The sequence below is a fragment of the Oryzias latipes genome, chromosome 21 (assembly GCF_053564925.1).
Source record: "Oryzias latipes strain Hd-rR chromosome 21, Olatipes_Hd-rR_3.1".
Taxonomy (NCBI): Eukaryota; Metazoa; Chordata; class Actinopteri; order Beloniformes; family Adrianichthyidae; genus Oryzias; species Oryzias latipes.
The window spans coordinates 32,849,894-32,965,000 of NC_136257.1; the positions used below are offsets into that span (position 1 = coordinate 32,849,894).

A 115,107-nucleotide genomic window follows, 5' to 3' on the forward strand; every position below is an offset into this window, starting at 1 on the left:
TTGGATCAGGAGTGTCAGGGGCACCTGCGATCAATCAATCCTTATGTAATCTGCTCAGGGAAATCTTGTAAAGCATCAGTCATTACATCATGCCTTTGTATGACTCCACAAACCAAAACAATGTCAGAATAAACTCTAGAATTCAGTTGCTCTTTTCTTCCACAAGAGCATTAAAGGAAGTAGGTCAAGAAATGTCAAACCCCAGTTCTCCTGCTTGTATCAGCACACAGTCTAGCTGCTCTCCAGTGTTTCTATGACTTTTTTTTTGGTAAATTCCCTGTTGTTCCCACCACCCTTCCTGTGACCGAGACCTGCCTTGGTAGATCAATGGACCAGCAGGAGGTTGGGACTTTAATTGAGCTGTCCTGAAGGGCAGAGGATGTTTTAATGAGCCCCGGTCCTGTTTTCATCCTGACCTTTGAGCTTCTTCCCTACAGGTGTCCATCCTCTCAACTTAAAACGAATGTATGGGCTTGTCGAGCGACCCCACAGGTCTTTATCTCACCCAGATTCTCTTGACATTTTCAGCCAAATATCTGTAAGGGGATTTTTTTTTTGCATCCGTTTGACACATCTGTTTAGCACTTTCTGTGTCGTCGTCTAGCAAGTAATGGATCTTTTTAATTAGGTTCTTAAGTCAGAAGGGAGAAGAAAAATGGAGGACAGGGGCCCTTAAGGAGACAGAAAACCTGAACCACTGAAAATGCAGCAAGTTTCTACTGAAGATCATGCTGGCTGACACATTCATAATTGTAAAAATGACTGAAGTACACTCAGAAAAAGACCAATAACAAAGGAAGACGCTTTGATCCCATTGAAAGGCTTCTTCACCATTGTGCTATCTTTTGGGGTCCAGATGACCCCACTCTCAAGTGGGGTCAAAGAGTGGGTTAAAGAGGCATTAAGGCCAAACTCAAGAAGAGCTAAATGATAAACTCTTTTCCTCACCGCTAAATACTCAAAAAGAAATGTTGTTTTCACCATGGAACTTTTAGTGCTTTTCTTTGAATGAACCCAGCAACACGACAACGCTCAGTGGCCTCTAGCATGTGTGGAAACCCCACAACCCTTAAAATCTCAAAATAAATGCAAACAGAATTAAAGCTGCGAGCAGAGTTGTATAGACCGCAGGCGCTACCCGCCAGCCCCGCCCACCTTTGACCCGAACTTACTTGCTATGACCCACATATGAAAACCCGCCGACCCCCCCCCCCCCCCCCCATTCCATCCCTGTCAGGCTGGTCAGAGCTGCATGTTATTGTTCGTTTGTTTTTAATGGCGGCTTTTCTGTTGGCGTTGTCTCCATAGCAACCATTTTACTTTTGGTCACGTGAGGATCCTGAGCAGATCTAAGGAAGTTTCAGAAGAATCTGCAGAAGCAAGCTTTTGGATTTCCTTAGTCACAGAGGTTATTTGGTAACCACGCCCACACTCCTAATATGTTCATATCCTATCATTTTTTTCAGCCACGTTCCATGCTTTACATTTTCACAATATCCCGTAAAAAATAAAAATAAAAATGCAAGTAAGAGGAGAACGCCACTTTTGCGAGCTCATCGTGAGCACGGCATTCAAAATCTACAACTTGTAATTGCAAAGAGTGGAAAGAGATTTCAATCATAAATAAATATATATTTAAATATAATATATTATATAAATATATTAGAACACAACAGTAAATATTTGTTGTACTGCTCTTTGATATTACCATATCTCACTTACTGTATAGACATTTGTGGGAATAATTCTAAGAGTTCACTTCATCCTCTCTTTTTACTTCAAAAACCAGCCGTCAGAATTGTACATAAAGCCGGAAATATTGATCATACAAACAATTTATTTAATCAATCTAGACTTTTAAAACTGTTTGACCTTGTGGATTTTTACACCAACAACTTGTATACAGAGTCAGTGTGAAATTGTTACCATTCAATATCCAGAAACAGTTTTTAGAAAATGAAGAAGAAACAAACTGAGGAAATGTAGGAACTTCAAGATCAAACTGATAAGAACCACAAAGAAAAGTTTCTGTGTGTCGGTGTGTGGCACTAAACTTTGGAACGGGTTCAGTAATGAGCTCAGACAATGTTCAAATATCCAAATATTTAAGAAAATGTAGAAAGAAACTCTGATTTCAGGATATGAAGATAAGAGGAGTTAAGGATCAACAGGTGTTTGAATGATTCCAAATTATTTCCAAAAATGTGTAAACTTGATTGTGTTGAAAGAATCAAAGCTCTTTTAATTACAACCAATGAGTATTACATTGTAATGTGCAATAATGATTAGTGAAATGTTTAAATTACAATCAATAAACTATTGATTTTCTTTACTTGATCTGCAATGTGTAGCAATGATTACCGTTTTATTGTGATCATGTGTTCTAATAATCAATGATTATTACATAATGGATACTGTTACTGTTTACTGAAATCATGAAAGAAAGAATCTGTTGGATCAGAACCAGATTACAAAAACTGTAAAACTATAAAATAAATTAACTGAGCAGGGGTGGGATTATATAAATTCGCTTCTTTCTGCTCCTTTTCAAGCAATAAATCAACGTTAATGATCACTGTATTTCATTTAGCAAATGTGATTTAAGTGACTTTTTTGTTTTGTTTTATTTTCTGTCTTTTTAAACTATGCATTTCAACATTTCTGTAATGAGTTTGATAAATATGGGTAAATTATTTATTCCTTCGACTACAATGCTTGAAATAAATCAATGAATCAAATCAAAATCCCCCCCCCCCCCAATCCCCAATGAAGTCAGGAAATGCTGGATGAAAAGTCCTGTGGAATATTATTATTTAATTCCTATGAAATTTATGTCAACAAAACTCCAGGGGGGTGAAAAATAACTCGAACAAAAAAAAAATTATAATTAAAAAAAAAAAGTTTCCTTTTCCCAAATAAAGGGAAAACGGGAAAATTTCCAAATTTCTCATTTTGTCACATAATGCCAGCCATAGGTCCTGTGGCCATCCCATAATGATTTCAAAACTTCCTTTGGATATCCCTGACATGTTTTTTGATTTCGTCAGAGGATATGTACTTTTTTTTGGGGGGGGGGGCTCCATTAGCGATTTCCCACCCATTTCTTTTTTTTTTTTCCCCATTTTTGTCTGCAATTATGTCATCGTTTTTTTTTTTGTTGTTGTTTTTTTTGGGGGCTCCCTTCAGACAGACAGTGACCTTCACTGTTACAAAGAACATTTCAGAAATAGTCCTTCTCACCGTTCGGCATCGCGCTCAAGCACAGTCACTCACCCCCCAGGTAACAGACACTTACATTTGGTCATAACGATCAGGAACCTCCGGATGGAGAACCTGAAACGCAGGCCGAGGCTGAAAGGGTTCAAAAATGACCTTAAAGATGAGCTCAGGGAGCAACAAAAGAGTGACAAAGCTGCCACTCAGGTTAATGACCTAAATACAAACAGCTGAGGATCTTTAGGACCTAGAACCAGGAGTGACTGGCAGGAGAACACAAACCTGAGAGCAGAACATGAGAGGAACCAAACCCACAGACATCATCCTCACACATCTCAAAGTTAAACCTGGACTTCTTTTAGACTGTTTGAGTTGTGCAACGTTGCACTTTTTCTTCATATTTATCGTTGTTTTTTTGACAAATGAAAATGTTCCTGTTTTTCATCTCCCCCATTTTCCTGAGTTTGGTCAGAGTGGTTCTTTCATTGTTTTCGGGTGGCAGCGGGGGTCCGTCTTCCTGACTGGTTCCTTTTGTTGATTTCTCCTTATTAGGAGAGATGGTGCTTGTAAAAGATTCCACTTAGCTATAGACCAATTCAGTTTTCTTAGCTTTCCAGCCATAATATAAAATTCCCAGATATACAATTCAATCTCCAAGTAGGTTATACCTTAAAACATTGTAGTTTGGTCACACGCTTCTCTCCTGCTTATTTTCTTACAGCCTGACTGCAGTTTCTGCTTTTGTCGTGACGTACAGGAAATTCATTTTAGTTCCTCGGGACTGAAACAGAATGGCGGCGCAGCTCAGAACCCAGGTTTTCAGCGGCCTGCAGCGTCTAATCTCATTGGCTGTGTGCCACATGGGGGGGGGGGGGGCTGGGGGGGGGGTTTGCTTCAGAGGAGGGATAATCCCTAAACTCACCTTCCTCATTCATGCTCTGACACACCAGGTGTCACAGAGACAAGTCCCCAAAACAAAGAGAAGGAGCTTCGTAACAGCTCCTGCAGCGGCTGCTAAAACTGAATAAAGTTTCTCATGAAAAGACCTTTGTCTATATTTGGACACAGATGCAGACAGCAGCATCGTGTAACCCTTGTGCTATCCTAGGCTCTTTAACGATGGGAGTTGGGTCATCTAGACCCACTAGACAGTGCTCTGAACCTTTTTTCTTCAATGATTTGTGATCTTCACTGGTGTCCATGGATTACATGAAATCTTTCCACCTTTATCCACCTTTGTCGTGGTAGGGAGAACACCTCAATGGAAGGGGGGGGTCATCTAAGATAGCACAAGGGTTAAGGGAAGAAAACCGTTTCCATTCATAGCAGAACCAGAGGGAAAAGATTCACACACACAAAAAAACAAACATTTGTGTTGTTCACAAGCTTTCCATGTGTGGTTTCAGCAGAAATGTTGAGCTGCACATTTTTCCTTTTTGTCAAAAAAACCCCAAGATGTTCAGGAAAAATTCTGATTGGCTGTTCTGGTTTTTTATCGTTTTTGTAGTTTTTCTTACAGCAAAAACTGTAGAAAAATCATCTTTGGGGACTCCTCAGGTTTAACAGAGCAACAGAGAAAAAAAATGAATCAAAGCTTCAGAACAAAAGTTTTATTGACAAAAAACTCGTATTAAAGGGAAATTAGCCGCTGCCATCCACTGCTTTGATTCCCACAAACTGCAAGTTTGGCATTTTAGCAGGAAATTTAAGAACGCAGCATGAAGACAAAATGCAATGGAAAAAAAGGATGTAACTCTGAACATGTTTTCACTTAATACTGAACCCACACTGACTTTTATTCTCAGCATCTAACTGTAAATCACTGCTATAAAACTCTGTGTGGAACTAATTTAGACTTTTTTTTTTAATCCTGTCTTTTGAGCGGCATCGCTGCTGAAGGAGTCTCAACTCTGAAGAAGTCCTTCAGCAGCCAATCCAACTCCTCTTCCTCCTCCCAAAAAGGAGACAGGAAGCTGTAAAGGCTGCAGACAGACTTTGGGTGGATCTGCCACCAGGATGTTTGTGTTGAGGACATCATCTTTCCAAACACTGCAGATGGATAAAATACTGCAGGAGGGACACCTCCCTAACAGATGACAGCTTTCCTCTGCTAAAGTTTAAACACGTGCACGTGTGCACAGGTCCTCCAGCCGCCGCCATCAGATGAACACTGGGTGTGAGCCGGGCTCAGAAATACATGTCCTGGAAAAGGTTCTGTCCCATTTCGATGTAAGCCTCCTTCTCCTGCGCAGACATCTGCTCCACCAGCTCGGGCCTCTGGCTCACCTCCCTGTAGGAGAACGGCCGACCTCCCACCATCACCATGGGCTCGTCCCCCACCTCCTCGAAGTCGTCCTCGTCCTCTTCGTCCTCCTCTGGGCGCCGTGCGGCTGCGATGGGAGGAGGACCTGCGGGGAACTCGTCATCTGATTCACTGGTGTCGCTCTCTGAGTCACTGGCGTTGAGGGCGGAGGACGCGGCAGGTCTGGAGGAGGCGCCGGCTCCGCCCACCCCTGGTCCTGCGCCGGCCCTTTTCTCGTGGATGAGGAGGGCGCGCATCACCTCCTCGTTTTCGTCTGTCTGATCGCGAGCTGCAGCTCCGTCCTGAGCCCCAGGCAGAGCGGCTCCATCTGAGGGGACAAAACGTGAATCCATCCCATAAACGGATCTGCAGAAACCGAGCCAATGCCAATGTTTGCAGGTTTTTATTTGACTAAAGAAATGATCGGTCTACTTCCAGGCTGCGCTGCACTAAAGGAACTTTTCTCTTCCATGTTCTAATTCAGGAAATTTTTCTTTTTTGAAGTTTAAAATGAAACTAAATCTGACATTTTGGACAAAAGATTTAAAAAAAATCAAATCAGGAGAAAAAAGTGAGAAAATTATTTCTGCCTTCCAGAATTTATGATGATTTAGATCCAGACGAACAAAGAAAAAAGCTATTATGGTTTATACTCAGCATACAGATAACTGTATGCTCAAAATAAATAATAACTCAAAATAAATAATAATAATAAAAATTAAAATAAAGACCACTGTGATGAAAATGATGTTTCTAGCGAGTTCTTTAGACATTTTTCTGATGATAGAAGACATGCATAAAGAAAATGACGCATAAAATTGCCTTTTGGGGTTAATCTGCCAAAACTGACTTTGCAGAAACTATGTCCTCCAATAAGACTGTTGGCTAAAAACGGCATAAAAAAGAAAAAAAACTCTTTCCTGTGGTTTTTACCAGAGGAATTCATGACTCCATAGTAAAAGTTACATCTTTATTCAGTTTAAAATGCTTTTTTTTCTACAATGTGTTCACAGCCTGAACCTGAAAAACGGCACTGGGGCAACAGAATTGTTCTTGTTTTTTCAAATATAAAGACAATTTATTACTAATAGTGAACTATTTGATATCAATAAAATAAAGAATCTTCTAATCATTTGCAGGTTGAGGATTTCTGCCTGAAGGGCAACAACAGACGCAAACAAAGCAAACAGACAGGATGTTTGGAAGGAATGATTCCTTCATTTCCACAAAAATGGGTTTTATTAATGAGGCGCCCGTGCTCTGCCTCCCACTAATCAAGTCTGTGATTGTTTTAATTGAACAATTATGGTTCTGGAAGGTCTGACCAGCTCTGAGTGTCACATGGCCTTTGGCAGCTTCCTGGACGGAGCCTGAGAGCCTCGTCTGACCTTTGACAGTCTGCTCTGCCTCCCCGACCTTTGATTTAATGCCGACTGTCCTCTGGAGCCAACTGGAGGTCAAGGCCGTCGATTTCAGTTCTTGCTAAGCTCCGCCACCGCCGCCCACTTTCATTTAACCAGACGAAAGGCGGCATTTGAAAGAGCAGACGGGTTTTCTGACGGAGACCCAGCGAGAGGAACTGATCATGAAACATGAACTGGTTTGTAACTGAATTATAATCAAACCTTTTTGGTTCTGTTTGATCATTTTGCTGTACCTGACCGTGTTCCTCGTCTCTGCTCCTGCTCTTACACACAGTGCCTGTATTGTTAACAGACTTCTTAGGTTCCTCTGTTATCAGACACGGTTGTGTTTGTTCACGTACCTGACGTGTTTCGACGGACGTCGAAACACGTCAGGTACGTGAACAAACACAACCGTGTCTGATAACAGAAGAACCTAAAAGGTCTGAGATGACCATTGTGGCACATATTATATGAATTGGTAAGGGAAACGGTACCGCTCTTGAGGGCGTCTGCGTCGCTGTAAGCCCCCTGGACGGTGCTCTGGGTCAACCACACCGGCCGCTCCTTCAGGGCCTTGGCCTCGCCGATCGCCTTCTGCTGCGCGTCCTGCTCGTCCATGCTGATGACCACGTTCTGGGTGTACAGGTCTGAATAGGACGCTCCCTTGGTGGACCAAGCCTCCCGGTGCTGTCCACCGGCGGCGTTTGCCGCCGCCGCCGCTGCGCGTTCCCGACTACAGAGAAGGTTCGGTTAATTTCTCGTCCTCCAAACTTCCTGCAGGGATGACCCCCGATAAGTGGAGAATTACAGACTGATGCAGACCTCTGTTTGAGAGCAGGGATCTCTGCGGGCTCCGGCTCCAGCAGGTCATGGGACAAGTTGACGTCTTCGGTTTCACGTAGAAGCGCGTAGATGGGCTCGATCTGCTCGTTGAATCGAGCCACCAGAGTCCTGCCGTCGGGACAGACAGAACTGTCCTCCTCCACCTCAGTCTGGCAGAAGGTGCAGCGAAACGTCCCTGAAGGTGGAACAAGAACTCACCTTGAAGCTGTGAGAATGAGGAACCTTTAAACCAAACTAACTTGGAGATAAATCAACATCTTTTAGCTCAATTTATTATTTTATTCTCCATGTCTATCACCTTCTATGGCCTGATTTTTGTCCACTTCACCTGATGTTTAGCAGAAATCCTAAAGCAGCTTTAACTCTATAAAAAAATCTGGTTTGTTATGTAAAGAATGAGTCATTTTCATTTTATTTCAGTCATTTTCCGGTGTAGGTACCATAACCGTTCGGCCTGGAACTTCCGTTCGGGATCCTTTCGACTGAAGATAACGTCACACTACAGCAGTGCTTCTCAAATAGTGGGGCGCGCCCCCAGGGGGGGGCACGAAGCGATGCCAGGGGGGGCGCGCGGTGGTGGCGGTTTTAGGCACAGGTTTGTCCGGTGCGCAAATTTAACGTGGGGGCAGCGGTGACAGCGGCTCAGTGCTTGGAAAATAATCTGGTCCACTATTCGGTTCCTATTGTCTGTTCTGTCTGTCCGCGGCTGCGCGAGTGAGAACGAAAGGGGAGGGGTGGTGTGGGCCCTGTCTGCCAGGGGAATCGGGGCACGCGGACCACTGCTACCGCTGCCTGTTGCCCAAGATCACCGCTGCCCTTAGATTCCTAAGCTCATGCTAACAATGTCATTCTTTATGAACTATTGTAGACATTTTGATGACGTGTCTTTATTTTCCATCCATGTTTTCTTTGTCTGCCTGTGGTTTAGTTGGTGTCAGACAGACATAAAGACAGCAGGTAATGCAGGAAAACAGCTGCACTTTTATGAGATCAGAAATAAACAATCCGTCATTTAGAAAAAAAAAATCAGCACGTTTTTACCTATTTCTTCAGACTAAAAACGTTAAATATATTGGTGCTGCTGTGTTAATGTTTCAGATCAATTTAGATTTAATATTATTTATTGATTGAATTATTTTTTTCAGCATCAAATGGTTCAGTTGGTCAAAATGTTTCTAGTTTAAATAAGGAATGACAGATTTTTTTTATTTCAGGTACTTTCAGCTTCTTTTCTGTTTTAGACTAGAACAGGGTTTCTGTGGCTAAATAAAGTTAATATTTGTTGAAAGTGGATTTATTTTGCTTTTTTCTTTTGTTAGTGTTAAAAGATACAATTTTAGGTATACAAATTTTATAGATACTGACCTGATGTATTGTCACCGCGCGAGTGTGTCTGTGTGTGTGTGTGTGGGGGGGGGGTTATGGGGGGGGGTCAGGGGGGGCGCGAAACATTTTCTTTTCCTAGGGGGGGCCTGGCAAAAAATAATTGAGAAGCACTGCACTACAGTAACCCCACTTGGACAAACTACGTACGTCCAGATCTGCTCGGGCTCTACAAATTTTAATTTCACGTTCCCTTTTCTAACCCAGTGTTTTTCAACCTTTTTTGTGCCACGGCACACTTTAACCTTGACAAAAATCCTGCGGCACACCAGCATCCAAAAAAATATTTAAAATGGAAAAACTCATAGTCTGTATTGTTCTACAGCCCCTCTGCAATCTCACATGCTGTTTTTTTCTAAAAGATATAATAAAAGTTAAGTCAGAAGATTTAAAAACTGTTTGTGTTCGTTGTGGTTTCAAGACGTTTAACAAAGAAAACTCATTGTGCGCTGAGACGCTGTCACTTTGACCCAATGCATCATGGGAGATGTAGTGATGGCAGACAGACTCTCGTCTCTGAGCTTCTTTGTTTTGTTCACTTTTTCCACGGTCTGACACCGGATTCTGTGGAAAAACTAACCCAGCTAAGGACGAGCTTTAGCTGGTATTTCTGTTGGAACTGAGAGACTTTATGAGCAGAATCAGAACAAGGAAGTGAAGACTTTAACCACTTCTGATTGGTCAGACTGATGACGTGTGATTAAGCCTCCAAGAATGATTGGTGGAGACAGTTAAAGGGGCGGGACTTTTCCTAAAACAGCTGTAGCCACGGCTAAATGGCGGTACCGTCATTCTTATCAAAGTGTCTTTAATAGAATCAAATAAACACAAAGAAAAAAGTATTTTACGATCTTTTATATTCCTAACTTCTCAGTGTTTTATCAGGGTCTGTTTGGATGAACACAGAGCTGAAATCCTGGAGGGAAATGTTTTTACATCAATTAATGAGGACAATTTCCCACCACACACACACTGGTTGAAACACACTGTTGTAACCTAAAGTTATTTCCCCTCATAAATTTTGTCTGACATTATTCTTTGTAATTTTCATAAAGAGATTTTGCCACAATTCGCTTGCAATTCCAGTTAAAGTTCAGCCGTGGCTGAAAATGTTGTCAGCACGGCTAAATGTTCTTCCCGGTCCGTTCTGCCAATAAAGCACTGGTCCAACGGATTAAAAAAAACTATAAGCGAACATGCATTCAATAATAATCATAACAACACGTTTAGAAGACAGAGCTCTGTTTGTTTACAACAGACTTCTTAATTTCTTCTTCTTTGGTAGTATCGTAATTTGTTCAGACCAATCACTATATTTATTTATTTATTTATTTATTTTTCACTATATGACACGCCATCGGACCAACGGACAGCCTTTTACATAATGTGACGACAGCACTAGTCCCAAGACCCCGATCGGAAGTTCCAGGCCGAATGGTTGTGGTACCTACACCGGGTGTCATCATACCTGTCATCATGTCAAAGAGCAGGTTGGCTTCCAGGTCGGTGAAGGCGGAGGAGCAGCAGGGACACCTGAAGGAGGCCCGGTTGGTGGAATCTCGTTCATCCGTCTCAATGCGCCGTCGCATGTGGTCCAGTTTGTATTTGACTACGTTGACCAAAACTCTGAAGAAAACAAAGATTTGAGACTTTTCAGGTCCATCGTCTGAGGAAGTGAAACCACGGCCAAAGCGGCTCGAACCTGTAGTTGATGAAATAGTAGTTGTGCCTCGTCGTCTTGCCATCAGGAGCCGTCTCCACTCTCATGCGGCACTTGACGAACTTGTCTGCCTTCAGGGTGTTGAGCACAGAGCGCAGCTGTTTGCGGTCGAACTTGAGCAGCTCCTGCATGTCCTCCTCGCGCACGCAGGGATTACGGATGAGCACGTCCAGCGCCAGGGCGTGCTCCACCTCGTAAAAGCCGCGAACGACCTGTTTGGCCAAGCGCTTCAGCGCCGCTGGGACCTCCGTCAGGACGTCGGGTTCGATCATCTTCAGAACTCCAGCTAAGAAGAGAGAAGAGGTTGAAAACACCTGCAGCATTCATCCCACGGGTCAACGTATACATAATAAAACACATAAATAAAATAGGGGATATGAATTAAGATCCACTGACAAATGTGTCTAGAAACGAATTTTGACACAAAAATTTAAATGAAACTTTGATCTAAACCTGATAAATCTGTACAGTAAACAACATAATGATTAAGTTGACTCATAAAGTCAAACTTGGAATTAGTCATGAGGGTGATGACTTTATTTAGACCTAAATAAATACATGAATAAATATAGCATTTTTTTTAATTTAATCTTCCTGTGGGATTTAAAAAATGCCGTCAGTAATAGCACCCAAATGTGAAACTGCGATTGCTTCAGTTTTTTATTTGTTTGTCTGTTTTTTAAATCTAACACATAGCCGCATAAAAATTCAGCTTTTTCTTTCGCTAAATGTAAATGACACTCATCTCTTACCCGAAGCTATTCCTGCTCCTCACAAAAAAACAGAAGAACCAACTTCTCCGGTCATTTCACACCAATGTCTCTTATATTTTCATTAAAGACAGACAGATAGATACATTTTGTAGTCGCAAAACCCCAAACAGCTAGCATAAGTTCTGTGCTTCACAGCGTTGGAGTAGAAGCTAACCCGGAAGTGATAAATTGGGATTTCTTTTTTTCACGAAGCAAGGAAGTGACTACAGAGTGACGTCATGATTTAGCGAATTGAACCTCTCCATTGTGAACTATTTGACCAATCATTTCAAGGGCTCGTTTTTTTGGGCGGAACTTTCAACTTGCTACTTCCGGTGTAGTGATAAAAAATGTTACTATCGAAAAGTGTTCACAATTAAGCTCAGCCCGTTTTAAACAAAGTAGAAAAACCGATCATACAATAATTATTTCTATATATTTTATAACAATAAGATAGATTATTTATGTGGACCAAAAAGGGATATGGATACTGCAAAAAAGACAAATAATATAGTTCATGAAGTGAAATAAAAAATAAAAAATTGAATGTATTTCCGTAAATAAAAATTAATTTCTGTCATGAACAAATCTTATGTACAACGATACGGTGTACATTGTTCTTAAATCCAACAGCCAAACGGTCTTCTCTTATTTTCAGTGACGTCGAGGGAAAACAATGTGCGCAGTCGCAGCATGTGAGGACGGAGGGGAACAAATTTCTTCGGGGGGACATATTTCCACAGAACACCCAAACACTGACATCCAACATGGCGTCTCTTGACAGAGTAAAAGTGTTGGTACTGGGAGATTCTGGTAAGTCGCCGTCTATGTATCATAGTCCGCATAATTTCAGAAATATTCGTTTATGACGTTCAAACTGCGTATGTGGCGTAATAAATGCATAATAGAGGAACAAATAGCAGTGCTTGTGTGGGAATTGAAGTTTGAACCCTTCTCTGTTGTTGTGGTTTGGTTTTGCTAAGTGCTAACCTCTGTTTTTCTTTTCTTTTTCTTTTTTTATATCGAAAGCTGTCTTCCACATTAGGGAAGATACCACTTTTATTGTGTCTCTTTAATTTACTTTTGATTATTATTAAACATTTTCTGTGTGTCTGTTATAACTAATTAATTCGTTCCCATAAATAGAGTAAAATTCAAATTTTCGCAATTTAAAAAACAAACAAACAAACAGATAAGGAAGTTACAAAGTCAGAACTGTTTGAGTAGAGCAGTAACTTTTCCGTTGAAATGTCTCTAAGACTTCATAAAGATGATTTTAAAAAATGCCCAACAAAAGCAGTTTCTGTGATCCGTCTGACAAACTTTTTTTTACTTTTCACTTGCAGGTGTTGGCAAATCGTCTCTGGTCCATTTGTTGTGTCAAAACCAAGTTTTAGGAAATCCTTCTTGGACAGTCGGATGTTCGGTGGACGTTCGGGTAAACGATCATTTCACTTTGTTGACATTGATTTCAAGAAGCTTCACAACAGTCCCATCATTTTCCAACCAAAGATCCACGACTATAAAGAGGGAACTCCGGAGGAGAAGACCTTCTACATTGAGCTTTGGGACGTCGGGGGGTCCGTTGGAAGTGCCAGCAGCCTCAAAAGCACCAGAGCGGTCTTCTATAACTCAGTTAATGGTGACGTGACATTTCTACCATTTTTAAACCAACATTAAAATGGCAAAAACTCAGTCTGTTGATATTTTTGATCTCTGTAGGAATTATATTGGTGCACGATCTGACGAATAAGAAATCCTCGCAGAACCTCTATCGCTGGTCGCTGGAAGCTCTGAACAGGGACTCGTCTCCGACCGGCGTCATCGTGTCCAATGGGTACGGCGCAGGAACATGTCAGCTTCCTCCTGCTGGAGGCACAATAACCCTAACCTAACCCACTGTTTGAACCCACCTTTAGGGACTACGACAGAGAGCAGTTTGCGGAGAACCCGGTGCCTTTGCTGCTGATTGGAACCAAGTTTGACCAGATTCCAGAGAGCAAACGGAGCGAGGTTCTGACCCGGACAGCTTTTCTGTCAGAAGATTTCATTGCAGAAGAGATCAATCTGGTACTTCTTTTTTCATTTCTTGTCAGTTTCGATGTTCAGCTGAGGCGTTTACTGTCAAAACAAACGTGGTCGTAAAGTGTATTCTTATTTTGATGCAGCAGTAAATACACCTGTCCTTTACGTCACTTTTTTAGTGACCTTGTTTAATTCTCAATCGTTGGAAGTTCCAGTTATTGACGATTCCATCATATTTTCGTGTTTATAAGTTCTGCAGTTTGTGGGAATTCAAACCTCTTATGACCATTTTGTTCTATTTTAAAAGCAGACCCCATGATAAGATCTTTTTTAGCCAAAATCAAGAAACCTGTGTTGTTTATTTAGGACATAGTTTCTGCAGAGCGGCAGGAGTTCGCTTGAAATTTGCTTCTGAGTGGTGGGTGGGCTCGTTCAGAATGGATGTGGAGCAGGAAGCTTGTGGGCACCCAGAGTACTTTCTACAACACAAATATGCTTTTTCAAACACAATTTTTTTGTCAGCTCATAATTCAAAAAGATTTGAATAAAGAAATACACAGAGATGAAATTTTAATTTTGTCCTTCCTTATCATAAAAATGCCACAAAACATGTAAAAAACACCAAAAACACAATTTTCATCAGAGTGGGTCTTTGAGGTGTAAAATGGAAAGCAGACTTTGGCGACACCTAGAGGCAGTACTAAAAAATACATTTTTATAAAAAAAACAATTTCTCTTTTTGGTTGTCAGCATGGAAGTTTTTCTGTTCCACCAGATTTTGATGATTTTAAACCTTTGAATTTTCTTTATTGAGGTTTTGAGAGCTACTTCTGAAACTGTTTTCTACATAAAAGTCTGTTTGTGATGTGACTTCCCCCAGGACTGCACCAACCCCAGGTATCTCGCCGCAGGCACCTCAAACGCTGTGAAACTCAGCAGGTTCTTCGATAAGGTGAGAGTTTAGATTTCTGTCTAAAGAGAGGAGTTTTCTGTTTGCATTGTTTGGGATCAGATGTTTAGTTTAAATATCATTAAATGTTCCGTCTTTGCATTAAAACATCTGTCCGGAAACTCTTGACAGGTCATAGAGAAGAGATATTTCACCAGAGACCCAAGTCCGGTGAGACTTTCATTTATTTATTGTTTTGAAGATGAGATAAACTTTCCAAAACTAAACAAATGTCGTAAACCCTCCTCTCTCTTTTGATCGCAGATGGCGGCTTTTACCGACAGGAAGAGGTTCAACTTTAAGAGTCTGCATTATGACTAAAAAGCCGGGAGATCGTGTGGCTGCGAGTCCGAAGAAAAACCTTCCTGAGCAAACTCTGATAAACACGCAGAACTTGAGAAAGGAAGCAGAGATCCTCTCAGAAATGACGAGGAACCAAATGAAAGATTATAAAAATGTGCATCACATTGGCGTAGAGGAGAGCTCATGACGTCCTTCAGCATTCCACTGCTTCCTCATAACTTCCTTAATTCAGGAGAGGAAAAAGCTCATCTTCATGAAGACTCTGGATTATCATAGGTGGAAGCAGTTGGACCCACAGGTTTGGTGTTGCAGAGCTGTGGTCCAATCAGAAAAACATATGTGATTAAAGCATGAATACAAACCTGAAATGTCTCCTCTGACTTTCATTCCTGCCAGATTCCTCCTTTCTTCTTCTTCTTGGGAAACGCGGCGCAGATCATTTGCTGTCATTTCTGTTTGAATCATCTCAGCGGTTTCCGTCAGAACTTTTCAGGTTCTAACCAGCAACAGAATGTCTGATGTTGGCGGGAATGAGGGGCTGGACTTACTGATTGAGTTTGGCTTTGAGTTTCAGCGGCGAAAGACAACAAATTCAGATGGAAATCAAACAGAAAAATGCATCACTTCTTCTGACTCTTATGCTTTTTAAATCATAGAGGCAAGCTAAATTAGTATAACGTCACGCCCCTCAGGGGCATGTAGCCAGTGAGGGTGGGGGGTAGTTTCTCTGGATTTGGTTGTGAATAGACTCAAACTGTTTCAACCGGGTTTTGTGATTGTTTACATTAGGAGGTAATCTTTTATAACTACTGAAACTGAGATGGAATAGAAAACTCATTTAGCACATTGAATGTAAATTAAAAATTTCTAATCCTGAATGAATCCTTCAGCCGTCACACGTTGGAAGGAAAGTAACCCTCATGAAGAAACTTCACTCAGTGTTTCTTTAGAACATCCTGAATCCAGGGCAGAAAGGAGCCGATCTTCATGAAGACGTGTGGAAACTTTGGATTATCGCAGCTGTTTTCTTGAGTAAAAGCAGTTAGACCCAGAAGTTTGTTGTTGCAGATCAGCGGCCCACCAGAATCCCCCTAAAACCAGTCAAATGTCACTCTCCAGTAGAAACCATTACATGCAGAATCCATGAACAGAAGTATCCGATTACCTGGCAGATTCCTCCCGTCTTCTTGGTGAACTTGGTGCAGATCATTTGTGTAGAATTAAAATGTTCTTTCCAAATGTTGTTGCACTCTGCTTTGAACTGGGTTTCCTCTGTGGCCTCCCTCAGGACATTTGAACCCGGTCCATCCACTGCAGTTTTGCCCCAGCCAGCAACGGCACATTTAATGCGGGCCCGAATGTCCCCGTTTTGCTTTGGCAGGTGAATGGGTTTGACGTATTTGTTGAGTTTAGCTTTGGTTTCCAGCTGTAAAAAAACACGATTAAACTGGAAATCAGAGAAGTTGTCGTTTGGTTTTGTTTTTTCTGATGAAAGGCTTGACTTCCTGTTAAGTTTCTACCTGAACTTTTTCTGAGAAAGTAAAGCTGCTCTTATTTAAAAAAAAAAAAAAAAATCAGAAAAACTTCACAAAAATAATCATCAAAACGACTTAATTATACAATGTCTCGATGCCTCAGAGAATAAATTATTTTAGCCTTCACTAACATATAGCACTGCATTCTCTAAGGTGCTGGTTTGGACGCATTTATGAGTTTAAGTTTGTGATTTGGGTTCTTTGCATTTATAAATGCTTTCTTTTTTATTGTAGCTTTTATGAAAGTTGTTTTTTTATGATCTTGACATTTTCACTATCAGTCCATACTAATAAATAACTCATTTTTGAGTTCTTACCTTCATCAACATGATGTCGTTTTCAAATCCTCCTGTAAAATCCTCATGTTTTCTGTACTTCTCCACCTTCAGACGTTGCTGAGTTTTCTCTGGTTTGGAGACGTCATGCGCTCCCAGGACCGCCATCAGAGGCTGACTTTTGCTAGTAAAAAAAAAAAAATTTGATCTATTTTAAAATGAGCACAGCACAAAGCCATCAAGAATGTCAGGGTTATGACACAAAGTTAGTTCTAAATTAGGGACGTTTCACAGAAACTTGAATGATTTTTAGCTGAGGGATGATGATAATAGTCAGCTCACTTTTTGCAGTGCGCTGCAGTTAGAATGTAATCGTCTCTAACGAGGATCCCGCCGCAGACATGCTGTCCCTGAAACTGCAGAGACGCCATGAACGGTCGGGAGTGCGGCTCTGCAACCCTGCCGCCAACAATGCCGCCCTCTGAAGCCCCAACCGGTAAGAAGTTCTCTGGAAATGTGTGCAGAAAAAGAAAACACATCATCTTTAAGCAATGACAAAGAAAAGGATCTGACAGAAAACTGGTTGTTGTCTTGATCTCACCAGCCATGGAGACCAGCGAGAGCATGTGAAGAAAGCTGCTGCCTTGCATCATCGTGGCAGAAGGACAGGAGAATCGACTTCCTGGCCTCCTCTCAACCTTTACTCAGCTTTCATCTGATTACAATCTGTGGACGAATGTCAGAGATGCTCAAGCACAGACAAAAGTCACCACGCTCTTCTCTTTCAATATAGGAAGTGACGATTCGCACGTCATTAGGCCGGGGTGAGGGTTGTGGTCGTGGTTAAAGCCAATGTTCTTTTGAATCTTTGCAAGCATCTTAAATGGCTGAACATTTGCAACCAGAAAAGTTGGAGGACATGAGTTGTTACAAACCTCTGAAGCAAAGACGATTTTATAGCAAGCACTTCTTGATTTAAAACGTAAAGAAAAAAATGGTCCAAACAGAATTATAATCAGCATCCAACTCCAGTTCAACGGGCAGAGTCCAAATCCAAAAATGCAAACAAAACAGGTCAAGGCGTGGGCCTAAACTCAGAGGTCAGAGCTGAAAGCAGGTCAAAGTTCAGAAGGGACACGAGAATTGACAAGCTGGAGGAAAGTCCACCGTCGCTTTACGCTGCGGCAGCAGGTGATGAGCGTGGGGCGCTAAAGCAGAGCGAGACACGCGTGAAAGGAGAAGCAACTGGCGGGAACAGACAGCAGAGAGAGAGGCGGCTCAGCCATGACAGGAGGGGTTGAAGGGCCGTCACCAAAGGGCGTTGAGCTGATGTTTCCTCGTCGCTTGTAGAAAGTCCCTCTCCAATGACATTTAGGATTTTTTAACGTTAAATTTCTCAGGATTTCTTCAAATTGTTCTGAATGTGGAACAGACGAAAAAAATGGAAAAGATCGTAGCGTATTTGTGATGTAAAAAATGCGCTGGGCGGGTCCAAAGCTCCCTGCTCCGCCCCTTTTCTGAATCATCCAAAACAACACACAGCACCTTTACGCACCTTTACACACCATTACACACCATTACACACCTTTACTCACCTTTACTTACCTTAACACATACTCAGTGTTTACTATTTCTGCTCCTAAGATTCGGCAACATCCAAATGCATCACTGCTTAGCTCATGAAAGTCTGTTTTGCAAAGCTGATCTCAGCTGAATTTGCACAACAGCTGATCTGTCTATAGGTTTAGTCTTTTACTGATGCAGTTATATTTTAGGTTTGGTGTGAGTGTTTCAATATAAAAATCCTAGCCTATCTTTATTTTATTTTGTTTAACCTTTTGGCATTCAGAATGAACAGCAAAGTAAGCATCAACCAAAGTTTTGTCTCATAATAAGAATTACTGGGTTTGGAAATCATTATGTTTTTTTGTTTTTTTTACTTTTTATGTACTCAACATAAACATTTAGTTTACTTTCCATGAAAGCTAAACTTTTCCCCCCATTCATCTGAGATGTGAACTCTGCAGATGCATCAAGGTGAATCCTGAAAGATGATCCTTCAAACTCGGACGATTCCACTTTCATTTTAGCATGAAAAAAGATACACTTGGTGTTTTATAACTCTTAAAAATAATCAACATGTTGCCTCAAATTGCAGGTTCTACAGACTAAATGTTGATTTCTGTTTGCATTTTGTTGAAAAGTAATGAAAAGAGCATTTTTAGTGTTTGATCTTTGCATTTGTGAGCCATAAATACATTTAAAAAAGGAAAAAAACAACACCTCAGCAGCCTGTGACCTACTTTAGAATTTCAAAAAAGAACATCTGTATCTTTATTTTAAACCAAAGGCAGGAAAAACTTTGCTATTTCCATCTTATATCATAAATTCCCTAAAGCAGGAGAGTTAAAATGTTATTCTCAGTTAAGACATGCACAAACTTGCATTATTGCAGCATTTATTTTTTTATTTTATTTTTTGATGAAAGCAGTTTGACCCAAAGGTTTGGGGTTGCAGATGCACCAAAATCTCCATAAAAACGGTCACGTTTGATTGTAAACAGCAATCAAATTTCCACTTTTGCACATTTTTAGCTAGTTTTTCAAATCTACTTTTTGACATAGATTGGGTTCTTGCAGTGGCGGTTCTACACTAACTTACTCCCTGGGCAAGTAACCCCACCAGCCCCCCCCCCCCCACACACACACACACACATACAAAATTTGACAACATCCTGCTGTGTTCCCTATCTTCTATTTAGCCATTTTACACAAAAAATGCATGAATTGTCTAGACTCGTATTACAGGGGGGTCAAACTCAGTCACACAGGGGCCTAAGTTAAAAACACGCTTAAGGTTTTGGGCCGAAGAAGATAAATGTTTACTGAACACACTAAAGCTAAACTTTTAAACCTTTTAAACTGAACTTTTTGAACATAAATATGAATAAAAACAGGAACACAAGTTAAACCTTAAATAACTTGTAATATTTTGTTCTCCATATAAATATATTCTGTCAAAATTATACAAATATGACATGCTGCAGAACAAAGCAAAGAAAGCCTGGAAATATTAATAAGAAATTATATATCAAATAATTCCATTTTTTTTGCTCTTTCATCATTTTTTAGAGCATTTTTTTAGAGCTGGACTCCTGCTTCATTTTTAGCAATAATTTCTTAATGTGTGACGTCCTGTGTGTGTCTTTGTGAAACATATCAGAGGGATTAGATCTAAAAAATAAAACTTATTGTGATTAATATGTTTAGGTCTTATAAAACATTAAAGACTAAATCTTAGAACTCATCAGTGGGATTACTCCAAAAATATTTGGCATTTCCCTAAATTTGTGCAACACCAACAGTAGAAATCCTCCAAAAAAACTCGACGGCTCCGTCTCTATGACGGGAGGCGCAGCTGCGGCTCAGAGTTGATTGTCAGATAGAAAAAGATCACCTGTTAGTGTGATTCAGCCAGCCACCGGCGAGTTGCGCTCCCCTCTCGAGTTTTTTGACTTATGTTCCAAAGACTACCGCAAAGAGGTGTGGCCGCAAGCGTCTTGCAGCAGAGGGCGGTGGTCACGTGCGCATCGGGTCTGCTGTGTCGGAGCAAAGAATTCTGGGAAATAATCTCCATTGCCTGCTTTTTTCAAAATTGGGTTGAGCACGGATGTTTGTTCTGCCTAATTCCTTTTCATGTGCCTGTTTTACGTTGTTTCACTCTGAGGTATTCTTTTTTTATTATTTTTTTTTTTTTTTTTTGCACCATAAGTGTGAAGAGCAAATAGGAGGAAGACATTCTTAACAGTCTGATGTGTCACACTGAAAAGAATTCAGTGTCGGCTGCTGAAGCAATTTCAAATTAAAAGCTCCAAGCTTCCTCTTTGAATATAGTAAGTAGCACATTATGTGTAACGCCTCTGGTACGGCAAATGCCGCCCCCCATGAAGTGCCGCCCTGGGCGACCGCCCACATCGCCCATATCAAAAACCGCCACTGGGTTCTTGGATTAATTGCTGAGTTTTCACTCTCAGAGGCCGACTTCTGCTGAATTTTTTTTTCTAAAAGTTCTTTTAAACTGTCCACATAACAAAACCTCCACATGTAATGTTTTAAGATGACAAATGAACTTCATTTCTTTAAGTCTTTCTGTAGAAATGTTTAATTAAAAACCCAATCCTAGCCTCTGTGATGCCCCATCCAGAAAGAAAAGTTTGAGTATATCGTAAAGTTTGATGTTTTTTAAGCTTTTTCAACGTACAAATGACTTTTCTCGATGTTTTAATGACCACAAGGGGGCCTTCAAGGCTCCTTGTTTTACTGATGGACATCTTCACAATGGTTCAACACATCAGAGCAAATGACAGTTTGACACTTCTGTGACTATAGCAGTTTTCTTCAAATACGAGGAGGTGGTTCTGCCTAAACATCTCTGACATCTGCCCAAAAGGACTTTCCCTTTGTCAGTTCCGAAGAAGACGACAAAATGTGTTGGCGTTTTGATTTTTCACACATTCAGCTGAACGTTCGGTGCCACGTTCTTCCCTGTTTGTTCTCTAAATCGCTCCTATGTATAATAAAGTCTGTTGTTTTTAAATGCAAACCACATCTTACTCTGAACACGTCTGGTTCTTCCTTCCGGTTTCCCCTCATTCTGACTGCTTTCTTTTTCAAACATCAAACTTTGTAGCTGCACAAGACCCTCTGGTGCTGCGGTTCTTTGTATTCTTTGTATTTATGAATTTTTGCAAAACCCAATTTCAGTTTTTGGTTGGTTTAGAACCTTTCTGCATCTCCTAAAATGTGGTAACTCAATCATAATGTAAAAAATTCTGAAGCTTTAGAGCTTCAGGCAGTTTTCTAATTTGGCCTCAGCTCAGAGGAATCTGAGGTGTTGGGTGAGGGAAGGCTTGCCAAACGTCAACAATTGCTTGATGTGTAAAAAGCTCAGTTGCTGACAAAGAGACAATTCTGTTTTCTTCTTTATAAAACAAGACAAATTTCAGAAAAACAACAAAACAATTTGAACAGAGTCTGTCTATGAATATGAGCTTGTGGTGGAGCGGCATCCGTCCAGGCTGGATGGTTAGGGCCTCATCTTTCTCTGTGCTGCAGGTTCAGGTTTTTTAGTGGTTTGTGGTTTGGCCGAGAAATGTGAAAGTTGTTTTGCACACATTCAGCAGACTCTTCCTGTGTGTACTCTGACCCAAAATACTGTGAAGGTGTCAAAGGTTATTGCAGGAATGCTTCCAGTAAAAATCCCACAGCAGTCAGATATTCACGTTTTAACCCTTGTTCTATCCTAGGCACTTTAACATTGGGAGTTGGGTCATCTAGACCCACTAGACAGAGCTCTGAACCTTTTTTCTTCAATAATTTGTGATCTTCACTGGTGTCCATGGATTACATGAAATCTTTCCACATTTATCCACCTTTGTCATGGTAGGGAGAACACGTCAATGGAAGGGGGGGGGGGGGGTCATCTAAGATAGCACAAGGGTAAAAAAATGAAACTAAGGTGTAAAGAAATAAAAACAAATCACAACGCCGGAGAAACTGAATGTAAACTGAATCATTCAAAGAGTGCCTAGGATAGCACAAGGGTTAATACTGAACTCACTGCTTCTTATATAATTCTGACTTTCAGTCTTCTGACCACTCTATCAAAATGGAAAACTATCTGCTCTCAATTTGTAAAATTTACTAAAATATCTGAGATAATTCTTTCAAGATAAAACATCCTTCTCTTTTCAAATCTCCACCAGCTGCTTTTTAAGTTATTGTTTTTTTTAATCATTTGAACTCCTTCTCGTTCTTCTAATTGTATACAGCTTCCTTTAACTGTATTATTTTGTCTTTTATTATCATTATTATCATTTAAATGTTGTGCTTTCTCCCCATGTATTGAAATAATGCTGAAGAGCTTTCTGTACCATGTTTGAAGTCCAGCACTGCTTTCTTTTGAATTAAATATTAAAAACACAAAGAAAAGGACTTTACAGAGCCAAGCATGTGAATTTAGAAACCAAAAGCTGCACACAGATGCCAACAGTTTTTATTTAAAGGAAGCCCTGAGGCTTCTTAGGCCTTAAGTCCACCTCAGGGTTTCACATTTGATCATCATGTGAAGGAGTTTCACTCAGCATTTCTTTATTCCGTCATGATTTTCTTAATCCAGGGAAGATAAAAGTTTATCTTGATGAAGACGTGCGGAAACTTTGGATCATTGCAGTTGTCTTGCTTGGTGAAAGCAGCTAGACCCAGAGGTTTGGTGTTGCAGATCAGTGGTCCACCAGAATCGCCCTAAAAAAAAAGAAGCCGTATTTCAAACTCCAACATGTGCTGCATCTACAGAAACAGGACTTCTCATTTGATTACCTGGCAGATTCCTCCCGTCTTCCTGCTGAACTTGGTGCAGATCATTTGTGTAGAATTAAAATGTTCTTTCCAAATGTTGTTGCACTCTGCTTTGAACTGGGTTTCCTCTGTGGCCTCCTTCAGGACATTTGAAGCCGGTTTATCCACTGCAGTTTTGCCCCAACCAGCAACGGCACATTTGATGTTGGCCCGAATGTCCCCGTTTTTCTTGGACAGTTCGATGGGTTTGACGTATTTATTGAGTTTAGCTTTGGTTTCCAGCTGTGAAAGATAACTGGTTATATCGTAGAAGTTGTCGTTATGGTTGTTTTTGATGAAACGCTTGACTTCCTGTGTGACTTCCTGTTAAGTTTCTACCTAAACTTTTTCTGACAAAGTAAAGCTTCTCTTATTTTGAAACCTGACAAAAAGGATTAAACCAAGGCCCACAAACTAACTTGGTTCTTACCTTAATCAGCATGATGTCATTTGCTTGTTCACATTTATAATCTGGATGTTGGTTGTACTTCTGTACTTTGAAATGTTGTTGGGTTTTCTCTTTTTTGGAGATGTCATGGGCTCCGAGGACCACTGTCATAGGCTGAACATCACTGAAAAAGGACATCTGTTTATCAGTTTATGCTTCTTCTGTCCATGGCTTTAGATTCGACTGATGATCCAGTCATAGAAAAAGCAAAAAGCATCCTCCTCTACATCCATTTTACAGGTGCAGTTTATCATCTAAACCATTTTTTGATTTTACCACCAATCGAGTTGCTGAAATGAGGAAGTCTTAAAGGTTTTATGAACTTTAGACACTTACTTTTTGCAGTGCGCTGAAGTCAAGACGTAGTCGTCTCGAATGAGGATCCCACCACAGGAATGCTGTCCCTGAAACTGCAGGGACGCCATGTACGGCCTGGAATGCGGCTTTGCCACCCTGCCACCAAAAATGCCACCCTCTGAAGCCCCTTTTCAGAAGAAACAAAATACTTTAAACCTATGTTTTGTGTCTGTTTTGGGTTCAATCCAAGTGCAGGTCCTTTAAAAGTCTGAGCCAGTGGCTTCTGTCCTGATCTTACCGGCGGTGGAGACCATCAGGAGGACGCACAGAAAGCTGCATGCGCCTTTCATTCTGATTGCTTAGACTCTGGCGTGGATTTCCCCTCCACCTCCTTTTCTACCCGACGTTCAACCCTGGTGGGCAGATGTCTGAGATGCTCACGCAGCTCCAAGGGTGGGACAACGCAGAGACCATCCCTGACCTTTTGGTTTGTGAAGTTAATGAACTTAATCAAGTCTGTTGGAGGAGGAATTTCATTTTAGGGGTCTTTTCTTAGTTGAAGGTTCAAACATTTTTGAAAACTGAAGTTTGGTTGCATTTGCATTTTTCACACCTTGGCTCACACCTCAGAACCACGCGATGCTCTCTGCCACACATTTGCAACGTTTAGGTGAGAAGTGAACTCAGATTTTTTCCAATCTTAGTGCAAGAATGAGAGCTCTCACTGGATGTTTGATGACCTTTTGATGTCACCAGGCGGCGCTCTAAAACAACGCCCTGCATGTGAAAAGCATTATAGTACAAAAAATACAACCTCGTTTCAACAGGTGACATTCAGGGACGGGGTAAGCCAATGGTAGAGCTCCCATCCATTGGTCAGGGGCTCAAATCAAACCCAGCCACTGCCATTGTTAGAGCACATCGCCCTCTGATTGTAAGAAACCTGGATAAATGTGAGAAATGTGTCCAGACTACAACTTTCTTCCATGACCTTTCGCCTTTATCTGCTGTTATCTTTAAAAAAAAAAGAAGCTTTCTTTCTTGTACAACCCAGACCCACCTTCAGTTTTCCAGGAAAATGTCATATAACACTCCTACCATTGAGTTATCTGACAGCCACTTTCATTTAGAGGATTTTAATTTATGGTATTGATGTAGATACATTTGCATGCAAAAAATCTTTTTTTTTTTTATCTCAGCCAGAAAACACGTGTAAATATGCATCTTACTGGGTGCAGTAACTGTATTCGCCAAAGTAGAAGCCAAAGTTTCTGAGGAACAGGAACATGTGTTCAGCAGGTCACGTTTCATCGCCTCTTATCTACCTCAGGAGGAAAATTAAACCAGGTGTGTCTGCAGAACAGAATGTGGTTAAGGGCATAATCTTCTGTAAATGAACTAACTAAAACTGCTGAAATAAAACAGAATCCTTGAACTTTTCAACGTTTCATTGAAGTTTCATCCGTTTTTTTAAATGGCAGAACATCAACATCTTAAAGCCTTTTACATTGTAAATTGTATTTTCCTTATTTCTGTTGCCAAACATTAATTTTGTGACTGAATTTGCAGAGCAACTGTTCTGAAAATCCTTTCTGGATGAGGGAGTGAGGGAGTCCAAGTCATCTTTGTGTTTCGTTTACAAGCCAGGAAAATATGGAGCATGAAATGAACTGACAGTCTGGTGCTGCGTCAGCAGTAATGTGTCCGTCTCGCTTTGGAACAGCCTGGAAAACAAAGAGGGAAGTGAGAGTCCTGTGCTGGAGGGGGGGGGGGGGTGTCTCCCTCTGAGGCTGACCCCCGCCCCCCTAGAAGTAGATGTGACAGAAGCTCAGAATAAGGACTATTGCTTGTACACATCACAGATCAATCCGTCAGAGCAAAGTATTGACTCATTTCTTAATAATGTAAACCTACCCAGGTTAAATGAGGATCAAATCACAAACTTAGACTCTCCGCTCTCGCTGTCTGAACTTCATGAAGCTCTGTTACTTATGCCTAATGGTAAAGCACCAGGGTCTGACGGCTTTCCTGCTGAGTTTTATAAAGAATTCTGGGAACAGCTGGCACCAACGTTTTATAAAACAGTCACATTTATCAATGAAAGTCAATCACTACCACCTAACATGAACTCAGCCAACATAATCCTTCTTCTAAAACCAGACAAAGATCCCACTAGTCCTTCAAGCTATCGCCCCATTTCTCTAATCAATGCAGATGTAAAAATTATCTGCAAAGCACTAGCACAGAGAATAGAAATAATCACTCCTCACATAATTCACTTCGACCAAACTGGATTCATCAAAGGCATACACTCGGATGACAATCTCCGAAGACTCGTTAATATCATAAACTTTGCCACCATTAAAAACCAGGAAATGACTATACTATCGCTGGATGCTGAAAAAGCCTTTGATAGAGTAAATTGGAAGTTCCTTATTGCTGCCCTCCATAAGTTTGGTTTTGGAGAATCATTCATCAAATGGATCAAAATATTATATCACAACCCCAATGCATCAGTTAGAACTAATAAACAGACTTCCAACAGGTTTTTTCTTGGAAGAGGAACCAGACAGGGTTGCCCACTCTCTCCTTCTCTTTTTGCTATATTTATCGAGCCTCTAGCTGCAGCAATAAGACAGAATGAGAGTATTAAAGGAATTAAAACCAAACACAGCCATCATAAAATTAGTCTCTATGCAGATGACATATTACTGTTTTTAAGTAATTTACACTCTGTAAATGAAACAGCAACAATCATTAATGAATTCCATTAATTGGAATAAGTCTGTTTTATTACCACTCAACAGGAATGCGGAACAAAGACTCACAATACCAGTCAAATCAGGAAATATTAAATACCTAGGTATCAATTTTTCCCCCAAACTATCAGAACTGGTGCAGCTAAACTACACCCCATTACTGAAAAACATACAGGACGATCTAACACGCTGGACCAACCTGCCTCTGTCCCTTATGGGCAAGGTAGCCACGGTTAAAATGAAAATCTTACCCAAAGTTAATTATCTCTTCTCAATGATTCCCACACAACCGCCATTAAAATGGTTCAAAACATTAGACTCATCCATATCAAGCTTTCTATGGAGCAATAAACCTGCAAGAATTAGTCTAAAAACTTTAAAATCTACAAAAAGCTGTGGAGGATTAGAATTACCTAACTTCCACAAATACTTTCTTGCAAATAGATTACAATACATCTTAAAATGGTTAAAAAATAATCCAGAAACCAACTCATGGTTAGACTTGGAACAGGCGTTATGTGGAAAGATCAACCTGTCAGATCTACCATTTATTAGCCAAGCGGTTAAAAAACAGGATTGTTTTCAAAGTATTAATATAAACACCACTTTAACAGCCTGGTGGGACTTTCTCAAAATATCAAAATCATCAATTCAACCATGCAAAATGAAACCCATCTGGAACAACCCAGACATCCTTATAAACAAAAAAACGATTCACTTCCCAGCTTGGCAAGCAGGGGGCATAAAACAACTAGAGCACGTAACTATTGATAGAAGATTCATAACTCCCCAGGAACTTCAAGACAAACATGGAATATATAACTTCTTGGAATATCAGCAACTTAAATCAATTATTACTAAAAAGTTTAAATACAGAGACAACGATTTTAAGCTACCAGATGTAGTTACCACTCTGACTAATTTCTCAATGAATAAAACTCTCTCCAAAATATACAAACTTTTATGTAATTTAGATAATAAATTGGATTTGAGCATCAGCACAGATGAAAGTTTCTGGTCAGAACTTTGTCAAAACACCTTTAAACTGACAAAAAGTCCAAATCTGCAGCTAATCCATCTCAAAACTCTTCACAGAATTTACTATACTGGACAGAGGATGTTCAAGATGGGTCTCAGTAACTCAGACATTTGTCAGCACTGTGACAGTAATCTACCTGACAGTTACATGCATGAACTATGGTTCTGCACGCCTGTCCAGGCTCTCTGGCAGCAGGTATGTGTCGATCTATCAGTCTGGCTTAAGGTTTCAATCACAGCTTCACCGTCACTTTGTGTGCTTGGTGACATGAGTGCCATCGATGTAGAAGGAGGATTAGGCTCTATCATTTTCATAACTCTTTGTATTGCTAAAAAATTATTTTAATAAATTGGAAAAACAAGAAAAATATAAATATAAGTCAACACAGAAATCTGCTGCTTGATCACATCAACCTGGAAAAAATGTCAGCCCAAAGTTCAAGTAACTTTGAAAGAATTCAGTCTCTCTGGTCTCCCATAGCTGACTTAGGGGGTGGGGGGGCCTGGTCGTCGCTGCTCCTTGCCCTTCTGCCGTGGTTCGGGGTGGGGGTCGGGGCCTCTGGTGCCTGGCGGGGGGTGGTGGGGGCCCCGTTGGTCGAGGGGTCGGGTCCGGTGCCTGGGTGGGGGGGCTTGGGCGCTGCGTGGTCCTCTGGGCTGGGGTGTGGGGGTGCGTGGTGGTGGGGGTGGGGTGGGTGGAGTGGTGGTCTGGCTTGGCTTGGGGGGGTTGTCCGTTTGCCTGTGCTGGGGGGGGTTGGCGGGGGGCCCTGCTCGGGGGGGGGGGGGGGGGGCAGCGGCACTGGATGGGCCCATCTACACCTGGGGCTGGGATCAGCCCTTCCCTGGCTCTGGGACGGGACGGCCCTCTTGGGACCCCCGGTCGCTCTGGGTGTGTCATCCGCTTTGGCTGCGGGGTCTGGGGTGGGGGTGGGGGGGCTTGTCGGTCGTGTCTTGTGGGGGGCGTTCTGTGGGGGAGGGGGAGCTCACTATTGTTACGGGACATGGGGGGTTGACGGGTCGGGGTCTCCGCTGAGGCAATCCCCGGTTGCCCCGGCCGGTTGGCTGCCTCGGTCCCGTCGAGGCCTGACCAGAGCTTTTCTAGGGCCGGCGTTTGGGGGTGGGGGCCTGGACTTGCTCCGGGGGGGGGGGGGGGGGGGGGGGGGGGCGCTTTCTGGCTCCTCTCTCTCTGTGTGGGGTGGGTGGTGCTGGGCCTGGGGTGTCTGCGCCTCCGGGGATGGGGCCCCTGGGCTGGATGGACCTGGCCCCTATTACATTTTGACCACCGGGGGACAGTCTACCAGCTGTCCCCAACTTACCCCCTTCCTCATATAACCTCATATTAGGGTGAAGGGGGGGGGGGGTTTAGCCTGCGATGCGCCTTGGGGTGGGATACTTGGCAGTGGCCCTCCTACCATGGTTGCCGTATGGAGTGGGTCCCCCCTCTTTCCGTTTTATTTGCACCTTAGACATGTAGGGCCCTTGGTAGGGGGGGTGCTTGGACATCACTGCCAGCAAGCAGCAGATGTCCTCCTGGCACCCTACCCGCCAATTTTAACCGCACCTTAGACATTTAGGGCCCCTTGGTGGGGAGGGTGAGGGGACATAACTGTGAGTAATTAGGAGATGTCTCCTTAGTGCCCTACCCGCCAATTTTAACTGCACCCCCCTTAGTACACACACCCCTCCCCCCTCAATATATACATCCCAACATAAACACACACACATGCACACACACACCCTCTCAAACACACGCACACACATTTTGCAAGGAAGGTGGGACCTAGGACCATCTGTCCCCTACCCCTTCCCTGGTGGGGGGTACGGGGCCCTTAACAACGGCGGCCGTGTCCCTTGGGTGCCGGTTTCCTGGGCCCGGCGGTGCTCTCTCCATGCGGGGAGGGGGTTCACATTACACCTGAGCCGGGGGTGTTCGTGCCCCTGGGGGGTGGGTTCTGGTCATTGCCCCTGATCGCTGTGCCACGCCAAATTTCCAACTGTGGCCGAGCCTGGTCAGGCCATTTTTACAACACCCCTTGTGGGCCCCCTTTTTCCCCGGGGTGCCCCCCTCCTGGGCGGGGGCGCTCTCCTGGTTGGGCTGGGGCGGCCCTCTCTTTCCCCCCATGTCTCCCTGCTCTCTGGCTCTGGGGGCCTCGCGGCGGTCCTGCTGGCCCTGGTCTGGGTGGCGGATTTGGTCGCCCGGGGGGCGGTTGTTCCCTGCCGGTTCCCGTGTGGCGTTGGGGGGGTTCCGGCGGCCGCTGCTGCTGTGGCGAGGGTCTTGGTGTGGGGATGGCTGGGCACTCTCCTTCCTTCTTTACACATTCCTCCATCCATTTTAGAAGAACATAAAACCTCACCTGAGCAAAGGTGTTAGCTCACCTTTGCACTAATAGTTTGCGTGATAGAATGAATGAAATATTTCACACTAGTTGGTTTTAAGGCATAGGTATGCGTGTGTGAACACTATCTGTTTTGTGTACATGTTGACATGTGGACATTTTTGCAGCTAGCAAGTGTGTTGATAACATTTGAGTGTGTGTGTGGACAGGCCCCGCCCTGTTTGTACTACATTTGAACCTTACCGTAATGATAAACAACCAGTAAACTTGCTTTATGCTGCTTCATGGTCTTACCCCCCCCCCTCCTATTATCACCCTCTTACCCCCCCCCCCCCCCCCTCTCCCTCTAACATCCCTCTCTCTTCTTCCATTCTTTCCTTTTCCGTCCGGTCCAACACCAAAGATTTTCAAACCTGATTGAAATTAATAAAGTTTGGCCTCAATTACAAAAGGGGTTTATTCAGACATACCTTTGGTTTGTATGAAGATTAATAACCCCTGTTGTTAAAGTAAAATATGTCCAACACAAGAGGCCCTCAGCTCTCATCTGCCTGCCCAGCTGTTGGACAGGACAAATAAAAAAAAAAATCCCTGTCAAGACCTGACAGAAGCTTGTTTGACATGAGAATGTCATCCAGATGTCTCTTTCATGAGGACAAGCAGGAGATTTCATGAATAATAATAATAATTAGTTTGATAAGTCTTTGTAGAAATATATGAATGCTGATTGCATTGTTTTGTGCATTATTCTTGCCTTGATTGATTAAAATAAACCATTTCAAATCAAATCAAATGAAAATCAAAGACCAACCAGGAAGGTTTTGTCACTCAGCTGGTCTGGAAATTCCTCATGGAAAGAGCATCCAAAAAGTACTATTACCGATATTACCGCTACTCACGTAGAAGTCAAAGATAGTCCTCTGAGTAAGTAAGTAAGGGTATAAAAAATGCAAATAAAAATATAGAAACTTCTTAAACATATTTGGTCAAAACAATAAGAAGGAGCTTTATAATCCCAAAGGAAATTAAAAAGCGGCCAGCTGTTTGCATTCAACACACACAATAAATCAATACAAGAATAAAGCCATAAAACCATCAAAAGGAAAATCTATTAGTTAAAAATAGTAAAACATTTAAAGTATATAATAAATCTGTTGCTTTTAAATTGTAATTACTTTGTAAATCCTGGTATTTTCAGGTGAATATTGAAATTTACAGCTGAGGGACATCTGTCTGTTTACAGGCTGTTTGGTAACGTCTATAATACATTTTTATGTGTTTTCTGCTAAATATTCCAATCCTAACCCAACATTTCAAGTTTGTTTTCTTTTTTTTTTCCAGTCATGAGTATGTTTGACCACATGACATCATTGCGTTGTCCATCAGCGAGGTCTCGTGAGGGAAACTGTGGAGCTCTCTCATCCAACGATCAAAGATCATAAACCCCATCAGAGCGAAGACACTTCAGCGCCGTTCATTCACGCCGTGGTTGGAGGAGCGCCATCGCTGGCGGACTGGCGGACCGAGGAGTCAAAATGTGGAAAAAAAGATTCAAACTCTTCAATAAAAAACCTTGTTTTGATGATGAAGATGCAGCAAATCTTTGTTTTTTGACTGAAAGATCATGACTCCCTGAGAAGTGAGAGGAATGTTATGATTGTTGTGTATGTATTTTGTCAGAGCAAAATCCTACGGCGAGGCCAATATTTCTGTGGAACGGCCAGCCTGAGGATGTGAGGGCTTCCCCCTCTGTGGAAATGTTTGAGCAGGCTGGCAAATGCAAAACACAACAGCAGAAGATGGAGAAAAAAATGAACGCCAGCGAGCAGCTGCTAACGGAAAGGGAATACCCTTAAAACCGGGAGTGAAGCAAAAACTTTACCTTGCAAAACATTTAGTCATTTTTACTGTAGCAATGGGATTTTTTGAAAGTGTTTTTGAGACATTTCATGTATTTATAATGTCCACATAAAGAAAACAGTACTAAATAAATCTAAAAAATCCTACACGATTGCTTTTATATGACGTCCCTTTCTGTAAGAAGCCGAGTCTCCGCTTTCGTTGTTGTGTTTCAGTATTTGGTCATTTGTACAGGGATTTGTTGTTGTTTTATCTTAAACGTAAGCGTGTCTTGCACCTCTCAGCCGCCATATTGATGTGCAGGATAAGTCCTGTTTAAACAAAGCTGAATTTGAATTTGTATGCATCACACCGTGGAAAGACCCAGCTATATCCCGAGAGATCAAAAAAGTTTAGTCAAAAAATGTAATTGGAGAAAAAACTGTTTTTTTCTTTTTATTATTTCAAAGAGGGGTTTAGGAAATCATTGCTTATGGATGTCTTACACTTTGTACACACACGTTCACACACAAACAGTGCACCTCAATGAAACTTCACAGTGGCGTTTGAACCGTTTCCTCACTCAGACTTCTTCTTTGAGCTTCGGCGTCCACAACACTTGCGAACGCCGAACGAGCAGCATTTCAGAGTCACCCACAGCACGGTGATGACGACGATGGCGAGGACGCCGATGACGTCCAGGCTGTGGTACTGAAACCAGTTCAGGTCATGTGCAGCCACCCGTAGATGTGTGGCTCCTTTGTGTCTCATGACAAACTCGGTCCAGAAAGTCGCCAGTTCCAGCGGCTCAATGGGCCGGTCTAAGTGGATGGAGGACAGAGTCGCCATCCGCTCTTTGTAGCTGAGGGAAAAGCAAAAGAACTTTGTCAAAAGAATTAGTCGACATAGTGAAAACGTAAGCTTAATTGGTGGGGCTCCATGTGTGGAAGAGCCGTCCAACACCAGCCACTTTCTTTTCAGGCATTCTTGGGTTTGTTTAAGCTTTCTGACAGTTCAGTCAAGCGTTCCATCTCACACAGATGGCCTCTATAATGATGTCAATCACAGAGGAGCAAAATTACTTAAGGTGCTCTGGTCGTTATCCTTTCACCTCTTCTACATATATGTCATGCCATGCTGGGTTCAGTCCAAAGAAAAAGGTCCCCACACTTAAGAAGTTTGTAAACTCTGTGATGCAGAAACCGGCTTGACGTCAGAATTCCTCAACAAACCCAAAGTGTCATAATAAAATGCTAAGAATAGTTTGGCATCTTGATAACATCACACCTAAAATTAAAAACAGAATAATATACGATGCGTTTGTAAACATTGTTTTCTTCTTCTTCTTCTTTTAAAATCCAGGACTTAAATGTTCTTCAGCTGTCACATGGTCACCTTTTGTCATAAATGAGTTTCTTCAGTGCAGCCAGTAGAGTTTCAGTCGTCACGTCCAACATGCTGAGCTTCTCTGCAACCCCGCGAGCCACCAACCGATGCACGTTATCCCCCTGGTCCCCGAAAAGAGGAAACATCAACATGGGCACCCCGTTGCAGATGCCCTCATAGATTCCATGGGTGCCTCCATGAGTTATGAAGACTTTGATTTTGGGATGGGCTGAAAAACAAAAAGAAAGCAGCAACAGTTTATAGAGTTTCTTCTCAATTTGTAGACATTTTATCAGGGGAAAAAAAGCCAATCGAAACTCTAAATTAACTAAATTGCTATTTTTTTGGTGAGGATTCTGGGCTATGAATTGACATGCTTTAGTCCAGGGGTGGGCAAACATTTTGACCCGTGGGCCACAAAGGATTCTAAAATGTGAAAGAAGGGCCGGACCTTGAGCAGATCTGTGGAGCGTTTTGGTAATCCACCTCATTGGAGAAAGAAATAATATGGTATGTGGATGAAAATGGGCTTTCATTTTGGTTAATTTCTTCTTTCTCTTTCGGCTTTTCCCATCAGGGGTCGCCACAGCGAATCATCCTTTTCCACCTCACTCTATCATGAACATCTTCTATCCTAACATTAGCCAACTTCATGTCCTCTGTTAAGACATCCATATATCTCCTCTTTGGCCGTCCTCTTGCCCTCCGGCCAGGCAGCTCCATCTCCAACATCCTTCTACCAATATATCCACTATCCCTCCTCTGAACATGTCCAAACCATCTCAGTCTGGCTTCTCTGACTTTGTCGCTAACACAGGCAACATGAGCCGTCCCTCTGATGTACTCGTTCCTTATCCTGTCTAACCTGGTCACTCCTAAGGAGAACCTCAACATCTTCATCTCTGCTACCTCCATCTCAGCCTCTTGTCTCTGTCTCACTGCTACCGTCTCTAACCCATAGAGCAGAGCTGGTCTCACCACTGTCTTGTACACCTTTCCTTTGAGTCTTGCTGGCACTCTTCTGTCACACAACACTCCTGACACTTTCCTCCACCCGCTCCAACCTGCCTGCACTCGCCTCTTCACCTCTTTTCCACAATCCCCATCACACTGAACTGTTGACCCCAAGTACTTAAACTCCTGCACCTTCTTCACCTCAGCCCCCTGTAACCTAACGCTTCTACCTTGATCCCTCTCGTTCAGACACATGTATTCTGTCTTACTACGACTGACCTTCATGCCTCTTCTTTCCAGAGCAAACCTCCACCTCTCTAGCTGTTCCTCCACCTGCTCTCTACTCTCACTGCAAATTACAATGTCATCCGCAAACATCATTGTCCAGGGAGATTCCTGTCTTACCTCGTCTGTCAGCCTGTCCATCAGCATAGCAAACAAAAAAGGACTCAAAGCTGATCCTTGGTGTAGTCCCACCTCCACCTTGAACTCCTCTGTCTGACCTACAGCACATCTCACCACCGTCATTTTGGTTAATTTAATTATTAATTATTATTAATTTTATGACATATTTTAAAAAAGAACATTTAGGAGCTTTTATTTCCAAACTATTAGTTTTGTTCTTATTTTTGTGCCATTTGCATCAATGGGTTGTTGTTGCAAAAATGGTGTGTACATGTGGTCTGAGAATCCATCTTCTAAACCAGTTTTGTCCCTTTAAGGGTCACGGGGCTGCCGGAGTCCATCCTGCCAGCTCTGGGGACATCCTGGACAGGTCGCCGGTCTGTCGCAGGGCCACGGGGAGAACATGCAAACCTTACACAGAAAGGTTCCCCACTGGTGTTCTGGTTCAGGTCCCCCAGCCGGTACGGTACTTAAACTGGGGGCCTTCAGGCTGTGAGGCAAGAGCGCTAACCTGGTATGAGATTGATCAGAAAAATGACAGCTGACTCGGAAAACGCGTGAACAGCTAAAACACGACAACTCTTCCAACACCTCACAAACGCAGAACAAGTTATAATCAATAAGTTATTCACGTATTATGTGGACTTGAGTGGGGGGGTCACTGATGTGGACAAGTCCCCAAAATATTGTTTCCCCACTTCAGTGCAAAGCCAGATTTGTATTGCATCAGTTTAGTCAAACATCTTATGGTGTGTATGGGTGTGTTTATGTGTGTGTGTGGGGGGGGGGTCATTGTATGGGTTTTAGACTAAATATTTGTTTAATGTCTTGTCTTTTGTTTTTAAAATTTGACTATGTTTTTATGTAAAGCACTATGAGTAGCGCGAACTGAAAAAATTGCTATCCAAATAAAGTTTGATTTGATTATTATTGGTTATCAATATAATCTATTCCAGCATTAATTGTTTAACGTGCAATACACCTCCCGTTCAACTCAACTTAAACTAAATGATTACGTTTCAAAAGTGATGGAAAACATTGCATCTATAACTAAAATCTACACTTCTACACAATTATAAAAATTTCTTACAAAAAGCAAAAGACTGGAAGACGTCCAAAACCAAGACAAATCCAAAGTGGATAAGCAGTAAAGTTTTTAATGTGAAATTTAAAAATGTTGCTAAATTCTGTTTGCTTTTTTTCAGAAACCTTGTCTCATCTGCTGCAGATTGCCTGGGGGGTATTCCAGAAAGCATGTTTAAACTACCCTGACTGTAACCCTGAACTCTGGCTGAAATCCGCCTGAACTTGCTTACTCTGGGTATGTTGGTTCCAAAAGACCGGATATGAGTTAGTGTAATTACACTCGACTTGGTAACCCTGGGTTAACGCACGTGCACAGCAGGTACACAAAGACATTCTCAATGGATCGCTGATTTCCGGAGTCACCATGGAAACGCGTGGAGAAAAAAAGAGAGCTCTATACTTCAGTGAGACGGAGTCTGAGATTTTAATGACGGCGTATGAAGATTATAAAACCATCAAAATAGTAATATGGCTGCATCATCAGCAAAATAAAGAGTTTCTGCTTGGAAACAAAGAACAGAAAGTAAACGCACGAGTTTCTATCTCATTTCATTTTTCAATGTGACACACAATTTAACTCAATTACTCTATAAATTTATATATATATATATAGAGAGAGAGAGAGAGTCAAATTTATTCAACCTAATTTCTTACGTCTATCCAACTCAGTAATTGTTTTCACAACCCAAATTTACAAATTTATCTAACTAAATGTCATATTACTCCAATTTATTAAATGTTTTTTCATCTTAATTGATTGTACTTCTTGAGCTCTCATGTCTAAGTTTGAGGCAGGAGATATTCTCATTTTTATAATATTAAAATGAATGTGGTTTTGCAATCTGAAGCACAGATTCATTTAATGTGACTCCGACTTTAACTTCAGATCTTGTCACATTGCTCAGCACTAGTGCTGCTGAATAATCTCATCATCTTCTCCCTCATGGTGCAGATAGAATTAAACATAATAGGGTAAAATAATAATAATAATTGATATTTTATTTATCCCACAATGTTGAAATTCTTCTCCGCATTTTGACCCATCCCCTGGGAGGAGTGGTGAACTGCAGACTAGCCGCGTTCGGGGGGGGGGCAGCTGGGTGGGGAGAGCGGGGATCTAACCACCTACCCTTCAGTTGTTGGACGACCTGATCTACCGGCTGAGCCACTTGCCGCGAAACACAGTAAAACAGCTAAACAACTAAACACATTTGGTCAAATACCCACACTTAAACCCAAATCCGTCCAGACAGGCAAAGGGAATGATATCCCAGAATCCTTTGCGGTGCCAATCTAACAGCAGCACCAAAGTTACACCTACTTAATTAAATTAATTTGAATTAAAGGAAAATAACTGTCTGATAACTGTGTGTTATTTTTAAGCTGACTTCAGCTCTCTGAAAACAAACTAACCTTCAACTAAACCTGCTCCAGACCAGGTTATGTTCAGAGCATTAGTTGCTATGGCAACTTGACAAACCCTGAAACATATCTCTGTTTTTGGAACCGAAAACTGAGGTTATCCGCTAACTTAACATGGTAACTAGCAAAACCTGCTTTCTGGAATACCCCCTGGATCAGGTGTGTTTTGCCAACAAGAAGCTGCAACCGCAGGTTAGTAGGACATTGGCCGTTGAGATCTTCCACCTTGTCTGCTTTATAGTTCTCTCTGCTTTCTGCTGATTGGCCGACTCAGATTTCATTCTGATTGCCTGAACACACCTGATCCAGGTGATCAGCAGCAAGAAGATCTGGACAACAGCAGCTGGGCAATCCTGCAAAAAACAGTCTATGCTGATGAATTTTTCTCCTTACCTAAAAGGTCATTCTGAGGTAGCCAACTCATAACTTTAACATTTTTGGGCATATCTTCGGGCAGCTCTCCTGTGTATCTCCACAAAACCTGAAACACAAACCACACCACGGCGTTTTGAGCACATGCAGACGCTCAGAGGTTTTGCACATTTACCGAAAGACCAAGAGCAAAGTCCAGCCAACAATTCTGATCAGACCTTTCACATACATGCACTCAGAAGGTGGACACCTCTGGTTAATGTGTCGTGTTTCTATAGCGCAGTGGTCTTTTACATGAGAAATGTCATGGGTAGTTGGGGTAAAGGTTAGCTGAGGAATGTGCGGCGAATGAATCGGCTCATATTTACCCTCTGGGGGATCTGGCGGAATGCATCGAAGAACTGTTTGGCCTTCTCCGCAGGCATTGTGGACACCATTGAGCCCAGCGTGAAGACGATGAAGCCGTCGTCTCCTGAGCCGTCCACAAACTCCTGCAGGTCCTGCAGGGAGGAGGATGAGGCCGAACAGTCACCACATGAACAACACAGCATCTTTTTTTTCTTCAAAATCACTGTTAATACAGACAAAAACCTATTCATGGATACAAAAAGGCATCAATTTCACTAACACTGTGCCACAGATATCTGTTTTTTCCAATCTGAAGCACAATGTCATTGTGATTGGATCAACAGGCTGTTGTTTCTGCTGAGCTCTGTTGACCGGGGCCATCAGATCTTAACTACTCTACCACAATCTATAAATCCACATTGCGTCATCCTCAGAAGCAGAGAAACCAGTTCCACTGATGCATTTGCAAGTATCGGTTTAGTGAATGTCATTTTTGCCCTCAGCAAGTACTACAGAATGAAATTAGACTTTTAAAGTGAAACATGTTAAAGGGATTACGCTTTTGAGTCTTTGAACCTTCAATTTAAGTAGGGCTGCATGCTCACTTGCTCCTAAATGTAGTGGAGTACTCACGGTTGGGAGAGGGGCTTTCTTGGCACAGTTGATTCCACCAATCAACACCATGTTTGGCATGAGGGGTCTGGGCCATTCAAAAGTGAAATCATATCTGAAGAGCCAGATCGCCCCGTGGCTCAGGAGATCTTTGTAGGACATGCCACTTTCGATGCGCCTGCTAACCAGATCGTCAAAGTGCTGGTAAAGCACCGTGCAGACGTAGGACTGCACGTTGTACATGAAGAAGTTCTTCACTCTCTGCAGGAAGTTCATTTTGTCTGTGCTCCCGGAGTAAAACACGGGAACAAAAGAAGGCGGAGAGGGACACTGGTTGGCCTTGTAATCCAGCTCACATGGAAGCCCGCGCAGAAAATAAACAGCTGGAATGGAAAACATCTTAGCCAGGATGGAGCCGCAGGGAAGGAAGGGGTCGGTCAGCATGGCATCGAATCCTTCTCCTCTCAGCCTCTCCATCAGATCCTCGCTGTCCAGCAGACTCTCACAACCTTTCACCTGCAGGGTGGTAAACTCCACCAAACGCTGCACATTGACAAACATATCTGTAAACTCTGGGGTCTTGACGAACACCGACTCCCTGAGTTTGTCAAACTTTCCATTCAGTTCCTCCTGGGTGAAGGGAACTTTGTGGACCTCCGTCTTGTAGTCCTTCGAGCCTTTGATCAGCAGGCTGCTTTCAGGCACCAGAACTGTGACCTCATGGCCTCTGCGACTGAGCTCCTTCACCAGAATCTTCATGCTGAGCCAGTGACTTCCATCCACAGGCATGACCAGCACCTTCCCCCCCTGAACGGGCCCCAGACTGAGGCAGCACAGCCAAGCCAGCAGCCCTGCTGTGGGAAACCACCCTCTGACACCCATCGCCTCCTCCTTTCCTGCACTCCAAATTGACTTGTGGAGAGCTGGAGGTGCCTGTCGGGGAGGCGGCTTTATGTGCGTGCATGCGAGGGAGGGTTTCCTGACTCCACAGGAAGTGCAGGCTGCACTTTGAGTCAAGCGGTTACACAACCGCGGAACCAGCAGAGGTTCCCCGGAGGATTTCTTTAGGAACTTCTGGCATTCAGTGTGTTTCTGTGCTTTATTGTTTCAACTCAACAGGACTTACTGAGAACCCACTCACTCTGATCATGACAAAGTCCTCCAAGTTTACTTTATCATTTTCGTTTTCCCCCTCCCACTCGGATGTTTGCTTGCTGAAAGCATTTACCCATTTCTTCCTGGTTTTACAGTGTCACGCACTCAGGTATTTCTTCAGCCTTTGTAATGACAAGGTTGCGTGCGAAGCATATTTGTAACATGAAACCGATTCCCATGGCTTTGGCAGTGGTGAGGGAGGGGGATACCATCAAACAGGCTGTGCGACACATGGAAATATACATTTTTGTTCCAACTTTCAACTGTAGGCGAACACCAGTGTCTGCACTGATTCCTACAAATGACTAAAAAGAAATTGCTGTGCGTTTCAAACAAAGCAGAAGTTTTGCCTTCCCTTCACAGAGCGGTCAGCTGTGATTACGGGATGAGGAGAGACCTCTCACAGAGAAAGCGTGCGCTCACATGTGCGGACGTGAAGTTAACGAAAGCAGAAGAACAAAAGCAAACAGCTTACAGTTGTCTGCAGGGTGTGTGATGCAGGAATTCAAGAGGAAAACTGAAAGCAAATGCACACAAGTGACTTAAAATGCTTCTTAATCAGGACCCAAATGATGTTAGTGCAGGCAGCTGCTCACTTCAGGAGGAGATTGATGATGCTCTTCATGGATTTTATATGTTTTATGTATATGCTAAGTTAAAATACATTTTTAATTATACGTATATGTATACATATATACTGTGTGTAAAGACATTTACACCCTAAGGTTTCCTGTCCTTTATAATGTCATGAGAAGAGAACCAACAAAGCCGGCTTCCTGGGAGGCAACAGGCATAAACACCATCCCATAATTACACCCTACCAAAGATGCCAGTTTGTAAAAAACAACTGGAGTAAATTCTCAAAAACATAAATCTGACTTTTTGAAATGAAGATTTTAGAAACCTGTTAGAACAAACTAAACTGTGGTTTCTATTTTTGCTTTAAGTTATTTATTAAAGTTTTGTTTTGTTTTTTCAAATAAAGCAAAAATCTGGCAAAAATGATTGGGAAAAAACAGATTCAGGTGTGTTGCAAATGTTATTTATTTGTGCCTTTTTTTTGGTAAACGTGATATTTATTCATCTAAAAATACACATATTGCTTTTTTTACCCCTCAACATTTCTGGTCATAAGAATCAACCAGGAAAACATTTCCCTGTGAGTCTGTTGTTGGGCCTGAAGGTTTAAGGGCCCGGCACATGCATGTGTCCCAGCTGGGACCAGTACTGCCCTCTGCTGGACCAAAGAGTCTGCTTGACCCAATCTTTAGAACATTCAAAGCAGTTTGGAAATCCAAAAAGGTTATCAAAATCCTTAAAAGACATCTGCTCACAAGGCCGTCGTGATTAACCCTTGTGCCATCTTAGATGACCCCCCCTTACATTGACGTGTTCTCCCTACCATGACAAAGGTGGATAAAGGTGGAAAGATTTCACGTAATCCATGGACACCAGTGAAGATCACAAATCATTGAAGAAAAAAGGTTCAGAGCTCTGTCTAGTGGGTCTAGATGACCCAACGTTAAAGTGCCTAGGATAGCACAAGGGTTACAGTACAAGCATGATATACAACAACAGGAAGCATGATTATTTTTACATATTTTATTCCTTTTAATTTGAATGTGGAAACTTTAATTTAGTTTTAAACGTTTATTTAAGGATGTTAGAAAATCAAATTCAATGGTGCGTTGATCATCTCTTGCAGACAGAACACGCTGATTGTGTCTTTCTCTCAAAGATTGTGCAACAGATAAAGTCTTAGCTGATAAGGTTCAGGTTGTACATGCCCTCAGTCAATGTTGCTGTGTCACGGCTGCAATGAAAATGTACCCTTTGGTAGACAAGGAGTGACGGATGAGGTTTCAGGTCTGTACAAAAGTGAAGAGCTGAGTGAATTTCATAATCAAACAGAAAAAAAGGAGTAGATCCGCCCATGTAAGTCCACACTTTGTATTATATAAGAACCACATTTGAGAATGCTCAGTCGCTGCAAACATGGAGTCTCCATCTTTGTTTGGAAGAGGCTTTAGCTCTTTCTTTGTGCTTACCAGGTTCAGTTCAATGCAAACAGCATAGATTAACCGACTCTGCCGTGAACTCTGAACATGGATCTCCAGCTGCCAACAGGCTTTCACGCCGGATTGGGGCTGGAGAACCGGTACCTTGGAGTCAGTGACTGAAGGACATCCCAGTGCAGGAATCCATGACAATAAGCAAACATTTTTACAAACTGGTTCTTTTTAATGTTCTGTGCTCCTGTATAGATAAAGGCTCCCGGACATTCGGATGAGAACCGTGAGGTTTTTGCTTCTCTCCTCTCCTCTGAAACATCCCAGCTGCTGATTGAGGCGAGGAGAACAAACGGTCTCATCCTGCGGACCCCAATGACCCGCTGCGCCTCACGTTTAGAACAGGACCGGTTCTGAACGTGTTTTCTGAGGCGCTGCGAGCATCACATCCATGTTTCATGAGAACTTAGAAGCAAACGGAACAAAGACTGAGGAGAGACTATTCATTTACAGTTTCACAAACGTATTTCCTGTTTCTTCAACTGTTACGCGTTGAAATGAAATTGATTCAATTTTGATTGATTGATTGAATAATTTTGAAGCACTGTAGTCAAAGCAATAAAGAATGTACACAGATTTATTAAACTCATGACTGAAATGATGAAATGCATGGATAAAAAAACTGAAAATAAAACAAACAAAAAGTCTCTTAAATCACATTGACTTAATTAAATATAGTGATCATTAACTAAAGTCGAGTAGAGCTTACTTTTAAATTAATTCATATTCTAATAAACACATAAAATCTGTGAGTTAAACCAGTCTGCTTTTTCAAATAGAGGCATAAAATGAATTTCTTCAGAAATGATCAAAAAAGTATTGCTATCTGGGTTTTTTAAAATACGTTTATTAAATCCTTTATTTTAATTATCTTATTCAAACGGATTTAGATGCTTTAACAGATATTATAACTTATCCTGAATGTTCCCCGTCAGAGAAGTTTTGTTTCTGACGGTTTCTGATTAAAGATTCCAAAAAAGAAAATGCCTAAAAGCGTCTGTTTTTATATTTATAACAGTCCGTCACTGGAAGCTGCCGCGTCAAAAACATCTTTATAGTTCGGAAACAAATTCTAAAAATGTCAAAATCAAAGCATGAATGTTGTAAAATCAGCAAATTCAAACTGAAAAAGTTACAAAATGAGCTCAGGGAGACAAACAAGCTCCTCCAGTTTTGTTTTGCCAGCAACTTTCCTAAACCGCCTATTTAATTCAACCAGAAGTCCTGCAAGGACAGGACGTCTTGTTGCAGCTACAACTGCTGGTTGTCAGTCCTGATTGCACAGTTGATTCTCCGTCATCTCTGCCATGACTGAGCTGTTTCCAGAGGTTTCAAAGGTGAGTCGCTGCAAAGGTTGTTCTTCTGCACACAGCGGTGACGTCATTTTTTAACGCCGCCGTTCATCCAGATGGTGGCGCCAAAGCCACGAGACTTCATCATCAGTGTGTCTCATCCCAGAGACCCCAAGCTCTACATCCTCTTCATCAGCAGGATGGAGACGTGGAATCACACTCAGTGACTCTTCTGAACCAACATCACAGTCTGACGTCTGCGCCCTCAGCTGCACACAGAGGTGATAAAGAAAATGGCGTGAACAGGAGCTGCATGTGCTCTTTGCCCACTTCTCCCCCACTCTTGTTCACTGTTCAAATAAATCTGGGTGCGTGCAGATATTATTACTTTATCTAATGAGGACAGCAGAACTTTGATCTTCTTATCAGGTTTCTCGTTTTTAGTGCCGGAGGAACAAAGATGATTTGTAAACATCGTAAAGCTAGAGACTTAATACAGTTACTGTAATATGTTGCTTTAATAAGATGTGAACTTCTGTTAAAAAAGGCAGTTGAAACCACAAGTTAAAATGATAAACACTCACAATCTGGTACAGCTTGAAACCGAAGATCCTTTTTATTCCAAGTTATCATTTTATGAGTTTTAAATGATAAGAAGGTTAATTGAAGCAAGTTAACATTTACCAGCTGCTTTTCAGGGTCAGCTATAAAATTAAAAGCAATTGAGTGCAGCTGGTTGATGAATTCTGATGAGTTTAGATTTATATGATGCTGTTCTCGTCTGAATCTCCAGCCTCAGATCACCAGGGGCCTGTTTCAGAAAGGAGGTTCGACCAACTCTGAGGTTGAACTTGAACTCTGAGTTGGTCAATCGAGAGATTAACAACTCTGAGTTTTCTGTTTCAGAGAAGCTGATCCGAGTTAGGTCAATCAACTCTGAGTGGACTGATTCGGAGGTAAGCGTGAGCACCGTGACTATAAGAAGCCATTATCAATGGAGCGCAGATATCACGAGTCACCATGGCAACCGTGAAAAAAAGAGGTCTGCATATTTTTCGCCAGCTGAACTTGACGTGCTGCTGCAGAGTTACAGTGAATATGAGCAGATATTCCAGAAGAAAAACAACACCGCTGCATCTGCAAAACAGAGACAGTTAGCGTGGAAAAACATAGCTGCTCAAGTTAATGCCTAAGTTTGCATTTAAATCATTGTTATAAAATATTGGCTGTAATAACTTTTTAAATAGCGTACGGTGTGAAATAAAAAATGGTGATATTTAGGTGTACTTTTGAAGTGTTTTTCCTGGTGTAAATGCATGAAATGCTGCATAGTGTACAGAACCAATCTGGGGAAAAATGCATTTAACGTTGATAATGTTTAGAGGACTTTTTTGTTAACCTTCCCCTCTTGCAAACGTTGGTCAGTTAAATATTAATACATGCAATTGTGTTTTTAAAAGTGAACTTTTGTCTACTGTTGAACCTTTCGCTGCGCGAAGACTTCTCCTTTCTTTTCTCTCGTCTTTCCGACCGTGGTCAGAAGCGCAGCGGAGATTTCCTTCAGGGCCGAAGGGAATTCTCCTTGTTAACCTTCACTTCCCGTTGGAAACCCTCAACCTCCAGAGCGGATTAAGAATGACTCCAAAACAGTTATTCTGGGAATGACACCTTCTCTTTATTTAACTAAGTGCTCCGTCCTCCGAACACACAATATATTCCACGTACGCACCTCTGCTCCGTGCTCACCCCCCCCCCCCCCCCCATCTGCACCTGCAATCGCCCCTCCCCTTGTCTCTCGTGGATCGCACCCCGCTCAGCACACACACACTGCAACACTACCCTTGTATTGATCAAGTGGTATAGGTTTATACGGGATTAAGAAAGTAAGCAGTGCTAGCAAATTGTGTTTCCATAAAATAATTGTTACATTAATCTAATTCAATGTCCCTGATTTCATTTTCACGTAGATGCAATCCTGCAGGAATTAAAATAACATGGCAGCAGTTAAAAGTGAAAAAGAAATCGAGTCTTCTCAAAATCCTCGTACGAGGTAAATATAATTCTCTATGAATTAATGCAGCCTCCTCGTCTATTGGGTCCTCCAAAAAAGGACAAGCCATTCTTGTCACTTAGACCGTCTCTGTGTGACGGAAATGTGGGCAATGAAGGTTAAAGCGAAAAATACCACTTCGTCTTTAAAAAGGGGAGGGGACTGGCAGAAACCTTGAGTTTGGAGAATAAAACCTGCTCCCGACCAGGTTAGGTTCACAGCATAAGTAACCATGGATACTGACTCCGAGTAAAAGTTACCTCTCTTTCAGAAACGGGTTTGACTTACTCTGCTTTCTCTGGTTTAACAAACCTCCCATTCTGAAACGGAAAACCCAGGGTTTCCCTGATTTCAGGGTTAATGCACTCAGAGTTTACACTTAACCTCCTTTCTGAAACAGGCCCCTGATCAGTTTCATTTGGAGGCTCTGAGACCAGAGAAAAAAAGTAGATTGAACCGCAGGAGGTCAGGCTTAGTGACAGAAACTAAGAGATTAACATGCCAAAGCCATGGAGAAACAGACCGGAAGGCAGCCCAAGAGAACAGAGCAGATGAGCTGAAAACCAGACGTTTAAATAGATCAACGGTGATGAGCTAAAAGAAGACAGCTGTGGATGAACAACCTGAACCCGGTGCGACAAACAAAGGCTAATCCAAACACACAGGAAAACAATCTGAACCCTCACTTGTTTTATCAAAGTTATCATTTGGTCTCCTTTTAATACCATTATATTTAAATACAATTATTCGTTTGTTTGTTTTGCTTTTATGAACATACATGCTATGTGTTTTCTATTAATTAATAAGAAGAATCCTTTTTTTCTGGAAAATAAAAATATCAATTAAGAAAACAACTTTTTTAACTGCATAACAGCTATTATAAGGTAAAATGTATTGGAATATTGTTGTGATTCGCTGATGATGTTGTTTGACCTATGAGGATAAAGAATTCATGATTTGTAAAAAAATAAAATAAAAAAAAACCTGTTTGTTAAAAAAGGGACAGAAAATAAGAAATGTAGTTTTGCTGTATTACTATTTCTTCAGAGCAATGTGGATTTTTCCAAAATCTCCTTGAAAAAATTATGGAAAGAATAAATTAAATACTTTAAATTCTGACAAGGAAAAGGCAGCTTCTTCATTTTTATCTGTTTTAAAGGAAAACTGACCTTTAAGTTTTCTTCTTTCTGTTTGCAAAGTGTTGCATTTTTTTGTTTTTGCAATTGTTTGTGGGTATTAAATAAATAGATAAACTTAAACAAAACAAAAAACATTTAAGAAGATTAAAATCTAAAAACAAAGTTAATTAAAAAAGGACAAGGAATGGAGTCAATCAGAAAAACAAAGTTCCACTGGATGACAAAGAAGCTTTTTTTTTATTTTGCATAAACCAGTAAATATGTTTAATGAAAAACTTAAAAGGTAGATAAAATCATGGAAAACTAAAATAGATTTAGAAGAAACAGGAACAACTTCAAGGTCTGGCAAGCAAAAGTCAAAATTAGATGTTCAAACATGTGTTAGTAAAACTATTAGCAACCATTTTTGTGACGGACACATGAAGAACTGCAGCTTAAAGCTGTGGGAAGAGGATCTAAAAAATCTTCTTTAGGGCTGGAGGATTTGGCCCAAACTATCTTATTGTAAAAAGAACATTATATATTTAACATACACACGCAGATAATTTAGCATCAACGCTGAGGTAATAATAAAACTTCAGGATCAATGCATCAATAATACATAACATTTAGACAAACTAAAAACGTTCCCATAAAACCAGCTGTTCACCTGAACGCATCACATCCTCCAACCATCATTTGAGGATTTTCCTCATGTTCCTTCACTCAAAGACGCACGAATGAGACCGTGAAGGAAAATGCGCGTCTAAGAAGCGTCAACAAAGAAAACTGTTCTTGCTCTGACCACACGGGGGCGTCAAAGTAACACTTTTCTCTGGGCATGTGGTTTTTATTTAACCGCAGAAGTTGAACTTCCTCCTTCTGCACTCATGTTTTGACACTTTGTCATCTCTGAAACTGTTAAGACAAAATGTTTGAGCGCACAAAACAGAGACGCGTTTCACAGGAAAACCTCGGAGAACGGGTCAGTCAGAGCGTTTTAAAGAGCCTCACCCATTATCTTTGGCTTTGACAAAGTGTTTTGAGTTTAGTTTACATCCCTAATTCCTCCTTTGAATGAACGAACTCTTCAAAGTAGCAGTACTTTTGTTACGTTAATTTGCGCTTCGGAGCAGTTAAGGGGTTAACATCTTGGCGGCGTTTCTGAGCCAAACCGGATAACGGTGACATCAAACCTCGCAGTGATCTCTTAAATGGAGAGAGTGCAGCGTCAGGGGTGGATCTTCAGGGTCTGAACCTCTCCACGGATGTGCGCCGACCTTGGAGTCTCCAGGCGCGCGTAAAAGGGAGATTTTACGCACTGAAATTAGCCGGAGCTGAGGAGCGGAGTCATTTTGCGTGACTGCTGTCCAGCATCCGGCACACGCGCTCAGATATCCCACAGACCCCCCCCCCCCCCCCCCCCCGGACTTAATCGGAGCGAAGATCAGAACCAAGCAGGACGCAGTTTCAGCTGATTACAGCGGCGTCTTGTTGCAGAGTGCTCACTGGAATTTTTCCCATCACCCCGAGAGACGCAGGCTTTGGGAATTTCTTCGCTGAAACGAGGATTATTCCTGCGTAAAGTGCAGCCTTTACGAAACAGTAAGAAAAAAAGTTTGCATTTGCCCCCAAATCTCAATAAAAGCCCAACATTCCCACTTAGCCCCAGCAGGGAGCGTAAACGCTTTAACCTGAATGTTTGCGCTCTTCTCCAAGGTGATCTCAGTGATGCTTTGGCGCCGTGCGCTTCTTCTTGGCTCCTCCGCGTCTTCCAGGAAGGATTTAAACGCCGCTCATCTCGATTAGGAAGCGTGAGAGAAGTGGTTGAAGATGAGCGCCCTGCAGACTCTCCTCCTGCTTCTCCTCCTGCACCAGGTGAGCCGCCACGCGCAGGATTCTTGGCTGTTTTCTCGGAGCGTAAAGTTGAAGGCGCGTTTGGAACTTGGTTGGTTTGGTGCGGCGTTCTGGCTGCTGCTCAGCTGCTGCTTCAAATTCACTATATTATTTCTCACATAAACTTTTGAATGTTCCTTTATTTTTGGATCATGCTAAAAGAAAAAAATATGACGTGGATCATGCAAAAGAAAATATGACGTTTTACGCTTAATTATTTTTAAAATGTCACACTTGCAGAAAACGCTGTAAAATGTTTTATTTTAGGACATAAATCAACATCAAATATGTTCCATAATAATTCAGTCTTGTTGTTTTTTTAGACGTTTGCTATTTTATGAACAACGCTTATTTTTTATTTGAAAAAAGTGAAATAAATGAATCAAGCAGAAATCATTTTCAATTTTTTTTCCTTTTTTCATCTTTTTAAAATTCATGGATTTCTCAAATTTTTTTGGTCTTGAATCAGGTCCTTATTTTCTTCTTTCTTCTTAACCAAATACAGCTTTTCACTCTTCCATCATCTGTTTGTTAATTCGTGTATTTTTCTTCTTCTTTTCTTTTTGCTGGGAGTGTGATTTGACCTCTGTGTTGAAACCAAATCATCTGCTATTATTGCCACCAGAGTTTCAAACACAAGGACACCAGATGAAAAGTTGGATTTTGCACGCACTGTGTCATTTGTCCTGCACAAACTGATGAATAAAACAGCTTCATCTGCTCTCAGAAATGATTGTTTTTAAGCTTTCCGACGTAATCCTTCTGTGCTGTAATTTGGTTTCTGAAGATGGTCTTTGGGGAAATGTGAAGGTTCTGGTCAAATGTGATGAACAGAGGCTGACGCTGCCTCTAGTTCTTTCCTTGGGGGCAGAGGGGGATCAATTGTGGGCTTTCTCGTGATTATCCTCTGCGTGATCAGACTTGAAGCAGCAAATGTCATGCGATTGAAGACGTTTTCCACATCTGTGCTTCATCCTCAGAGAGAGCTTCTTTACAGATAGCCTTGAACTGAGCAGCTGCAGCAGCAAAGCGCTGTCTGCTTGGCTGTAATCGCCGCTGAGCCGGTTGGGAGCTGCGCCTCCAGAGAGGAGGAGGAGGAGGAGGAGGCAGGCTGCCTCCCTGGAGAGGCTCTCTGTACGCTTCAGCGGCTTCCTCCCCCTGTGCACCCCTCCAATGTCTCACTGTTGGGCCTTTCTCAAGCTGATTTTATCAACAAAAATCACTTCATCAGGGAAAATTCAAATTCTTTGAAACTTATGCTGAAAGGATGAAGACATCAACATAGAAGTTACCCAGTAAATTAAGTGGTCCAAACGATACCACCCTGATCAAATAATCCCAGCACCAACATCTGTGCCAAACCCCCAGGGGCAAGTAGGAGGGTCAGAGTCATTCCTGGGAGAATCCGTTCAGTGCCTTAACATCTGCTGCAGGTATGGATGCAGGAATGACAGCAGAGCCATGCAGATGTCTGAGTACCCCTCTCCCTGTCATCCTGCACTACACATAGGGGGGAGAGTACAGGTCTGATTTGGTCAAGTCTGGGATTAAGATAATGACAAATCTTTATGCATTAATCTCAGAATAAAATCCTTCCAGCGACTTGATGTGACAGTGAGGTAGCCGTTCTTAGGGCCGAAAGGATCAGTGGGGTGCTACATGCACGCCGGCCTCCATTCTTTGGGCTGGACGGAGCAGGGATGAGCGTCCTCATGGACAGGTGTGACATCCAGCTGTCAGAATAAGACATTTTCCACCTTTTGATCATTTAGTTTTGGGTTTAGTGTGTCCAGCTAACATTCTGTTCCGTTTTTTCCCCGTGGTAGCACGCCGCTCCACACAGAGTTAGCAAAGGCTCTTGTGAGGACAACAGTTTTCATGTCAAAACAGAAGAATTCCCTCTCTGTGGACTCCTCAACCCCCTTCCCCTTTGCCATGATCAATTAGCCTGCCTTTTCTTTATTTATTTATTTATTGTATATTTAAAGGCAACTAACACTGGGAAGTGTAATAAAATGTACAGTTGGGGGATTAGGAGCAGCTCTTTTAATCTCACGCTCCTGATAATGCTGCATGGGCTGATTGATTAGTTTTTCAGGAAGCTTATGTCAGAAAAACCTAATCCGTCTTTGGATTGTGCCAGCCTTGTAAGGTTTTCCGCGCTGCCACTTTATCATGGCGGCGAATTACGGAGCTGCTGGGCTGTGATAAGGTCCTCGTCTCTTTTACAGACCCCACCGCCCGTCCCCACCGAGCACCCCCCGTTCCCTCTGGACAATAAAAAAATAGTGTTTATATTCTTCACATCCCTGCTCTGCCTGCTCCTCACATCAACCTCTCCCAGGATTTGCCTTGTAAGAAACAGGGAGAAAGAAAGAACTTAAGTCTTCCAAAAGCCACCAGAGAAATTGGTTGGAGAGGCAGAGAAAGTGGCAGGCAGGCCAGAGAAAATTTCTGTGGAAGTGATTAAAACAGGGATTGACAGAGTGAAGGGGGCATGCGAGCGTGTGCCGCCCTTCCTCGAATCATTCTGGAGCTTACCCGGCGCTCATGTGAACATGCTCTTATATTGGGGTTGCAGTCTTTCCAGTCTGAAGGCTCGACTAGATAATCCCTCATAAACAATAACGTCTGTGGCATTTGCAGCCGCCGTGTCGCCTCAAACCCGCCAGGAAAAGGTTTTTTCTGAGGCGGAAATCCCTCCGATTCAGTGCTACTCCAGGTTTCTCTGCAAGCATCTCCCATCATCCATCCTCACTGGGAGCGCGGACAAAAAAGAAGGTCCTGGAGTGAGGAGGGAGACGCTCCAAATGATTGATCCCTGTGACACAGCTGCCCTTTGTGCTGACAAAACCTCCAATTTGGGGACTCAACGGCCCATTAATTACTTAAGCCAAATAGTTATTAAGAGCATGATTACTTTCCCAGGGATGAGAAGAGGTCAGAGAGAAGGTGTTGAGACCTCAAAGTGCTTTTGGTGCAGGAGACATTCCGTCAAACCCGTTGTGGCGGTCCCTGATCCTGGTCTGCAGCTATGAATTTTTATGGGTGCCGTGCTGCCCAAGGGGGTGTTCCATCTAGAGTCTCTGGTACCTTACAGCCTCGACATTACAGCTGTGCAATCTGAGAGTCAGCCAGCATCCTGCACTGCTTTTTACTGCCTTGCTGCAGCAAAAACATCATTTGCTGCTGACACCACATACAGTGAAATCAAGCGTGGCAGAATTTTTTTATTTTTTTCATTTCAATGATTATTTGTATTTCGCCCAGACCGCCTAACTAAATTTCCAAGTTTCTGCTTTTTATGTTCCAACAGAGCTGTAAGTCATCGCCTGGTTAGCTCCTGCAGAAGGTAATCGCGGCTCACGTCAGCTCTCAGGAAAAAAAAAGATTGACCTCTTTAATTAAAACTGTGTTGCTTTCCGGTAAAAGGCGCGGTGTGACAGTTTGAGAATGGGTACAGTGCATTTTCCTCTCTGATTTTGCATTTCTCTGTGCCTCGGAGCTGTGAAGCTCCTCTTTCAGCTCGTCATTTTCAGCCCTAACAACATGCTGTCAGCTCCCTTCTGTCTCTGTGTAGGTCTTGTGATGTACCTGTCTTCAGAGCTACTTAGGAAAAAGCGGAAGCGGCGTCGTGCCAGCTCTTGTTTCTTCTTCAAAGGCCGCCGTTTCTGTGAAATCAGCCAGAGAGCAATCAGCTTTGAGAAAAGAAACATTTGCTCTGTCAAATTTAGCAGACATGTGTTTGAGCAAATCAAACCATTTCCATCCGCTTTTTTCTTTTTCTTGGGAATTAAAACTGGCTTATCATTTATAGCACAGATTTGAAAATGGAAAATATGACTAAACGGCGGTTGTCACAGACAAAAAACAGATGTCTTTGAGGACAAAAGCTGGAAATCAAAGAACAGTCATTGAAGAATCTCCTTTAGCGAAGAGTTTTACCTTCATGTGAGGTGCTGCACTGGTCAAGAGAATGATAATTACAGCCGGTCTTGTGGGCTTTGTGGTATTATCCTTCTCAATCCCTGCTATCAGGAATCCAGAGGATTGCTGCAGGTGTCAGGAGTTGGTGCTTTGACCATGTAAGGGGATTAGGAAAGTGATGACGCGTTGAAAGGTAACGCCGCCAAAAAGTGAAGCGTTCGGGGCTTTGCCGCTGTCAAATATGGCAGGTGTTGAGATAACACGAGTATCCAGATTACCTGGAGGCTGCCATTCCTGAGGCTCGGCTGCTCGCTCCTCTCCCAGGTGGGATCTTTGTTAACACTTTCCAAACAACCAACATCATCGACGCAATTAAACTTCCCACACCGAGCTGCGCTCCCTAACATCCCATTTTCACCCCGAGGCCTCCAGCAGATATTTCACAAACTCACAGGAAACAGAAAATCTCAGAGTGTGACTAAAGCACAAAAATACTTTTTCATATTCATGCAGTTTTTAATTGGTTTATTTTTTTCACCCATGTTGCAAAAGATTGATTTCACTCGTTATAGATTCAAGAGCCACGCCTGACATTAGACAGCAAAAACCACTGATGGGCTTCACAATCTAGTCGCACGTGGATCTAAAATGTATGTGATCAGCAGCTCGGGAGGCAAAGAACGTAAACAGAAGTTTGAAATGAACACTTCTGTAATGCGATGGCTTAAAAAATGAATACATTCATATCTGGTGAATTTCAAACTGAGAGACGTGAAACTGCAAGAAGAAGAGTGATCTTCCAGGGAGGAGGTTCCTGCACTCACCTGCATCAGAGCAGGTAAAACAGAGGAACTCTTTCAGTAGATGCCACCTTAAGACAACCTGGAATATTCTGCAGGCGGGAACACGTTCACCAGTCCAAACAGGACCTCCTCATCATGCAGTCTCAACACTGAAGGCAGACAGAGAGGCACTGGGCTGCATCCTGATGCAGGAAAAAACTACATTCACAAACACAAAACAACCCTCACGATCTATGAAGGGATGAACATACTAAAATGCGTGTTTTGTTGTGTGTATTTGTGTAAAACAACTGTTTTGATGATCCGTCCTCATTTAGGTTTGGCTGCCAGACTGAGAGCGTCTGAACCCCTTCCTTTAGCTGTAAATGGATTTAGCCATTTGGACCACAATTATCAATTATGATGTTTATTTTGGTGATAAAATCATAAAGATTTCTTAAACAATCTCAAACTCAAAGTGTCTAAAACGATCAAATCCATTGCATAAAAGTGTATTACAAACAGAATAACATTGTCCACAATTTCCTTCATTTTCTAAAGAGCAAAATGAAATCTAAATGAGAACAAGTGAACATTTTCTCTCCTCAGACTTGTTAAACGATGTGTAAGGATGATCATTTGTTCGGAGCAGCCAGAATGTTGACTCATTATGACAGAACGAATAATATGGAAATCCTGTCAGAGATTAATTTCGGGTAAATATAGGACTGACTTCAGGCTAAAAAGTTTTATTTTTGTGAATTTTCCTCCACACCTTGCAGAGTGAGAGCCACACACGGTGGCATAAACAGATGTGTTTGCAGGTAAAAAGTTGCATTGGAGTTCCTGTTCATTTCAATGTTTAACTTCAAAATTCAGGCATTTAAAATGACATTATTTAGTTTAATCAAATATTGATTGTGAAACAGTGTCTGTGTTTGTGGAAAGATATATTAAACGGAAATAAATTGGTGTTTAAGCTCCAGCATTTTGCTTTTTTTTGCTCTAAAAAGCCACGCATTAAAGCTCAGACTTCAGTGTGTTTCATTTGCACTTTTCTAATCTGTAGCGTCACACACACTTGCAGTTTTGCCTGCAATTAAACTGCTTTGGTCACACTTTTCCCGTGCATATTTATTGTGAAGCAAACAGCGCATTAGCACCATTCTAAGTGAGCGTGCTCATTAGGCGGAGGTGAATCAAGTTTAACAGCTTGTGTATTTAAATGATGCGTCTGCAGACGTACAGGTGAAGGGTACGAGAGCGCCGGCTCGGCGCTCCGCCTTAGGAACTGAAGCCTACAGTGTCTTGGAGTTCGATGAGGTAAATCTAATATATTGATCAATAGATGCCGGCTGATAATGTCAGCCGCTACCCAAGATAGGATTTTGTCACACGTTAGACAGAGAAGTGACCACATCAGTCTCTTTCTCGCAGAGGTCAGGTGGTAACAGCCTAAAGGATGATGCAGGAGGGCCTCAGACATGCTTCATGCACATGCTAACTGCATACCCCCCCTCCCCACTCCCTGGCGTGGATTTGCGATCCACCACGGTGCTGAAGCACCTGCCATGTGTTTCCCCGGACAGCCTCTGATTAAAAGTGATGGCTTCGGAGCGTGAGGCTGTTCCAGCGATCAGAGCAGCAATCTATTCTCCAGCAGGATGCAGGCGTCTCTGCTGCAGACTGCCAAAGCGCCATCCAGAGCCCGCCCTCCTGGATCCAGCTCTGAGTGGGAATCATTACAAATGATGTGCCCTGAAACATCAGGGGAGAGGACGGCCGCGGAAGGTCTCCGGGGCTGAGAGGGGTTTTAATGTCAACGGGGGCCGTTTGTCACGATGGAGGCTTTGAGAGCCAGACGCTGAAGTGGATCTGTGGGTTTGCTGACAGCGCCGGCTCAGCGACTGACAGGTCTTATGTTCGACGTGGTGATGAGACAGTTTTGCACAAAAAAAAAAAAAAAAAAAAAGAGCAGGGGTGGAGGAGTTGTAAATTTGGTGGGGTGCCAGATTTTTCTTACGTAGAAAAGCGTTGAGTTAGTGAAGCTTCAGACACAGAAAATTAGCAGAGAAATGAATTGCACCACCAAAGTGAGGTCAATTTGCACAGATAAATCCATGAAGAACAGCGGGGGGCATCATTGGAAGAGCTCTGCTTGCACTGATGAGCAGGTTAATTGCCCATTTTGTTTATTGTGGAAAACTCAGTTTTCCCCAGACACAAATCCAAACCGTATGTGCAATAAAAAAGAAAAAAAAAGAAACGAAAGATTTCAGGAGTGTAAAAAGGTAAAAATGAAGATGTTTCTGAGGAAAAAGCGTGCAGCCATGCCCATCACATCGTCACCAGCTTGTCATTGCACGCATGTGCTAACGGCATTTCGTCTGATGGTCCAGAGGCCAGATGTCACCGGCTTCCTAATAACTTTCTAGAGGCTGGTTCTGGTCACTGTGGCAATTACCTTATGTCAGGCCTCTAAAAGATATCTCTACCCACGGGACAAGCAGGCAGCCAGCTCCATAACACTCATCACAAATGAAGGAGGAGGCTGATTCTCCCCGACGCTGCTCAGAACTCTGCTCCTGTTCTCCTGCAGAAAAACTAGACTCTATTGATTGGTGCAACAATAAAAAGTCCTTATCTTTCAGCTGAATAGGTGAATTTTACTGGAACAACGATACAAAGGTGACGTCTGAAGCCAAAATATTCAGATTTCTGCAGAATAGTTTCAAACATTTTTCTTTTTTAGCAACAATTTCTTCCTTTTACTCTGCAAACTGTGAAAAAAGCTTCTGAAGTAAAACTTACTTTCCATTTGATCCACTAACAGTGAATTTATTCAGCTGAGAATGCATTTCTGACACGCCACGAAATAATGTGACAAATAGGCCGGGCACAATAATTGCTCGTGAAGTAAGATGAAAGGCTGGAGATGCTTTTGCAACTCACCCGACTCCTCCATAAAGCACAAAGATTTCCTCAAACAATCTTTCATCTGTTCTTCGTGGGTGTTGTTTAAAGTCATTTTATTTTTCCAGCTTTTATGAAAGCATGTTCAAAATCAGAATAATCTCAGAGTTCTCCATTACACTAACATCATTCAGTAAAATTCAGGCAAATGGGAGCCGGTTTAGCTCGTGCTGGTTTGCGGCGCCTTCCGTCTATGAATCCGGGGTTCAATTCCAGGCTGCTGCCTATTCCCTTCTCTGCTTCTGTGCCGGTCCCAAGCCCGGTTGGATTGAGAGGGTTGCGTCAGGAAGGGCATCCGGCATAAAACATTGCCAAGTTTACCATGCAACTCGTTCTCGAAAGAGAGGTTGTTTCGCTGTGGCGACCCCTGATGGGAAAAGGCAAATTTGGTCAAGTTACAACGAATTACACTACATTTCATATGAAAGAAATCCTTTTTTACCCATAAATATGTCAATTCTGTGGACAAAATATTTTCCCTGTCAAAAACTTAAACAGCTTTGATACCATCAGTCGAGCTGAAATGCAAATATTTCTTTTGACTCAGTATCTGAGCGCACAAAAGGGACTTTTTTCTGAATCCTGAGCTGGCTGTCGTCTCTCCACCTGAGCAGACTGCGTGGCAGCAGACGGCAGAAATGCCACCCAACTCTGACTTCCTGTTCCACCTGCTGCTCGCGTGACGTTTCACGTTGTGTCTGAGTGGATGGAGCAGCTTTTGGACCGGAAGAACAGAACAAACACACTGAACACTTCACCTTCCCTGAGAGCAGAGACTCTGCTGACTCGTCATGGGGAGGGGGATTCCTGCACTGATAAATGTGTTGTGTTTGCAGGAAAACTCTTGTTCTCAATGACTCAAATTCAAATCCTTTTGGAATGTTTGAGTTTTTTTCCATCATTCTTATCAAAGTCAAAGTTTTTCTCTTGTCACAAGGTTTCTGAGCTGCTGATCTGTTTTTTTTTTCAGGGTACATTCATATTTTGGAAGTGAACTTTGTGCCACTTTATTCCAGAAGCTGTGAGTCAAAGATTTTTAGCCTGAACAAGAACAGCAGCTATTCAAACTGCATCAGCACAGCACAGGTAGCAACCAATCCTCTTCTAGAAGGGGTACGGGCCCATTACTGGACATTGATTCTTGCAAAATGGAGGAGAAATTGCTAAAACGTAGCCACATTTATGCACAAGCAGACTTTGCCGGTCATGACAAACACTCGGAAACAGGAGACAGCAGAAATGATGGAAGCATTTTATCTCACATGTTTTTGACGGATTTCGCTTGATCTCGGTTTCCAGCACTTCTGATGAGTGAGTCTTACTTCCTGTACGCGCTGCCGGAATCGAAAACAAGTCAAAACCAGCAGCAAGTGGTGCCTTTTGGACTGAAGCCTTCAGTGACATCACCGCTCCCACTATCTATGTAGACACACCCACCAAAGTCTTTCCCACCCAAACCCTTTTGGGATCACAAGGCTGTCCTACTTACTGATGGGCGAAGGCGGGGTTCACCCCGAACAGTTTGCCAGCCTGTTGCAGACACTACAATGTCATTAAAGTTGACATTGCTTTTTCAAACATGGATTTCTTCTATAGCATTCCTATTTAAAAAAAAAAATTCTTCCTCTTGTTCCCAAATGATTGAAAGAAGGGCTACATTTATGTTTTTTTAGGGGAGTTTTTAAAACACGGGGATGAACGGAATTAATCGTCATCATTTATTTATTAATGAAGCACCTTCCACCCCTAGGCAAGGAGGCCCAAAGTGCCAAACACATGGAGAGCAAAACATTGTACATTTATGAAAACCAAAAGAATTTAAAGCATAAAACCAAATTAAAAGTGATTAAAACCAGGGCTAGGCTGATGCTAAAGTGCTGAAGAGGAGGAACAATTATTTTTTTAAAACTCTCCAAGAGCGTGACCAAATGATTCCAGGAGCAAAGACAGCAAACGCACGATCGCCCCAAAACGGACGTTTGATTCTGGGAACCATTAACACAAACTGGTCAGTGGAACGTAAGGACTTTAGGGGGGAATATCCTAGAAGCAGACTGGAGAGGTGAGAAGGTGCTGTGCCTAGAATAGAATAGAATAGAATAGAATAGAATAGAATAGAATAGAATAGAATAGAATAGAATAGAATGGGTCTTTAATAATTCCTAAGGAAATTTTAAAATGGCCATCTGCTCACACTCATAAAACACACACACACATTAAAAACAAAAAAATAGAAAAAATAGCAATAGATTAAAAAGATTAATAGATTAAAAAAATAGAATAATAATTTAAAAATAATGGGTAAAAACCAATGGGTAAAAAAATAAAAATAAAAGATTGCAAGAAATTTCTTTTAAGATGCCCTGCCAGAGAGTTGTTTTGCCTGATGGTAGAAGGAACAAACGATTTCTTCAGTCTTTCTGTGGAGCAGCGCTGGGACAGCAGTCTGTTCAAAGAGACCACGTTCGGTGTTATGTGGTCAAACTTCTTTGTCCCACAAATAAATCTGGCTGCTGCGTTTTGCACCAAGTGCCCCCATGGCTATGGATGTAACCCAGCGTTTAAAGAACCGCAATAATTTAGTTTGGACGACACAAAGGCATGGGTGACAATTTCAAGGTTCATTTTTGATATAAAAGACTTAATCCTAGCCAGACGTCACATCTGAACAAAGCAGGACCTGGTCGCAGCTTTTATTAGATGCAGAGACACAAACAAACAGGCTAGAACACAAAGCTGATCCATGCACACATTTCTGAAAATAGTTCTTATTGAGCCTGGGGAGGCGTACCTGTCATCCTTGAGATCAGAATCAGAATCAGAATCAGAATCACTTTATTTGCCAAGTACAGTGCATGTACAGGGAATTTGACTTGGTTACTTTTGCTCTCGTGCAAACTAGCAAGGTAAAAAGGATAAATAATAAAGATAAATAATAAAAAGAAGGTAGATGTAAGGTGGCTGTATGAATAAATAAACATAACTAAGTAAAGGAATGGATTAAATAAAAAAAGTCCAAAAGATGCAGCAGCAGTAATTCCAGTTTGACAGTTTGTGGTTGTACAGTGTCCCTGAGTAGTCCGGAGTCAGGAGTTCATGAGAGTGACAGCTTGGGGGAAGTAGCCATCTTTGTGGCGAGTGGTTTTCGTTCGCATTGTCCTAAAGCGCCGTCCTGATGGGAGGAGGCTAAAAAGGCAGTGTCCAGGATGAGAGGGGTCTTTTACGATCCTGCCAGCCCGCTTCCTGACTCTGGATCGGTACAGGTACTGAATGGGGGGAAGGCTGGAACCAATAATCCTCTCAGCAGATCTGATGATTCTCTGAAGTCTGTTTCTGTAGTGTCTGGTAGCTGAGCCAAACCAGACCGTGATGGATGTGGTCAGGACAGACTGGATTATTGCCGTGTAGAAGATGGTCAGCAGCTCCTGAGGCAGGTTGAACTTCTTGAGTTGTCGCAGGAAGAACAACCTCTGCTGAGCCTTTTTCCGGAGTGAGTCAATGTGAGCGGACCACTTAAGGTCCCGTGAGATGGTGGACCCCAGGAACCTGTGTGAGTCTGTTGAGGGGACAGTGCTGTTGAGAATTGTGAGTGGGGGGGGGAGTGGTGGTGGGGTTCCTCCTAAAGTCCACTGTCATCTCCACTGTTTTAAGTGGAGATGACTGATCTGATTGGCTCCTCTGATTGTCTGCTTTCAGCTTCCTGCAGCCTGCTTTGTGGATTCTGAGGGCCTGAGTCAGACCTCACAACACAACTTAGCTGAATAAGAACTCTGCAGTAATGTCCAACACCATCAGCAGATCAATATACAGCAGATACATGAAAAATAAAAACAGACATGAACAGTCACAGAAATGACTAGAATTACATTTGTAGGAAAAGCAGATCTAACGTGTTTTCCAGCAGAGGAAGCCTTGCAGGTCCTGACACCCGTCTTAACGTTGTGCACGACTCTTATGGAAACTTCAACATTACCAAACCCTTTCAGCCTTTTTGCTATATATTGGTTTAGCAAATCCAACTGAGGTTTATTGATCATTAATGATTTTTTTCACTGTTTTTCCTTTTCTGACCAACTGTTATCTTCCATGTTGTTGTGGAAACCTGCAATGTTTAATCTTTTGTTTTTTTCCCATGGCAATACAAAAAACAACAACTTTATTGAGCTTTTAAGTGTATTACAGTGCCCATTCCTCTCTTTAAACAACCTCAAAGGGGTATTTTGATCCGTTCACGCATTTTTCTGAGTATCCCTCTTGAAACCTGCTCTCTGAGCACCAGCTCCCTTTTTTTTTTTTATTAGGTTTTGATTCCGTATTGATCATACAATAACTTGTTAGTTTGGATGTTTTTTCTCCAGCTCCTTCAACTAATTCAAGATTTCAAAATGAATCCATAACATATTTAACTGCCACAATAATAGTGTTGGCATTTGTAACTAATTTGGTTTGTTTTGTATAATTCTTTTTCTTTGTGTATTTTCTCTTAATTTTTGTGTATTTTCTCTTAATTTTTGTGTATCTTTTATATTTATTTTTTAACATGTCCAACAGCTGAGCAGACAGATGAGAGATGAAAGCCTCTTGTGTTGGACATATTCTACTGTTACAACAAGGGTTATGAATCTTCTGACACACCAGAGGTGTATTTGAATAAACCCCCTTTGTAATATAGTCTAAGTTTTCTTCATCTTTAATATTTTTGTAACAGTTGTTTGTTGGACCGGACAGAAAAGAAAAGGGGAGAAGAAGAGAGAGGGGTGTTGGGGGGGTAGATTATAGAAGAAGGGGGGTAAAACCATGAAGCGGCATAAAGCAACAAGTTGCAGGAAGGTTATAATCATTACGGTTAGATTTAAAAGCAATACAATTTTTTTTAATACAAATCATTTTATATGGGGGCGAGAGGTGGGCCAGAAAACTTTAGAAGGGTGGCAAAACATTAGAGTAGTAGGCCATTACAAATGACACCATTAAAAATAAGTATTTCTTTCACTATCAATATTGTTTCTCATTGGATGTAAAAAAATATTGCTTTTGTCGTTTTTACAAAGCTTAAAGAAGTATTGAGGATTTCTTAATCTTTGTCAATAATGATACCATTATTGACTCAAAAATTGGGGGGGCAGGTGTGGGACAAGGCTTTTTGCTGCCCACCTGTAGCTCCGCCCCTGGTTGTGATGCAAGCTTTGTGTTTTCCTGTTTTGTTTATGTCATTTGCCATAAGGAAACTGTGTAATGAAGTTGTGTGTGCACTAGTGTGTGACGTCGTGGAGATAAGAAGAAAAAAGTCGCAACGAAAGTTGCAAATAAAACACAACAGCCCAGTTTCTTCACCAGTGAAAGTGATAAAATATCTGAATCAAATTTTATCCTATCACAATCAATACCAAATATAATTTGCATAATTAATATACTGATTACATTTTTAACTATTCAAATTTGTGGATAAGACGTCTGCAGTTTCTTCAGTAGACCAAAATGGGCAATAAGTATTCTTCCTGTTCAATAATATTTACTTTTGAAAGCCAGACGTTGTTTACTTACTGCAACAGGAACATCTTTTAAAATTATGTGTTATTTGATTGGTACCAAAATCCTCTCATTGATCGTATGGACTGTTGTGGTTTTAGCGTCTATTCTTCTGTGACAGGTTGATGCATGTTTCTCTGTGAGATACATGGAAAAGGAAGAAGAAAAACCACAGACACACATCCGCCTGCGTTGGCGAGCTGAAGTTTGCTGTTCTCAGTTCTCCAAGTCTGCTCATATTATCATAATAATGTCTTGTTTCAAGTCGCCCTGAAATGCCTGGAGCGTGGCTGCACCGATTAGGAAATCTTAATTAAGCTTTTGTAGATTCTCCTTCATCAGACCTTGGCTCGTTTTGTGCAAAAGCCGTCTTCTCTCAGTCCGTATTTAAGAAGCACCACTTCTGTCTGAACGAACGGGATGGGCTGGCGTCTGTGTGTGAAGCGAGACAGTCAGCCAGACGGAGACCAAAGCCTCAGTTTCGCTGTGAGCTTTCAAGTTCCCCGTTTTCCGTCTCTCCCCGGGCCTTTAAGTATTAGGTGTCCCTACTCTGATCCGCTTGTTGTCGCAGCTATTTCCCCGGTGGCTCATCATACCTAAACTCCTCTCTCATTTCCATTATAATCACCTTAGACAAAGCTCACCTGAGATTTACGCCGAAACACAATTTAGTTTCACCTCTGAAGCCGTGCAGCATGACACCCGCTGTGTAATGGATGAAACGCCTGGGCTGCTGGGAGGACCAGCGGTGACGGAAAATGTTCCTGTTGGGAGCTACAGATTTTATGTTCAGCTTTGGGTGTTATGGTGATGTTGTAAAAGTTCAATCAAATTAGCAGCAAGGCTCACACAAGGTATTACTAAGTGGCAGCATCAGCTGGGAGTGTAGCCACTGGAAACGGTCGATTAAACGGTTGTAGCTGTGATGAACTGCACAGAAGGACGTTATTACCATGTTGTTTCATCCATCTGTGTTTACAGGGAGCAAGTGTCTTCATTAAGCTTTAGGGGAGCTGATGGATCAGCTTGAGCCAATGTCCATACGAGACACTAGATGAGCGATTTCTGCCTGCTGTGCAGAGGTGCCGCTGCAGCCAAGCAGCGCTGGGAATACGCCGCCATATTTACCGCAGCGTACGGTACACAGCACAGGGATGTGCAAACCCCCTTATCCATGTCAGCTAGAAAGGTTTCCGAGTAAGTGACTGTGACAAAACAAAGTGAGGCGGACGACCCAGTTTGTTTGCTTCCAACACATGTGCTTCACTGAGGCTTGCAGCTAATTTATAATTAGTCTGGGAGTGTAGCGCAGCGTCTCGCTGAGGATTCAAGCAGCGGCTGCTCTTTACTTTCAACATCTGCTTCCCTCAGTGATCCCTGCAACGTGGCCCAGGGAGAGGAAGCACTTCTAATTACAAATAAATCTAGCTAAGCTTATTGCTGTGAATTATTGCAACTTTATCTGAAGTGGACCAGGAAGTGCTCCTGCAGCTAAACAGCTTTGAGGTGCACACAGGAAATGAAACTACGTTGCAGAAGTACAATTGTGCGTTCAGGAAGTGGTTCACCACGGCGCAGCGGAGGACTTTATCATCGTTGGACATGATTACAATGGCAAATAGGTATAATAGGTATTTGGTTCTTTAGAGAAACTGTGAAAGTGGCAAGAATTTAAACATCTTCCAGATCTACCTTTGACATCCCTGTAGCTGCTAAATACATTTGTCTTTGTTTGTTCTTGGTCTAAGTCAAGGTTCAACCAACCCCCAATATATCCCTTGTGTTATTTTGTGGAGTCATCTGGACCCCACAAGATAGCACAAGGGATAAGAGAAAATGAGAAGTGCATCCTGGCCTTACAGTATGTCCTTTAAAGGTTGTTGTCCATATCTCATAGGTAGCTCGATCACTTGAGGCAGTCGTCTTTGTCTTTCCTAAAGAAGGTTTCTTAAATTGCATCCACGTATTTTCATGCTTCTCAAAGTTGAAAAGCTTTTCTAGGAATTGTTGTCATTTGCAGGAGACCCATTCTGATAAAACTTGTGTTTTTTACGTGGTCTTGTGGCATTTTTCTGATGATAGAAGAAAATGAAGCTTGAAATTCCATCTTAAGCTTCAAGAGAGAGTGTAAACCAGTAGGTGGATGGGGGCGGGCTTGCTCTGCGTCAACAATCCCGCCCACAATTCAGAGGTGAATGAGCTCCTGCCGCTCTGTCCTAGAAAATGACAGCTATTTTATAATTTTGTCTAAAAATGGCATAATCCTAAGCAAAAGACCACTTTAATTGAATAGATCAAAAGATGACTGAAGTAGGACTTTAAGTACAGCTATGTGTTATCTGCATAAATGTGGTAGAATTCACTGTTTTCATGAGTGATTTGGCCAGAGAAACATATGTGGACCTATAGAATTCCATACAGATCAGGTAATTGTAATCACAAAAAACGCAGACAGAAAAAGGCAAGAGATTTCTGAAAGACTTCAGACACCGTGACAACCTTGTGAAGACAACAAATCCAGTCTGATGCAAAGCTAATGTGGCAAAGAAAAGTTCAAATTCGATTTTTTACACTACTTCATCGAAAAAGCATTACTGCCCATCTATACCCAAACTAGACTTCACCAACAGCTTAGTAGGTCCTTCTCCTCCTCTCACTGTAGTGATGTTTTCCTTCATTGTACACATTTTATTTTGAAATCCTTCACATCAGTGTTGGCTCTGATGATAAACTGGCTAAACTACCCAAAGGTACTAAATGACAAGTCCTGTATTATTAAAGCTACAATCAATTTCATCAGGTTTTTTGTTTGTTTTATTGCTTTTTTCAAAAAGTGAAAAGTTGAAGAGTACATTCTCTATGTGTGTGTGCCAAGTAACACATTATTTTTACACATTTTTATATAGAAGTCCCATTTATCTTTCCAAAAAAAAACAACACAAACACTTTGTTTCCTGTTTTCTGTAAATAAATCTGTAATCATTACGGGCTGCTGATTTGCTTGTGGGGATCTAATCCTCTAAAACTCTAAAATGTTGTGATGCGATTAAGAAACATGACTACCAAACGTGTGTTCCAGTCAGAAACAACACGTGTCTTTTCTGCAACATTGTTCAGCACACATTTTAATCTCATTTATGTGTTTATCGTTCTCTCTTCCTGAAAAGGTCACATGCAGCAAGGTGCATGGAGGAGCCTCAGAGCCAATCCAGTGGACGGACCGTGAGAGCGAGCAGAAGACATCTCCCGTGGGGGCCAGTCCACGAATGATCAACCCCCTGCGTTTGTTCGCCAGGGGCTCCCCCGAGCTCAAGGGCGGCGTGAGGGAAATGACATATTTACAGAACATTGAGGACTTTTGGGACTGGTTATCTAACCAGACAGATGTTCAGAGCGCTCAGGCCAGAACTAAACGCAGACCCATCGTCAAGACTGGCAAGTTCAAAAAGATGTTTGGCTGGGGGGACTTCAACTCCAACATCAAGACTGTCAAGCTCAATCTGCTGATCACGGGTAAGATCGTGGACCACGGAAACGGCAGTTTCAGTGTTTACTTCCGTCACAACTCCACCGGGATGGGGAACGTGTCAGTAAGCCTGGTGCCGCCGTCCAAGGTGGTGGAGTTTGAGATCAGCCAGCAGTCCACACTGGAGACCAAAGATACCAAATCCTTCAACTGTCACATCGAATACGACAAGACTGACCGCAGCAAGAAGACTGCTCTGTGCACCCATGACTCCTCCAAGGTGTGCTATCAGGAGCAGACGCAAAGCCACGTGTCTTGGCTGTGCTCCAAACCCTTCAAAGTCATATGCATCTATATAGCCTTTTACAGTGTAGACTACAAACTGGTGCAGAAAGTATGTCCAGACTACAACTACCACAGTGACACACCGTACTCTTCCACGGGATGAGGTAGCCTTTAGAACAGCTTGGGTTGGTCTCATCATGTAAATACGAAGCTGTAAACTCCCGACTGTCTCCCGAAATTCCTAAAAATCCGACCTTTGTTGCTGTACGTACAGCTGAGTGGGACGCTGGCTGGAGGGACGTGGCTTGACCCCTGTAGATACTGAACATGTATGAAGATCCGGGGTGTGGGATTTTAATAGCAAAGTGAGATTTGGAACAATGAATCATTATCCTTACAGCAGCTCCTGCTCCCTGGAGACCCGATGATATAATTACTGTGTTGTCCAGATGTTTTCTTTGAGGCTAAACCATAGGCAACTGGATAGCTGGCACACTAACAGTGTCAAGATACTGCCTCACCTTATTTATGTAAAAAGAGGATTTTTGCATCAGACTAAACTAGATTAGCGAAGATGAACGGTGCAAACATGTTTTAATTAGTTTAATTATCAACTGTCTTACAGAAAAAAGGTTTTGCTATTATTTTTTCTTAATTCTCAATCTTTCTTGTGGTTGATTTGACATCCTTTATTTGGTTATGACTAAATTAACTGTCTAGTTTTAAAAAAGAAAGAAGATGACCACACCCCAGGGAGAGTATCAGTTACCTAAAATGTGTAGATTTCCTGGTACAACTGAAGACACGAGTGCGCTTGACGTGATCCAACATCCCTGACTGCAGGACGGACTTTAAGAGTGAGTCGCACACTGGATTAATGTGTCAGGAGAGGGGGGTAGGGGGGCAGTAATTGGAGGACAGGTGGATTTAGTGAGTCTGGCAGACAATTATCAGCACTTTGTAATGGTCCTGCCACCAGCCCTGACATTACCTGTCTTTAATAGGCTTTAATTAGCCTGGGAAATTTCACTTACCAAGCAGGGAGAAATGAAGGGAGAAAAAGAAATACATAAATGAAAAAAGCAGAAGAACAGATCCATCTGCACTTTTAATGAAGAGAGAAAACACGTTTAAAAATAACTAGCTTTTCCCAATCGTGCGGCAAGCTTAAGCCGGACGTCCTTTGCGTACATTCCAGCTGTGTATTACATGCGATAACGTGCTTTGACCTCCAGTTCACCCATGCGGTTTTAAAAGGATTTGTCATAAACCGTCACCATATTAAATGCCACAAACTGTTGTCTGTGCTAACGGCAAAAAAACTGCAGGTGAAAAATCTGGAGTCACCAATTTTGATGATTTATTTTGTAGAAAACAACAAAAAACACACACATATGTGACAGAAAATACTTTTATTTTGCAGTTGAATCATCTGGGTAAATATATATATATAAATATATATATAAATATAAAGCTGTTTTAGAGGAAACTGTCTCTGACTGACCTTTACTTAGCTAAAAAAACCACACACTGTGAATCGCAGATGGTACCAACAAGAAACCTGTTTTAAACAAAGAATTACAGGTCTGTTGGAGTCATTCTTGTTATCTGAGAAGAAGAAAAATAAGTTTTTAAATTTCCAGTGATGCAAAAACAAAAGAAATGATTTGATTAAATTTGGGACATAATGTCTTAATCTGGATTTTTTCTGGTCATGGATGAGATTTCAGTTTGGTTTTGGCTGAATAAAACAAAAAAGATAAGCGTGTTGAGAAAAAAAATCTGCAACGGCATAAATGCCTTAAAGTCAGCCAGAGCAAGAAAGACAGGAATCTAACCTCTACAAGACATGTCCACTTGTTATATTGGATTACTGGGGAAATGATGAGACGCTGTAATTATGTTTTTTTTATGCTCAACAAAAATGATGTTTGGGTTATACCATTGACCACTGATGACAATTATTCCTGTCCCGTCTCCAGCCTCTTATCATCATCTGTAAATGTTCCTGCCACCTTTTTTGCTACGAGGTGTATTATAAATTGGAGCTAATCTGTGTTTAGTTTTTCTCCTTTGTGCAAATTCTGTGTATTAATGTGAAACTCCAAAACCCAACATGTTGAAAAATGACGTCAGAGACGACCTTTTTTCAAACCCCCACCCAAGAAAAAAAAAAAAATGTATTCCTTGTTTTTGGTGTCTTCTCAGACCTTTTGAGCCAATAATTGTCCGATTTGTTGCCTAAAGTCATCCAGTCCTTTGATTTCCATGTTTTCCTGCTTGCTCACACCTGTTCAGATTCTCCTGTAAAATAGGACATAAACACTTCTCTGTGTTGTGTTGATTTCTCAATATTTGTTTTCCAATGGATTTCATTCTGTTCAAGTGTTATTGGAAAAGAGCAGTTAAGGTCTCTCTGGCATTAAAGTTTCTTTGAACTTGGCTCGTGGCATTTTGACGCACAGTTTCAGCTCTCGAGCCTCACAGTTGTCGGTTTTCATTTCCAGAAGGACTTCTCCAAAGCATAAACACACCATTTTAAGAGTTACATTTCAGTGTAGCTTTTTAATGGGCAATAAATCTGTGTCCACAGGCATGGATGATACCAGAGGTACACCTCGGGGAGCACATCCATTTTGCTGTGACCATCAGAGACAGGGGTCTTTTCATCCGCTTCCATTACTCTTATCTGATCAGTGTGAGGCACGTACGCCTTCGCCATCCAGTCACACCACTTGCACTCATCCAAATCCTTGGAAAGCCACATGGAATGACACCCTATCTATCTACAGCTCACCGCTGATAGCATTAATCATGCGCAGCCAAATCAAGTGATTGCACAAATGCAAGCAGTGGGAAATATGCTGGGATTTTTTCGAGTTTAGCGGAAGAAAAAAAAATCAGATCTAGGTGGCCCTTAATTGCTGACATCACCTGCTTTTTCCCAAATGAGGATGGGATATTTCCATTCTTACTGCGAGCATCTCGTCTTCTCAGAGGGAAGATAAAAGGCTGGAGAGGCATCCTGAAGCCGAGATGGTATCGGGCCTGTTTTTTTTTTTTTTGGGATCTGTGCAAAGGGGGGCGGACGTGGATCAGCAAGCCACTGATGAAGACGTCTCTTCTTGCAGGAGAGCAGCCTCAGTTTCTTTTTAATTAGAGCTAGCATGGAGGATTCACATAAAGCGGGAAGAAAACTCTTTCAAGTGATTGTAAAAAGGGGGTTCGGCCTGGTACATTGTACCCTGCTTGCGCATTTCTTTTGATTACCACAGTTTAGTTGTTTTGCAATTATGTACAAAAAGGACACCGGTCACAAAAGAATCACCCCAGCTCGTGTCCATTGAGGCCAACAAGGATGATTATCAGTTTTCCCTCAAATCTCCCACTTTGTAACATTTTAAATGGAAAACAAAAACAATTGGGGGCTTGTCCGGGATGCTGGAAAATGTTTTAATGGGTTAATGCAGGCATTCTTGCAGACAACTTCATCTTTTTTTTTTATTCCTTTTTTTGAACTTCCATAGTTTCAACATCGAAACATGACGCTGAACAATGTGTAACATCATGTATAAATGACGCCACTCTTAATTTACAAAATCCTGTGAAGTGTCTGTCACACACTAAGTACAAGACTGACTTGGGGAAAACAAAAAATGAAATAAAAACACGAATCCGCCCGCCCGCCCTCCCTCCCTCAGTCAGTTCAAAAAGAACATTGCCAGTAGAAGTGATGCTCAGCATCCTACAGGTATCCGAGGATGTGAGAGGAATCTTTTGCACATATTCATTTCAGGTGACTGCACAAATATTGCAGATAATTGCAGAAAGTAAAGTGTTAAAAAATAAAATTGGTACATGGACACTTCCTTTTGACAATAATATGACCATGCAATCATCTCTTCACATTTAGTTAGCCACAGTATACTGAGAATACATATTTGCAAGTTGGCGATACGAGAAGAAATAAATCGTCAAAATTGAATTTATAGTAATTCACAGATCCATCATCTGGAAAGTACACACTTCCATGTGCTTTCATTGTTTTTTGGGGATTTGGATCAGAGGATGGACACTTTTCTGACTTAATAGATTGACATTGGTCTTTTTTTTAACGGCAGATTACCACTTTCCCCATACAAATATGCAGTACAACACACTTTCTTGTACATTGGTCTTCTGAAGATGATTCAGCTGTCATTTACATAGAAATGTTGCCATCAATATGGGGCATACGCATCTTTTAAAAAGTGTAAAGAACTGACCTTGCACTGACTGTTCATGCGTTTTAATGTCTAGTCACGAAACGGGCTAAACATTACAAATATATAATATTTCCCATTTAGTTAAACCTTTGTTACGTTCCTATAGAACTCCATATCAAAACGACTGTACATGGGAACTAGTGCAACCTGGAGGAGGCCTGGTCTTTGTGACAAGGCAGGCACAGAGTAAAGAGACAAAGTACTCCAGAGCAGGTCCAGAGCAATGGCAGATATATTAAGGCCATTTTGAAAGTTACAGGAAAAAAAAAAAAAAAAAAAAAAAAACAACTGTTGGCCTGCTACTCAGATTGAATTACATCCAACATGAGCAGCCCAGCAAAGAACATCGACTGAATCGTTTTGTTGTCCAATCCACTGATGTCGGCCTTCCACGTGCCAGCCTCCCCACATCTCTGGCCAGAAAGCTCCACTCGTCTTTATTCAAGTGTGTTCAGTTTTGGTGGAAACAGAAGAGGTGACCTCATAAGTCCTTCCTTTGTAAACCCACTTTTCACACCCCCAGTCAAGTGCCGGCCCAAAGTCGGGCAGTCAAGATTGTTTTAGACGTTTCCTTGGAAGTCCGAAGGGCGGGCACTGCGCCGAAGCCAGGGCGCGGAAGGCTTCGGCTACCAAGTGAGGGTGGGACTGGATCATCGACTTCCAGCCTGCGGTCTCCATGATGTCTGTGGCGTGACTGTAAGCACAAGCAAACGGGCGTCAACCCTCAGACATGATAAGCTGCACATTAAAAACCAATAAACACAAACGAGATTGTAATGACAAAGTAAATAAAAGGCATTTAATTTGTGAGTTGGTGGGTGAACTGGGTCATTAGTGTTTTCTGAATGCTAGAAATAAACAAACGGATGCAGGATTACATCGTCACAGAGCAGACGACGCACGGAAAGGGAAAAAAAAAAAAGTTCAGCACTTCAAGGTGTCCTGCAACAACACACTACATCATTGGAAAGAAAATGCCGCCGCCGCCGCCGCATCTCCCCTCTTGGAATTTGTATGAATATTCCCTTTCCGCTGGTTATCCAGGTATGAGTCAATTAATAACACGGATACAAAGATATGAGGCTTCAAACTGAATTGGCAAACAGCACTTTGTCTGCTCAGGCTAAAACAATGAATTCTAATGCATCTGGTTGTGGGGGGAGATAAGAGAGTGTTATTAATCTTGTGTCACATATATCAGCTAATTACATACTTGCTATTCCAGTTCTTTCCATCTTTACAGCCCAGCTGTCTCAGGACACTGCACCTATGGCAAGGAGATAAAAAGGTAAGCATTCAGGGCTGGTAAACAGAAATGGCAGCAGGAATTCATCACCGGAGGTTTTTTTTCTCTTGCAATACTCGCCTGTTGATAAAATCTATGGCTTGTGCTTTGAGCTGCTCGGCACTGTGCAAGTCAGCCAGGATGAGGGTGTCGGCCACATTCTCCACCGAGAGGCTGTTGCACAAGGCCTCTTCACACATGACCTTTAAACGCTCCAGAGCATACTGGGGTGGGGGTGCAAGGGAGGAGGGGGGGACAAAAGAAGTTAGCCTGACCGTCGGAAAGGGAAGTTTGAGGCTTTTGGGTTGGCTGCCACCTCCAAATGTCTCAGTGCCACCAGCTGAGGTCGCTTACTCAAACATGTGATCCAATATTTCCGTTGTTGGTCACCAGAAAGGAGGAAACGCCAAGCCAGATGACAGATTTGTATTTAAATAGAGGCAAAAGGAAAAGAGAAAACTTGGAAGACAAAGTGAATTTCCTCCCAAAACAAATAGAATTTTATTTAAAAGAGTGAATATTGTTGTTTTTTTCCCACCACTTTGTACATCTAATTTAAAGAAAAACCATCGTCAATGTTGCTTGTTTTATGTCAAATCGATCAGTTTCACAGGTATGGAACTACCATAAGGTAATATTAAATCAAACAGGAACAAAGAAAAAAACTCATGGGAGGAAGTCCCATTAAACTTAATCATAAGACCTTAAAACGCAAACTTTTATTTTTGACAACTTATTTGCAAGTTTGAATTTGCAGAATTCAGTCATTGAAAAGTAACAGCAAGGAGTTATGAAATAGTGTGATCATTAGAATCATGCTTTAGTCAGTTTGCATAGATTGGATTTATTCCAGTTTTTGTGAGCATGTGACCAGCATCAGTAACTAATATTAACTGATATCTCACCCAGTATTCACTGATATTTGACCATTTCTTTAAAATATTGATTCAACCATTGAATGCATTTTAAACTGCAAATGATCTGGTGGCCATAATTCCATAAATAAGTTTGAGTGTTTTACTGCATTTCAGTGGAGTTCTTTGGAGGACATAGTTCTGAGAAGTTGCACCTCCAACACTTGCTCAAACAGCTGATGTTTAACCGCCTTTTCATTTTGTTTCCAACTTAAACCAAATTTCCCATTATAGCTTTAAAAAGAAACACTTGAACAGTGGTGTTTCTAATAGCGGCCTAGTCCTGCTTTTAAGCCAATAGATGTCCGTCTGTCCTGATGTTGTTGAAGGTTAAATGAAATCCTGTTTAACATCCTTTTATCAGGTGATGATATTTTTTTTATTATTATTCCTTCTTGCTTTTCTTTCTAAAAGGTAGTTAGGCTGGATTTTCCTATTTATGGACAAAACTGATGTTCCAACTGTGTTTTCATGTTATCATGAAATAAATGATATTGTCCTTTTCATACCAGTATCCTCTGCACAATCTCACCCCGTAGCTTTTTTGTAAAAAAAAAAAGGAAATACAAAACTAACATTTATACATTTTTAAGCAGTAAGAGTTCATATGGAAGAATGACAATTTAGAAACCTTTTTTTAAAAATGGAGCGAGACCTGAAGAAAACTCTGAACCATCAATCCAGTTTCACATTAGATGGAGCTACCAGCTGCATAATTACAGTAAGCCTCATTGACTTGCACACGGCGCTCTCGCTCCCTCTGCACTCATGCAGCAGTCAGAAGCTCTAACAGTCAAACAGGTTAACTTCAATTCAGCGTTTCCAACAACAGTCATACAGCAACGGTATGTGTGGGTAAACTTTGTCACACACTTTGTCTACATCAAATCCTTCATTCTTGAGAAAATCACAAACATTACCAACAATTATGATTAACAGAACTGCGTTTTGTACCGTCGCACCCCATGCTTTAAGATACAACCTTCCACACATTAGCAAACGCCGCCATGATGAGGATTCCACCTCCGTTACGTTAGCCACCGCCTCCGCTACGTTAGCCACCGCCTCCGTTACGTTAGCCACCGCCTCCGTTACGTTAGCCACCGCCTCCGCTACGTTAGCCACCGCCTCCGCTACGTTAGCCACCGCCTCCGCTACGTTAGCCACCGCCTCCGCTACGTTAGCCACCGCCTCCGCTACGTTAGCCACCGCCTCCGTTACGTTAGCCACCGCCTCCGTTACGTTAGCCACCGCCTCCGTTACGTTAGCCACCGCCTCCGTTACGTTAGCCACCGCCTCCGTTACGTTAGCCACCGCCACGTTACGTTAGCCACCGCCTCCGTTACGTTAGCCACCGCCTCCGTTACGTTAGCCACCGCCTCCGTTACGTTAGCCACCGCCTCCGTTACGTTAGCCACCGCCTCCGTTACGTTAGCCACCGTTACGTTAGCCACCGCCTCCGTTACGTTAGCCACCGCCACCGTTACGTTAGCCACCGCCTCCGTTACGTTAGCTACCGGCTCCGTTACGTTAGGTACCGCCTCCGTTACGTTAGGTACCGCCTCCGTTACTTTAGCTAGCGCCTCCGTTACTTTAGCTACCGCCACTGTTACGTTAGCTACCGCCACCGTTACGTTAGCTACCGCTCCGTTCCGTTAGCTACCGCCACCGTTACGTTAGCTACCGCCTCCGTTACGTTAGCTACCGCCTCCGTTACGTTAGCTACCGCCTCCGTTCCGTTGGCTACCGCCACCGTTACGTTAGGTACCGCCTCCGTTACTTAAGGTACCGCCTCCGTTATGTTAGCTACTGCCTCTGTTACGTTAGCTACCGCTTCCTTTACATTAGGTACCTCCTTCCTTACGTTAGGTACCTCCTCCGTTACGTTCGGTACCTACTCCGTTCTTCTTCCACTTTCGGCTTCTCCCATCAGGGGTCGCCACAGCGAACGAGTCGCATGTTAAATTTGGCAATGTTTTACGCCGGATGCCCTTCCTGACGCAACCTTCTTACGTTCGGTAATTCCTCCGTTACGTTCGTTACCTCCTCCGTTACGTTCGGTACCTCCTCCGTTACGTTAGGAGAAAAAAAAATTGTTCATCTCAACTTGGCCATTGGAATTTGTTTTTAAAGAAAAAAATTCAAAGCTTTTTTAAATTTTATTTTTTTATTGTTGCATCTGTTGATTTCTACTCTAAACTGAAAAACCAGCATTTTTGCATCAAGAGGACAAGGCCGCTTAGTCCTTAGGTTTACATAGGTTCTCTACGTGGACTACGGCTATAAAACAAAGAACTCAAGTATCTTTAAAGATTGATTTCCTATTGTCCTCTGTGCTGAAGGGCCATTGTACTGATGATGACTGGAGCACCGTCTTGAATTTCAAACTAGAAAAACATCCATAAAAGGATTCGGCTCCTTTTGCTCGCACTGGTTTCACTACATCTCCATGCTTGTTCTTTTTTGCATCCCTCATCTTTTCATTTGCATAACTTTCCATCTGCATCTTTAACTCTTCCAAGGAAACCAGCGTATAAGCTGCCAGCAGCTCTATATGTCTGTTGCACATCACGTGATCAGAACAGCATAATTAAGAGAAGGAAAAAAAAATGAAGGCCTAAGTGATTGGACTCATCAGATAACCTCTGGACCAGCTAAATCAAACATGTTTGTCTTTAAGTAATGTTGTGATTGTCATAGAATTTTGGATTGAACTGGTAAATATTTGTCAAAAGAAAACCACTTAAAACAAGACTAAGTAGAACTGAGAATTGAGAATTCAGTGGTGCGGCTGGACCAGTTCTAATTAATTAAAGAGAAATATTCTGACCATCTCTGAGATTATGGTCAGAATTTGTAGTCTGAACCTGAAGAAAGGAAACGAGCTGCATGAAGTTTGCTGAGTAAGCTCTGCAGTATGTCAAGTGAGTGGACACTAAAGGTATTTCTGACCGCCACGCTTAATCAGGAAGACTGCGGAAAAGCCTCTCCAAAGTTTTTTTAAATGGCAAAAACCCAAAGGAGCACAAAACTGAGAAACATTTAAACTCAGCAGCCGCAAGAGTTTAACTTGACATTTTAAAAGTGGGCATTTCATGGTAGGAAAAACTGGAAAGTCTTCTTACTTTATCTGCAGCTGCCAGCAAATTATCTGCCATTTTCTCCAAATTTGGGGCTTTTCCTGTGTAGATGAACCCCATCATTTCCCTAAAGACATCAGGATCCACATCACTGATGTCAACACGATTCTGGAAAGAAAAAAAACAGAGTTTGGTCAATTATGGGACAGAAACCAAAATAAAATCCATTAAAAAATGATATTAAGACTAATTCTTTTGAATCTAATCATGATATCAGACTAAAAAGACGAAGGACAAACAAAAACAAGTAGCGATGATGTCCTTACCTTTTTACTTTCTTCCATTTCATGTTCAAACATTGCGTTAAAGACGGGTGATCTGGCTGTAGACGAAAGAAAAGTCGACATTTCAGCAAAACGTGTTCAATTGAAATGATTACTGATTCCACGCGATAAAAGGTAATAACATAAGCTGATAAACATTTGGGGGAAATGTTTGACAATTTACAACTTAGTGCAACGAAAGGTTAAAATAAAAACCCAAGGGTGGCATATAAAAGACAAATGTTTATACCGTCATATAATCAAATGGTTTCATTTACTTATTGGCTCTTAAAAGTGAGAAAAACTGGTGTACTATAAAGTACTGCTGGGGAACCTCCATCAGCTGCAGTTTGGCAGCAAAAGTTGTTTTAATTTAGCTTTAACAGTACATGATAAGAGGGTTGGGTGTGAACCAAAGCAGCAGTGAGGCAGACAGAGCTGGAAATGCGGATGATAAATCGCAAATTTATCATTATCGCAATATAAAGCTTTAGAATTCACATGTCGCAAAAGAGAGAAACTGCGATAAATGGTTTCGTTAAATGTGCTAAAACAATCTTATGGCAGCTTGAAGTATTTAACTAATCAAATAAACCCCTTTATGCATGTGACCAATCGGTGGAGCCCTTTCATGTTAGATGTTCACCTCCTATGTAGACGAGGATCATTTGGAGAATAATTTAAGTTATGCTGAATCTTTTTTAAATCAAACTGTTGCAAATGTAAATGATTTTTTTGGCTGTTTTGCTATTTGTTCATGCATCACAAGCTATATTGTCATCACAATATTGATCACTAATATGGCAAGTTTTCCTCACATCGTGCAGCCCTACTGATGAGGAAACTGTTACTGCTACTGACGAAAGCCGTTTCCATTCATGAAACCTGTTTATTTTTCCCTGTTCAATAAATAAAGACACAAAATAAAAGTTTGTCACTAGATGAAACAAAAGAAAAATGAAATATTGCAGTCATTTATGAATCCTAAGTTTCAGTGCACACATATCGTTAGTCCTCCCTTTCTGCTGTCGGGGCTCAATTAATCCACATTTCCCTGGTTTCCCTGGATTTTATAGTCTTGCCACTCCTCTCAAATAAGCAGGACTTGGTAGTGTGTCAGCTTTCTATTGCACTAAAGAATAAATGTTGTTCCCCATTTGTTAGTAGTTCTGAGTAAAAGCATGTGCTAATTGTAAATCTGTGCTGAATTATCGTAGAGCCGAGATGCTGCACAGTCGGAGTAACTGCTTTAGTCAGCGCCTTTATGATGAACACTTCAGCAGCCACCGTGTCTACCCCAGAGGCAGCCTCTGTCTCCAGAACCCAACAGTCAACTGGGTCAAACAGGGTCAAAGAGTAAATATAGATGAGAAATGAAAGCCCAGCCAGACGGCTACAAAGCAAAGCCTCCTCCTTCTGAACAGCTCACAGCATCAACATGGCTGACCGCCTTCTCTCCTGGACGGTCAAAACATCTGAGCTTCAGGATGTTTTACCTGCAAGGATGGATTTGTGGGCTTTGAACTCCTGCCCCCCCACATACAGGCTGCAGTCTGTGAAGCGTGAACACTCCCACAGGTTACCCAGGTCATCCGACAGCTGACACTCCGGCACCTTCAGCATGTTCATGTTCGACTGGCCCGAAATGTTCACAGAGTCCTGGACGACGCTTACCTGAGGTGCAACAACAGGAACGTCAACAGTAAACAGACCAAAGGAGACTAAAGCATGCTCACCTGATGTAGATACCTGATTATTTATTCCCAAACCAAAACACGTTCATACGGAAAGTCCTATTCAATCATTGCTACACAACATTTGCACAGAACTGATTCTTTCTAGAAGCCCATTTTAATCTCACACTGATGGTCCTTCTGGGACATTTAAACTGTTGAAGTGGGAAATCCAAACTGATTCTCTCACTGACAGAGGTGTGTGCTTACCATCAACTAGGAAGGAACTCTGGAAACCAAAATTATCAACTGTTGCTTAGTTAACTACCTAACGAGGAAAGGCATTTTGTCCCTAATTCAAAAATGATTGGCCGATCAAAGATGCAATTTTCCTAAAACTGCTCAACCTCTGTTCCATCCAGGAAGACATTCAGCCAATTTCTTTTCCATTAAAAATCCACCGGCGCCTCGTGTGACTTGTTCCTGGAAAATTTCATTTTCGGGGACACTTACTGCGCTTGACATTTTAAAGGAAACGACTTTAAAAGTGGAGGAATAGTTTTGCTTATTACTAGTAAAAGGACATTTGTTGACATTTTTAACAACATGCCAAACATTTGTGACTCAGCTGTTCACTCCAGAATAAAGACAGTATCAATTAGAAAAGTGACATTTTGGATAGTCAGTACTTCAGTTGCGTAATGATGAGGCTTTCACCATTAATGCAAAACAGCTTCACGGCAAAAAGTTCATTATAAAAGCAAGCATTTAGATTGTTTTGTTCTGCCTTTCTGACATTTATGCTTTTTATAATGGGAATTTCAAAACACGAAACTCTTCTAAAAATGTTGTATATCACTTACTTCGCAGAAGAGTGTAAGCTTGTCGTCTGGTAGAAGTCCGTTAGCTTCATCAAGTAGGAAATCTCTTCGTATAAACTTTTTGAATCCCCAGTCTTTTCCTTGAACAAATCTATATGCTCTTTGGCTTTCTGTGATCAACACGGAAGGAATACGACAGCCGCAATGTTTCGATTACATTTTATCCTCTAGGTTTCGAGTCATTCTAGTGAGAACGTTACTCACCCATGGCCTTCGTTTCCTCTCTTTTAGCATTCAACAAAGAAAATTTGAACTTAGCTCTAACTTCACTTTTTGGACAACTAACAAGCAGTAAGTAAAGCGACAGATAATCTTTGCTTTCATCGTCGAGTCCCTTTGGATTAACTCGCAGACACCTGGCGGAAAAACGAGACATTACAGGTCAGTCGCCAAAACCAAACTTTGATGAAAACAACCCAACTTCCAAAGCACGGAAAGTTTTAGAAGCAGAACAAGAATCTTGATGACTGACCATTTCATTTTGTCGTTGGGGCCAGAGGAGAAAGTCGAGCTCTTCAGGACTTCTCCCATTTCTTCTCTACAAAAACTAAAATTATTTATGGTCCACATGTAGGAAAACTTCACGACCTTGACCTTTGAACAAAAAGAGGAAAACCAAGTCAAACCAAACCTACCGGAATTTTATATAAACATTCATTAAAACAACAAAAACTGGATTCTACATTTTAACGGGTCTGCTTGTATCCAATAAACTTTTCATTTTAGCACCCAGAGCTTAAATGCCCACTCCGTCAAAAACTGCATTTTTAATATGTTCTTGTGGTATTTGATGATGGAGGACAGATGTAAAGAAATTTAGGCTTAAAATGGCATTTCTGAGTGTTTTTTTATTAAAATCGTTATGAATCAAGAGAAGACAAAAACAAAGCAGTTTTTTATGTAGAAAATAAACTGGGTGGGCCACAAGCTTCCTGCTCCGAGCTCTTTGCAACGCAGAGAGGAACGGGGGGCGGGGTTGCTCCGTGCCAAAGCTCCAGCAACCACAGTGTTTTCTAATAAACTACAGATTTTTTACATTTTGGCTAAAAACGGCATCATCAGAATTAACAGAGCATTGGGATGACCAGAAAGACTTAAAATCCTAAAATCCCGCTTCATTCATCTTTTTTCAAAGCGGCCCCAATGCTCTTTTAACTATAAGTACGCTGTTTTTACGCAAAGTAAAAAAAAAACTTGTGTCGTTTTTGCACACTGTGTTGTCGACACAGTTTCTGCAGAGCGGGAGGAACTTATTAGAAATTCGCCTCTGAGTTGTGGGCGGGACTGTTGGCGTGGAGTAAGCATGCTTCATATCCCATAATCTCTTTGTTTAAACCCTCTCCTCCTAGCCTACAGCCCACCACAACCCCAACATAACATTACTGGTGCAACAAAAATGGCCAACAGTATCAGATCCATCCAGCTGTACAGTTTAGATCCAGACTGCAGCTCAGACGAGGAAAACAGTGGATGCATCAGAATAGAGCATCCGAATGGAGCATCCGAATGGAGCGGGCCAAAGAGAGCTTGTGGCCCACAACAGTATTTTTTTTGTCTGCTCCTGATTCACAATGCTTTGAATAAAGAAATACTCAGAAATGCAATTTATCTTGTTATGTCCTCCATCATCCGAAAAATTCCACAAGTTAAAAACACCAAAGACTCCATTTACATTGAAGTGGGTCTTTAATGTAGGAACGGTTTAAAGTAAACTGCAATAGATATTACACCTAATTAGGCCAAGTTCTTAAAAGTATTGTTGCTGTAAATAACCTGAGTAGCCTGTTTGCACATAAATATTGCTATTAATTTACTGATTTCAAATTGGTTAATTAAAAAAAAAACTTTGCGAGTCTGAGTGGCAGCAATAACTGTTCCAGGTCTGACTGACGCATTTCCTCCTAGTTTTAGTAACACATACTGGAAAGTACTGGAGCAGAAAATTGAAGTGTACAAACTTGTTTATTAACAATCAATCAAATGTGTTTTTGTTCATTAGCAGTAACTGAATTTAACTTTATTTTTCAATTTCTGCAGCTGCAATAAGTGTTTTAATCATTTTCCACACAGTGATTCTGATTTTGGCTTCCTGTGACACGAGGTTTGTTAGATCGCACGCTTTTTTTCTTTTCCTTAAAGAACAGGATAGAAAGCAGATGTTTTCTATTTACACACATGTACTTTCATACAGTGATGTACATCATCCGTGTGAAGTCCGTACCTGTGTGTAGCACCAGCTCTCTGCCACAGGTCCACTTGACATCTCCCCTGGAGGAGGGGGGGTGGGAACCCGGGACATGATCAGTTTAGGGGGTACCCCTCACTCTACTTCAGCAAGTACTACAAGTCAAATCAAAAAGTATTTTAGTACAAATTAGAGCATTTTTCCATTCATTAACAGAAATCTTTGGCCAGTACTTTGAAGTTTTAAACACCAGAAGTCCAAAATGTGTATATAAAAAGGAAACTATAACGCTCAATGTGCACGATAGGTTAAATGCAAACAATGCTGTGGTAATTAACTTGCAATAGGTTATAGAAATCTGACCTGCACTAGAATGTTCACCACAAAAAGCTAAGACGGAAATCTGAGCTTTTTATGCAGGACCAGAAAATAAAGCTGTAACCACTGCAGCTCCAGTCCTACCAAAACAATGGAACCTTGTACAGATCCTCTAACATGACACAACTTTCTGTAGTGAGGGACAGATTCTGCAGGATGTAACCTCACTGATAAACACCTCTAATGTTAACTCTGTCTGTGACACCACCCCAAGAGAAACTAACCAACTTTGAAACTGACAAAAGCTTTCGATCTGTGATATTACTACAACATTGGTTCATAACCCAATCAGAATTGGCACATGATCTACTTATGATAGAATCCTGAACTCCACTGACATTCATCATATCTAGTTTGATTAAAATATAAAGAGTGAAATAACAAAAATGCTTAAAGTAAAGTTTCTATATTTGAGATGTTGGTTTGACTCAATGATAGTAAATCTGTACGCCACGAGGGATCATTGATGAAAAATGTAAAGGTAAATTGTCTTAAAGCTGAAATTACTTTAGGAAAACTGCTTTCTACAGCAGAACACTCAACAAAGCAGAAAAATATCAACACTATTTGAGTAAACATCGATCTGTGCTTCCGTTTGCCTTCTTCAGCAAGTTCAAAGCACAGAATTTAAGTTCTCTGACTCACTCCTAGGTTCTAATGCTTCAAAATTAACACATTTTATATTTCATTGTTGTTTGCAAATGTGCCAACATTAAAAGAGTTATATTTTATTGTTTCATTATATTTATTTTATATGAAGATTATGTGATATTAGAATGAATTTGCCTATAAATGGGTTTTGGCCTGTTGGCAAAGATGTATAGATAAATAGTATCAGTCTTAGTATTTGTATTACATAAGTAAGAACAAAAACAATGGAAAATGTAATGAGTAAGCAAATGAAAATGAAGATAATACCGAATAGGAATGAAAGAAGCAAGAAGCGTTATAGGCAGCAGTGACCCAAAGGTTCACAAATTTGGTGGTTCTAATACCCCGCCTTGTTTTAAAATGTGTTTTTGACCAAGTTAACCTCATCGAGTCAGACACCTATCTATCCACTGGATCCATTTCCTACATTTAGATTGACATTTCAGAATCAGGAGTCGAGTCAGTTTGATCAATTTCTTCTGATCTTAGTCATTTCCATTTCTATTCCTGACATTTTTATTTTACTTCATGATAAAAACTTAAAATAAACAAAGAAATCGTTGCAGATTTTGTAACACATTTATCGTGTTACACAACTTTTTTTTGGTTTTGTTTTCTCTTTAACAGGATTTTAATGGAGCGTTTTCTTATGAACATCATCAACCCAATTGACAAAATTTTAAAGTTAACCAATGTTTTGTTTTTTGTTTTTTTTTAAAGGCGTTTGTGACCAAACATATTTAAAGAGTTTGAACTGCATGTCCCATGAATATAATGCTTTAAAAGTGATTAGGTTGCCAAAACAATGACTAAAAAAAAAATAGTTGGATGTACACATGAACTTGCAGTGACTTGCAACTTCAACAGTGCTGTGAGCATTGTGTGGCAGGAAACATCCACAGCATAAACACAACAGCCGAGTCACACAGACAGATGATGCAAAAACCTCCTCATCACCTCTTGGATTTTTTTGAAATGAATAAAGGTGGAGCTTGTCTATGTAATCACGGAGTCCTTCATGGCCCCATTCTCACGCTACTCTCTACAAGAAAACACAGGACAAGCTCTAATTAGGAACAGGAGAAGACAAATCAGTCAATCCTTTCAATAAACTGTCATATCCTAACTGTTTAAGCCTCACATATAGCCTTCAATTAGCATTAGAATAACATGTGGTTGACTCTAAAAAATACACTGAAATCAAAAACGAAGAAATAGTTTTTTTCATTTTTCTTTAGGCAATACAAGTCGTTCAGAAAATATATCAGCCAATAAAATCAATCAGGATGAAAGTCAGAATTAACCTGCAACTTTGGCTAGCACACATTAGCAAGAATTGTGCAACATCGACGCCAGCACAACAACTCGGGATGCTACGGACAAGAAGCACCAAACTGGCTTTTGCTTATTTCACATCAAGACTGAAGCAAAGAGAGGAAGACTGGCGTCTCTAAAAAGGGTTCTGAACCCACGTAACCTCACATTTTAATACTAATTCAAACGGGTGTGTCAAAACCGCTGCCCTAGAGTTAAAATAAACAATGCAGGCGAAACGTCACCTAAAAAATCTCAATGTTTGTTTTCAGCTCATCGACGTTTCAGAGTTTCAGACCGGATTTCTGTCTTAAACTGAACATTTTATGCCTAATCAACACCAAACAAACCCAGACTGTTTTGGTTTCTACAAGCAAAGCTAATGTTGATTCCACTTTAGCGTTTCGACCGCAAACAACGAGCATTGCCGGATTAGCTTCACAAACAACAATGAATCTGCCTTCGTGCCACCGGACAACCTTACGTTTTTGACGTTACTGGTCCATAAGGATATCAATTAGCTGACCATGCTTCAGGAATAATCGGTAGAATAATATTTATCTGTCGTAGTAGTAGCCGGTGTAAAACAAAAAGGCCTTGCGGATTCGGTGACAGGATGCTAGCTATGCGAGCTAACGTAAAGCCTCACGTCTACTGCAGGGGGGAAAACAACAGCAGCTAACTAGCGGCTAGCCGCGGCTAATACCTCCACTCACTGCTTACAAAGTTTAAAAAAGACACGGTCACGTCGTACCTTTTAATTTTAAACTCCCATAGACATCGAAAGTCACATATAGCTGTGTGTTACACTCGCCCCTTTCTCCGTCCGACACTTTGAACTCTTTCATTCAAGCTCTCACAAGGTTTCTTTGTCTAATTTGTCTGAGCTAGCTTACAGTTGTCTAGCTGGCTTGTAGCTTTACGGTTTCGAAAATATAGGCACTGCGCATGCGCAGTTTTAGGAGACAAGTCATTTCAACGACTGCAATGAGGTCCATTCTACAAGAAGTTTAATATTTTTTTGAACATTTAAATGCAAGAATTTTTACTTTTGGATAAAAATGTATAAAAATATGCAAGTAAGCTTGGAAATAAAAAAAAAATTAAACAATTATGTTTTAGTATTAGTGTGTTTTTTTGTATGGAACAAAAACAACAAAAGTATTCAAGTTTTTTGAAATGCAAATAACTGCATTAGTAGCTGTGCTTTTCTATTTATCATTATTTCACACTTCCCTTAAAGGGAAATATTAAAATAACCCTCAGAGGTTTCCATACAAGTGATTGCTTTTGAAAGCCAGTGATTTTTCTTCAAAACACTACTTCTCTTGTCATTGGAGGGGTAATGATACATTTTAAACAGATATAAACTAAAGGGATGGTAAACTAATAACCATAATATGACCTTTATGTCTCTTTTTCTAAATATTCAATCATCGGATCTTCACAAAAACTCAGTATTCCATTTCATGTGGTATTAAATGCATTAATGTTTCGCCAAAAATATAATTTATTCTCTCTTTTTTTCTAAGTAATGCACCTTTATAGTCTTTAAAAGCATCCAAATGAATTAAAATGCCTCGTGACATGCTAGTGTTTCAGAATTACAGGAAAACAAAAGGATTCTAGAAATGAAGATGCAAATAATGTCAGATCAGCTGCCTTTTGTCAGTAATCAATACATCAGGTTGTACTTTTGTTGAGGTCTTACAGACAGATCGATGTTGGAACACGTGCATTACTAATAGCTTAACAACAGAACAGACAATTCCTGTAAACTTCAGCTCTTAAGAGGCAGCAATAGAAAACTGTCCGTCTTCCATCACCTTTAAGATGTGGGGTGAGCTGTCTGAGCTTCACATCTTACTTTGGTCTAAGAGTTATGCTGAATTCATAAAAAGCACACCACACCACACACACACACACACACACACACACACACAGCCTGCCAGTCCATCACAAAGTCAAACCTGGATATTCCTCATGAATAAACCTCAGCTGACTCTAAAAGCAGAACATTCTTGATGTGAGGGATTGGTTATCTCAGCACGCATAATCATTTTAATTATTTACCATAAATATTTAACGCAAATTATGCATGATCATACACTTTAAATGATAAATGACACGATTTAAAACGTGTTTCAGGTTTAAGTTGAACTCAAAATAACAGAATTTAAAGCTAAATTTAGGACTTAACAGGTAAAAGCCCCTAAAATGTCAACAAAACAGGGAATTCATGTGAAGACATCTAATCAATCTGTCACTTTATTTTAATGTCAAATAGAGAGTGATGGAACCTGAACAGACAGAAAATTTGAATGTGAAGATGAGTGAGACGTCAATGTGAAGTTTGTTTTCACTCTATCTGCTAAAATCTGTCAAACATAATGAAAGTCACTCCTTAGAACAAACACACTTCCATTCTATGATGAGCATCCTTTCTTACATAGAAGAACACAGAAAAGGATCATTCACACTCCTTTTACACTTCAAAAACCAAAGACAACATTTTATTTTGTGCTTTAGATATGGAACATATGGTCAAACTAACATTCCAAAAATGCCACATTTTGCTGAGCACATCAAACATCTTTGCTATCACAGAGAGGAGACATCGACCTGTCTTGAAGTAGAAGCGCTGGCTGATAGGATCACATTTGAAGAGATACAGAAATGCTTATCACACATTTAAATCAGCTTAATTTAAGGGCAAAGAAACAGCGTTTCCTTAATGCACTGCCAGAATGAAACAGTATTTTCTTTTCCTGCTTTGGAAAGGTTTAGGACTAAGATGTTCATCTTATTTAGCGGCATTGCAACCCCAGCTCTGCTGGAGAGGAGCTGAAGTAGCTGCAGAAATCTAACCAGTGCTTGAAAAGGCGCAGAAAAAACAATCAGGAAGCTTTTTAATTGAGCTTTTTAAGGAGCCTTCCTGAATAAGTTTTGATTATTTGCCATCTATTGTTAACATACACCGCAGATTAGTTGTGGTACATTGATTCTTCTTTGACAATTTTTATTCAATCCATTGATTATTTTTGGACTCTTACATAACAGATTGTTCCAAACATTCGATGTGGATGAATGATGGAAATAAGAACAAATATTGTTAAAGATGGTTAATGTCTGTTTGGCTTCAGAATGATTAGCTCTGAATACCCCTTTCATCTCTTTGTGCTATTTGATGTATTCATCAGGTATGAATAGCCCACCGCATGAATATCTCAATGAGCAATGAGTGTGACAGTCTTCTACCTCCAATGTACAATACTCTAATTAAGGGAATCTCAAACCACTGCTGATATTATTCATGACAAGCATTCAAGGCCTTAAGTGATGGAGACTGATCCAGACAGAACTTATGAGCATGAAAAAAAGGCGACGGTGACAAGAAGCACCCCGTTGACCTCATCAGAACATGTCAAGAGAAAAATTGATTTAGACATTAGTCACACTTCTTTCCCACTGTATTAGGAGAAGAATGATATTGCTGAACAATGGGGTTGGCAGAAAGAGAAAAAAAAATCTACTTTCATATAATTTGATAAGATCTAAGTAATAACATGTATGCTAACACCCAAGTTTTCTCTTTGTGGATATGAAAAATAGTTATAACCTAACCCAAATTGTGAGAAGTTCTTAAAGAAGTTCCATTGTGTTAGCCAAAGTAGATACTATCTTCAACGAAATCAGCACAAAAAAAATGACAGACTTGTGTTTTAATTTAGATATTTAGAAGAATATGATCCACCAAAGCCAGTGTCAGCAATCTTAAGTCTTGGTCCCACCTGTCATCACAGGTGGACGGGCTGTTTGCAGGTGAAAAATGGTCCAAGCTGTACGCAGGTGTAGTAGAACTTTCATTGAGCCCATAGAGAGAAAATGTTCTAGCACATTTTTTTCCTACGGGCATGATGCAGGTGGCAGGTCGTAGTGAACACTAAAGGGGGAGGTAGGTGAGACGCGGGCGTGTCAAACGGTATTTAAATTTGTTCGACCCCCTCAAATACTGTGCAAGGAGCCCGTTAGTGCTATTCACGAGCAGCCTGACTGTTACATATTAGGAAATTAGACACCGTCGTTTGCGTGAATAAAACATGGGGAACCTAAAGACAGTTACCAATCACCTGCACACCCCATGCATGCTCCATTTGCACATCGTCAGTAAGGAGCCAACACTCGCACCTAACTAAGACTAGACATCATCAACCGTACATCGTAACGGTTACACAATGCTTTACTTACTACACGCACAAGAATGGTACGTTACATCTTTGGAGATGGCCGTACAAGCCTTACGGGAACTGCAAGATACACCTGCGATCCCTTTAAGATGTGTCCGTTCCTCTCTACGACCCTCCACGGACCTGGAGAACGCAAAATCCTGCAGCACCTGAACGGGTCAACCCCCCTATGGGTGCATCATGTGACAAAGGCTTTACTAAAAGTTGTGCGTTTGAAAAAACATGTGTTAGTTAAGATGTGACCTACTTCTAAAGTCTTTTGAGGTTTTCAAATAATTTGTTAAACAAAATTTGATTAAACCTTTAACACCTGACCCATTTATTATGAAAGAGAGACGTAAATCTTTCCCACAGCTGTTGATTTCCATCTCCTTGTGCGCCTCGTCTTAGAGACTTTGAACACCATTGTTAGCTTTCAAATAATGTGAAACCTCTAAACTAAACATCTAAATCAAATTAAATGGTCAAATCAAGAAGTCCAGCAACAGACCGGCAACCTGTCCGGGGTGTGGACCATTTTCGCCCAACAGTATCTTGGTTGACTCCAGCAGCCCCATGACCCCAAAAGTGTCTAAGCGAGCTCTGCAGATGGATGTACATTTTCTAAAGTCAAAGTCCAAGTTCATGTTTTTTTAAGCCTAGTCCCACAAGGTTTCTCCATGATTTGGATCTAAGAATCACATATTTAATCACATCTCTATGAAGTGTCAATCATTATGAGGTCTGTAATATTATCTACTGCTAAACCTTGAAAACTAATTCCAATAATTGACGTTGATTTCTATAAAATATGCAGAGGAGTGTTAAAGTCTTCTCTGATACTATAGGAGCAAATATTTTTGGTTAATCTCAAGGTGTCCTTTTATCATTTATCATGATGCACCGGTTTTAACTTCTAAAATCGTTGTTGTGAGATCTGAGTCATCTTTGTGTCGACTAACTCATCAGCCTGATCAGTTTGTGTCTCAGGTGTTACTTCATCTCATTCTTTTTCAAAGAGGTGCCTTTACGGTGTGAAAGCGGGTTAAGACATCTTTGCTGTGTGGAGATCAGCGTGTGAGTGAGTCGTCCCTCCAATGTGGTTTTGCATTGTTGTGTGGGAACAGGGTTGTCTGAGGGACAAAACTCAGCTGGTAGGAGGTATATAATCAAAATGTGATTTGAGTACTCACATTGGCAAAGCAGCACAACTTCATGTGATTACAGACCCTGTGTTTTGAACTAGTTTCTGATAATATTCTGGATGTCCTTTTTCTTCTTTCTTCTTCCTCTTTTTGCTCTCAGATGATGATTTTAATGCAGAAACTTTGAGGATTCTCAACTTAGACCTCTGCCTGCTTCCTTAAGCACTGAAATTCTCTTATCATCTTTAAGGTCTTCTTATGATGATTACTGCAGGGTGAAAAAAAAAATCTTGCTTTGAGAAATGTTGTTTTTATACGTTACAGCAGTTTTCTCAAACATGTTTTTACCCCACTTATTTGTGCATATTCGCACCTTAAATCCTTTAATGGACATTTTGCCTTTTATCTGAATTTTTTGCTGTTTGCCATGAAGAAAGCCAGAATAAATTAAACTTCTCTTTGAAAATGTAAATTTTGCACAACTACCAAAATGATTCTGTTTTGGAGTTGCAGTCTAAGCACATATTTGACAAATAACACTTATAGTGACATATTGAGTATCCATGTGCTGGCAGGTGTTGCTCTAAAGTGCATCTAATTAACAGGTTGGACATTTTTGTTAGTTAACATTTTTAATCCCCACTTTAATTGAATTACCTTTAGCAGCAGCTAGTGTGCTTGTGTCAAGTGGTGATCTAGAAGATGGCTTAATGTGGGATTGCTTTTAAAAGTGCATAAAAAAAAAAGTAGTTTCTTGAATGTTTTAGTGCCAGAGCGTGTAAGAGAAACCTGCAGACAATCTAGCTTGGAGGGACAGCGGGAGATGTAACACACAAAAAAAAATTACACTTAGTTCTTCTTAATTAAGTGTTTTCTAGGTTTTCTCTTTGAATAATACTTGAGCCTCTTTCAGAATTTTTGACAGACTTGATTATGTAGCAGGAAGCAGATGCTCTGCTGCAGAGCTGCCCATTGACAATTATTGCTATTCTTCATAGCTCATTTCCCATGGAGGAGTGAGAGAAATTGCATACTGGCTCTTCGTTATTAATAGAGTCTATTCATATGGAAATGAGAGACTAATTTCATCAAAATGAGCAATTTTTTATTCTGGTTTGATTATCATGTGAACTGTGTCACTCTTGAAATGTGTTCCAGTTATTAGTTTTGATTATGACACATTTCAGCCACATTCTGCCATGTTTGACTTGATTAAGAGAAATCAAATCAAAAAAACAAACCAAATGTGATCACTTGACAAGCTCATGGACAGAACTGTTTGTTTGGGTTTGATTGTCTATTTAGCCATCTTGCTTCAACAGAGGAATGCAATTTCAATTGTGTTAAGATGAATTCACATGTTCCAGTGGTTTCTGCCGCACTGTGAAGACAACCACAATTCAGTCCTTTCATGATTTATGCTGCTGATGTTTGTTTGTTTTAAATCTTTTTAAAAATATTTTCCCATGAACCCAATAAAATGGAAACTATCTAGAAACAATTGGCATCATAGTTTTTTTTTTTCTAATAAAAGTTTTAGTTCCAACTCTCCTAAATGGTGGATAAGAGCTGTCAGTGGTCAACAAATGGTCAAACCTGTATGGGACATGCAGGTGACCCACATGAAATGTCAAGGTTGTTGACCACTAGGAGAGCCTGTAGACTGAAAATGTTCATGCATATATTTTGTACAGGCATGCTGTGAGTGACAGGCCGTTGCAAACACTTAGGGTTATACAACATGCAAGGGCAAGTAAGAAGAAGAAATTTATTTATATAGCACATTTTAGAAAATTAGTACCTTGACCAAGGAGTGATTAACCCTTGTGCTATCCTAGGCACTTTAACATTGGGAGTTGGGTCATCTAGACCCACTGACTAGATAGTGCTCTGAACCTTTTTTCTTCAATGATTTTGTGAACCTTACTGGTGTCCATGAATTACATGAAATCTTTCCACCTTTGTCCACCTTTGTCATGGTAGGGAGAACACGTCAATGTATGTCAGTTTCCGTTTTCTTCTTATTTGAAGGCAGTTATTGGAAACCCAATATTAAATCGAAGAGACACAGTTCAAAAGTTGTGCAATCTTGTATAACAGTAAATTTGAATATCATCTGCATAAAAATGGTATAAAACATTTTTGAAGCTGTTTCAAAAAAGCGAAGTAGGTGACACACAGGCAGGTCATACAGATTTTTCCTTTTTTTTTGTTTGGAAATCCTACGGACACTTTGGTATCACATGCACACCCTGTGCATGGAGCAATTGCAGGCAGTCAGTAAGGGACAAGTACTTCCACCTTGATGTAAACTAGAGTGTGACGTAAGGCACCACCGTACGACTGCATCACCTGTACGTCACGAGGACCTGCAACTTTCATTTGTCAATACTTCTCAATACTATTCATTTACTTTTGCAGTTGTTGTTTTCAGTTGTTTTTGTTCCTTAACGGTTGCTTTTTTGGTGTGTACTTTTTTTACTTTATTATTTATATATATATATATATATATATATATATATATATATATATATATATATAAAAAGTGGATCGCATGTTTACAGTGGATCACATGTCACTTTTGCTGCTGCATTTATTTCATTTGAATGTCATTTTTGATGTCCTTGCAGCTGCAGATAAGTGAATTTCCCCATCGTGGGATAAATAAAGTTATCTAATCTAATCTAATCTAATTTATAGACTTGGTCAGAGAAATAAAAAACACTTTGCTTATTTGAATTGTAACAACTTGCCAGAACTTCTTCGCCTCAGCAGTGCTAACATTAAGAGCTCACTATAAGTTACTACAATCTCCTTAGTTGTGACATCGAATTTCCTGTGTGTCCTTGTTGTCAATAATGACACACAAGTGTGTTATCAGTTTAACCCAACAATTATCATTGTTGGGTTAAGTTTGGGAGCCCAGTGTTTAGGCATGTTATGGTTAGCAGATCTAAATAATATGTAATCAACAAAAAAGTAAAGTATTTTAAGAAATTAAAAACTTTTATGCTCTCGCGGCCACATAAAGTGACATGGCGGGCCACATTTGGCACCCGGGCCTTGCATTTGACACATGTGCCTTACATCTTTCAGCAGAAAATACCGTGGAATGTTTGAGTATCAAAAGACAAGACAGAGGAATATTATTCTACTCATCTGTAGCTTTAAGTGGTAAATGTAGAAGTAGTTGTTGATTTGTTCAAAGACTGTGACAATTTATAGGGTGTTAGTAAGACATTTATTAGTACAATAAGTCTAATAAGGTTTATTAAATTACTTAGTTAACACATTTACAAGCAGTTTTTATTAGCTTTAATTTAATTAATAAACTAAAGAAATTGAAAATTGAAAATATCCCTCTTAATGTCACTTAACTTTGTATGTTTTCAGCTTGTTTGGCTACAAAATACAATGGCAGTTACAAAAACCTGAGCTGAAAAATATACTTTTTTTTACAGTATGGATCCATAGTATAACTAAAAGTAATGTTACATTTGAGTAAGCAACTCTGAAGAATCCCCCGTCTGCCATGACAGAAGGGAGTGGGACCGGGTGGAAGAGTCAAGGGGGAAATAAGACATCATGATGTGATGACGTGACGTCTCATTTCTCAAGCATGGTGCTGATGATAACCTGTCGCTCTTCTGGTCTGCTACACCTGCTCACTAACAGGCTGCTAGAATGGCTTCTCCCTGACAGGCTCTTGTCTTCTTTGCCCTTTCATCTCCTCGTTCCACAAAAGAGAGTTTAGACGTCTTTTATCTAAGCCTGAGAGGGAATTGTCTCTCGTCTGTCAACTGAGGAATCCAACCAATTAAATTTGCCATGCGGTACTATGCTTATGAACCATGAATCAAAGGGAGGACTCTAAATGTTTCTCATTAATTCAGCTTGTAAAATTGGCAAGTGTTTTTCTAGTCAATGAAAAAAAAAAGGTTCAACAAAACCTGTTGTTGCATGCCAACATGGGCATTATTTTCAAAGTTGAATTCTGTATCAGAGGCAGTCATGTTTGCCAATTACCTTAAGCTTCCATTAAGGTTCTGCATCATGTGTTCTTGGAGTTGCCATAGGCGCATGTCCTTTGTACATGTTAACGTTTATACTGTATGCAATTTAATGCACTGAGCACCAAGTATTGAGTTAGAAATATCAGATTTTACTAGTCTAGCAGACATACCTAATCCAAAACAAACACGACTCACAATAAGTTAAGGATATTATTATTTAAATGAGCGCTTTTCTTATTTGGTCTGAATTTTTTTAATGAAATATGTAAACGTTCCCTTTGATATCACTAATTATGAATGAGAAGAAACGTCATTTTCATTAGTTTGATATTTAGAACCTCAAAAATGAAGACACTTATAATACCCAAATAACAAACATTGACTATGTCAATAACGGATATTTCCACCATTTGCTGCAATAACAGCTTGACAGAGACGTCTCATGCTCCTCATTAGCTTCGTGATGTTGTTCTGAGGTGTTTCATTCTTCCACAAGCTTTACATGCAGTTCTGCCAGGTCACTTGGGGGTCCGATCATCCAGTCTCTGTTTCAGCTGGTCCCAGTCGTGCTCTGTAGGGTTCAGGTCAGGGGTCATTGGTGGCCAAACCATATGAGGAATTCCCATTTCCTGAAGTCCAGCCGTGACAATTCTGGCACTTGAGGTGGTGCATTATCATCCATGAACTAAAGTTGGGGGTGTTCTGGTGGAATTGGGGGATGATGATGGTTCTATGAAGTCTCTGAATTAAGAACCTGCAATGACTGGACCATCTACAATAACCTGGTGATGCCTGCCCAGACTGTTGCCCTCCACCACCAAAGCAAACCATGTTGACCTCGGTGTATCGCTCATCCTGCCTTCTACATTAACGCTGATGACCATCATTGCTGTGTGAGGTGACCTGACACTAAACCCTGAACAGGACAGTAGACCATTGCTGGATTGTCCTGCAAACGTTCACTGCGGTGTCTTGGTTTCAGTGGAGTCACCTTCAGCGGCCATCTGTCATTGAAGTCAAAGGGGTCAAATTGGTTGTGAAGGGTTTGTCTGGAAACCCTAGTACCCTTCACATCTAGTTCTAGGGTTTTCAGATGTGAGGGGTACTAGGGTTTCCAGACAAACTCTAGTACCCCTCACATCTGGTAAACGGGCCTCCCTCCAGCTGTGTGGCGTTTGCTAAACCATGTTTGAGGTCAGATGTCCTTAGGTTCTGGTCATGGTTGTGGTCTGTCACTGGCAGGGCTCCACTCCTGGGTTGGTCACAAACTGACAATAGTTCTGAGTCTTGATGCGAGTCTGCTGATGATACTTTGAGACTCACCAAGTTCACCTGCAACACCTGACTGTCGACCACCAACGGGAAGGCGCTATGGTCAGGTGTTGCTGCTCGTCTGTACAGCTACGTTGTGTGTTTAGGGATGTTTGAAGGATTAACTTGGAATGACTTACTGGCAAAATCAGTTTTTTTGGCCCACAGAATATTAGCACTGATGCCACATTGAAAAGGCTTTTCTTTCAGAATCCTTTGGTTTTGGCTACATTAGGTGAGACATGCTGTAAACAGTGAGACCGTTATGTGGAAAACACTATACATGAGGTGTGTCTGTCACCACAATATGATCACCTCCCCGTCTCAAAATCCATGAAGTGAAACAAACACAAAATATGACATCCTCTGAGAATTTTTTTTTCCCTAACTAATTGTGAATGGGGCATGTAAACTCTTAACCTCTTTATTTCTTTTTCCTTAGTGCATTTACTTAAACTTTTGTGATTTATGCATTTTTTTATGTCATTTGGATCCTGAGTCTTTGTGACATAAGAGTTTCCTGGGTTTACCAGACTAAATCATTATAGATTTAAAAAATGTAAACATGAACACAAAATGATGAGGAAATTTAACAAAAATTATAACAAAATTTAAGAAAATGTTGACAGACATGTAGAATACATGTTTTGGTTTCTTAATTGTTTTGTTCTCTGTACATTTCTCACTTGTTGATTTACTATTTTATGATTGTTGATCTTAACCGCTTTCAGTAAAGTCAAAAGTGGGTTTTCCACACGGACAGACAAAAAGTCTTCAATGAAACAGAAAAATAAGGGAAGTAGAATTTCCAATCATATGTTTGGTTCGGCCCCCAAAATGTCTGAATCCACCTCTGATTGGAGTCGGTAGGAAACCACTCTATATAGAGAATCGTTTCCTTCTTTATTATTTTCTTTCGCTCTCTTCTATTTTCTCCCTCAAACATTTTGGTTTAGCAACAGAACATCTTGTCTGAATTTATTACTCAGACAGAAATGGATTATTATGTAAATATCAAGCCAGAAGAGGTCCCATTTCTGGGACTTTGCATTTCTTTTTACTCATCTAATTCCTCTTCAAACTGGTACTTAAAATGTTCTGAACTCTCACTGCACCACTTTTTCTCTCTTTTGTATTCTCGCCTAGCTTGTATATTGCACTTGCAAATCACATAGCTGTGTTCTGAAGAGATACAGCATGGCATCACTGAGAGACTGTCGGTGAGCAATTGCTGATCCTGGGGAGTGATAAAGAGAGCCAGGCTGTCTAAAACCTAAAAAAAAAAAAGAGAGAGAGACTGGAGAGAGTCATGGAGCGTACAGACCAGCAAGGTCACCAGCTGCCGGAGAAGGACCAGACCGTCTCCAGAATGTCCAGCTTTTCCTGTATTTACAGACACTAATGACATTGAAAGTCTGCAGTGTTAGCTGGACCAGACTTAGATAAGAAAAACTAAACTTTAAAAGAAGAAAAAAAATTAAGTTAGAATCCTTTACAAGTTAAAACAGGTAAAGAACAATTCAAATGTGTTGAAATCAATTAAAGATGTTTAATTTTACATACAAACCAGACTGAACACTAGTTGATTAGAAGATATGCAAATCCGCTGCACAGGGCCACTATCGCTACGTTTGCATATGGTCATTTTAAGGACACTCTTATCTCTGGCACCACGATAATAGATCTGTTTCCGTACTTCCGTTAAGATCATCCGTCATTCATTTGCATTTGTTTGGGCATCTAAAAGTCACATTTACTGAGCCAAGAGTTTTACATCTTCTCCCATAAAGCTGAGCAGCCTGCTGTCAGCATCCAGCATGTTTAAATGAAAAACATTGTTTTCAAAAGTCCTCTCCCATCCATCATTTTCAATCGCTCGCTCCCATCTTTGCTCGGGACTTGTCAGACAATTGGATCTGATTTTAAACCTCTTCTCCCAGATTTTCAGCAGTGTTTAGTCACTTCGTTATCTGCAGGCTTCCCCAATCACATTTCTGGGCAGGTGCACGGCTGCCCTCCACAAATTACATCCTGGATAATTTCATATTGATTAATGCAGATGCGTTCCTCTTGGCTCTCATACTCTACCTGCAGTCTATTTGGTATAAATTACTGAAGCTATTTTGCTGCACAAAGCCAGCCCCCGCCAATAAGGTGCTGGCTCATGTGTCGACTGGGGCCCCGAAACTACCCCTTTGCCTGCAGGAACCAGTAAAGCTTTTAATTGCCTTCTGTGCAAATGGTCCTTATGCACTTGATAAAGTATCTGGAAAGTCTGGCACAGGCTGGCGGAGGCTTCAGGGAATGCTGCTCCTGCAGTGTGAGAAATTTGAAGGGAGACTGTAACAAATACACAGATTTTGTGATTCGGCGCTTGCCGTTTGGTGAATCTATTACAACCTTTACGAGTACGCTGTTAGGGCCACCCTTTATAAGTGCACTTACCACTCAGCAAAATTCTCCAATGGGCCTGCTTGTGGCCCCGCAGGATTATCTCCCTCAGTGTGCATTCACTACAGTGGAGTGGCTGATAACCCTGGGTAAAGCGATAAACAATCAAAGCGTGGCTTCAGTGGAAATGATTGCATTCTGTACACTGCCCCAGAGATGGGGGCCATTATTAACACGGGTCCTGTCCTGACAATGCTATTTTCTGGAAGGTAATTGCAGATTCGGATCTCTGAGAGGACCTGACTGAGAGTAAATGCCACCTCTTTAATTATGGTCTCCTCCACGTCTCCTCTATTGAGCTGCGGAGATGTCTATCGTTCCATGGGATCCTGGGGAAAATGACTCTAATGGGAAATGACCAATGTCTGGGAAGCCAGCTCAGATTAGAAGTGACGTTTCTAATTGATGGCTGAAGAATTCTTCACCGGATGACTGGGAAAAGTCACATTGGAGCACATGTAATTGGAGTGATTGCAGCTCCAACGGGAATCAGGGAAAAATCTCTCCCGATTTAAGCTTCAAAGGAATTTAAACCAACGTAGAGCTTCTCTAAAACCACAGATCCACTCTCCAGCAGTTCATGAAGGGCCACATTTCTAAACTTATTGTAAGTCCAGGTGACAATCAAGATTTGGTTTTCCACCGTCTGTGATCCACTGCTGCCAAAGGTCCCAAAATGAACCCCTGTCCTCCTCTTAGATGCACCACCCCTGTGTTGTTACACGGTAACTCTCTTCCTACTGTCAACATAAATGCCGCTTTGATTGTTTTTTCCATAACAGCATTTTAATGAGTTTCTTCATCCATTGATGATGGTGATTAAAGGAAGATTCTGGCAGCCACCACTCAGAATGAAAGTGAAGGTTTCATCCCTGCCTTTTCTGCTCTGATGCGAGACACAAGAGGAACAGGCAAACACTGTAATCTCTAATCTTCTTTAATTAGATGTCTTGTTTTGGAGACGAACTGTGCACTGTGCTGTTTCACTGCAGCTCCTTCTCTCTCTGTTCACTGCATAATGATGATACATGGTGTATTACTGTTTTAAAGGCAAAATATGATACAGCAGCATCACAGAAATAGGTTTTACGTTGTAGAAAACCAAGAATAATTCAGTTATTAGATCCAAATATTAGTGTTTACCAGCAGCGAGCCGAAGCAGCAGGGAGTTTTCCGGCTCTCGCTTGTTCTTCCAGTCATGCATTTATATTTGCAGCAGTAACATGTGTTGCTGCTATGTCTCCGGACCTCTCTGACTGTCTGCAGCATTGCTGTTTTGTGGATGCTCACTTCTGAATCCATCATCGCTTTCTGTCAGCGGTAACAAATCTGCTGCTCTTTTCCGGCTGTCCGGTCATTAGTTGACATTCTGGTGCAGGGCAAAGGGCTCTCAGAGCTTCTCCAACTGACGCCAAAAGTTGAAATGACAAAATAATAACAACATCTGTCTTGTGTCCAATGGTATTGACATAACATTACAGGTACCAAATTGTTTGTGTTGTGAAGTGTGTCTGGATGATGCTTCAAGCTTATGACTTACAGCTCCAGAATGTGTCAGGGTTTATAAGAGCGGCTGGCTGACGGCTGGCTGACAGACAGATTTGCGATGGTGTAACTACTTTTGACTGAATGGATTTAATAAGGTGTCCTTAAGGGGATACAAAAATATCCTCTTTTATCTGGTACCCTTTACATGACATTTATGCAAAAATATCAAGCCTGAGAAGACACTCTTCATGATCAAAGTGCAGTATTTGCCCACAGTGCAGCGCTGCATCCTGAGTGCTTCATCACGCTATCGTTAGCAGCTCTGTCAAGCTCTTTATTGGATTTGTGGAGTGTTACACTCTCCTAACCACAGCCAAACCTGTTGTCTTGAACATCATGAAGACTACAGCAGATTACCTGCAATCATTTTCCTTTGTGTTTTAAAAGGGGAAACACCACTTTGCAAATATTTCTTATCTTGCAGTCTTTGACATGTCGCAGGCTGAAGCGGAACTGCTAGATTTGACTTATTCTCTTTAGGAACTGAAAACACAGCAGCTGCTTCATCTGTCCACTTGCAGATGGTCAGTTTATGAAGTATGCTTGATTCGCATCACCAGGTCCTGACTTTCAGACTTTTTTTTTAACCCACTGCTTTCTAAGTTTTACTTTACATCTCTAAAATTCTGCATTTCTCTCTTTTTTGTCACAGTACGCTTTGCCAGACATCGATGATAAAGAGACAGAGTCCAGACTTTGGACATACATTTTTTCATCCAAACATGTGGAGTTTTAGGGTGTATTCAAACTGGAAATAATCATTTGGTCCAGACCCAGTCTCCTGAACCTTGCGTTTGGTCTGGGGAGGGTGGGGCGAAGAACGCAACGCTTGCGGTAAAGGAAGAGAATGAACAACTTGCACACCTGGACTTCAATAGGACGCTGAACAGGTGAGTTGATTAACTGAACCGCCTTAGAGGAGTAACCGAGTAAAGCACTGCTAGAGTAGTCTGCCTGAAATGCTCCCAAGGTCGCTCACTTTTGTGAGTTCTTGTGTCTCATCGTTGTGGTGTTTTGGCGTTGTTTTAAGAGAATTCTGTTAAGGGACTACGAAGGTAGCTTTTAGGACGACATCACTGCAGCGCCGGGCGTGTAACGAGACACAGAAAAGCACGTCAGAAGCGTTTTCAGCGATGTTAAAATAAATGTTCTAACAAGTAAACAGTTGGACTCTTTCCTCTGTCTGATAAAACGACAATTGTTGCTTTACATGTGTCCACGACTCCAAAGTTTCTTCATTCTAATCTGTTTACATCACGTGACGACTGGCTACGGTGCCCGTTCCGCTCCGAGGATGGAGCACATTCAGGGTGAGGAATCTCAGAGCGAATCGAAGCTCAGTCCGATTGGAAACCAACCGAGACCACCTCGGGTCTCAGACCGGAGTCCGCTTGGGTGTATTTAGACTAAGATTTTGTTCTGGATTATAGGAGGAAAAAAACTCTGGTTCACTTTAAGCAAACCACATCCAGCCTGAAAACACCTTTATGCACCTCTGCCATCCTAACACACCTTTGGGATTCTGATTATTGCACACATTGACACTGCAACACAGATAAAATACAAAAGCCCTACTTTATACACTTTCAAAAGTGTATGAACTTCTCCTATAAATACACACATTAAAATTATTCTCTTCTCTGCTCTCAAAGGTCAACATCCACGTCTTTTTCTTTGAGTATTTACCGACCCTGTCACCTACTTTGTATTGTGCGTGGACAAATGAATTAAGATTCAAGGGCCCTGGTAATGGAAAAGTGTTTTAATTTCCCTCTGACATTAAGATGTTGTGCCTCATAGGCATGTTGTGGCATGCTTCTCGGCGCCTGCTCTCTGGCTCTGCTGTTGCCCCCTATGTTCCACTTAAAGACTTCAATCACAGCAAAAGATCAAAAGAGCTGTTAAACTAATCAAGTGGAGACATGGGAGATGAAACTCCCCCTGCATTTGCTGGTTTTCCTATTAGCCCCCCCCCTCCAATACCGATAACCCTATTAGCAAACGGTGTAAATCCGAGGAGGAGTTTTGCAGACTCAATTGTCTGCAACGTATATAGAACAAACAATGATCCCAAACAAATGGGTGCGAATAAAAAGCAAAAATGACTCGTGAAGTGCTGTGCTTCAGGAACAACAACGTGATCTTCTGCACCAGACGCACAATAGTGTGAGTCTGTCTTTCACTGATGCAACAAAGAGCATTTTCTACAACCTATACTAAAATACCCATGAGCAGTGCCTCTGGATTAGACTGAAATCACAAGAAAAAAATGTAAATAAATGTATATTTATTACATCACTCAGACAGAGACAGGCAGAATATAAGCTGTGTGTTTTCACAATGAGAGGACAGTCTACTGTGGCCCTTAAATGCTCCACACGCCAACTTAATAACATCTCACTAGAGACTCCGCTGCTGCTCACGAGCTCTCAAAAGGCTTTTGTATTGGATAATAACTTGTTATCAAGCAGCTGAACTGAGGCATGTCTTGGATAAAAGGGTCAAAGGGCGAGCATACTCCTAATTTCTACCTGTAAAAACAAAACAAAAAACTCTCAATAATCTAACCAGGAAGCAAGCAAGTGAAGCAAACCAGACAAAAAAAAACAACCATTTGTGATTTTAATATCTTGCATAGGTCAATCAATTTTAATCCAATCTATTAATTCAGGTCCAGTAATTCAGAAAAACTGCTGAATGTTCTGCTACATTTAACTATGCAGGGAGGGAACGCGTCACTCTTTCTGCAGACCATTGCTCTCAAACGCGCAGCGCACAACGACATCTTTAGACATCGTTTTCCCTTTGACAGCCTCATCAAGCCCAAACTGTAGCCCATATACAGATATCCAACCTTGTAAATATTCCATTTTGCTTTAATGCAGAAATGTAATGTAGTGGAACAAAGGTTAATTTGGTAGGTCTTTATGTTTCAAACGTTAATTAAGTGGTTTCAATTTGGAGCCTAAATAAGGCAAACAGTGGGAAAATATATGCTGTTGGAGAAACAAATATCTGCAGCACAACTGAAATGAAGCAATTAATGTTGAACAACAGAAACTCATTAGTTTAATGGGAAAATAACAAATTTTAATGGTGCTGAGGGTGTTTTCATACCACTGTCCATTTGTTTGCTTTAGCTGATGATAAACGTGCTGGCATTAATGACATCTCCAAATTTCAATCGTTTTTCCAACCGTGTTGTTGAAAAGGATCCACAAAGACAAACTCATCGATGAAGGTCTGCACTATTATCTACACATAACCTTTACCATTCAAGGAGAGACTTTCCCTGTAAATTAGAAGAGGAAAAAATAGGATTAAAGCAAAGAATACTTAGGCGAAAGAGAAGTTTTGATCTGATTACCGAGGAGGGAAATATGTCCTGACAAGCCACATAAACTCTTTGGAGCCGTGCTTTGAGTCTCCTTCTGCCAGTCCTTTCACAAGGAAGTTAATGATGCTGGCAAGAAGATGAATCACCTTAGACGGCACACAGAGCAGAGCTGACAACTGAGCATTGGCGAGTCTGACACCTGCAAGTACCAGAAGAAAGACTAATAGTCATGTCAGCTACTACCTGTAGGAGCTGAACGATGTCTCTCTGAGTTGAAAGAAACTGTCGCTTTGTATGTTGGAGTGAAGCAACTCGAGGGACATGGCTGACCAAGCCGCAACCAAACAAAGTGGAATCACAAACTATGAAAAAAGTGTTTCAGCAGACAAATGGGATTTATTTTTTGTATTCAGCTCAGAGAGGAAAGTTAGACAAGAAAAACTCAAACATGCAGTAAAACCTGTTCTAAAGAGGTTTTGTAACCAACTTGAACAGTCTCTTCATATTACTAATTTCACAAAAGCAGATCACAAAACATAATAATAACAAAACCAAAAATAATGTGTCATTTTCTTTATTCAAACTGTAGAATCCTCCTCTAGAGGAAGGGTCTAAGGGCAGGATTGTCCAGGGTCTGTCTTGTTCGCTTTAGCAATTAGCTATTGTTCATAGTTCATAAAGGTTTGTACAATTATTGGTGTGAAGCCTGTTCAGACAACTGTGTTGTGATATTGGGCTATAAAAATAAAATGGAATTGAATCCTTACTCTGCAGCTGCACTGATAAAAAAAAGGTAAACTTGCATGTTGTGGATAAAGAAGAAAACACCTGAAACTGTTAGAGGTTCCTCACAAAATGCAGACATATTTGTGATAAAATGGTTTTCCATTTGATCATTCAAATGGTGTTCAGGGGCCATTTTATGAGAAATCCTTCAAAATGTCACAAAGCAGAAACAAATCTGCCAAAGTAAAGATAAGGCGCTGAAAACAAGTCAATCAGTTCGACTAACGGATTACAAACACAGACCTAAACTCTGAGCTGTACAGAAAAGGCTTAAATAAATAGAGTGACCTTTGGCTTTTTTTGACATTTATACTGAGTCTTTGTTGTTTGCATTGCTCTTTAATGACACAGCAATATCCTTTCTTGGAGTAAAGGTTCCTCTGCTGTTGGTGAAGCGGATGAACCATTCTCTTTTTAACCACCACCAGTCATGTTTATATGAAAAGTTGTGCTACGATCACATGTACAGCTGCCACCGCGCGATGGTGAGGCATCGGCACAATCTTCAAGATTAGCGGCTCGATTATTATTATTTTTTCTTATATTTATTTATTTTTTTGGAAATCGTTGGCGTGGTCATGAATTTAGACGGAGGCCGTCAGTCAGTCATGCAGGGATGGCGTCATTACAAAATCAGGCGGCCACAGGGCGGTGGCCGGCACAACATCCCAAGAAACTCTGCAAAGGCAACACCCACGCGCCCTAAACAAAGTCCAAGTGGTCCAACCACAGCAGGATTCATATGCATATGGTAGCCGGGGTCGCCAGATTGACACCTGTTCATCGCCGGGACCCCGGCCCATGTCAACAGCCCCCATCAAGTGTCCGTGCTGCAACCGTACTATTTCTAACAATTTGAAGGTGGCAGTGGGACAGCTGCACGGAGGCCGACTATCATGCTGTTGCCTTCCTGCCACCTCCAAATATGTCAGTGTGGCCTCTGACCAATGTAAAAAAAATCGTCCGGTTGCTGTTCAATTTTAACTTTTTCTTAAAACCTCTAACACCACGCGGCGTGTAAAATGCAACTGCCGCATCCCGAATACGAATGCGGCCACCCACCGGATTTACTGAAAAACGTGTATTTAGGTCACAATGCTGTGGCATTTTGGGATTTGTGACCTTAGTTTTATGGGTGAAGCACGGATGAGTTACAGGAGTTTACAGGAACAGGAACAGTCTTCCCACTGACTAGGGTGGGTTGTTAAACAAACGCAAGTGAGCTGTCCATAATATCAATAAGAATAAATCTTGCATTGAAGAAAATGTCAGAAATGCATTAGAAACTGGCTTCCATCAAGGTCATGGTTGAGCTTTGTGTCTCCCCGTCTGTTTTGCAGCTTTTATTCTGAAGCAGGAAAACATGTTAAGTCCTCTCTGCCTTTTACTGGGAGCACTCTGCAGATGACAGGCCATCAGTGTTTCACTTTAGAATTTTTGCCTGCCGGGTTTATTGACCCGATGATGCCTCTGAACCTGAATCTGTTTTCATGAACGTTTGGATGTGTTACTCCCGGTGGTGAAGAATTTGATGCTTTAGATCAGAGGTGTCCAAATCCAGGCCTCGAGGGCCAACCTCCTGCTGGTTTCCAGTGACCCTGCCTTATCTGCTGCTGATTACCTGGATCAGGTGTGTTTAACCAATAAAGAGCTTCAATGTTAGGTTGGTTGGAAAATATGTAGGAGGTTTGGATTTGGGCACCCCTGCCTTACATACACGCTTTTCCTGGTGCTGACCAAACTTTCTGAAGTTCCAGTCGAAACTGTTTCCAATTTAAACTCTGACACCGGACTAGATACCAGCGACAGAGAATAACATACACTCTTTGAACTACCTTAACTCTTTGACCATGTATCCAATTAACATAATTCCAACCGATGGTGACGCAGAGAAAAGTGGCTTTGCGATGATGTGCAACGTAAAGTAATGCATATGAGCAAAAAAACAGCTTTTCTTAGCTTTTGAATCTGTTGGAATTATGTTAATTGCGGAACCAATAGAATAGTCATTCATAGAACGCCTGGGCGTTAAAGTTTTAAAAGAATGAGCTTAACTAAAATCATTTTGTGCTTTTCTGTAAGCCAGCTGTTTCACGCAGCCTCTAAGGACTCCTCCGTTTGTCTGCCTGTATCTCTTAACTAGTCTTCCACCAGAGGATCCATTCGTCCATTTTCAGAAGTTGCTTTAGTCCCGTTTGGGGTCAAAGGTTTCCAGCTATCCAGCAAGGGTGAAGGTGGGGAACACCATGGTCAGATTGGCAGTCCATCGCAGGGCAACACAAAGACAACCCCACTAACTCCTATTCATACTTAAGGGACTATTTAGAGTCACCAAAACCTATGAAGAATGTTTTTGAAATATGAAAGTAAACCGGAGAAAATCCATGAATGCACCAGGAGGACAAGTAAACTCCACAAAGAAAGGACCCAGCCGGGATTTGAACCAGGATCAAATACAATACAAGACAACCACTAAACAGTTCCTCCAGTTTGTGTGAGCATGACAGCTCCTGGGGAGGCGCCTGTCATGCTATGGTGTAGGTACCCTGACTGTAATTTGACACAGCAGCTCAACTTGGCCATTAAACTGTCTACATAAGCCTTAATGTTGTACCAATTTTCTGAAGGCCGAACCCCCGTCATAAAATCATGTCCCATCTGATAATGGCATAGTTCGGCCATTACCAAAGCTTGACTGCAGCATGCATTCAGATGTACTGACTGACAGCTCGGTGCAGCAGGACCTGCAGCTAAAACCACTGTCCCGTTTAAAAGGGGAAATTCATGTGCATCGTGTTTAAAAGGGAGCCGTTATCAAAAGCCGCAAAACAAATGTGACAGAAAAAGGAGCTCGTCTTTTCTCCCAGGACCCTCATAAAGCCCCCATAGGGATGGCGTGATGAACGATTCAAGGCCAGCTCTGGCCCAGGGATGCTCCACTGAGCCGTGCTTTGATCTATCATCAGGACTTCCCTTATTAATGATGAGGTCACAGCGTTGAGGGTCACGGCATCGCTGATAAAAGTGCAAAGCCTGCTATTTGTTACGTCCCCAACATGACTGATCATAACTCTTTTGATGAAAAGGGACAAGATTTCAACCCGGCATGCTGTCACTGCAAAGACATGCCTGTTTTCCTGATAATGTACTGTCACATGTGTCCTACAGTGAATTCACCTCTTTCATAGGTAAGCTATAGGACTAAATGAAGTGATTATTATCACTTATACGGCAAAAACTGTAATGTTATTTGGATACTCACAGGCTATTGTGAAAATTCAAAGTAATGCTGGTTCTGTTCTGCAGGAGAGTATAGGCTCAATACGGAAAAATCCTCACAATAAAGTCTAAAACCACATATGGAAGTACATCTAGACATGTGGAAAAAGTATTTATTTGAAGGCCAACTGAAAACCTGATGATCTTCTCACTCTAACTAAATCCCAATTCACCACTTTTAGAAAAAAAGCATTAGCAACACTTTATATTAAGATTCCTTAACAAGCTTTGTTAATATGCTAATCTTACTAGCATCTAACACATTATTAATGCCTTTTAATTTGTTAAGTTACTTCATAAAACTTGTTAAGCTTATTAACAATTAGGCTTGTGTGAGACATCTATAATGCTAATAAATGTCTTACCACAACCCCAAACAATAATAATACTTCTTAATTTGTCTTATTAAGCTTATTAACACTGACACATTTGTTAGGCATCTATAATGCCAATAAATGTATCATTAGCATCTTAAAAACATCCTAATAATGATGCTTGTAAATGTGTTAAGTAATTCAATAAACCTTATTAGACTTATTGTACTAATAAATGTCTTACTAACACCCTAAAAATTCTATTATAATGCTTGCTAATGCGTTAAGCTTGTTAAGGAATCTTAATGTGAAGTGTCACCAAAGCATTTTAAACATCCTCATAAATAATGACTATTGACCTTAAATTAAAAGGATGCTCCCCTTTTGGGTCATCCCCTCAGGGGTCGACACAGCGAATCAGCTTTCACTAATTCGCAAATTTGGTTTTCAGAGATTCTAGCACCGGATGTCTTTCCTGAAAGAGCTGTGCATTTCATCCGGGCTGGGGACCAGCACAGGGAGACCCAGACTTGGGCCCTCTGGTTGTTAAATAGTAAAGCAGCTTAAAGATTCTCGCCCAAGCGAACCAAAAACTGGTTTCCCATGCACCAGTCCTGCATGCAGCCAACAGAGCTATCCAGCTACTGACCGAAATCAAAATTAGGATTCAAAAATGAAGTAGCTTTCTACAAACCCAATGAAGACAGAGGCGGCCTATAGATCAAGCATCTCCAACCCTATACCTCCTGAGCTACTGCCTTGCTTGTTTTGCAGCTAATCCCACTTAAGTAATTGTTGATTAGCTGGACCTGCGTGTCCTGTGCAGGTTTGATGATTTTGCACCCACAGGCACCCACCTATCCTAAGGCTTTAGGAAAGGTAGAAAAGACATCTGACCAAGACAAAGGAGAAGAGCATTTCAGTAACACTGCTTTGTTATTTTTTTTCTAAAAATGCGACAAAGTCCTTGAACACCTGTGAGGAATTGTGCAAAAACATTACATCGTCATTAGGATAGATTTCTGCAGGCTTTGTGGCATTTTCAAAGAATTGCCCATTAGTGCGCAATGTTCAGGAAGATCAAGCCATGAAGTTCATGTCTATTTGCTTTAATATCTTATCTGATTCTGAATATGAATATAAAATCCTAGCGTGTGATAGAAATGTGTTTTCTTGGATTAATATAAACTTCGACACCGTCAGCATGCAAACAAAAAGGTGTTTTTCCCACCCATTCTCCACAGTATATTACCTTTCTTACAGTTTAATCTCCAAACATATTAAACCTTCCCATCAGATTTCCCACAAAAGTGCAATCTATTCTCTCACCCTCAGGGATCTATTGAGGTTCATTGAATGAATCTCACACATCAGAGCAATCACTGTCCTGGTTGAGTGGCATTTCTCTCTGCACTTTCAGTCTCGCAGCCTTGTTCCGCTTCATTTGAGCCGACATCCGGCCCAAGAATGATCGGAGCTGCCAGAGGAGTCTTCCCAGACATTTTGTGGGCGTATGGACGTCCTGGGCTCCTCTGTATTCATTAGCAGGCGAGTCACAGTGGTGCGATGGAGCGTATCCTCTCAGCAGCCCGCAGGGACTGTCAGCTGAGTGACGGAGACAGATCGCTGGTGGACCAGTGAGGAGACCTGCCATAGATTAACTCGTCTGCCAGCAGGGGGACTCCGCGATGCCATTTGTTTTCAAGTTAACTGATACTTTTTTTTCTAATTAACTTCAAAGAGTATTTCAGGAAAAATAAGGAAATAAAACATCCTCTGGCAAACTCCATGAAATCAAAGTCGTGGACAGACTTTCCGATTTTCTGCAGAGGTTGAGTTTGACCCAAAGACCACTGTCCTTGACTGGTTGGGGCAGTTTACTAGTTATATCCATTGGATTTTTCTGCTTTTCTTTGTGTATTTCTAGTTTGGTATTTGTCAGTGTGTTGATGCATATACACTACAGCTGGGACTCCTGTCCTCTGCAGTCTGATGTGGAAAAACTGTAATTGCGCATTTGAAATTCACACCTGGAGCGCTGCGATTAGCCTTCTTGTCAGTGTTGTATTTCCTGGTTTATGTTTTGAGTCACTTCTTATTTCCTGTCATTTTCAGAGAGGACTGCCGGAAGCACAGAGCAAACTGCTAAACCACTGCCTCCAGAATGAGGCTAAATTTGTCTCAGCATTCAGTATTTTCACTGTCAGAATTGTGCTTTAAAGACACACTCCAATAAAAATTGTGTTTTTATATAAAATAATTTAAAATTAAAACTGTTTTTCAGAGTGCTTCATCTTTCAAATTGTGATGAATTAGGAGCAGGTAAAATTGTCAGCCTTTAAAATTGTCGCCTTTAAACAATTATTTGGGTTTAAGTGTTTGTGGGATACTTTTTCTGACATTATCTTACAGTCTGTATATATTTTTTGAGCAATGTTACCCACAAAACAATAATGATAAATAAAAATTGTTTTTTATGCTAACGTTGTTTAAAAATACAACTGAAGATTAGATTAAATAAATAAAACCAACATTTCAATTTTGTGGACAACAGCAAAGTATGACCACAATATTCTGCGTTGAATTGGAAACAGCTTTCATTTCCTCAAATCAGTCTCCATTTACAGCATGCTGTCAAAGTTGGACTTATCTCTCACAGTCTAACCAAGTGGCCTCTGACACAGAGCATGAAATGTTGCCCTCGGGGCAAAATGTTGTTTCCTCTGCAAAATAAATCCAAAATGGCTATACCAAGAAGATTCCCCTGAGCCCAGAGATGTTCATGCTTCAGATTAAAAAAAAGTGTAATTCCATAGCCGTCTGGCTGGAGAAAAGGAATTTAAGAGTTGTGCGGATGCCAAACCGATGCCACATCTTGGAAGGGGCTATTGCTTCAGAGGTAGCTCGGGGCTGTGTCCTTCCTCATGTATTTGTGCAAGAGCATTAGCTTGTTTTCGGTCTGCCTCGCCCTCCTCACAAACTTTAAGAAGTAATCTTTCTCAGAGCATGGCTGCTTTTGATAAGGAATCTAAAGTGGGTCAAGGACTCAGAATAAAGTCATTGAACAGTAATTAAACACCCGCCGACGCTACAGTTCCAACACACTCTGCCATCGTGAGGTATGAGATAGAAATCCATGCAAGGATTTGGAGGGCTTTTGTTTCCCTCTTCTCTGGAGTGAAATCATTTTGGTCTTTACCCTTTTTTTCTGGAGACGCTTTGTAATTAAGTGAGTAGAGTCCTTATTCGGGCTCTGGAGGGGGGACATTCTGTCTAAAATACACTGATACACCCACTCCAAGGACCAGCAGATTTCCATGTGGATGAGAAATGCTGCGGGTTCTTCCTTAAATATATAAGATATTTGCTATTAAATATAGATATTGCTCTTTCCAAGGAAAAAAAAAAGGTATGTTCTCTAAAGTTAGGGTTAATCTTTGTATCAAACTCCATAAAAACTCAATTCAAACCAATTAACTAATTGAATTGTCTCCTTCTATGCGATAAAGGGAACATTTTATAAAACCATTTTGGAAAGCGTCGTCTTCTATGATCTGTGACCAGCACAGAAAGTTCTGAAAGTCAGGAGAAAAAAAGCTGAAATCCAGTCAAATGTGGAGAACAATAAGATGACTAATATTCCCACCAATGGGACCACCATTGGCATGTTAAATTCATAATCCGTCTCTCTGTAAGAAAACGATATTTGGCTGCCTCCTCCATCCACTGCAACGCAGAGCCTGTGGTGTTTTTCGTCTTTAGAGGAGCCATTGGCTGAGCATTTGAAGTGTTTAATCTGTAGCTCCAGAGACTAAGGTCACCTTTTACTACTCCCCCTTTCCCCCCCGTTTCTCTGCTCTTGCTTAGTTCTGGCAACATTGCCATTTCACACACTATTAAAAGAAATCTGCTAATGCAGGGAAGCAAGGTCCTTGGCTTGTGGAATGGAAAATGACGGCATTTCTGAATTCTGTCTTTCTAAAAAGACCCTGGGCGTCTTGTGCAGGGTTTATGACCCTAAGATTAGTCCCCTTTTTGAGCTAGATGTACTGCTCTGGGCTATTTCTGCCAGAAACTGATTTTCATATTGATGTGCGACGTTGAACCCTCTCCAGTCCACATATTGGCTCATGCATCACCCAGACTCTGCAGCTGTCAAGCCTCAGTGATAGCAACTGAAGCAGACAATTCCTCTGTTAATAAATAAACCAGTGCGGCTCTGCAAGTAAATATTATATTCTGAACGCATGTGGCATCCATACTGCACATTTCATTACCATTAACTCTGGGTGCTGATCAATCTCAATTTTTGTCCAGATTTCCTCTGAATAAGTGAAGGAACTTCTGGCTTTAGCACGTGCTGATCGGTGCGTTAATAAACTATTTCAGCAGCCGTGCTTTCCTAAATTCTGTCCACTGCATCCAGGAAGCATCAGAAAGTAGAACAAACACTAATCTCCCATTCTTCCTCTTGGTGTGTAACAAACGAAGTGATCAGACACAAGTAGATCAAGAACATTCAATATACTTCATGTTTCTGGCCTCTTTGCCCTTGCTGAGAGAAAAAAAAAGTGCAGTTAGGGAATTACACAGAGACGAGCTTTGCACGGATTATGGAGCAGAAGACTAAGGAGAGATTATCCGACGCCAGATGTGTCGCTCTCCAAGGAATAAGAAAATGTGCAGTCCCCTAAGAAGCAGCCACATCATCCTGGTGCCGGTGAGCATCAAGCAGCGGGGCGTCGGCGTCCGCCGTCTGGTGCATCACGCTGTCTGTCTCTGAGAGAGCAAGATTTCAGGTTTAGGAACCCACTGTCTTTTCATGTTCTTGACACATCATCCGTCATGCTTTGGACAAGCGTTTTCCAAGTTGACTGACTGACGATAATGCAGCATTAGAGTCTCTTTTGCTCAGAGGAAAGTGTCATTTCTGTTCATGCATTCCTGATAGAAGAAAACAGAGAATTTAAATTTGTTTGTGAGACCTTGAAAGCTTCTGTATTTTTACCACCACACCCCTCTAATTGTAAAGAATGTGTTATTTGATGAGAATTTCAAGGCTGCAGTCCGTGAGCTATGACTCTGCAGCAGAGAAACCAGCATGCTACTGTGGGTACCGAGTTGCGTTTTATTGAGCCGAGGCTTGTCAGCATTTTTGGCGAGCTGGTAAAAAATAATTGTGTCATCCTTTATGAAGCAGTGTTGGGTTGACAGCATCCAGAGAAGCTTCATTACTCTGCTTTTTATCCGGGTGTGAAGAAGGGACAAGAAGTCTGGGTGATGAATAACGTCTCTCTCGCACCAAGTCAAGGTAAAACACGCTGGCAGTGCCGGCGTGCTCCAACGCATGTACTCGGAATATCTAAATTGAAATCAATTCAGCTGAAAAATTAGAGCGGCTTGCCATAATGGTTTTTATCTGACGCCCATCAATATACGTATTGATCTGACAGAAGAATCAAATCTCGGGAGAACCAGGAGGGAAGAAAAAGGTTACACAAATATCTGAGCACAGCTGAAACAAAAGTACCAACAAAGAGAGTGACAGCTGTTTATCCACCATTTCACCAGCCTTTCACATGGAAAAAGCGGAAACTGAAGAACAGAAAAAGACCTTTCTTTAAAAAATAAACTTATCAATAAAATTTTTCAACAACAAAACAATCCTTGGCTGTGTCCGAATTCCCACCCTAACCCTTAACTACTGAAAAACTATACAGTGCCGCACTATGCAGTGCCCTGAATTTTAAAACCAACGCGGACACCATGCTCACTACTTTTTTTTTTTTTTGTTTATCGATGAATATGACGGCATTGACTTCACCAAGTAAAAAAAATCTAATTGATAGGAGCTTTTTGCGACGATCATTTATGAATCCACTGTCTTCTGAAATTAAAAATGTTGATGGTTTATTAAAAAATACATTGAAATACATTTTTTTGGCAAAAATTGTTCTGATGCAATGCAATGCGATTAATATTCGCCAATCTAGTGAACACCAATGCACACTGTTTTTTTATTAGCCCATTAGCAGATTTTTTGGTTGCTTAGAACTTCTACCAGTAGGGTAAGTATATGGTTTATTTCCAAAAGGGCTGTTTTGTATTGTGACTTTTTTAATGGATGTAAAAAATTATCTTATTTCAGAAAATGTCTTTTCCTAGCAGCTTTTCCTTCAGGGATTACCACAGTGAATCGGCTCCCGTCATATCAGACTCACATATTCAAATAATCTTTCTTGATAAAATGATTTATTTTCGCAGCTCATTTTCCTATCCAAAATTTAGACGACTCGATCTCTAAGGCCCCGCCTTTCCCTCTTTGTGGGTGCCTAGAGTCAGCCTCACCAGCATGTTTGCGTTTTGCACACAAAAAGAAACATCTGAACTTTTGCAAAGTGCACATAAAATGAAAGCGTTTAGTCGATCCCCGCTATCTCCCCAGAGAAAGCGGCTCTGTCTGTTAGCCTGGGGGCAGTGCTGGCTGCACAGACTCTTCCTGGAAGGGGGTGTTTCCCACTTTGTGACATCACAATGTGAGAACCCACTCTTTTCGTGGATTGGGAGGGGCTTGTGCTCAGAGAGCAGGTTTTTAGAGGAATACTCAAAAGTAGATTTTGCATGATATAGGCCCTTTAACAGCATCCAAAAATAAGAAAATACACAAATAGAAATAAAAAGAAACAAAAAATTCACTGGCTAAATTTAATCTCGTTGTGCTACAGGTTAAAAAAGCCTTTGCCGACTGTTTCCAGTGCAGGGCGTCATTGGAACGTGTCAACTCTAGGTGTAAATTAGTGTCTCACAGCTCCTAAATGGGACTCACAGAAACTTCTCATGTGATTTTCCAGTCCCACACCTCTTTTGATTGTGTTTACATTTTCACCAGCACACTAAACAACTTAAATTGCCTGACAATTTTACAAAGTAGAGTTTTAATAAAAAGAAACACCAGAGAGGCGCAACGAAACCTTGAGGGGCTGAAATTCCCCTTCATGACTTAGGAAGGAGGGGCAGCTTCAGGGACTCCCTCCTGAAACAAGGCCCCAGAGAGCCTGACTTCATTTTCTGCACACAATCAGGCCGCCGCCCACAAGAGGGAGGCTATTTAAGAGCAACTGAATGGATGTGTAACAGAAATGGCATTTAGGAAGACCAAAAGAGAAAGACACAAGGTGATTAATGCACAGAAGAAAATAATAAAGCCACCGCGGATCTGCTGGGAAATATAGGTTCTGATATTTTTTTCCTCATGGCAGAGATTAAGCACAAATTTCCCCGACTGGTATGACTTCTTAAATGATTTCTCTCGGTTATGCCACAGGTCTTGTTTTGTTATAATGTAAAGACACGTTTTTTCCTTACAAGTCATAGAGATAAAGTTCAACACTTAGCTAATGACTGAACCTTTCCTAAGGAGTGACTGTTTTGTTTTTTCACTAATTGGATCAAAAACTGGTGGACATTCATGCACAAGTCTCTTAGATCTTTGCTTAAACCCAATGTGCTAAAAAAGGACTTTTTTACTTGCAATTTATTAAGTGTAAAAACTAGCTTACGATAATTTATATGATGTAAAGCTTTGACGACATAACTTTAATGTGTTAAAATTTAGAACTTTATTCATTGGTGTCCTACACTAACAAAGTAGATAATTCTAATATAGGAACCTTCACTTTTCCAAATAATTTAACATTCATAAAAATCCCTGATAAAAAAAGAATTGTTTGAACAGGTGGGTTTATTCTAGGATCACTAAGTGACATTTAGACTGGGTTGTTTATTGTTAAAATGGTGAAGGAAAGCTCTACTGCCACCTAGAGGCAACAGGATCCTTGACTTTCTTTACCACAGTCGGAGAAATCGATCAGGCACTGACTCAGAACAGGCTGATTGTTGCTGCTTGTTGGTTCTTAGCAACTGTTTTGATTTTCCAGCTGACTTTTGTTGAAAAGCTTAATGAAATCAACCAACATCATCCGTACTGAAATAATCCCATTTAGGGATGTACCGATCCGATCACGTGATCAGAAACCAGGCCCGATCATGTGGTTGCTGACGCGATTGAAATCGAATCTTCAGAGATTTTATTTTTTTTTAAATTATTGTTATTAAAGTATTTAAAGCTTGTTGTTTCAAATAAAAAAGTTGAAGTCTGCGTATCGTGAACGGATCATAACATTTTACTGCCGTAAAACGAAGTAATAAACTAAGAACATCATCAGAACACAGTGTACTTATAAATTGTCATCATGAAACGCTTACATCAATTTGATTTTTAGTAGTGAAATCTGTGAGGTCATGCTTGCCGTATAAAAAAAAGGGTTAGGAATTGCTTTTAAAATTCAGGACACTACATAGACCTCCACTACATAGTTTTTAAGTTATTAGGGTGGGACTTCTGACTCAGACCTGGACTTCAGGGCTCAAAAATTTTCTTAATAAACATTTAAAATTGATAGCAAGTCTTTCTTTTTGTTTAAACGCAAACAATGACCTACAAAAACTATTTAAGAATTTTTAATCTCAACATGGATCTCAATAATCAAAAAGACTTATAGTTCTACATGAACAGTTTCCAATTTTTTTCATTAATTATCACTTTTTTTTTGCCAGCCAAAGTTAAAAATTTTTGACTATTTTTACTTAGGTGTTGAAGCTACTTTAAAAATGTTTAAGTCCTAAATAATAAAAAAAGGAGAATAAAATGAAAATGGGAACAACCTGGATCACTTCATAACACTTTCCTTTTTTTTTTTTTTAATGAATCCGATCTGATCGGGACTCGGTATTGGTATGAAAATCAAAGGACTCTGAATCGGGGACAAAAAATTTTGATAGGCAAATCCGAGGTCCCATTATCCCTAAAAAAAAACAACCCAGCCTTCACGAAGACCTCCTAACCGGCAATACAAATGTGTCGTCAGTAGGGGACATTTCCAAACCTAAATATCTCCTAACCACTGTATCCTACTGAATAAACTCTTTTGGTATCTGCAGGGCTTTTGCATGGTACTAAATGCAAAGGCATAAGCTTCTGGGAATTGTAGTTTTTGATGGATTAAAAAAAAGAATCTCTGCTAGTGAGGAGCGTATGACATTTGATTTACTTCTGTCTTTAAGCTCCCCATTAGGGGGAAATCATCTGACGGTCTCCTCTGCATCCTCTTCACTCTAACCAGCCATCCTTTACATCCACTAACCTCCTCCTTGGTCCTCCTCTAGACCTTTTACCAACATCCTCACTGTTCCTCCTCTCAGTATGTGCAAACAACTCCATCTGCTTCCCTGCATTTATCTCCAAAACATCTACGGTTCCTCTGAGGAATTCTCCCCTCACAAAACTAATTGATTCCTGCGGTTCAAAATATGGACTCCATCATCATTGGAGCAAAAATTCATGAGCGAATGCCTGAACTACCATGTTACTTTCATCCTGCTCATGCTACAGAAGAAAATGACAAGCAGTGCCCCAAACAAAGAGCCTTAAGAGGAGCATTTAGTGAGGGTGAATGTCACTGAGAGTAATTATTGGGGTATGTTGGCCCCAGGAGCTCTCCCAGCTGACAAAGTGAACCAGTCACAGCAACTTCCTTTATCACTCAAGCAAATATAGGCTTTAAAGAGCATGGCTGCAAGTCAAAATCAAGTTGTTTCTCATAATTGTTATCACACGTTGTCAGCCACACAAATTCTCCTCAAAGTGTCCTATTTTTACATGAACTTTTCCTCTTGGGGTGAGTTTTACAGTTATAGTTGCTAAACAAATACTCAATCGGAGTTTGTTTAATTCTCCAAATGTGTTATCTAAAATTGATCAAAGCATGAACAGAAAGAGTCAATTAGTGGCGTGGTTTTTTTGGCCCAGTTGATCTCTGCTGGTATATTAGCTGGAATGCAGAATAAATATCGAGTCGTGGCTTATCTGTGGCAATCCTCCATTTTGAAACCCGCAGGAAAAGTGCAGAAGATCAGTGTATAATGACTTGAATTGTTAGATTAATGAGACATACAGAGGTAAACTCGGCACAACCTCTCTTCGTTGTTAATTGGTGTAACTTAAAAAAAAACGCCAAGTTTACAGCAGCAGGATTCATCCTGAGTGAGGGGAATACACGGGGAACAAAAACAGTACCCGGCTTTTTACTGCGCATTTACACGGAATTAAAAATAAAAGTACTGAGCATCATTAGCTTTATCTTGTTGTACCCCTGTCTGCAGGGGGCTGCGATAAAACAGCAACTGCGAAACGGGATAAATTCTCTGGAGTGAAATACACCTCAGAGGCCAGCCATTTACAGGACTGGGATCAGCGCTATATTTCAGGCCGCAGCCTCCACCATTAAAGTGGGCCTGATGTATTTAGAGCCACTTTATGGCCTGCTCAAAAGAGGGCTTTGCACCAAGGATGTCTCTGGTTTAAAACCATATCCTCATACCAAAAGGAGGAGAGGAACGACATGACAAAGATGGAATCCTGAAAGTGAAGTCATTTCAGGAATTCAGAAGAAAAGAGGAGAAAAAAAATAAGGCAAGAGGAAAAACTGAGATTGTGTTGAATATGCAAACCTTAAGAATATTGGAAAAGATAAACCACAAGGAAGACATGAAGAAAAATTATTTAAAGAAATTACTTATTCTAAATAAATATATTTATATGTTTTAGTCATCAAAGAGGCCATAAAGAGAAATATATTGTTTGTTGAGAACTAAAGTTAATATTTTCAAAGCTGCCACTGAATTGTTGAATTTTTTCACATTCTGGGGAACCTCCCTAACTATGACCACATTGATAAGAACAGC

The 115,107-nt window shown here is 41.1% G+C and overlaps 7 protein-coding genes across 10 annotated transcripts; 2 read left to right on the top strand and 5 right to left on the bottom strand.

The window, feature by feature from the left end:
* Positions 1-4,811: 4,811 nt before the first annotated feature.
* Positions 4,812-11,848, bottom strand: gtf2e1 (general transcription factor IIE, polypeptide 1, alpha). The gene is made up of 6 exons (XM_004086919.5): positions 11,623-11,848; positions 10,853-11,156; positions 10,619-10,776; positions 7,747-7,942; positions 7,419-7,657; positions 4,812-5,846 (listed from the first exon to the last, which is right to left on the bottom strand). The coding sequence occupies exons 2-6, from the start codon at positions 11,140-11,142 to the stop codon at positions 5,404-5,406; spliced, it is 1,326 nt and encodes a 441-aa protein (XP_004086967.1). The 5' UTR covers positions 11,143-11,156; positions 11,623-11,848; the 3' UTR covers positions 4,812-5,403.
* Positions 11,849-12,278: 430 nt separating this feature from the next.
* Positions 12,279-15,267, top strand: rabl3 (RAB, member of RAS oncogene family-like 3). Its single transcript, XM_004086920.3, has 8 exons — positions 12,279-12,435; positions 12,969-13,060; positions 13,135-13,264; positions 13,345-13,459; positions 13,542-13,692; positions 14,528-14,599; positions 14,729-14,767; positions 14,861-15,267. Exons 1-8 carry the CDS (start codon positions 12,390-12,392, stop codon positions 14,915-14,917), a joined length of 702 nt encoding a protein of 233 aa, XP_004086968.1. The 5' UTR covers positions 12,279-12,389; the 3' UTR covers positions 14,918-15,267.
* A 424-nt stretch (positions 15,268-15,691) lies between these two features.
* LOC101157849 (granzyme E-like) lies at positions 15,692-20,286 on the bottom strand. The gene is made up of 6 exons (XM_023950984.2): positions 20,166-20,286; positions 17,311-17,435; positions 17,052-17,217; positions 16,752-16,893; positions 16,065-16,325; positions 15,692-15,990 (listed from the first exon to the last, which is right to left on the bottom strand). The coding sequence occupies exons 2-6, from the start codon at positions 17,360-17,362 to the stop codon at positions 15,835-15,837; spliced, it is 777 nt and encodes a 258-aa protein (XP_023806752.1). The 5' UTR covers positions 17,363-17,435; positions 20,166-20,286; the 3' UTR covers positions 15,692-15,834.
* Positions 20,287-22,749: 2,463 nt separating this feature from the next.
* LOC101158094 (granzyme E) lies at positions 22,750-24,283 on the bottom strand. Its single transcript, XM_004086941.5, has 5 exons — positions 24,148-24,283; positions 23,889-24,036; positions 23,535-23,676; positions 23,087-23,347; positions 22,750-23,011 (listed from the first exon to the last, which is right to left on the bottom strand). The coding sequence occupies exons 1-5, from the start codon at positions 24,197-24,199 to the stop codon at positions 22,859-22,861; spliced, it is 756 nt and encodes a 251-aa protein (XP_004086989.3). The 5' UTR covers positions 24,200-24,283; the 3' UTR covers positions 22,750-22,858.
* Positions 24,284-32,243: 7,960 nt separating this feature from the next.
* On the bottom strand, positions 32,244-39,379 carry LOC100125517 (UDP-glucuronosyltransferase). Its single transcript, XM_004086921.5, has 5 exons — positions 38,425-39,379; positions 37,812-37,943; positions 37,465-37,552; positions 33,214-33,433; positions 32,244-32,680 (listed from the first exon to the last, which is right to left on the bottom strand). The coding sequence occupies exons 1-5, from the start codon at positions 39,283-39,285 to the stop codon at positions 32,398-32,400; spliced, it is 1,584 nt and encodes a 527-aa protein (XP_004086969.1). The 5' UTR covers positions 39,286-39,379; the 3' UTR covers positions 32,244-32,397.
* Positions 39,380-46,983: 7,604 nt separating this feature from the next.
* Positions 46,984-67,387, top strand: nxph2a (neurexophilin 2a). Its single transcript, XM_011473651.4, has 3 exons — positions 46,984-47,692; positions 47,807-47,965; positions 64,362-67,387. Exons 2-3 carry the CDS (start codon positions 47,921-47,923, stop codon positions 65,106-65,108), a joined length of 792 nt encoding a protein of 263 aa, XP_011471953.1. The 5' UTR covers positions 46,984-47,692; positions 47,807-47,920; the 3' UTR covers positions 65,109-67,387.
* Positions 67,388-68,374: 987 nt separating this feature from the next.
* spopla (speckle type BTB/POZ protein like a) lies at positions 68,375-82,835 on the bottom strand. Of its 4 annotated transcripts, none has more exons than XM_023950604.2 (12): positions 82,649-82,835; positions 81,538-81,622; positions 79,588-79,706; positions 77,839-77,960; positions 77,571-77,722; positions 77,349-77,476; positions 76,309-76,486; positions 74,816-74,871; positions 74,535-74,657; positions 70,577-70,719; positions 70,424-70,477; positions 68,375-69,904 (listed from the first exon to the last, which is right to left on the bottom strand). In XM_023950604.2, the coding sequence occupies exons 3-12, from the start codon at positions 79,663-79,665 to the stop codon at positions 69,760-69,762; spliced, it is 1,179 nt and encodes a 392-aa protein (XP_023806372.1). In that variant the 5' UTR covers positions 79,666-79,706; positions 81,538-81,622; positions 82,649-82,835; the 3' UTR covers positions 68,375-69,759. The 4 variants fall into 4 exon arrangements, with proteins under 4 accessions (XP_023806372.1, XP_078795339.1, XP_011471954.2 ...); XM_078939213.1 differs by having other exon boundaries at positions 82,709-82,824; XM_011473652.4 differs by lacking the exon at positions 82,649-82,835 and adding an exon at positions 82,379-82,503.
* Positions 82,836-115,107: the final 32,272 nt, after the last annotated feature.

What these genes read in the sequence shown, in the direction of transcription:
- LOC101157849 (XM_023950984.2), bottom strand. Translation starts at nt 17,362, where the DNA reads ATGATGCAAGGCAGCAGCTTTCTTCACATGCTCTCGCTGGTCTCCATG. An exon ending in ACGACATCATGTTGATGAAG is followed by an intron (nt 16,326 to 16,751) that starts GTAAGAACTCAA and finishes GTTTTTTTACAG; the next exon opens with CTGGAAACCAAAGCTAAACT. An exon ending in AGACGGGAGGAATCTGCCAG is followed by an intron (nt 15,991 to 16,064) that starts GTAATCGGATAC and finishes GACTGGTTTTAG; the next exon opens with GGGGATTCTGGTGGGCCGCT.
- LOC101158094 (XM_004086941.5), bottom strand. Translation starts at nt 24,199, where the DNA reads ATGAAAGGCGCATGCAGCTTTCTGTGCGTCCTCCTGATGGTCTCCACC. An exon ending in ACTTCAGCGCACTGCAAAAA is followed by an intron (nt 23,677 to 23,888) that starts GTAAGTGTCTAA and finishes GTCCTTTTTCAG; the next exon opens with TGATGTTCAGCCTATGACAG. An exon ending in AGACGGGAGGAATCTGCCAG is followed by an intron (nt 23,012 to 23,086) that starts GTAATCAAATGA and finishes CTTTTTTTTTAG; the next exon opens with GGCGATTCTGGTGGACCACT.
- nxph2a (XM_011473651.4), top strand. Translation starts at nt 47,921, where the DNA reads ATGAGCGCCCTGCAGACTCTCCTCCTGCTTCTCCTCCTGCACCAG. An exon ending in TGCTTCTCCTCCTGCACCAG is followed by an intron (nt 47,966 to 64,361) that starts GTGAGCCGCCAC and finishes CTTCCTGAAAAG; the next exon opens with GTCACATGCAGCAAGGTGCA.
- spopla (XM_023950604.2), bottom strand. Translation starts at nt 79,665, where the DNA reads ATGTCCCGGGTTCCCACCCCCCCTCCTCCAGGGGAGATGTCAAGTGGA. An exon ending in CCCAACGACAAAATGAAATG is followed by an intron (nt 77,723 to 77,838) that starts GTCAGTCATCAA and finishes TTTTTCCGCCAG; the next exon opens with GTGTCTGCGAGTTAATCCAA. An exon ending in GCCATAGATTTTATCAACAG is followed by an intron (nt 70,478 to 70,576) that starts GCGAGTATTGCA and finishes TCCTTGCCATAG; the next exon opens with GTGCAGTGTCCTGAGACAGC.
- gtf2e1 (XM_004086919.5), bottom strand. Translation starts at nt 11,142, where the DNA reads ATGATCGAACCCGACGTCCTGACGGAGGTCCCAGCGGCGCTGAAGCGC. An exon ending in TACTATTTCATCAACTACAG is followed by an intron (nt 10,777 to 10,852) that starts GTTCGAGCCGCT and finishes TGTTTTCTTCAG; the next exon opens with AGTTTTGGTCAACGTAGTCA. An exon ending in CGCAGACGCCCTCAAGAGCG is followed by an intron (nt 5,847 to 7,418) that starts GTACCGTTTCCC and finishes TTGTCCCCTCAG; the next exon opens with ATGGAGCCGCTCTGCCTGGG.
- rabl3 (XM_004086920.3), top strand. Translation starts at nt 12,390, where the DNA reads ATGGCGTCTCTTGACAGAGTAAAAGTGTTGGTACTGGGAGATTCTG. An exon ending in GTTGGTACTGGGAGATTCTG is followed by an intron (nt 12,436 to 12,968) that starts GTAAGTCGCCGT and finishes TTTCACTTGCAG; the next exon opens with GTGTTGGCAAATCGTCTCTG. An exon ending in CTTCTATAACTCAGTTAATG is followed by an intron (nt 13,265 to 13,344) that starts GTGACGTGACAT and finishes TGATCTCTGTAG; the next exon opens with GAATTATATTGGTGCACGAT.
- LOC100125517 (XM_004086921.5), bottom strand. Translation starts at nt 39,285, where the DNA reads ATGGGTGTCAGAGGGTGGTTTCCCACAGCAGGGCTGCTGGCTTGGCTG. An exon ending in TCCGCCAGATCCCCCAGAGG is followed by an intron (nt 37,553 to 37,811) that starts GTAAATATGAGC and finishes TTTGTGTTTCAG; the next exon opens with GTTTTGTGGAGATACACAGG. An exon ending in ACCTCAGAATGACCTTTTAG is followed by an intron (nt 33,434 to 37,464) that starts GTAAGGAGAAAA and finishes TTTGTTTTTCAG; the next exon opens with CCCATCCCAAAATCAAAGTC.